Source organism: Myxine glutinosa, chromosome 11 (genome assembly GCF_964187855.1).
Source record: "Myxine glutinosa chromosome 11, kmMyxGlut1.1, whole genome shotgun sequence".
NCBI classification, from domain to species: domain Eukaryota; kingdom Metazoa; phylum Chordata; class Myxini; order Myxiniformes; family Myxinidae; genus Myxine; species Myxine glutinosa.
This window is the reverse complement of record NC_136271.1, coordinates 127,591,892-127,736,070: the sequence shown is the minus strand read 5'-3', so window position 1 is coordinate 127,736,070 and position 144,179 is coordinate 127,591,892. Positions and strand designations below refer to the sequence as shown.

The 144,179-nt window shown below is 46.8% G+C and overlaps 1 protein-coding gene across 3 annotated transcripts in view; it reads left to right on the top strand.

Moving 5' to 3' along the window:
* LOC137436885 (microphthalmia-associated transcription factor) overlaps positions 1–6,773 on the top strand; it is a 100,183-nt gene extending 93,410 nt beyond the window's left edge. For all 3 annotated transcript variants that reach the window (XM_078787105.1, XM_068131091.2, XM_068131090.2), the window contains exons 7-10: positions 4,992–5,048; positions 5,173–5,248; positions 5,325–5,472; positions 5,721–6,773. In XM_078787105.1, the coding sequence (XP_078643231.1) occupies positions 4,992–5,048; positions 5,173–5,248; positions 5,325–5,472; positions 5,721–6,167 (728 nt within the window). In that variant the 3' untranslated portion in view covers positions 6,168–6,773. The remainder of the gene's footprint in view (positions 1–4,991; positions 5,049–5,172; positions 5,249–5,324; positions 5,473–5,720) is intronic.
* Positions 6,774–144,179: the final 137,406 nt, after the last annotated feature.

Here is a 144,179-nt window from a genome sequence, read left to right as displayed (position 1 = left end):
CATCTCACAATCCTGACAGCTGTCGAGACCAAGACTGGAAATCATCAGCATGAAGAGGCAGGATATACTGCTTTGTCACTCGAGTTCTTTCGATATTTTGGCGTCTGTCATCTGGTCTTGTTCCCTCTGCCCTTTCATCTCTCCTCGCTCTACTAATGGAGAGGAGGGAGCTGGGGTGGCAGGTGTCGAGGCAATTTCTCCTTTTTTGAACGATTATCCATTGTTCAGAAAAAATACAAAGACAACCAACCAATAAATAGTACTAACCACAACACCGATTCAGAATAAAACAGGAAAGAACAAACAGCCACATACCATTTATGATCAATGAGCTTACTCAGGCCTAACAATGTCTACATACAAACACACGCACACACACGCACACACACGGACATACACATATACACATACACAATCGTGCACACACAAACACACCAAACACACACACAAATACACACACACACATATACACACAAATACACACACACACACACACACACACATATACACACAAATATACACACACACAAATACACACACACATATACACACAAATATACACACACACAAATACACACACACACACATATACACACAAATATACACACACACACACACACACACACACACACACACACACACAAATACACACACACATACACACACACACACACACACACACAAACACACACATATACAAACACACAAATACACACACGCACATACACACACACAAATACACACACAAATACACACACACACACACACACATATACACACACAAATACACACACACACACAAATACACACACACACATACACACACAAATACACACACAAGTACACACACACACACACAAATACACACACGCACACACACAAATACACACACACACACACACACACAAATACACACACATATACACACACTTTTACACATACACATATACACACACATATGCACACACATACACAAACACAAACACACACACACACCAACACACACACACACACACACACACACACACACACACACATACACATGTACACACAAATACACACAAACACACACACACACAAACACACAAAACACACACAACCTCTTGACTAGAACACTGACCAGGAGCATCTGTGCAACAAGATACTTCGCGTACTTCGCGAGTGCAGAGCAATGAAAAACTTAACGTATCCGGATCCGGATCTTGACCAAAATCTAATCATTTTGTCCTTTCCTAGTCACACACCCAACCTGTCCACCAAATGTCGTCCGAACCCGTCCACAATTTTTGAGATATCCTGCTCACAGACAGAAAAACAAAAAAACAGACAGACAGGGGTGAAAACATAAGCTCCATCCACCTTCGGTGGCGGAAGTAATTATGTATTTTTGCACTGTGGCTACATCTATTAATTACGTACTATTGGAACAGACCATTGAGACCTCCAGGCACTATAGTTCTCGTTTATACCCCTTTGATCCCTTTAGAGCCTAATTACTATTGCAACATACCCTGTAGACCCCTCAGACCAGCATTTCCCAACCTAAAAGAAATTTCTCCCTGGGGGGAAATTTTAGGATTCCAAGGGGGAAACTTGTAGGTTTGTATGTATGTGTAGGAGTGTGTGGGTGTGTGTGTGTTGCTATATTTTTATGTTATTTATTATGTTATTTATGTTATTAAGCGAATAAATTTTGTGTTTTGGCTACTTTTTTCCTTGTGTGTATATATATATATATAAGGGGAGGGGTGGGGGGAAATCCGGACGGTTGAACTGATTGAAGGAGGAAACGACAGAGAAAAGGTTTGGAACCACTGCCTTAGACCTTTTAACCCATCAAGACCCTTTAGACCAGTGGTTCCCAACCTATTTGAACTCGCGACCCCTTTCTCAAAACCACGAAACACACGTGACCCCCCTGCCATCAGCCGTTTCAGTTTTACAATTTTTTCTGAGAAGGAAAAGGGAAGAAACAGAAAACAATCATTAATTCATCAATTTTTACAAATTTTACTACAATATTCCTTGCACATTATAAAATTCGGGAAATTTTAGTTTGTTAGTCAAACCAAGCTCATCATTTTTTCTCACTGCCATCCATCGTCACACAATCCATGATCGTCATCACTAACATATCATCATCTCTCCAACCTAGCTAGTGGGATGGTTGGGGTTGCATCTGAGCAGCGAGTCTTGGAATTTGTGGCGGGTATTGTAAGAGCCAATCTCATGTCATCCTCAACATCCAATCTGTTCCTGGTCTTCGTTTTGATGTGGACGAGGGTAGAAAATCCGGCCTCGCAGAGGTAGGTGGAGGCAAATGGAAGAAGAACACGTCAGGCCAGCATGCTGACTTTGGAATATGATTGATGCATAGCGCACCAGAATTGAGTCACCGATTTCTCCTGGAACAGGTCACGCGCCGGAGAGTCGTTGCGTAGATCCAAGAATTCATCTTGGACTTCGTCGGGGAGGCTGGATACGTCAGGTGTAGCAGAGAAAGGGTTTCTTACCAGTGCCACCTCTTCTCCTGTGAGCTCAGGGAAGTATCGCTGGAAACCTTTTCTAGGGACTCAAGGTGTCCGGTAATCTCATCCTTCAGGAACTGATCTAGGTCGCCCTCAGACTCATCCATCACTCCGCAGAGTTTTTCAAACATGGCGATGTTCCCAAGATTGACTTTCCGATGCCAGTTCTGCAGTTTGGATATGAAGGCCCGTAGATTGTCTTGAAATAGGAGAACGTGTGTTTCCCTTCCCTGAAATTTCAAATTCAGCTTGTTCAGCTGGTCAAAAATGTCCGCCAAGTACGCAACCCGTTTATTCCACGTTTCATCATCGAAGTGAGCCAGAAGATCTCTTTTTTCTTGCACTTCCAGAAAGAACCTGATTTCGTCTATCAGCTTGAAGACACGATTCACAACGTTCCCTCGCGACAACCAGCGTACAGCCTTGTAGAAGAGAAGGACCTCATGGTCAGCATCCATGTCTTTGCAGAGTTATTTGAATAGACGAGTGTTGAGTGCCCCAGCCTTCACGTAATTCACAATTTTGATCACAGAATCGAGCACTTCCCGCAGAGTGGCAGGAAGCGTCTTACTGGCGAGAGCATATCGGTGGATCATGCAGTGGATGCCCTCAGCTTGGGGAGCCAGCTCCTTCACTCTTGTCTGTAATCCTGACTTCGATCCTAGCATAGCTGGTGCTCCGTCCGTACAAATCCCACACACGTTTCCCCATTGCAGACCTTCGGTATGAAAAAAGGTAGCGACCTTTTCCATGACGTCAACAGCTTTTGTAGTGGTTTCAAGTGCACTACAGAAGAGGAATTCTTCTTTGACGTCGTCTGAATGAATGTACTTCACGAAGACAAGCAACTGAGAACATGAACTCACACCCGTTGATTCAGTGAGTTGAAAGGAGAACAACGGAGAATCTTTGATTTCATCCAAAACCTGCTCTTTCACATCCATAGACATATGAGAAATACGCCTCTGAAGAGTATTATTCGACAAAGATACTTGCTGCATCTTCTTCGCGCTGGCTTCCCCGAGAACGAGTTTCACCATCTTCAACATGCAGGGTTAGATAAGTGTCTCTCCAATGGTGTGAGGCTTTTTGTGTTTGACAATTTCCAACGCAACTTCATATGAGGCCTCCACTGCTGCTGCACTGTGTTGCTGAAAAGACCCACTAGCATCGAGCTTTTGACGTTTGAGAAGAAGCTCATGGCGTTTGAAGAACTCCAAATCCTTCTCTGCGTGTTCCGGATGCTTCGTCTCTAGGTGACGCTTGAGTTCCGAAGGTTTCATCGACTCCGCACTCAGGACAGCATGGCACCAAGACGCATTGTGGTTTCTCGATGCCGTTGTTGGCGAGTACTGTGGTGAAGCCAATGTTGAGGTAGTCTTCCGAGTATTTGCGCCTTTTAGCCATTGCTTCAGATCTGTAAATACAAAAACCCGGAAATAGACTATGTTCATCTCATATTGGCAACACGTCGAAAAGAGCGAGTGAAAACTATAACCAACTCCACCGGCACAACATTATGTTGTGTGTTCTAGGTATCAGCAAAATGAAAGTTTTGGTAATGTTCCCTTCTCCCAAGGCTACCAAGTTCTCCCAAGGCTTCTCGACCCCCCAGCCCACCCTCCGCGACTCCCTGTGGGGTCGCGACCCACAGGTTGGGAACCCCTGCCTTAGATCCTTACACGCTTGCTGTATTTTCACTCAAATAACCTGCTCTCTCCTCTCATATATCCCACACCTGGAGAAAAAAGTGCTCTAGGAAAATTTCAGGCACGTATAACCCGCACACGGGTATACCCCACATGCCAAGTGTGTGTTCAGTTACCAAGTTTGTTGTGGAGCGCTTGCCAAGTGGGTGTCAGTATGAGGGAGGAACGACCTTTAGAGGTCATTTTTCCCCACAGAGCAGGGGTTGGCCTTTTTCGGCACCGTGGTCCCCTTTTTGAAGCAATGTTTTATGGCCGGATGCCCTTCCTGCCGCCAACCCTGATAGTCGCCTCTTGCAACACACAGAGAATTACCAGTGAACTGGTACTCAATTTGCCGACCTCGGAAGGATGACAGGCTGAGACAACCCCTCCTGGCATTAATTCAGCGATCGACCAGGATTCGAACCCAGGATCCTAAGATCCCAAGCTCGACAGTCGACACCCTAACCGCTAAGCCAACACCAGGCTTAGTATAAGGAAGGGAAAACGTAAAAATTTTCATGACCAAATTCAAGATGAAAGTTGACTAAAAAGTTGGCTGATTTCTGGAAAAGAAGAGGACGAGATTGATGACGATGTGGTTTGCGGCAGAGCCGGGGTACAATTGAGAAATGAAAGTAAATCCCGAAAGATAAAAAACAAATTCCCAATCAGCCGGCCAAATAAACGTTTGGTAAGGTTTCCAGCAAGCAAACTTTAGGCTAAACATTTGCTGAAAATACTCACCATGATCCAATGTGTGTTTCATACGCAGACGCCGAGGAACGGGTCCTCGCAAAGGAAAGGCAGAAGAAAGACAACCATAATCTTAGTGAGTGTGGCAAAGCATTTATTCAGCATATCTTAAAACATGTACAAGTCAAAGTTATAGATTACTACGCAAAATAGATGTCACACTTTAAATGATTCCATTTCTCCTCCTGAACTTTTCCTAGTTGAGCGTAGAAGAAGGTTCAACATCAATGACCGCATCAAGGAACTTGGAACTTTGATTCCCAAGTCCAATGACCCGTGAGTACATTCTTGGCAAAGAAAATGACAGAGTTCTCTTTAATCGTTAAGTTGACTTGTCTTGCCATTCACACAGGGATATGCGATGGAACAAGGGTACAATTTTGAAGGCCTCCGTCGACTACATCCGAAGGCTACAGAAGGAGCAACAAAGAGGAAAGGATGCGGAGGCTCGACAACGCAGGCTTGAGCAAACCAATCGCACCTTGCTCCTTCGCTTGCAGGTACGCAACCACTTTGGACTCATCCTTCATTTCTTTTAATCAAGTCACGGAATTCCTGTTACCAAGGTAATGAGTATAGATTGAAGGGAGCAGGTTTAGATTCCATTTTTCCTTCCTATATTAATTTTCTAATTTGACAACCGTCACTTTCATTCATTCAACTCATTTTTGAATTTCCTTCATCCGTCTTAACTCAATTTTAAAACAGAAAAACATTTCATTCGGCACTTCTCTCATTTTTTTTCCAGGAACTGGAGCTGCAGGCAAAATCCCAGAGTACACCACTATCTTACTCAACCATCCTGCCAGCTGAATCGCCGACAATTAAGCAGGAAACCTCAGGAAAAGACTCACCCGCAACATCTGTCAATTCCTTCTCCTCCAGTTCATTTTCGGTGCCACATACTACAGTAGACTTGCCTCAGGGAAGCTTACACTTCACATCCTGTTCCAGGGAACCATTTCCGGGTACTTGTGAGCCAGTAGGTACGGTGAAAGACCCAGACCGTCCGGATTCCGCTGTGGCGGCGAGCGTCGAGCCGGGATATGGGAGTGGACCGGAGCAGGAGACGAACCTGGAAGCCCCTCATCGAGATGACATGCTAATGGAAGATGCCTTTTCTGACTGTCTGCTCACACTCTTTCCCCCCCAATCACTCGGTCGACAGGACAGCTACGTCATGGACGAAGGCTGAGTGAGCCTCCGTGTTCTTCTTTCTCCGAGACAGTCGTGCCTCTTTACACACCATTCCTTCTGCAATCCATTGCCAAATGTCAGACTCTGATGTTACCTCCTCTTCGCCAAAGGACGTTATTTTACGAAAACGAAAGATAACACAGACACCTCTTCTCACAGTTGACATAGGATCTTTATTATAAGTAACAGATCAAGTTTTACATCATTGTGCGGTGGTGACCACTTTCCTCGTTTGAGATTTTTTTTTTGGCAAGGCCAGAGATGGGATGTTTTTTTTCTGCTATCCATTATATCCAAACTGTGTTTTGATGGTCATTTGGCTTTTTGTTCATAAAAGATAATAATGAAGTTTGATAACATGATAATGAAGATGTTCCCAGCACTTAGGAAGAGCCGCTTGTAACATTTGAAGCCGTTCAAAGCCAAAGTTTTCATAAAGCAATTCACATTTGTTTTAGACTATCCAATGCAGACTTTACTGTGTTCACCTATCTTCAATTGCATTTTCTCATCATTTTATTTTCACCACTTCATTTTCTACCATTAAAACAATATTCTGCGGACTTCGACACAAATGCGTGTCGTTGAGACGGGTTGGAACGACTTCCTGTTTTTTTTTTAATGCCTCCTCCATCAGAGACCTTAGTAAACAGGCAACGGTTGGACTAAAGACAGTGGAACAGATGGTTGAGGGTGACAAACGTGATGGAGTGCGTCGTTAACTGTAGTATGTAAACCACGACGGTGAAACGTGAAGCATTTGGGCACATTCGAGGGGAGCAGCGCGCAGATAGGTGAACAAGCTCTGCGCAGAGAATAAATAAAACTCGCCCAAAGAGTTTCAGGAGAAGAGCCCAGTTGGCAGGTGTTATGCCACGTGGCTTGCGATTAAATCCCGCAAAGACAGTCCCCAGCTGTGCATTTAATTGAGATTTTGGAGTCGAAACACAGGGGAAGAGGAGTCCTGGGTATGGTGAAATTCGGCAATCTGAGGGATATAGGAGGAAAGACTTATTGCAGCAGTTTGTGGTAGAAATAAATATTTTGTGGCTTGCCTCGAAGCAATCACCACTCGGCATGTGGATCAAAATAATAAAATAAAAAACATAAGAAAACATAATAATACGCTCGTGCGGCTCAGAAATGGCAAAACTTAAGGATGCTGACAGAATGCAAATATTTCTGCTTTTGTGCATTATATTCATCCCCATGTGTGTCGTACCTCCTTCGTTAATTTGGACTGAATATACGATGCCTTCAGAAAGTATTCAAACCCTTTGACTTTTCACATTTTGTTGTTACAACCTGAATTTAAAATTGATTGAATCTAGATTTTTTTTTTATCACTGATAATACCCTGATGTCAAAGTAATAATGTCAAAGTAAAGTAAAAGTGTCAAAGTAATACCCTGATGTGACATGATGTCACATGGTGTCAAAGTGGAATTTTTTTTTAAGGATTTCTTACAAAATAATTTAAAATGAAAGGCTGAAATTTCTTGAGTCAATAAGTGTTCAACCCCTTTGCTCTGACACTCCAAATTGAGCTCAGGTGCATCCATTGTCCTTTGATGTCTCTCCAACTTGATTGGAGTCCACCTCTGGCCAATTCAATTGATTGGACATGATTTAGAAAGAAACACCTTTCTATAGAAAGTCCCACATTTTGACAGTTCATGTCAGAGCAGAAACTCTACCATGAAGTCAAAGGAACTGTCCGCGGAACTCCGACATAAAATTGTGAGGAGGTTTCGATCTGGGGAAGGGTATAAAACACTTTCTAGAGTGTTTAAAGTTCCCAAGAACACAGTGAGCTCCATCATTGGAAAATGGAAACAATATGGGACTACCCAGGCTTTTCTAGAGCTGGCCACCCGACCAGGTTGAGCAACCAGGCAATGAGGACCTTGGACAGAGAGGTGACCAAGAATCCAATGACAAACCTGACAGAAAACTCGTCAAATCTATAGAGTTCTTGCCTGAGAAGGGAGAACCTGCCGGAAGGACAACTGTCTCTGGAACACTTCACAAATCTAAGCTTTATGGGAGAGTGGCCAGAAGAAGCCACTCCTAAGAAAAAGGCACATGACAGCACACTTGGGGTTTGCAAAAGGGCACGTGAAAGACTCTGAGAGTATGAGGCAAAACATCCTGTGTTCTGATGAGATGAAAAATGAACTCTTTGGCCTGAATACAAAGGGCTACATCTGGAAGCACAGCTCATCACCCATCTAACACCATCTCTACCATGAAGCATGGTGGTGGCAGCATCATGCTGTGAGGATGCTTTTCAGTGGCAGGGACTGGGAGACTTGTAAGGATAGAAGGAGCAACGAATGGAGACAAATACAGGCAAATGCTTGAAGAGAACCTGCTTCAGAGAGAATAATAGACCTCAGACTGCGACGAACATTTACGTTCCAACAGGACAATGATCCAACCGTACAGCCAAAGCCAGAGTTGAATCCGTTTGAGAATCTGTGGATAGACTTGAAGTTTGGAGTTCACTGATGTTCCCTATCCAATTTGACAGATCTTGAGCAAATCTGTAAGGAAGAATGGGAGAAACTCCCCAAATCCAGACGTGCAAAGCTGATACAGACATACCCAAGAAGACTAGAAGCTGTAATCGCCGCCAAAGGCACTTCTACGAAGTATTGAGTCAGGGGGTTTAATATTTATGTAAATTAGATATTTCTGTATTTTATTTTTAATTATTTGGTAAAAACGTTATTTAACAAAATTCCACTTTGACATTATGGAATATTTTGTGTAGATCAGTGACAAAAATTCTCAACTTAATCCATTTTATATTCAAGCTATAACAACAAAATGTGAAAAATTCAAGGGGTGTGAATACTTTGTGAAGGCACTGTTTCAAGCCTCACTCACTTGTGCTCTTAAGTTTAGGAAATAATCGTTTATTAGCTGTCCCCCACACAATGGGAGACGGGGTTTTGCAATCACTTGCGTGTGTCTGTCTGTGTGTGTGTCTTTCTGTGTGTCTGGGCCATAACCTTTTTACCATATGAGCTTTTCTCATCAAATTTTCAACAAGGCTTTATTATGAGAATATGGAGAAGACAAATTAATAATTTCGTCAAAAGGTCAAAATAAGTGAGCATCACATAAAATCATCAATTTTCATCCAATTGACCTGAAATTTCAATTTACCATTTGAGTTTTGTCATCAAATTTCAACAAAGCTTTATTATGAGAATATGGAGAAGACAAATTAATAATTTGGTCAACAAAGGTCAGCGTCACATAAAATCGTCAATTTTCCTTTGATTGACCTGAAATTTTAAGAATATGCATGTTGGGTCACTCACTGAATTGGTTCACCGATCAAAAGCTCGAAGCCGATTGTTTTTTTTTAATCAAAGGTGAAAGGTCAAGGTTGCATAAAATCGTCAATCTTCATCGGATTGACTTGAAATTTTAGCAGGGTTTGCATATTGGGTCAATGAAGCCTATTTATTGCCTTTGAGGTCAAAAGGTCAAGGTCGCCTAAAATCGTCATTTTTTTGCATTTTTTTTTAGCTGCGTTGGTCATATTTAGCATACGGACGAATAATTCTGAATACAATGCGGCTTCGCATTTTCAGATGCTTTGTAGCTTATTTTAGTTTTCTTTAAAAAAAAACGCAAATCCATTAAACATCTCGATCAGATGTTGATTGAAAGGTCGAGTCATTTGGATGCGCAAAGGTTGGAAATGAAGTATTGAACAGGAAAATAATGAGATAGTTGTATCGATATGAACCGTCTTGGCAAGGTGACTTTCACCTTAAACGATCACAGAGTGCTCACGTTTGTAAATTCCATATTCATAATCATTTCCACTCAATGAACTTTTATGTTGAGAGTGTTTGTTCATTTTGTGCAACTCGGTACTTCCTCGAGCTTTCTCTGCAGATACCATTTGGCGGAATGATCCATCTCACCGAGTGGGAAATATCACATGTTCTTTCTTTGGTATGATTCGACATATTTTGGCCTCATCTCAGGTTCATCTACACAACTCCCTGCTTTAGATATTTTTTCTTAAGCATAAATATTAAATTTTATGTAAAATGCATTTTATACCTTATATTGGGACTCTTTCAGCACTCCTTTCACTCAAGTACCGAATAAATGGCTGTTTGTCTGTCTCTTTGTATGTCTGTCTGTCTGTCTGTGAGCGGGATGTCTCAAAAATATATGGACGGATTCAGATAAAAATTTGCTGGACAGGTTTCCATATGCTGACCACTTCTCCAGCTTTGGATGCGTCTGAGCGAAAACTTTGGGTCTTTTTGTGACAAGGATGAATTGATTCGATTTTGATGAAGCTCCAGATCTGGATCCGGATATGAGAATTTTTTTATTTTTAAAGAAATTCTTTATCATGGAGAGAAGCTTGGTGTTGGTTTCACGGTTAAGGTGGCTGGCTTGAGATCTTAGGGTCTTCAGTTGTAGCCCCTGTCGGGCCGTTGAATTACCACCAGGTGGGTTGACAGCCCGTCATCCTTCCGAGGCCGGCAAAATAAGTGCCTGCTTATTGGTAACAGGGGCACTGCATCAGTGGCACAGCTGCACTTCCAGAAAATGATGCAACCAGCAGCCACAGGCTACATACAAAACAATAACAACAACAAATATTGACAGATATGGCCAAAAACAATATCTCAAAAAGTTGCGGACGAACTATGACAAGACTTGGTAGATGAGTTGGGTTGGTGACAAAAACAAGCCGATTCGATTTTGGTTCAGGTCCGGATCCAGATCTGGTCTATGAGTGGTATACAAAACGTCCATGTTCAACCTAGCGGACGTATGTGCTCCACCGACTGCCGTTCCAGTTTGACATGCAATACTTTCAAAGTTATTTATTAGTAAAAATGCTGCAATTGTTTCCCAGAAGAAAGATCTTTTTGTGTTTTATACCTTAAAAATCCCATCATGGCTCTTACATGCCACGTCATGTCACATCCGCTCCATGCAATTTGAGTTTTCACTAAATTGATAATTTGGGCTTTTTAACCTCGTATCATATCAATGGGTCAATACTGCTTTTGGTTGTTGTTGTTGTTGTTGTTGTTGTTGTTGTTTCATGCCCTCCTAAAGTTTGGTGAATCAGAATCTGAATGATGCCACTCTGGCACCTGTGGGCCTTGTTTTTCTGGCCAGGTCATATTTTAGCTGACGATAACTGTTGGAGCAATACTAATCATTTCCCGCTTGTTTATCTTGTAATACCGGTATGTCTTTTTAAACGGAACATGAAGAGAAACACATGCAATGGCAATATAATTTACCCAGCAGGCATCAATGACGAACATTCAATCTGGTCATCAGAATAGCAACAATACCAAGACTAAGCAACGCAGAAATAGTCCAACTTTCCAACAAAATAACCTTCCCCCATTCATAACTTTGATCTTTTCTACCCCCGTTAATTTCACCCCAGCTCCACTTTTTTTAAAATACCGACTTCTTCCTTGTAGTGTCCACGTGTTTTTTTTTTGTTTACCTCTCCCACCCCCTCCCCCCCATCCCCCTTACCATGCCTCCTCCCCCCAAGCCCTCTCCCTCCCACAGATCTCCCGATGTCCCTGCTCTCCATCTTGTTCTCCCGCTCCCTCTATCATATGTTTTATGTGTCAGTTTGTCTTTTTTGTGATCAATGTTAGCTCTTACACGAGCCTCGACCTTGCATACCAAAAAAATCCCCAGTGGAGTTTGCCCACTATCAGTGTCCGAAGAATCCTATACCACCAAAGTTACTGTACACATAGGAAAACGAGAAAAAAAATAACTCCTGTTGGCTGTGCTGCAGCAGCCGGCCTGGAAGGGTTGAAAAGGGAACTGGAAAAGACCAATCTGGAACGTTGGACACACCTGAATGGTCAGAAGCAAAGCAAGGGGCCCCCTGATGAATGCTCCACCAACTCATCCAAATACTCCATTGACTACTATGCTGCATGCAGAACAGTTCCTATAATCACATGGCCAGGCCTTCATCCATCGAGTTGCTGACATGCACCTCCACAGGTTAGTTTCAAGATGAAGTGGTCAGACCCAGATCAATGTAAACAGCTACTTGTGTGCAGAGGAATGCACATGCTTGTATCATTACCTACGCCACCAAAGGTGGATGGAGGTTATGTTTTCACCACTGTCTGTCTACTTGTTTGTCAGTCTGTCTGTCCGTTTGTCAACAAAATATCTCAAAAAGTTGTGGACGGATTCGGACGAAATTTGGCAGAGATGTAGCGTATGCGGCAAGGACGAAATGATTAGATTTTGGTGAGGATCCGGATTCGGATCCGGCTACTAGAATTTTAAAGTGATTCTTCACCATTGGGAGATAGGGCCAAAAACGATACATAGCAGGATATCTCAAAAAGTTGTGGACGGATTTGGACGAAACTTGTTGGACCGGTTGGGTGTCTGACAAGGACAAATAGATTCGATATTGGTGAAGATCTGAATATGGATTCGGATATGAGAATTATTTAATTTTTTAAGTGATTCTTCACCATTGGGAGATAGGGCCAAAAACGGTACATAGCAGGATATCTCAAAAAGTTGTGGACGGATTCGGACGAAACTTGGTGGACCGGTTGGGTGTCTGACAAGGACAAATAGATTCGATATTGGTGAAGATCTGAATATGGATTCGGATATGAGAATTATTTAATTTTTTAAGTGATTCTTCACCATTGGGAGATGGGGCCAAAAACGGTACATAGCAGGATATCTCAAAAAGTTGTGGACGGATTTGGACGAAACTTGGTGGACCGGTTGGGTGTCTGACAAGGACAAATACATTCGATTTTGGTGAAGATCTGAATATGGATTCGCATATGAGAATTATTTAATTTTTTAAGTGATTCTTCACCATTGCGAGATCGGGCCAAAAACGATACATAGCGGGATATCTCAAAAGGTTATGGATGGATTTGGACGAAACTTGTTGGACAGGTTGTGTGTGTGACAAGGAAGAATCGCTTCAATTTTGGTGAAGATCCGGTTCCGGATCAAGCTAGTAGAATTTTTTAAATGATTCTTCACCATTGAGTCATATGACAAACTAGGTGGAGGTATGCTCTCTCTACTGAGTGCCGTTCTAGTTGTTTGGATGCATTGGAGGCCTCGTCAAAAGCACTGGTCTGGAAGAAATCCTGAAGTCAGCCTACAAAGAAACATAAAATAAGTTGAACGGGAAAGCTTGGCCAAAAGCTGTCAGGGCATTACGAATGGTTGTCACAGCTCACCGCCATTCTTGAAGATTAAGTCTTTGCAGACGAAGTCACAACAGAGAGTTTTCTTGCAAAGCTGGAGAAGGATAAATCAATATTGATGTGGCAGCTGTGGTCTGATGGTCTTGTCCTTCCAGTGTGGATTGTAATGCTGTTCATTCAAGCTGGGAAAGAAGCAAACTGGCTCCTGCACCTGTTCTGGGTCAAACATTTGAAACTTTACTTCTTTGGTGCTGGGCAGTGGAATTACGCTAAGTGCTCAGTAAAGTGTGGTACATGTAGGACATGAAGGTTACCTTACTAGGTGGAACTCAAAACATGTTCCTCATGGTAGAACATGTTTGTCACCACATTGAGGGTCCATGGAAATCTGTGCTCTTAGACCAATTTGGGGAGCAAACCTACATCAGATATGGAAAGGTGAAAGGAAAACTTGTGGGAATCACTCTCACAAGATCAGGTGACTCGGTGGATCTTGTCATGGAACATTTACCAACACGGTCTCTCAAGCCATGGACACTGTGTTCCAAATTGAAGAAGAAGAAAGCAGCAAAAATGAAAAGACAACAGAGAAATGACACGAAGAAGAAGCACAGAGGATTCCAGTAGATGCAGCAATCAGAAAATAAGAAATGAACTGCAGGAGGATATATCATATAGCATCCGCAAGCGCTTAACTACCACTCGGGTTTCGCAGCCGTCGTATCACCTGTTCAAAGGATGTTTGACGCAGAAACAAACGACCAGTTGTGTTGATACAGAACTCGTCGGCTGTTGATTGGTAATCCAAAGCTCGGAAAAGTTGGTAATCCAAAGAACATCTGCCCAGACAGCTCCGCCCAGAACATCTGCTCAGACAGCTCTGCCCAGACAGCTCCGCCCATAACATCTGCCCAGACAGCTCCGCCCATATCATCTGCCCAGACAGCTCCGCCCATATCATCTGCCCAGACAGCTCTGCCAAGAACATCTGCTCAGACAGCTCCGCCCATAACATCTGCCCAGACAGCTCCGCCCATAACATCTGCCCAGACAGATCCACCCAGAACATCTGCTCAAACAGATCCGCCCAGAACATCTGCTCAGACAGCTCCACCCATAACATCTGCCCAGACAGCTCCGCCCATAACATCTACCCAGACAGCTCCGCCCAGAACATCTGCTCAGACAGCTCCACCCAAAACATCTGCCCAGACAGCTCCGCCCAGAACATCTGCCCAGACAGCTCCACCCAGAACATCTGCTCAGACAGGTCCGCCCAGAACATCTGCTCAGACAGCTCCACCCATAACATCTGCCCAGACCATCTGCTCAGACAGCTCCGCCCAGAAAATCTGCTCAGACAGCTCCACCCATAACATCTGCCCAGACAGCTCCGCCCAGAACATCTGCCCAGACAGCTCCGCCAACAACATCTGCCCAGACAGCTTCGTCCAGAACATCTGCCCAGACAGCTCTGCCAAGAACATCTGCCCAGACAGCTCCGCCCAGAACATCTGCTCAGACAGCTCAGCCCAGAACATCTGCTCAGTCAGCTCAGCCCAGAACATCTGCTCAGACAGCTCCGCCCATAACATCTGCTCAGACAGCTTTGCCCAGAACATCTGCTCAGACAGCTCTGCCCAGAACATCTGCCCAGACAGCTCCGCCAACAACATCTGCTCAGACAGCTTCGTCCAGAACATCTGCCCAGACAGCTCTGCCAAGAACATCTGCCCAGACAGCTCTGCCAAGAACATCTGCCCAGACAGCTCCGCCCAGAACATCTGCTCAGACAGCTCAGCCCAGAACATCTGCTCAGACAGCTCAGCCCAGAACATCTGCTCAGTCAGCTCAGCCCAGAACATCTGCTCAGACAGCTTCGCCCAGAAAATCTGCTCAGACAGCTCCACCCATAACATCTGCCCAGACAGCTCCGCCCAGAACATCTGCCCAGACAGCTCCGCCAACAACATCTGCCCAGACAGCTTCGTCCAGAACATCTGCCCAGACAGCTCTGCCAAGAACATCTGCCCAGACAGCTCCACCCAGAACATCTGCTCAGACAGCTCAGCCCAGAACATCTGCTCAGTCAGCTCAGCCCAGAACATCTGCTCAGTCAGCTCAGCCCAGAACATCTGCTCAGACAGCTTCGCCCAGAACATCTGCTCAGACAGCTCCGCCCATAACATCTGCTCAGACAGCTTCGCCCAGAACATCTGCTCAGACAGCTCTGCCCAGAACATCTGCTCAGACAGCTTCGCCCAGAACATCTGCTCAGACAGCTCCACCCAGAACATCTGCTCAGACAGCTTCGCCCAGAACATCTGCTCAGACAGCTCCGCCCAGAACATCTGCTCAGACAGCTTCGCCCAGAACATCTGCCCAGATAGCTCCGCCCAGAACATCTGCTCAGACAGCTCCGCCCAGAACATCTGCTCAGACAGCTCCGCCCAGAACATCTGCTCAGACAGCTCCGCCCAGAACATCTGCCCAGGCAGCTCTGCCCAGAACATCTGCTCAGACAGCTCCGCCCAGAACATCTGCTCAAACAGCTCCACCCAAAACATCTGCTCAGACAGCTCCGCCCAGAACACCTGCCCAGACAGCTCCGCCCAGAACATCTGCTCAGACAGCTCCACCCAAAACATCTGCTCAGACAGCTCCGTCCAGAACATCTGCCCAGGCAGCTCCGCCCAAAACATCTGCCCAGATAGCTCCGCCCAGAACATCTGCTCAGACAGCTCCGCCCAGAACATCTGCTCAGACAGCTCCGTCCAGAATATCCGCTCAACTAGCTCCACCAAGAACATCTGATCAGACGAGTGTTTTTGAACTAAAATATATGTGGCTAAAAATATAATAACGCTTCACTCATCTGCAAATGTCGTGACTGGATTACATACCTCCTCAAATTAGCTTCTCTAATTTCGAACATAAACACAGTATACATAAACCATACTTAAGCATGGCGATCGTTTTCAAAGATTAGGACAAGCTTGTGTATCGGGTATTCAAGTGAGACTGATGGATGAAGAGGAAGATCTTTCCCCTTCAGTGGTCAGTTGCTGATGGTCAACGTAACCTTGTGCACATGCTCGTCTTCATCCAGGTATGCCTCTGTAACTCGGCCCAACTGCCAGTGGTTAATACGTGCCAGGTTTTCGTCTTTCATCAGTACCACATCCACAATTTGAAGTTACAGTGAGGAGCATTCGATTTCTGTCCTGAAGTTTTTCTCTGAAGCTATTCCTTCTTTCATGTCGTCCAAACCTGGTTTGGCAGTTACTGAACTCCTCGCCATCGTTGCGGGAGTACACATTGGTGTCTTGGAAGATACATGGAGGTAGCATTATAAGTTGAGACTTCAGTGTAAGCAACTGCTTGGGTGGCAAGGGTTCCATGATGTGGGATTGCTCAAGTTGTCAACTGTCAGGGGGCGACCTTTCAGATTAGCGTCATCGGCAACTCGTTGTCAAGTTGGCCTGATGTATCAAAGTGGCAAAGCATGCTCAATATTGTCCAAATCTGCCGCTCCCAGACACCACCCACATGACTAACTGGAGGAACGTTCATCTTGAAGTTGAAATAATCACAGTTCTTGGTCTAGACCTAGAGCATCTTGTTGAGACTGACATTATTTATTTCAGACCATGCTCTTCTAAGATCATTCTCGGCTCCCACAAGATTAGTGCCTTGGTTCGATCAAAGATGGCGTATTGGGCCTCTATTTGCCATAAAACGACATAACAAAGGCATTTGTCTCTAAAGAATTGGCAACTTTAATGTGAATGGCTCTGGACGCCATACACGTGAACAGGACTCCACACATCTTTGGCTCCTTATGTCAGTCTGTGATGTTCTGATGACCAACTAAATCAACAGCACAGCATGCGAATGGTGGGCAGGGTTCAGTCTATCCATGGGTAAGTCGGCCATTTTTGTTATTGGGGCCTAGCTCGCAGTCTTCGACACAGTGCACATTTGGAAATGTTACTTGAGACTGCTGAGCTCATTCCAACAATCCAGAAACCACTGGTTCAGATCTCATTGGTTGTTATTCCAAGACCTTGATGAGCAGCTCATTCATGGAATTGTCGAATGATCAAAGTCGTGATGTGATGGTGGCGCAGAAGGATTACTGGGTGTTGAAGATCAGGCACACAATCGCCTACCTTTAGACGCCTGCGAACTCTGATCATTCCGCAATCATCAAGGAAAGGATCGAGAAGATTTAGTGATCTGTTTCACTGAAGTGCCCGTTTTCGCATCGTAGCCGCCTGCATCTCCATCTCCATCCTGCATCTCCGTCTCCATCCTGCATCTCCGTCTCCATCCTGCATCTCCGTCTCCATCCTGCATCTCCGTCTCCATCCTGCATCTCCGTCTCCATCCTGCATCTCCGTCTCCATCCTGCATCTCCGTCTCCATCCTGCATCTCCGTCTCCATCCTGCATCTCCGTCTCCATCCTGCATCTACGTCTCCATCCTGCATCTCCGTCTCCATCCTGCATCTCCGTCTCCATCCTGCATCTCCGTCTCCATCCTGCATCTCCGTCTCCATCCTGCATCTCCGTCTCCATCCTGCATCTTCGTCTCCATCCTGCATCTCCGTCTCCATCCTGCATCTCCGTCTCCATCCTGCATCTCCGTCTCCATCTCCGTCTCCATCCTGCATCTCCGTCTCCATCCTGCATCTCCGTCTCCATCCTGCATCTCCGTCTCCATCCTGCATCTCTCCCGCATCTCAGCACACAACCCCGCATCTATCTCTGTGTCACCTCAAAGCCTCATGCGGAGGAATACACAACCATCTCTGTGTCACCTCACAGTCCCACGAGGAGGAATACACAACCATCTCTGTGTCACCTCACAGTCCCACGCGGAGGAATACACAACCATCTCTGTGTCACTTCACAGTCCCATGCGGAGGAATACACAACCATCTCTGTGTCACCTCACAGTCCCACGCGGAGGAATACACAACCATGCATCTCCGTCTCACCTCGCAGCCCCAAGAGGAGGTTTACACAACCAGCTTTGTGTCACCTCACATCCCAAGATGAGGTTTACACAACCAGCTTTGTGTTACCTCACATCCCAAGAGGATGTTTACAGAACCATCTCTGTGTCACCTCACAGCCCCAAGAGGTGGGGAATTATACCATCCATGGTGCAGACCAGAAGATCTATAGGACTACCTTCACTTCCTTAGACAAGATGATGATGATGATGATGATGATGATGATGATGATGATGAATCAGTGCTGCGAAGAAAGGCCTCCAGATGGCGATGACTTCGTTGACCATTTTTTTTTTTTTTTTTTTTGTATACAAGATCGAGGCTCGTGAAAGAGCTAACATTAATCACACAAAAAGACAAACCGACACACAAAACACAAAAAACAAGGGGAGCGGCAGACAAGATGGGGAGAGAGGGGGAAGGACACAAACACAACATTTGAGAGCAGGGACATCGGGAGGACTTGGGGGGAGGTGGGAGAGGAATAAAACATATGAACACTGCAAGGACTCTGGGGTAGAAATGGTGGTTTCTACCGGGGGTAGAAAAGATCAAGGTTTTCGATGGGGGAAGATAAGAGATGGTGGTGAACAGCTGATTTAAAGACCTGGAGGGTGGAGTGGGATTGAAGGGAGTTGGGGAGTTTGTTCCAGAGGCGGGAGAAAAGGGGAATGAAAGAGTGAAGGTGAGCAGAGAGCCTAGACTTTGGCAGTTTAACCATAAGAGGGTTGCAGGCAGATCCGCCGAACCCGTCGGATTAAAAGATAACGCCCCTGTGAGTCTCACCTCGTCATCAAATCCTTGTCCATTATGGCACTGTAAACCACATAAACACTTAGTTAGGTCCCTAGCGCAACATTAAATAATTCCTCCCCTTTGACATGACTTTGGAAGAGAATAGACGGGAAATCGGGCTGGAACACAGCCACAATCGGCCGCCACCATTTACACCTTCGCAAGGCCTACCAATCTCGGATAGCACGTGCTATGAAGAAGAGGCAGGAGTAGAGAGAGCGGCAGTGACACAGTGGGCGTGCCCCTGGGCGAGCCGCGGGAGCCTCTGATAGGCAGAGGGGTGCGCCAATGTGACGTCATCGGCCGGAGATATTACCGAGAGGTAATACTTGACTATTACCGAGATTTACTTGAGGTCGGCCATTTCATGGAGAGGTGCTTGAAATTCAAGCGCGAGATGGGGCTGTCATGGCACCTTATACGGAGGTCTGTAAGGGCATGCAGAACAAGGCAAAGCAGACAAAGATCACCTCCTTCTTCACAAAGTCTGATGACCCTGATGACCCAAAGCCAGGGACATCGACATCGTCTCAATAACCTCCAATACTCTCCATCATCATGATCATCATCATCATCAAAAGAATGTACAATTTTAAGTGTTTTTCATCATTTTCACTAGTTTAGGTAAAAAAGTCGACAAACTTTAGAGTTGGTTTCCCTATAACCCGATTTTTCCCATAAGGTATTAACTTTGCACATCGTGGTTTTGCCTAACGCGGGGTTTTTCAAGAACGTAACCCCCGTGAACGGGGAGGGTCTGCTGTATATATTCGAGCAAAAAAGCTTAAACTCACTTCCCAATGCTACCACTGAGATAAGGGGCACCAAATTGAGCATACTGTAGCGGCTACCGCTGGGTTTTCACAATCGCCTTGCACCTATCAAGGACGCGGAGCGATCACCATGCCGGGCTCGTCCAGGACGCCCGGGCAGGCTCGCCCTCAACTTGCCAGGCCGCAGCCAGGACGCTGGGCCACGCCCCCTCTCGCCTTTCCTGGGCAAACGCTCCGGGATAATATGTATATATATTGCTGCCCGATAAACGGGCTTTTCAGAGTGCCTGAGTATTTGGTTTGATTAAAGCAACTCGGATGAATTACAGCTTTTTGTCGGGTCCATTCTTCCGATCGACGTGGGAGCCCCAGCTCCTTCATTGGTGACCTACCGACATGGACACGGCAGTCGCCCTTAAACTGCCTACCTTCTGGGAGGCTCACGCGGCGGTTTGGTTCGCACAGGCGGATTCCCTGTTCGCCCTGCGAGGCATCACGGCCGACGACACCCGCTTCCACCATGTGGTAGCAGCGCTCGGTTCGGCCACCGCTGCTCGCGCCCTGAGCCTCCTCGAGAGCCCGCCAGCCGCTGACAAATACGGCGCGATTAAGAAGCTTCTCCTCGACGCTTTCACCCTCCCATCGGCGGAGCGTGCACGGCGCCTGCTCGACCTGCCCGAGCTCGGCGACACGCGCCCTTCCGAGCGAATGGACTACATGATTTCACTGCTCGGCGAGCACTCTCCGGCATTCCTGTTCCGGGAGCTGTTCCTCCGTCAGCTGCCTAACCCGGTACGCCTCGCCCTGGCAAGCACGACGATCACAGATCCCCGGGCCCTTGCCAGAGAAGCCGACAAGATCTCCGCCGCAGGACAGCGCATCGCAGCGGCGACATGGGACCCACCGCCGTCCGACGCAACACCCATGGCGCCCGAGCACCCGGCACGGTCGACGACCGAACTGCCGACTCAATTGGCGGTCGCTACACCGAGCCGACCACCTCCAGCACGACGACCGGGGCCTCCACCTGACCAAGCGTGGTGTTACTATCATGCCAGGTTCGGACAGAAGGCCCGGACATGCCGACCCCCGTGCACCTTCGGCAGGCCGGGAAACGGCCGGGCCGGCGTTCATTACCAGCCATGAGCGCCGGCCACATGGGCAACTTACTGTTCATCACGGATAAAGCGTCCGGACGGCGCTTCCTGTGCGACACCAGCGCCCAACTGAGCGTCATACCCACCTCTGACCAGGACAGGCAATCCGCGGTTTGCAGCCCCTCCTTGGTTGCGGCCAACGGATCGACCATCCGCACCTTCGGCCCACGCAACGTCACCCTCTGCTTCGGCGGCCAACGCTTTGCTTGGACGTTTGTAACCGCAAACGTGCCCATGGCTCTGCTAGGCGCCGACTTCCTCTGCGCACACGGACTGCTGGTGGACGTCCAACGGCGTCGTTTAATCAACGCCGAAACCTTCAGCTTCCTGGTATGCACATTGAGCAGCTCCGCGCCGACCGAGCTGGCATGCGCCGTCCCGGCGGCGAACGAGTTTGCTCGCCTGCTCACGGAGTTCCCGGCCCTCACGCGGCCGACGTTTTCGGCCATCGCAGTACGGCATGGGATCGAGCACCACATACCAACCACGGGCCCGCCGGTCTACGCCAGGGCCCGCCGCCTCGACCCAGCCAAGCTCGCCATGGCGAAGGCCGAATTCGACGCGTTGGAGCACCTCGGCATCGTGCGGCGCTCCGATAGCGCGTGGGCCTCGCCACTGCACATCGTGCCAAAGCCGGGGGGTGGATGGCGCCCATGTGGCGACTACCGCCGTCTCAATGACGCTACCACCCCCGACAGGTACCCGATCCCGCATATCCAAGCCTTCGCCACCCGTCTGGCGGGACGGGTCATTTTTTCGAAAATTGATCTCATACGGGGATATCACCAGGTACCTGTCAGGGCGGCCGACGTCCCTAAAACGACAGTCATCACGCCGTTCGGCTTATTCGAATTCTTGCGGATGCCGTTTGGTCTCAAGAACGCGGCTCAGGCGTTCCAGCGCTTGATGGACGGCGTGCTGCGTGACCTGCCGTTCCTTTTCGTTTACCTGGACGACATCCTCGTCGCCAGCACGTCCCGGGCCGAGCACCTCCTCCACCTCCGAACACTGTTCGGGCGCCTCAGCGAGCACGGCCTCATCGTCAACCCGGCCAAATGCCACTTCGGCACGACGGCCGTTGATTTTTTGGGCCACCACATCACCAAGAACGGGGCCGTGCCGCTGCCAACCAAGGTCGAGGCCATCACCACGTTCCCACATCCCCGCACCATAAAGGCCCTGCAGGAATTCCTGGGAATGGTGAATTTTTATCACCGCTTCGTGCCCCACGCTGCTCAACTCATGCGGCCCCTCTACGAAGCCCTCCGGGGCAAGCCGGCCAAGCACGACATCGCCTGGTCCGCAGCAATGGATGCAGCCTTCCAAAGCTCAAAGCGGGCCCTCACCGACGCAACACTGCTCGCTCACCCGGTGCTCAACGCTCCCATCGCCCTCACCACGGATGCCTCCGACTACGCGGTGGGCGCCGTACATGAGCAATGGGTGAACGGGGTTTGGCAGCCACTCGCCTTTTTCAGCCGGCAGCTCCGGCCGAACGAGCTCAAATACAGCACGTTTGACCGGGAGCTCCTCGGTCTACACCTGGCCGTCCGCCATTTCCGCCACCTCCTGGAGGGCCGACCTTTCACGGCGTTCGTCGACCACAAGCCGTTGGTTTACGCCATGGCCAAGGTCACGGAGCCGTGGTCGGCCCGCCAACAGCGCCACCTCTCCGCCGTGTCGGAGTTTACCACGGACATCCGGCACGTCGCCGGCAAAAACAACGCCGTGGCCGACTGTCTTTCCCGGGCCAGCGCGAACGTGGTCCACCTGGGCGTGGACTTTGCGCTTATAGCGGCGGACCAAACTACCGACACCACGGTGCAAGCCCTCCGGGCGGCAGACACGGGCCTCCGCCTGGCCGACATCCCCTTCGCGGACACTGTCCTGCTCTGCGACGTCTCCCAAGGCCAGCCTCGCCCCATCGTGCCCGTCACCTGGCAACGCCGCATCTTCGCCTCCCTCCACGGCCTTTCCCACCCGGGCCGGAAAGCTTCCCAGAAGCTGGTGTCGGCGTGATTCGTCTGGCGCGGCCTTCGTCGGGACGTCCGCGATTGGACCAGCACCTGCACGACCTGCCAACGGGCCAAGGTCCACCGACACACCCAGGCCCCGCTGGCACCTTTCACCGTGCCCGAACGACGTTTCGACCACGTCAACGTGGATCTGGCGGGCCCCCTCCCCCCATCACGGGGGTTCACACACCTGCTCACCATGGTGGACAGGACCACCAGGTGGCCGGAGGCCGTTCCCCTCGTCTCCACCACCACCGCCGACGTGGCGCAGGCTTTCATCGCCACCTGGGTCGCCCGCTTCGGCGCACCGGCGGACATCTCGTCAGACCGCGGACCACAGTTCACCTCCGAGCTGTGGGGCGCGGTCGCCCGCAACCTGGGGGTCAAGCTCCACCGTACTACGGCCTACCACCCCCAAGCAAACGGGTTGTGCGAGCGATTCCACCGCTCCATGAAGGCCGCGCTCATGGCCGGCCTTCAAGACGGCGGTTGGGCCGACCGGCTGCCGTGGGTCCTTTTGGGCTTCCGCACGGCCCCCAAGGAGGACCTCCAGGCATCCACCGCCGAGCTTGTCTATGGCCAGGCGCTACGCGTCCCGGGCGAATTCGTGCCCGACGCTACCAGTCCCTGGTCCGCAGCTCACCAGCGCTCGGACCTCCAGGAGGCCGCCCGACGGTTTGCCCCCGTGCCAACATCCCACCACGGTGACACCCAGTCCTATGTCCCCCCAGCACTTCGCACAGCGGAGTATGTTTTTGTGCGTCACGACGCACATCGGGGGCCACTCCGGCCGCCGTACGACGGGCCCTTCCGGGTGCTGCGATGGGATGACAAGTCGTTCGTCATCGACATCGGCGGCAGGTCGGACCGGATTGCGGTGGACCGCCTCAAGCCGGCGCACGTGGACGTCGACCACCCACCACGGGTGGCCCTTCTGCTGCGGCGAGGCCGCCCCCCGTCCACGGTGCCCCCCACTCGACCGCCCACCACCACACCGGACCCCCTCCCACGACCCGCCAGGGGTCGCTTCGGCCGGGTCATCAGGACCCCCCTCAAATTGACCCTGCCGGTGCAAGTCGATTCTGGGGGGACGTGTGTAGCGGCTACCGCTGGGTTTTCACAATCGCCTTGCACCTATCAAGGACGCGGAGCGATCACCATGCCGGGCTCGTCCAGGACGCCCGGGCAGGCCCGCGCTCAACTTGCCAGGCCTCGGTCGGGACGCCCGGGCATGCCCGGGCATGCCCGGGCAGGCTCGCCCTCAACTTGCCAGGCCGCAGCCAGGACGCTGGGCCACGCCCCCTCTCGCCTTTCCTGGGAAAACGCTCCGGGATAATATGTATATATATTGCTGACCGATAAACGGGCTTTTCAGAGTGCCTGAGTGTTTGGTTTGATTAAAGCAACTCGGATGAATTCCAACTTTTTGTCGCGTCCATTCTTCCGATCGACGTGGGAGCCCCAGCTCCTTCAATACCATGGACAGTGATGGAACTGATAGTTAGGTGCATTAGTGGAAATATCGTTACAAGTTGGATAAAAGCGCCATTTTTGGTAAAGAGCTTCCTTTTAGCCTAACTTTTGATTTTAGAAGGGGTGCCACCTGAACGGGGTCATGGATCCGGGTCAGGGGGCCCGGGGGCACTACCCCCCTCCCATATTGCTGAAATACGGGTTTTACACCAATCTTATATTGTCTATGAGCACAATTTTTTGGTACATAACATTTTAAAGCACTCCACTTCATTTTAGAATGTGAGGTTCCTGAGAACAGGGGCAAATGGTCGGGCGATTGGGGTGGGGAGCCCCCCCCCCCCCCACACCATAATATTATTTTTCTTTGCTTGTGATAATTATGAGGCACATTTTGGCAGAGCTCATCTTGTGTCCCAACTTTTGATTTTAGATTTTCCTATTTTTGAAATAAAGCACATGCGAGATCTTCAGCATGGGCCCTGGAACTGGGGGGAGGGGGCTGCGGGCTGCAGCCCCCCCCCCAATTTTCTAGCAAAAAAAAAAAAGCAGAAATGAGACAGATGTATCTTGCAATGCAGTAGTTCATAGTCTATTTCTTACAGCTGCACTTGCAGAGTGGAGAGCAATCCAGATTTGCATTGCTACATTTGCAGGTAGAACAGTTTCCTCTGCAGAAACATTTGATCAGTTCTCGGCATGCTCTGGAGACCTCTGGAACTGTCATCCACACCGGCACCCAGGATCCTGATTCCTTGGTCCAGCCATAGTCTTCTGGAGATGGAATCACTTGCAGAGACTGAGTACTTGTCCAGAATCCTGCCTGATATATTGCCCTTCTTACAAGCTGCAGCAGTGCTTGTACCAGTTCACTGGTAATTCCCTGCTTGTCGTTAAAGGCGGCAAAAAGGGTTGGCGTCAGGAAGGGCATCCGGCCGTAAAACATTGCTTCAAAAAGGGGACCGAAAAACAACAACAACCACAGTTCCCGAAAAAGGCCAACCCCCGCTTGCGGGGAAAAATGGCCTCTAAAGGTGTTTTTTTTTTGTTTTTTTTTTACAAGCTGCAGCAGTGCATCCTGTGCTGGGGGCAGGTTCTCCATTGTTCGATTCTCGTGGCAGAAGAGTTTTCTCCTCGTCTCATTGACAGAACTCAGTGGACTGGATTTGTCATATAGGATTACATTCAGTCTCTCCAAGATTTGGAATATCTCAGAGCCAACATGCAGCTTTTGGAAAGGATGCTTTGCTAGGTAGGGGAATGCCTCTGTAGCATCATCATACGCCTGCCAAGCCCGCCAGGCTAACTTTTTGCCCTTGCCACGGAATGCTGATGTTGTATCACATCCAGAGAATGAATGAAACACAGGCAGGGATTGTGATTTCGATCTCCCAAGACTCTGGCAGATTGAATTGATGTGGTAGTATCTGTATTTCCTTCCCATTCCAAAGGCCACCCAGATATCAGTCGACTGTTGGGTCTTGAGGAGCTCATGGAATTGGCCTACAATGATTACTACAACATCTGTATCTACTGTTCGCACTAACACTTGCTTTGCTCCTTGTTGAAGAGCATGGACAATGTGGACAACGATCCTGGTGTCGGCTTCCTCGTGATTACATTTTTCCATGTTGTCTGATCCTGACGATGACACGCTTTCCTCTGAAGTGACATTGATATTTTTGCCCTGTGGCCAGTTGAATCTTTCGATCTTGGCTGTAAGAAAGGCAAACAGCTCCTTCTTGTTGACTGGATCACGAACAAATTCCATCCAGTTGCGTGATCATTTAGTTTGGCCAGACACTTTTCTGCGCACACCAGCTCCCCTCTTTTCCCGTGCACTCTCTTTCAAACTGCCTTCGATGTATGTGTCCCATACCAGGTCTAACCTCTTTGTATGTTGCAGCTGCTTCTCTAGGTATGGAATAAAGACTTCATCTGCATAATTGTCAAAGGTGCTGACACCAATCACAGGTAGACAATGGACAATACGGTTCCATCCATAATCTTGCAACAAAATGTTGAAGGTGGCTCTCGTTGCTCTGGCTGCTCAAGACATTGCAACAGATCTGACTTGGTACCTGGCAGATAAAGTTTACCAAAATCTGACAGAGAAGGAGGAAATGACTGTATCTCATGTGCAAATAATTCACTGATTCACTCATTCAATTTTGTGAAGAAAAAAAAGAAGCTCCCCCTGGTCCCTCACCTGACCTTTAGCCCCTGTTACAAGGGCCATCATATTATAAAATGAAATGTTGTGCATAACTTAGGTTATGAACCCAAAATGGTGTTAATAGACAATGTGAGATAGGCATAATACCCGTATTACAGCTACATGGGAGGGGCCTAGTGCCCCTGGCCCCCCTGACCCGGATCCATGACCCCGTTCAGGTGGCACTCCTTCTAAAATCAAACGTTAGGCCACAAGGAAGCTCTGTACCAAAAATGACGCTTTTATCCACCCTGTAACGATATAATCGACAAAATTGACGCTAAGCCACCCTACTATGATGGCCATTTTGGATTTCATTGGAAATAAAATAAATAAATAAATAAAATACCCCAATGAGTCAGAGTGTCATTATTCAGATTCCTGTTTAGTACACCCAAAAAGTTTAGTACAGTATTATTGTCCCTAACAAAAGAACTAAATGTTTGCATTTCAAACTTGTATAATTTCAATGCAAAAAATTGATTATCAAATGCAGCCCTTGCTATCCCTTGCTCTGAACCCCTTTCCGAAGCTCCTTCCAGTCTCAACTGGCACACGACATAACCAGAGAACCTCTTCCATCTGCTCCTGTCTTCAGAGCGATAACAATTCATGGTGTCCCTTTCTTGCTGCGTATCCTTCACACAGGTATGCCTTCACACTCAAAACACTATATGATCTACTGTGTCGCACCATACCTTACCATCAGGCGAGCCTCAACCAAGTTCTCCAAACAATGAAGAATTGTTCATCATACCGCATGTTCTTCCAGTTGTGATAATTTCTGACTATTTGGCTTGTCTGTAATATTGCCACCTGTAGAGAGTTACTTCTCTCATTCTCCAATTAAGCCGCTGTCACACCTTGACGGTTTAGCCAGCGTATGCCGACGTATGAAAAATTTGGCGAATACACTGGCACACGTCGAATACGTTATGGGTAAGTTTTGTATACGTTAAGAGCACGCTGAAGCACGCTGGCATACGTCGTAGTACGCCGAGCTCGTCGACAAATTTTGTGCATGCACAAAATTTGTCGACGTATGCCAGCGTATGACTCACACCAGCACGCAATTTTGATACGTCAGCATACGCTGGCTAAATCGTCAAGGTGTGACAGGGGCTTTACCTGTAGGTGGAACATGAGGATTAATGGCACAAAGCCCCATGTGTGTGAAGCGTAAAGCAGGGTAAAGCAATTGGTTCACGTTGTCTGACTTTCTACCTGTCTGCAAACCTCAATTTATGATCAAAGAACAACTTGATTTTAATTGAATGGTTTATTTTGAACACAAATTGGAACATGAATCGGAAAGTGAACCTGTAGTTTAGCAGTACTTTGGCCCTGAATTTGGCAAATTGTACGGAATCTTGTCCCGACAAAACATGCACAGAGAGGAAGGGGGTAAGATAATTTTTAGCCGCGTCGCAGACGCTGCTCATAGAGTGCCCTCTGCTGTTGTTGTTGTTCTTCTTGTTCTTCTTCTTGTTCTTGCAGAGAAGACAAAACCTCAAAGCTCCACCCATTCTGGGAACCATAGCTCCACCCATTCTGGGAGAGCCTTCATATAAACAAATATCCACCATTTTATTAACTCGCATAGCTTTGCGGCCTGTTTTGTAGGCCCGTGGTGTCTTCTTCTCTCACACAGTTTTATTTCAAATCAAATTCGATATATCATTTCATTTTTCACAGTCGCTAACATAGTTTAAGACTCGGTTGAAAAAAAACGGGAAGAAAATCCGATGAAAGTTGCCCTTTATAGAACGAAATGAATTCTCAAAGGCCTATAACTTCAAGTCCATTGAGATATATATTTTTAAAATCGCGGCATGGTCTGTCATACACCGCCCGAAATAAGAGACGGGAAAATGCCGAGATATATATATTTTGTTTAAATCGCAGCATGGTCAGTCATACACCGCCCGAAATAACAGATGGGAAAATGCCGAGATATATTAAAAATTCGTCCATTTGATGACAATCGTCACGATGAAATATTTAATTTATACGTCATCACAATAATGTGGAGAGAGGAGCATAGCTTCGTTCACGTGTCGCCACACACGGGAAATTGCCGAGATTTTTTTTTTTTAATCGCGGCATGGTCAGTCATACACCGCCTGAAATAACAGACGGGAAAATGCTGAGATATATTAAAAATTCGTCGCCACACACGGGAAATTGCCGAGATATATATTTTTTAAATCGCGGCATGGTCAGTCATACACCGCCTGCAATAACAGACGGGAAAATGCCGAGATATATTAAAAATTCGTCCATTTGATGACAATCGTCACGATGAAATATTTAATTTATACGTCGTCACAATAATGTGGAGAGAGGAGCATAGCTTCGTTCACGTGTCGCCACACACGGGAAATTGCCGAGATATATATTTTTTAAATCGCGGCATGGTCAGTCATACACCGCCTGAAATAACAGACGGGAAAATGCCGAGATATATTAAAAATTCGTCGCCACACACGGGAAATTGCCGAGATATATTTTCACTTTGCACAAAAATTACATCAAGTAATCGAATCAATAGGAATGTCCTGTGCCTATAACATCGACGTTATAGGCACAGCTGCATCTAGGCATTGTGTAACATCGACGCGACTTTTGTTTTAATTAAAACTTTTTGTACTTGTTTTTACTATGTCTGCCTGTCTGGCAATCAAACCAAAATTGAAAATCATTCCAAACAGGAAACGTATCGTTTTCAGGACGTCATAAATGACACAAACAACAGGCACGAAGAACTAACGTAACGTGTTAAATAAGGTGGTGTAAAAGACGCTGCCAGAATGGTGGTAAACTTCTGGAAAATGTTTTCTTCTACATCCTTTAAAATCTTTATTTTAATTTCAAATGAATTATATACTTGAACACGAATACAAGTCGCCTTTGCGGAACTTTCAAAACCTTTCCGTTTAGCTGTACTTCAACAAAATGGCAGTTTACATTATCTCGACCAATCAAATTTGGTGCTCGCAGACCCCGCCCATGTCATTGTTTATGAAGACTGTGTGGGGTAAGGTGTTCTATGAACTGTCTAGTTGCAATATTGCGTTTTGCTCGTTGGAAAAGGGTGGTTGGTTAAGGAGGGTTTTGCCGCAGTTCTACAACCTTTTTAACTAGTCTCCAGTCTGACTGTCTGCTTGCATGTTTGATTACACCTTTATAACCCTTGCCAGAGGAGACGGTATTGCAATTGGGTCCGTTTTGTCTGGCTGTCTGTCCGTTTGTCTGTCTGTTTGCCCGCACAGAACATGAGTATGCTTTTCTCTGCAACCGTTGGTCTGATTGCCAATACATTTTTCACCACAGAATCGCATCCTCCGGTATAATTTTTAATTATAATTGTGACGTCATACGTCACGTGTTACTGGCGCCATCTTGGAAAAACTGAAAAAAATTGCACCTTTATATCTCCGAAACTGCTCTGTAGAATTTTTTTAAACATGGCTCATTGTCAAGTACTCCCCATGCGGAACAACATATATTCACGATGATGTCATTTGTGCCTTCATTATGACTTCATAATCAGATAAGTAGAACGCTTGATCTGATTAGTTTGAAATTGATTGAGCATGATCTACACAAAAATTGTATGGGAGAATTAAATTGATTACGTCATTGGTCACGTGGTTCGGCAGCCATATTGGATGGAACATAAATCTACATCGATGTGCATGCTAGAAATTGATGTCTGGGTTTTATCCACCTGTTACGGATCTGTAATTTGAGGTCAAAATCGATTCGCTGTTCCTAATATTCAACATTTCTCTTTTACTTTCAAATGGTAAAAAAAAACATCCCTTAAACCACCTGTCGGGTGACCTGGCCAAGGGAAGGTCAGTTTCATGCCAATGCCTTCATACTTTTCAATCTTTCATTCAACGAGACAGAACGTTTTCCACTGTATTGTTATGATTTTTGACTCCATGCCTTGTTAATAGATCGATTGTCTCATAGGTTAAGTATTTTTGATAACCTGCCAAGTGGGCACAATGTACGAATTTCAGGACATTTTGTTTTGTTAAATATTTAAGTGAGTAACGGGAACTGCTGTGGTTGTGACTGAGTGTTTGCAATGAAGTATTTATAAGGATATCAAAGTGGAACATTTAACATGACGTTCGGATAATGAAATCGCATTGAAGGAGGCATGTCTGTTGAAAAGTTATTGCTTCACTTTTTTCAAACATTTTTTTTTTAACCCGGGTTGCATTTCATATTGCGCTTCAAGTCTCATTCCACCATTCCAGGTCTTTCGAATTTTATTTCTGAGGTTCTTGCACTATTTCTACTACAGGAACACAATTTGCACTACTGAATTCATCTATACTCATCTAAGTAATGTGCATATGTCTGTTGTTCCAATTGTCCCATAAATCTAAAACCCTCAAAGCAGGGTATTTCGTTCCAGTGCAGAGGTCTTTGGCATTATTTTGCCATTTACTCATACAGTAGCCTGGTGTTGGCCTAGACTAGAGGTTAAGGTGACTGGCTTGAGATCTTAGAGTCCTGAGGACGATCAAACAACTAGCTCCAATCAACGTAATGCCGAGTCAATCAAGCAATTGTCGCCTGCACCTCAGCCATGAAGAAACAAGGAGAAAAAGACATAAAATGTCATAGGGTAAAGTGGGTTTTAGTAATTTTTCTGTACGAAGTTAAAGGCCGTCAGTCGGCCGTCTTTGGTCAGATTACAAAACAAAACCTTCTGCATATGTATACTCTCAGGTATTGTCTTTGTGCCAAGTTTGAACAAAATCGGTCCATGCTTGACGAGAAATGGTTTGGAACACGTTTAAGTAGAAAAATCGCCACCAGTCGGCCATCTTGGATCTGATCTCGAAACAAAATGACGTGTTTGACTCCATCCTGCATCAAGAGGATGATCCTGGGTAAATGGTCGATCCTGGGTAAATGCATGTCCGAGGAATGGTTGAGGACGTTTTCAATATCGTTTTTTTTTTTTTTTTACAAATAAAATGGCTTTCGTCGGCCCCCAGCTAACACAACACCGTTGGGCCAACGTTGGGACAGCACTCCCTACAACGTCTGATTAACATTGGCCCAACGTTGGGACAGCACTCCCTACAACGTCTGATTAACATTGGCCCAACGTTGGGACAACACTCCCTTCCAATGTCGACCCACTGTTGGCCCAACGGGGAAAAATTACGTCGGCCCAACCTTTTTTTGACGTTGGCCCAACGACGGGGATGACGTTGGCCCAACGACAGCCCAACATTGGAACAGTACTCCTTTCCAACGTCTGATTAACGTTGGGCCAACACTTCATTCCAAAGTGTGACCAACGTCTGTCTAACGTTGGTCCAACGTTGTACCACCCTCCCTTCAAAGGTCGGGCCCCCATATAGTCGCCTGGGACTTAACTTCGTCGGGCCAATGTTGGCTCGGCTATAGTTTTTGACGTTGTCCAACGTAAGTGCTGACGTTGCTCCAACGTTGGCCCAACGGTGTTGTGTTAGCTGAGGGCCATCTTTGTTCGTCTAGCGAAACAAAATGATGTGCATGTGTATACAGCCCTGTATTGTCTTTGTGCCAAGTAGGACCAAAATTGCTCAATACATCTCCGAGATATGGTTGCAGACGGACGGACGAGATCAATCAATCAATCCCGAATCAATCCCTTCAACTAAGTTCAACTTGGGCAAATTTAACGAAGCAGCCATTCTTTTCACATGGTGAGGCAGTTTCATTGGCTAAGGAGTAAAATGCTGGACGGGTCTCCACTCCGAAGCAGGATACTCGAATGGCTTATTCATCCCAGTAAGCTGGTAGTAGGCCTACTCGTTTTGCTGTCTTCAGAAGGATGACTACCTGAGTCAACCTGCCTAGTGTTAATTACAACAGTACAACAGGGGCTCAAACTCAAGACCCTAAGACCTAAACCGTTAAGCCAACATCAGGCTCTGTAGAAATAATAAACCCGCGAATGCGATAAACTGTGTGAAAGTCTTAAAGCCAACAAGACAGTCTCCAAAAAGGAAGAGGCCTCATTGGAGTAATAGCATCCAATAAGATGTAACTAGATTTGGGTTTTCAACCCAAAATGGCTTTAATCCTCGTGCTAAGGGAAGGATTGCCTATAACCGCAATAACCTGGCCTTGTGCTGCATGCACAGTGAATCATTTTTTACAGCACAACTCCACCCTGCGTTCTTTTCTTCACCTGCACAACAATAAATAAGTGAGCTTGGACACATAACGTTTATTAGCCCCGCTGGACTTAGTCCGAAATGTGGGCTTATGGATTGGGTCTTGTCCATGCATCTGTGCGTCCGTCTGTGCGTCGGTGCATCGGCAACCATATCCCGGAGATGTATCGATCCATTTTGTTCATACTTGGCACAAAGACAATACATGATGGTGTTCATACGCAAATCATTTTGCTTCGCGATACGATCAAAGATGGCCGACTGGCGGCCATTTTAGTTGTAAAAAAAAACCCCGATATTGAACGCGTCCTCGACCATTTATCGGACATGCATGTACCAATCTTGTTCCAACTTGGCAAATATCTATCTATAATTCCAGTAATCTCTGTCTGTACGTCTGTACGTCTGTACGTTTGTTTGTCTGTGACCGCTGTTTCTCGACAACCACGGGTCCGATATACTTTTAACTTGCCAGGTATATTGCTGGGGACCCGAGGATGTGCCTTTTCAAGGTTTCATATTAATCGGACAATTACTTACCGAGCTATGTCCAAAAAACGATTCAACCAATCAGAGAGCAGCGAACGATCGCGTGTGCCGAACGTGGAGGACACACTCTGCCTCGGATGGCACATTTGACAGCGTATTCATTTATTTCACGTTTGCAAACTATGTTGGCGTTAAACTATGTTTTAAAACTAATAAAACCGAATTTGCGATTCATTCGCTTTCCTGCGCGTTTGTGCACGCGATGGCGATTTCTTTACCAAACTCCGGAAGCCGTTCGCTTTGGACCAAACCATTGCATGTAAATAGAGGGGGGGGATTGTCACCGTACTCGCAAGCCGTTCGCTTTGGACCAAACCATTTCATGTAAATAGAGGGGGGGGATATAATTTTAGATATAGATATAGTACGGGCAATGCCCTAGTATAAAGAATGATGGCTAACATATGCACGTCATTTTGTTTCGAGATCAGATCCAAGATGGCCGACTGGTGGCGATTTTGCTACTTAAACGTGTCCCCAACCATTTCTCAACATACATGGACCGACTTTGTTCAATCTTGGCACAACGACAATATATGACAGTAAACATATGCAGGTTTTGTTTTGCAATCCGACCAAATATGGCCGACTGGCGGCCTTTAACTCCATACAACAAAATGACTAAAACCACAGGGGCTATGATATGTCATGTCTTTTTCTTCTTGTTTTATTGTAGGCCTACCTTTTGAGGATATGGAATCTGTTTATATCCTGCTGCTGGTTGTGTGATGGGGTTGGCAGAACAGCACTGAGGTGGCACACTCCCCTTTGAGCTGTGCCATCTGGACTGTCATCTGTGATCCTCGGCCTTTTTGACAGGAAGTGTGTTACATCAGTGAGTGCGCTGTCCAACAGATGCGATTATTTTTTATCCTTAGTCTAGGCTCGTATGACAGCTAACACATATCTTACTATAATTCACCAAATGTCCGTCTGTCTGTCTGCCTGTCTGTCCATTCGAAGGTACCGCAAAAACAGCTGAACCGATTGCAACAATATTTTGGGTGGATCCCCAGGAGTAAAAATTTAATTTTTCCAATTTCAGCTTTGGACTCTGGCATTCTCAGGTTTGGACTCCCGCATAACATTCGCGTTCGCATAACGTTCATTGTGACGATGTTTTCATTGTGACGATGTTGTTTTCCCGGGTGCCGCACAAACGGCTGCACCGATCGCTACACGGCTGCACCGATCGAACTCGGTGACCTCGGACAAAGACCTTTTAAGAGGAGACGGGTTGAATCCCTGCTTGAGAGAATTCCCCCTCGCTCCCCGCCATCACGGCCGTCTCTCCAACTTACAATCCCATGAGATATGCGGAAAGGACGACCCAAAACCAATATAAACATAATTAAACATCATTCGTATATAAACATCATTAAAAGTAAATAATGACCTCGGCCAAAGTTCAAACGACGTTTAATCTCCACATGAGAGAATTCCACATAGCTATTTGGGTGGTGAATACGCTAACAGATCGCTGTCTGTTATATAATATTTACCGATATGAACAGTGATGTGGCTTTTATTAAAATTCTAAAGATACTGTTTGGATTTTGATGATTTGCGTGTGATATGATTTATTACGGATGTTTATATGAATCGTTAAAAATAAAAAAAGCTTTCAATTTCAGATATTTTACCTTTTCATTTGGGCCTCCCAATTGAAGCCCTGCCCGTAGGGCGGGTACCGTTGCTCGTAACATATAATAAAGGGAGCAGGAGACAATAGGGGGAGAGAGTGGGAATCACAATAACAGTGGAGAACAGTGACATTGGGAGATCAGTGGAAGGGAGAGGGCTGGGGCAGGATACACAGGATAAACAAGATGGACACTATAGGGGCTTTCAGGAAAGAAAACGGAATTTGAATGAGGCTGGATTTGGGGTGGATTAACGGGAGTAGAAAAGATCAAGGCTTCGATAAGAGATGGTGGTGAACAGCTGTTTTGGAGAGCTGGAGGGAGGAGTGGGATTGAAGTGAGTGAGGGAGTTTGGTCCAGAGGCGGGAGAAAAGAGGAATGAAAGAGTGAAGGTGAATAGAGAATCTTGATTTTGGCAATGTCACCAGAAGAGGGTTTCTGGCAGATCTTGTGCGACCTGCAGGAATATTTGGGGGACAGAGCCCAGACAGAGCTGGGGGAGCAAGGCCGGAGAGGAGTCGGTAGAAGACAGAAAGACCACCAACCTGCCTGCGGTGAGAGAGAGAAAGGCCCTCAGAATCAGCTTCATCGCGGGAGATTCCAATCATTCTGAAAGCTTTGGATTCTACAGCGTGAAGCTGAGCTAGGTGTGAGGCAGGTGCACCAGCCCAGAGGGGAGAGCAGCATTCCATTGAGCTGCAGATGAAAGTTTTGTATGTGTTGAGAAGCTCAGTATTATTAGTATTTTCTTGTTTTGTTGTTATTATTATTGTTATTATTATTATTATTATTATGATTATGATTATTTAATGGCCACAATTATTCCCAAGTTATTGTGCAGTTGGCCACTTGACCGGTCTTTCACGAAAAGTCTGGCCAGGCCCGACGTTCGACTGAGGCTCCGGCAGGAATTTTGAATTTGTCAATGGTGCCAGCAAGAGCTCACCTTCTTTATGTGTGGGCCACCGTGGGATCTTTAACATCCACCAATAATACTGGCAGACGGGACACCCAGTTTAACATACATCCGAGGGACTGAACACACATTGATGAATCACCCTGCCTGTGAAACACCTGGAATGCAAACCCAGACTAGAGAGCTTAAACACGGGTTTGTTTTCCGCTCGGCCATTCTTCCAGCCCCTGTGGTAATATTATTATTGAGCCATTACCATTAGACGGAATTGACTGATTAATGTGTTGTTATTAGCATGCAGTCGAGATGAGCTGTTTAAGTCAAAATGATGTCCTTCCATCAGTCAGTCAGTGGGTCCATTTACATTTTTCCGTTTTTTCCCAAACTCCTGCGAGGTGGCGAAACGGATCGTTTTGAAACTCGGCAGGATGATTCATGACATGGATGTACATAAACTAATGGAGCCCTTTTATTTAATTTCATGCATGTGGTAAGATAATTAAGCTAATTAACTCAAAATATAATCCATGTTTTTATGTCCATCACATATCGCGAGATCTCACGAGATGTTTCATTGTTGAATTTAATCCTCTTAAGACCACCAAGACCCTCAAGACCACTAATAACTTTAAGACCTCCCGTTTTCCTCCTTAAGAGTTCACCCTTACAAAATTATATCGATGATCATCTTATTATAATTCACCAAATGTCCGTCCGTCTGTCTGTCCGTCCGTCCGTTCCCAGGTACTGCAAAAACGGCTGAACCGATCGCAACGAAATTTTGGGTGGGTAATCCGGGGACCGCTGGAGTAAAATAGGCTAGATTGTTTTTCCAATTTCAGCTTTGGTCTCCAGCATTTTCAGGTTTGGACTCCCGCCTAACGTTATTGTCCCGGGTACCGCACAAACGGCTGCACCGATCGCAACGATACACCTCCATGCCCGTGGGATTCCCACGGGTGACTCCACTAGTATACAATAATCACAATGCCGTTTTTCCTGACATTTTGCTTTTTTGTCCCATCTCATCCTTTTTCCTCTTCTTCGCTCAGATCGCTTCCTCTTGTCCCATTTCCAACTAATCATTTTCTGCAGAGAAACTGATGTTATGTGTTCAGACAAATGCAGAGTAAGTACCATTGGGTACAACGACGAGCAGATGTCTGATTTCGTAAACAAGATTATGGCGAGAACAAACAAATCACTAATTTAGTAAATTAAACACTAAAACTCCCAATTAAACACTAATGGGAAGCAAATTTCCATAAATGTATTGCAGAGAGCGAATTGCAAACTACAGAGGCAAGTTGTACAGATGTGAAACAAGGAAATGCGGTTAGGTTTTGGGCACAAAGGAGATAGAATCGCAGAACTTAAAGATATAAGATCCATGGACTGAGCTGCACAATTTAAGCTTTTTTTGCTCGAATTATATCCGTGCCTGGAAGCATGAACGCTCCTTGATGGGTAATAACCATTTTATTCTTCCTTACTTTGGTGCATTGCACATTCACTTAACAAAGCACATGTTGTGGCATCTGTTCCCAGGGTGCAAACGATTTTGGGTGGAAACACCATTATGGGATGGAGGAATAGGGCGAGTAGCAGGTGGTGTTGTGTGTTGTGTATAATTCCCACTGTCGATAAAGATTCTTGTCTATTGGATGTATATTTGACAAGGATTCAATCACCATTTTGTTTTGATTGTGGCATCATTTCTGAGGAGTAGATATGATATGTGTGTGTGCATGTATACTGTATAATATATATATATATATATATATATATATATATATATATATATATATATATATATATATATATATATATATATATATATATATATATATATATAGGAACCCATCTGTGGATCGGTCCCATCGGCCGATGGGTCTGCGCCATCTGCGGATGTGTTGTTCACCTTGAAGGAATGTGTATGCATCAATGGTGGATGAGTATGTTTATTTGAACCTAAAAATAAGCAATTGATGTCATAAATGTTTATAAAGCAGTCCATGACATGTGGTTTGTCGATAACCGTTTGTCGATAAGATAAAAATAAGATAATATTTTTAGGTTCAAATAAACATACTCATCCACCATTGATGCATACACATTCCTTCAAGGTGAACAACACATCCGCAGATGGCGCAGACCCATCGGCCGATGGGTCTGCATTGTCATTTCTCGTGCATCCACAGATGGGTCAGACCCATCGGCCGATGGGACCGATCCACAGATGGGTTCCAACATATATACTAGTGGGGTAGGCTTACACATTGTGTAAGCAATAACAAGCTGTGCTTCATACATTAGTACATAATAAATGGACGCTTTATGATGATAGGCAAGCATCACCGAACTCCTGCTATATTTCAATATAGGCTTTTCTTTCATTTATTTATTTATTTTATAGATGTGATCATAGTTTTATGTAAATTTTCATTGAGATTTTTATTTCACAGTTTATAGTTATATAAATTACAATTTTCAAATGTTCGATATTGATTGAGATTTTTTGTCCCCCGTTGCACCGCGGAGCGAAAGGGGGACTATGGTTTTCGCCTCCGTCCGTGTGTACGTCCGTCTGTCCGTGCGTGTGTGCGGACGTGCGTGCATGCGTAAGCGAAGGACTGAATTCTAATTTGGTGTGTGGGTGCAACCCACCTCAAAATCCAAGATGGCCACCGCCATGTATGTCTGAACCTTGTGAGCGGAATATCTTGAAAAACAAGCATTCTGAGTATTCTGAGAAGAGGGTTTCTGGTAGATCTTGTGCGACCTGTATGGATATTTTGGGGACAGAGCCCAGAGAGAGCTGCGGGAGCAAGGCCGGAGAGGAGTCGGTAGAAGACAGAAAGACCACCAACCTGCCTGCGGTGAGAGAGTGAAAGACCCTCAGAGTTAGCTTCATCGCAGGAGATTCCAATGATTCTGAAAGCTTTGGTTTCAACAGCGTGAAGACGAGCTAGGTGTGAGGCAGGAGCATCAGCCCAGAGGGGAGAGCAGTATTCCATTCAGCTGTGGATGAAAGCCTTGTATGTGGTGAGGAGCTCATGTGTGTCAAGGAAGGACTTCGCACGACGGAGGATGCCCAGTCGGCGACTGGCTTTGGAGGCCAGATTTGAAATGTGGTTTTCCCAGGAAAGGTCATGGCAGATAGTGAGACCCAAAAGCTTGAGTGACAGAACTTCTTGGAGAGCATTATTCAGAAAGTGGATGGGAGGGTTGTCCAGTCGGTCTTTTCGGAGAGACAAAGTGAGAGTGTGAGATTTGTCAGGATTGAAAGTCGGTTAACATCCTCAGTGAGCATACATCATCTGTTGTGCCATTTCCCTCTCTGAATCCCACTTGATTGTAGCCCAGCCACCTTTTTACTACAGGTGTAGCTAATTCATCTATGTTCACTATATCAGGCAGTGTGTTACTAACTTTATGGGTTTCATAAAAGATACACAATAGAAAATCCTCTGGCATCTCACGTGTGTTGTAGCATTTATTAATTATGCCTGTAAGCATTTCTCCATCCTTGTCTCCCATATTTTGTAACAGTTCAGTTGGAATTTCATCATTCCCTATAGTCTCACCCGCAGGAAGTTGTTTTTAGCACCACCATCACCTCTTCTGCAGGTAAGTTTACATTTTGATAAATATTTGCATTTTCCGTCCAGATGTTTGGCCTTTCATCTGGATGTAATTCCTCAACATATTCAGCCCATCCGTTTAGTATTTCTGTTTCGTCGAACAGTAGTTTTCCATTTTTATTCCTTGTGTAGTATAATTTTTTTTATGTTTTAGCTGTGCAATCTCAGCACACTTCTTGTTACAGTACTCCTACTCCATCTTTGTTTTTCGACACATTTTTGGATCACCATTCAGATTTCTCTGTATTTCTCAGTATTCTTCCTAGCCCTCTTCTTCCTCACATTTGTCCTTGTATTTCTGTTATCATCCAATTTTGGACGTTTTGATCTTTTCACCAACTTTCGTCAATGGTAACTTCAGTTGTTTCCATGTGCTCTCCGGATACATGTCTTCGTTTGTTATTTCCCTCATTTGGTGTAGACACTCCTTCTGAAATGCTTTCTGAATAGCTGCTTCCTTAAATTTTGTGGTCTTTCATTTTTTAAATTTACTTGCCTCTGGAGATGAATCCCTATCTTAGCGATAGGTAGAATGAGCTAGGGGATTCAGCTGTTTTGGAATGTGAATGTCGCTTCAATGTTGGTGCTCGAAGTGGAAAAGTAAATCAAATATGGCTACAGAAGAGGAATTAAATGGCTGGGAGTGTGGTCAGTGTGTGAGCCAGAGCTCAAGAGGGTCAGACCCAATCTATTTGTTTATATATTGTTGTGTTTGTCGGGGGTAGGCAATGATTACCTTAATCCAGGTAGAATTGTATAGGTAGTGTGTGCTCCGACTGCTGTGAAGAAGAAGAAACCCCAAGTATCATAAGTAGGGATCCGGTAGACCATATGTCGTGTAAGCGCGTATCTTCGTTCCCATCACAATGGGTGGTGTTGTGTTGATTAGTTCACGATTATGGGTAATTAATCCCCTGTATGTAATGGCCTCTGTTATTTTTCCTCTGTTCCTTATGACACCAGCAGCACACACACACATAGCCAGAAAATCGTGCATTTATAACACTAAATAAAAGCGACCGGAACCGGGACATTCAACTACTGCTGATGCCACAGCCCTGACATCGCAACACAAGCAGGCAGGTCCGGAAGGCCATGCCCCAAAGAGCAGTAATTGATCCGGGATTGATTTGCGCAAGGACTGCTAAGATGGGACTATGGGATTTGTGGAGCAGGCACGGATGATGTCAGAGCCTTGAGTATAAAAGATCGCTCTCCCCGACATTTTTCCCTCTTGACTTCCTCGCATCTTCTGGCTTTGGTGGTGAACGGTCACGATTTCATATCTCGCTCTGCTTCGGGATTTCACGGCGAGCGGTCGGAGTTCATAGCGCTCCTGCGCGAGGGGGATTAATTGACCAGCACGTGAACATTTTGTAGCGCTCTTGCGCTGGGGACATTAGAAGTCTGGACAAACGTGTGGATGGGCATGGCCTGCTCGCTGCATGCTTGATGGCTAGATGAGCGAACTGTGCACGTAGGCCTGATTCCTGCCCGCTCGCTGCGCGGCAAAGCGTGCTGTTCCCGCCAAGGACATGGGGGGTTTTGATGATTCCCGACGGGGTTCAGTAGCCGCTCATAGCTGAGTACACACCTACACATTATTTACTTTCATTTATTTAATCCCCTGTGTGTTGTATACGAGTCTGTGCAGGGGTGCTCCATTTAGGAATCATAGTTTTTATAGTGCATTCTTTTGTTACCAGAATTCTTTAATAAAGCCAGTATTTTTGTACATTTTCAATCCTGTGTCGGTTTGAGTTATTTATCGCAGGTTCAAAGACTGCCGGTGGACCTGTGAAGGTAAGCGCTCATGGCTCTTCTCCCCCACTCTTCCCTACGTGCATATAATGAAGGTCCACCATTGGATTGAACGCCTTGGAGTTAAAGCTCGTTTGGTCATCTGTGTCGCCCAGCGATGTTCACTACAGGGTAGACACACGACAATATATATATATATATATATATATATATATATATATATATATATATATATATATATATATATATATATGTTTTCTTTAAAGTAAAATGAAATGACCAGCTCCGCCAGCCTAACGAATCTCCTCCCCTCCCCACCGGCAACTGCAAGAGTACACCTCCGATTGCCCACTAAGGTGAAACTATCCACCAGAAACCGCTTGCAACTGTGGGTGAGGTGCGAGGCTCTAGAGGTTTGGCAGAGAACCAATCGGTGCACGGTTGCAATGTACGAATTGCAGTTTGTGGCAGTTTGTGGCAGGTAAGAAAGTTAAAAACCGGCAATGAGTGGTTTTGGAGATTCAGAGGGAGAATAGCTCAGGAGATCTCGGACTGAGTAGTTGAGGGAAGAGGATCTCGAGGGTCAGCAGTGAGCATCTCAGGGTGTAGGACCAAGAAAAAGATGGGGTTCAGCAATGTTGAACATAGGCGCATATCCCCAGAGGTTACGATGCGGGAAGCGGTCTACCAGATCATCTCTTCCCACCACAGCTCCGCCTTTGCTCCAGCCTTCTCAAATGATAGCACCGACTCTACGCAAGTATCCCTTGGAGATCAGGTTTTCTTCTGTGTGTTGCGACCTATCCATGTCTGAATGTCTGTCGTGTGAACGAAATAAGATAACGCCTTGGACTGTCAAAGGTCGTGGGCGCATGGGTTATATAAAATAAAGAATTATTGTGATACGTGTGACTTTCTCCTCGTTCTCCCCATTCCTTTTGCATTTGATCACTTTATTATACCTGTTACCATCATTGGAATGTCAACCTGGTGCGGGATTCGTGATATGAAGTTATAACCTAACTTGCGACCATTGAACATTTGTTGCGAAACCTTTGTTCAGAGTTTGTCGTGATGCAGTTAATTTCCCCAGGGTTTGCTCGGCTACAAATCCTAATTAAATGGGAAATTACTGTCGGCGACAGATCTCATTAAAGTTTATGTACGTCGGAAACCAAAGAAAAAGATCTATCCAGTTTTCCCGGCAGACAGCGGATGGTCTCTATAGACAACCCGTCTCTAAACTAGTGATGTCCAGGTGAAGGATTTGACCTCGAGTCCACCCTACTGTCCAACGTGTCCTTGGTTCATCAGGATTGGGATCAGGACAATGATCTTTATGCAAATGATCATTATACAATACTTAGATCCAAATACAAACTGTGACTCTGGCATCTGGCTTGAAGAATTCCAGCATGGTTGAATTCATCATTTCTTCGAAGCAGATAACTTTGTCGAAAGTGCAATGATGGAGAGGGCAAAGATATATTTTGAAGTGGCATTGACCTTTGAGTTGGTGTCATGGTGGAATATAACCCTGCTTCTCATTTCTTATCAAGTCCCCTTGGTATCAACGTTGAAGACGGACAAGGTAACCAAGAAGACTCGTGGAGAAAAATAAATGCAGTAGCTTTATTTTGGACTCAGGAGCTACAAATTATTTCAAGGGAATAAAAAATTAACTTTGACAAAGAAAACAACATTTCACCAAAATTTGAGCAAAACGTTCCAGCAGATGTGCGAAATGCAAATGAGGAGTCAAATGAAAGTTTGATTAAAGCGTTTGGGAGTAAGTGATGTGCTGGTTGTAGGTGTTCGTCATGGTGTGGCACATCAGTGGGGGGAAGGAAAGATGTCCAGGCACACGAAGAGCTTGCTGGGTGGATGTAGGCTTTGGTGATGAGCCAAGCATGCTGATTATTCCTTTTGGGTGCCTGGGTGTCACAGGTGATTACGTGACTGCGAAGAGCTGTGAAATTATGCTGTGGCTTGATGAGAGCCAAATAAAGGGATCTACATTTTTGATTCAGTGAGTGAAGAACTGTGTTTATTGACAGGAGTGTAATTCTTTAAATTCTTTCTCAGTGGTGTGTTGTTGTTGTTGTTGTTGTTGTTGTTGTTGGTGTTATTGGTGTTGTATAGCCCTGGACAGTTCTTTCAAACAAGTCCACGTCATGGAGACACTCGATTGATCTCGCAGGAGCAACCCGGAGATCCCCCACATCCAGGATGGTGTACCCCTGCCTTCACAATGTCAGGGCCTCAACAGGGTTAGAAAGACAGAGAGAGACAGAGACAGAGAGAGAGAGAGAGAGAGAGAGAGAGAGAGAGAGAGAGAGAGAGAGAGAGACACACACACACACACAGATAGAGAAAGATAGACACATATAGAGGCAGATAGACACGAAGATAGAGACAGATAGACACAAATAGAGACAGATAGAGACAGATAGAGACAGAGAGAGAGAGAGAGAGACAGAAAGAGACTTTTTTTTTTTGACTTTTGACGTCCTTTTATTCCAAAAATTATAAAGTGCATGGATGTACAGTGTATAAAATCAACAAAGCCAAAAACAAGAGAAAACGATGAAGCGAGGAAACAATACAGATATATGCGTTGATCAGATCAACTTTTACCGAAAACAAATGCAATCTTCTGCAGCAATACTATGAATTGTAGAAATTATGAACAATCAAGAGAAAAATAATACCAACTCGTTTTGGCGGACTTCACAGACACTTTTCAAACACCATTTTTCCACAAATCCATCAATTTCGCCCATGCTCTTGGAAAACTCAAACTCATGTTTTAGCCTTGCAGCACACAGTGCATTGAAAAACGTCATGACCTTGCATTGATGAATGGGCTTACCAATTCCGCTTCTCCTTTCTGGACAGGTAAGTAGCAAACTTTGCTGTAGCTACAAAAAAGCACAACAGTTCATATTCCTTGTTGTGTTGCCGTCTCTTTTTGAGCCCAAAAATAAAGGATCGAAAAGTAAATCTGAAATTCATTTTGAACGACACAAAGTCTAACCATTCAAATAAAGGAAAAAGTCTTTCACAACCAATAAAAAAATGAAAAACATCCTCATTTACAGAACAAAAGGGGCAACATGCAGATATTGGGGCAAAATTCCATACATATGTATTACATGGGATGATCCAGTGGGCAAGGCGCCACTGAAGATCACCTGTTCTTTTGTTGATCAGCTTACTATACATTGATTCCCATACAGGTTCATTGGGGGGCCCGGCAGGGAGTAGCCTCTTCCATCGTGCTACTCCATTTAGCGGAGGAATACCAAGAACTTGAGATAACCACCACCTATACAGGCTCTTGCTGCTCTCAGCATGCAATACACTTGTCCCTGCGCTAACAGGTGGAAGTTCCTTGGTAAAGCAGTCAAAAATCAGTTTCGGAAACGGGGACTCGTTGGGGTGTCCAAAAGTATTCCAAGTCCAAAGTTTCTGTAACTGATGACGTTTTTGAACAACTTTCCTCAAAATCGTTCCAATTGTCCTCTTGGACCGAATCGCCGTCAAGGTTGAAATTTCCTCCACATTCCTCCACCCGACACCGGAGTTTGGCCGAAGGTGCCATACTTTGTTTATGCCTGCCTCAATAAAGCGTTGGCACAAATGACGACTCTTGAGAACATCAGGGAAGAGAGGATTGAAGAACAGGGGTTCAACCTCGAACATCCCTGGGGAGTAAGTGTCCGCTTTACGGCTCACGGAAAGTCTTTCCCAGGCACTGAGAAGGCTCTGGTAAAATATGGGGAGCGTTGATGTATTCACGTACTTGAGGTGAGTCAGGAATACTTCGAGACCATAGCCGAGTCTACCCGCCTGCTGTAAAATATGGCAAGCCAAGGCATGGTTTGGCAGGTTTTCACCAAATAGGAGGCGTTGAATGGGATCTCACGTGAACAAGGCTCTGACCACCTTCAGATGAAGTAAGGCATATTACACTTGGCCGCAGCCAATGATGGCCTCCCCAAAAAAAGTCCACAAGTTTGGCCTGTATCCTGTCCAGCAGCACTTCTGGTGGTTGCAGGCAAATAAAGCGATGCCACAACGTTGTAGCAACCAAGTTGTTTGCCACTAAGACTCGGCCCTTAAATGAGAGGTGCGGTAGGGCTCTTTTCCACAGGTTCAGCCTCCTGTCTATTTCTCCAGTCACACCTTCCCAATTCCTTTTCTCAAATTGTGTAGAGCCCAGGGACACACCAAGGTAATCAACACCATCTGTTTTCCACTCCAAGTTTTCTGGAAGAGCAGGCAGATGTGTTGAGACAGGTAGGCAGCTATTAAGGTATGGCACCCAAAGAGCTTTGCTTTTCGTCCAATTAACCTTCAGAGATGAAGCCATGAAAAAGGTTCTTAAGGACTTTACAAGAGCAACAATGTCTTGGTGGTTTTTTATAATGACGCAAACATCATCTGCATAGGCCGATATAGTCATTGGTGGGCTTCCAGGAAAACAGGTCAGGCCAGAGATATTCTTTCTCAGTGTGCAAAGAAATGGCTCCATTGCTAACGCAAAAAGCAAACCTGAGACTGGGCAACCCTGCCGTACCCCCCTCTGAACCTTTATGGGGGGAACCAGTTCATTGTTCACCTTAATTACACTGGAGATGTCAGTGTACAATAGAGTTATAAAGGCCCTGAAAATTACCCCAAACCCACATGCTTCAAGAACATGGCACAAGAAAACATGGTCAATGCTGTCAAAGGCTTTTTCAAAGTCTAGAAAACATATTCCAAAATCATTTTGGTCATGGCGAGCATACATTAAATCCCGCACGAAAAAAATGTTGTCGTAAATCGAACGACTGGGGATGCAGAATGTCTGATCAGGTAAAACCAGATCACCAATGACTTTTTTTAAACGATTTGCCATTGCTTTCGAAAACAATTTATAGTCAGTACACATTATTGAAACCGGTCTCCAATTCTCCATCCGCCGGAGGTCTCCTGACTTTGGGAGAAGACTCACCACTGCTCTCCTTAGGCTTAGTGGCATTACACCTTTTCGCAAGGATTCTTGGATTACAATCAATAGTTCTGGGCCCAAAATGTCCCAAAATTCCATGTAAAACTCAGCTGGCAGGCCATCAATTCCCGGAGCCTTTCCAGATTCCATTCCAACCAGGGCACGCTGTAATTCATCAAGGCTTAAAGGCACATCCAGCTCCAGGCGTTGAGTCTCAGTTAGGGTTGGGAGATGGGAGGTAAAACATTTTATTTTATCCTCATATATATCTTTTTTAGCAAATAGTTCAGAATAATACTTTCTAATAGTGATTTTTACCCCATCAGAACTTGTAATTTCATTCCCACTGGGGTCCTTAACTGATAAAATAAGCTGGGGAGGCTTCCTTTCAGCTTCTAAGTGAAAGAAGGCTTTGCTAGGACTATCCGATACTTTAATGCTTTTTACTCTCAGTCTAACTAGTAGTCCTGCAGCCTTCTCCTGTAATAGTTCCCGGAGTTGGGTCCTTTTTTCAAGGAGCAATTTATAATTTGTCTCATTTTCCTGCTCTGCCATTTTGTTTTGCAGTTTTAGAATTTCGGTTTCCAACCGTGCCAATGTGATTTGATTTTCAAGAGTGATATGGGAATTAAACTGTTGACAAAACAGTCGTATATGAGTTTTCATATTATCCCACCAAAGGTTAGTGGAAGCAAAGAGGGGCTTTTTTCCAACTATTGCTATCCATAGGATGCGAAAGGCTTCCTTAAACAGGGTATCATCCAAAAGGCTTGTATTGAATTTCCAATAGGCGCTCCTCCGTTTGAATTGTGGGAAAGATAGGCCCATCGTGACCATGTGGTGGTCAGAGAAGATGGAAGGGGTAATAGTTGAGGAGGTTACAATATTCCTTAATCGTGGGGTGATGTACCAGCGGTCAAGCCTCGCTAAGGATACTTGGCCATTGGAGCATCGACACCATGTAAACTGCCGGTCATTTGGGTGCATCAATCGCCATACATCCAAAAAAGCCCCACCTGAAAGGAACTGGGAGAGGTCACCATGGGACTCGGGATGTGGTTCCGGTGAATTTCTGTCTATTTTGGGCTCTAGCGTACAATTGAAATCTCCCCCCATGCATATGCACTGATTTGGGTCAAACAAATTTAAATGGTTTATCACTTCAGTAAAGAAGGCTTTACGGTCAGTACTCTCGCTTGGTACATATACATTTAAAATAATAAGCTTCAGGCTATTGATCACCAATTCTAGGGAGGCAAAACGTCCCCGAATCACCTCCTGAAAGAGGCAAGATTCAGGTACAAGTCCTGGTTTTAGCAAAAACCCCACTCCAGCAGATACAGATGACATATTACTGAAGAAACATTTACCTTTGAACATGCTGCTCCAGTCATGTTCAACCTTCTCAATAATATGAGTTTCTTGCAGTAATATTACATCGACTTGTTTCCTTTTGAATAAACTATTCACTTGGATCTGGCGGACGTGACTGGCCCCACCACCATTTATATTGAGTGTTGCAAGATTAAGCGTCTTCATCACTCATTAGTAAATTTTGTCTGACACTGTGAGTACTCAGTCTTTGCCTTTGTTATGATTTTCTTTAGTCGATGAAACTGCGATTTTGTTAGGTTTAGTTCCTCAGATTTTTTTATGACTAGTTTTGCAGCCTGAATAAAGGGAGCCAAATCAGGGAAATGATCCCCAATGATGACATTTCGCTGTCTATACGTTTCATTGAGGAATGAGAGAACAATATGGGGAGGGGTTGGGGGTTGATCTGGCATTAATTGTGATAATGCTGTTACCTCCACCTCCTCTTCCGATTCTGATAAATCAGAAAGTGGTCCAATGGGGTCTGGGTCAATCCCGTTTTCTTCTCCTGCTATGCAACCTAGCCTTCCCTTGTCTGGGGGGTCCACGCAGTGCTGTGTTTGGGAAACATCAGCACATTGATTACTGATTTCCTCAATTGGCATGAAACCATTATTCCCACATTCCTGTGGATTTATGTTTCCGCCCTTTTCTGCTATATTGGCAGATTTATTATGGATGTCAGCCTGTTCGGCAACATTCGCTTGGATCAATGATGCGCCATTCACAGTATCGTGGCCTGAATTATTTACATCATTAACGTCGTCTGTGTGAGTAATGGAAGCGCGTTGTTTTAGCGGCTGAACCCTGATGCTCTTTTCTGGGTTTTCCTCTTTATTTATTTGGTCCGCGCTTTGCAGAGAGATTCCAGGTGCATCCTGAAGAGTTTTTTCACTAACAGCCTGCAAATCGAGCACAACCTTTTTACCTGCTCCAGATGAGTCACTATCATGCGGAGCCCTTCGTTTACTCGTCCCCACTTTGCTATCAGTGTCCATTTCAACATTTTGCTGAGGAGGAATAAATACGTTCACGCTTGGAACACTGGATTCACCCTCATTAGGAGTTTTAGGCGGTGGCAATGCGATAACCTCCCCCCCACTGGGAATCTCAATTAGTGGAGCAACGTTAACCTCCCTCCCACTGGGAGTATTCATTAGCAGAGCAACCTCCTCCTTACAAACTATGGCAGTGTGACCTGTCTTGCCACACCTGACACACGAGGCTTTGGGACAAGAACGTTTTAAATGTCCATACGCTCCACACTGAAAGCATGTTAAGGTGGTGGACGATGCGTATAGCTGGAAATTTGCCTCTTCAAAATTAATTTTGAAAGTGATGTTGAGGCCTGTGTCGTCCCCACGGTCTGGAAGGACCATATACACCTGTCTGCGGAAGCTCATTACGTGCTTAACACGTTCATTCCGACACCCAAGAGGGATTGTTGAAATCCTCGATACCATTTTACCGTACCGTGATAGCACGGTCATTAACTTGTCATTTGGGATAAATGGTGGTACGTTAGAAATAACCACTCTCGTCGCGGGAGTTAATAGCGGCGATGCCATCATAAAGTGACCGCTTTCCATGGTTATCCCCGCACTTACCACGTCATGGACGAGTTCCTCGTCCGAAACGAACACCACCACTTTCTGGTTCATACGCGAAGCTGCACGTATATTTTCATCCCCAACAATGCTCCCCACAGCGAGGATGATGTCCTCGACAGGGACTCCATCCGGAGGCACGCACACAAACGCGTGCTTCCTGGTTAAGCCTTCAAAGTCATCGCGACGAGAGCGTGCAATCGCCATTCCGGTGAAAATACCCCCCCCCCTCCCCCCGCTTGTCCGAGCCGGACAAGAGGGTATCAAACCTAAATAAACGAACTAAAGTAAAAAATAAACGTGCATTATAAGCACAGAAATGGCTTACAACGCGCCGTCAACGCCAGTAGGCCGCACCCAAAATGGGCCCGCTCTCAATCCTCTCTCTCTCGAAGGCAAAGGTGTAGAACAGATGAAAACAAATGCCAAGGCACACAGGATGGAAAAGGAGAGGGAGGGGGGCAGGGGAGGGCAGGAGAGGGGGGAAACCTCACGACGGACTCACCAAAACACAGAGCAATTGCTCACAGCCGCCATGACGCTACACCCAACGCACCGACGGCCGATAGGTGGCGCCAGAGAGAGAGAGAGAGAGAGACAGAGAGGGAGAGACAGAGAGACTTTTGAAGTCCTTTTATTATCAAAATAGTACAAAAATGTATTTATATCTTCACACCAATCAAAATTGCAAGAAAAAGCAATGAAATGAAAAGAAAAGGTAACAGAGGCATCACGGCACACAATTTGCCAAAATAAACCATTAACTTTAAGCAACCTACAAAAACATTACCAGTTGGTTCTCACGAACCTCGCACAACCCTTCATGACACCAAGTATTGGCGAATTCATCAAGATCGTTTGCATCTTTATAGAAAAAAAACTCTAGTTTAAGTCTTGCTGACACAAGGGCATTGAAAAACAACATTACATTGCATTCCCCGGCAGGTTTTCCATTCAATTTCTCCCTTCTTGAGAGGTATATTGCCAGCTTGGCTGTTGCGACCAGAAACCTCATTAACATATTCTCCTTGCTTGGCTTGGCATCAAAGCCGAAAATAAAAGAACGCAACGAGAAACCAACCCTCATTCTATGTGCCACAAGACTAAGGCACCGAAACAAAGGAACCAATCTCACACAATTAATGAAGGCGTGGAACACGTCCTCCGTGCATATGCAGAATGGGCAACATGTGGATGTAGGAGAGAAATGGCTGATTAACTTATTAGAGGGGACTATCCAGTGGATCAGTCTCCATTGGAGATCACCAGATCTTTTACTTATGAGCTTGCTATACATGGAGTTCCATACAGGTTCAGAGGGGGGTCCCACAGGCAACAGTTTCTTCCACCGGATTACTCCATTTAGCGGCGTATCCCCCAGCAGTAACTTGACACACGATTTGTATAGCTCTTTACTGCTGGTTTCTTGAAAGGGGCTTATCCCCATGCTAACCGGGGGTAAGTCTTCCAACTTGAAGTGCACCAGTAACCCAGGAAAAATCCACTCGTCGTGCAATGGTTCGAGCTCGTGGGACCAGCATACTCTCAGCCGTACCCCTATTCGTATCACCTCTCTCACCACTTTTGCAGTCACTCTTTCAGACCGAATTCCTGCTAGCTCGGCTACTTCTCGAGCTGATTTCCACCCGCAACCTGAAACTTGCCGGAGGTGCCATACTTTTGTGATGCCGGCAGTTATGAAATGCTGGCAGAGGTCCCTACTTTTGGGTATGTTTGGGAAAAGCCGATTGCAGAACAAAGGCTCTTGTGCAAACATATGAATATCATAGATGTCTTCTTGACGGCACACAGTGAGGTTCTGCCAAGCATTCAACACACTCTGATAAAAAACAGGAAGAGGAGATGTGTCGACTTGTTGAAGCAGGACCAAGAAACATTCGCGGCCATATCCCAGCCCACCAGCTTGCCGCAAAATGTGGGTGGCCAAAACATGGTTTGGTAGTTGTTCTTTCACCAAAAGTTTTTGCACAGTGCATAGCCGAAAGGCCATTATGCGGCTCCTGATGTCGACCATACTCTGGCCACCCTCGGCCAATGGACGGCATACAACGTTTGGCCGTAACCAGTGATGCCCTCCCCAAAAGAACTCCAACAGTTGTCTTTGCACTTCCTTCACCAAGCCTTCTGGTGGTTGCAGGCAGATGAATCTGTGCCACAGGAAGGAGGCGACGAGGTTCTTGACTACCAAAACTCGGCCCTTATACGAAAGGTGAGGCAGGGCTCTCCTCCATCTACTCAATCTCTTCTTTACGCGTTCAGCGACACCTTCCCAGTTTTTCTGGCTGTACTGTGGGGATCCAAGGAACACTCCAAGATAGCGAACACCTCCATCCACCCACTTTAGACTTGCAGGAAGGTGTATTGGCGGGTCTTGCGCCATTCCAGATGCGCTGTCCCTGACAGAGGGAACCCATAGCGCTTTGCTCTTTTCCCAGTTGCACTTCAACGAGGAAGCTAAACCAAACAAATGTAGGCACTTAGCCAGAGCTGCAATGTCGTTATTGTTTTTAACAATGATTGCAACATCATCAGCATACGCCGATACAACAACTGGAGGATGATCAGGAGATATACTCATTCCAGAAACGTTATTCCTTAGTGACACGAGAAGTGATTCCATTACAAGGGTGAACAGTAAGCCGGAGACGGGGCAACCTTGCCTTACCCCCCTTTTAACCTGTATGGGAGAACAAAGATCATTGTTCACCTTAACTAAACTGAATATATTGTTGTACAATAAAGCAATATAAGTTCTGAAATTATCTCCAAATCCACAGGCTTCAAGCACATGATTTAAAAAGACATGATCGATGCTATCAAAAGCCTTTTCTAAATCAAGAAAAATTATACCAAAATCATTCTGCACACAGTTGCCATCTATGAGATCTCTAATGAAAAATATGTTATCATACATAGATCTACCTGGAATACAATAACTCTGATCAGGGTGAACCAAATCGCCAATTACCCTTTTAGCTCGATTCGCCAGAACTTTTGAAAGGATTTTATAATCAGTGCATAGTAGAGAAACAGGTCTCCAATTCTTCATTTGTCGCAGATCACCAGCCTTTGGAAGAAGGGACATCACCGCTCTTCTCATACTTAAAGGCAATTCTCCATGAGTCAGTGATGATTCAAGAACATGCATCAGTTCTGGACCTAATAGTTCCCAAAATTCCTCATAAAATTCAGCCGGCAGACCATCGATTCCAGGGGCTCTTCCCGAGTCCATTCCAGCCAGGGCTTGCGTTAGCTCCTTGAGCGTAATTGGCGAGTCCATATCCAGCCGCTGGGACTCGGTTAACGAGGATAGGTGAGCGGTTAAAAGTCTCATTGTTTCCTCACAAACGACCTGTTTTGAAAACAGTTTGGAAAAGAAGTCCTGAACACATAACCGTCTGTCTCTGGGATTAACAACGACAGTTCCGCCAGGATTAATTACCGAAAAGATGTTCTTGGGTGCTTTACTGACAGAGTCCAGACGAAAAAAAGCTTTGCTAGGGGTATCTAAAACCTTTAAGTTCTTAACCCTTAGTCTGAGCAACAACCCTGCTGCTTTCTCCTGGATTAACTCTCTCAACTGAGTCTTCTTTTCTAGTAATAATTGGAAGTTCCTTGCATTATTATTTTTAGCCAGTTTACCTTCGAGCTGTACAATGTCAGCCTCCAAACAAGTCATTGTTATATTCTTCACATTTGTAATGTTAGCTCTGAACTGTTGACAAAACACCCGAATCTGGGCTTTCGTATTGTCCCACCAAAGATTAACAGAAGAAAAAGAGGGCTTTCTTTGGATTTGATTAGCCCAGAAAACTTGGAAGGCTTCTTTAAATAGACCATCTTCTAGAAGACTAGTATTAAATTTCCAGTATGCACTTTTATTTATTGACTGAGGAAAAAGAAACCCCATCGTTACTAGATGATGGTCTGAAAATATTGACGGAAAATAATCTGGAGAGACTATAGCGTTTCTAAAGGGTGAGTTTATATACCATCGGTCGAGTCTCGCGAAGGACACTCTTCCTCTGGTGATGCGGCTCCAGGTGAACTGAGGTTCATTGGGGAAAAGTACCCTCCATACATCTAGCAAACCCACCCGAGAGAGGAAAAGGGATAAATCAATACATGATTCGGGATGAGGTTCTGCCGAGTTCCTGTCCATTACAGGTTCAAAGGTACAGTTAAAATCACCCCCGATACACGTACATTGGTTTAGGTCAACTGTCTGCAGGTGATTAATCACAGACGCAAAGAAAGCTTTCCGTTCTGTGCTCTCACTTGGTGCATACACATTGAATAATGTGAAATGGAAGTTATTAACCTCCAGTTCAAGAGAGCTGAATCGGCCTTTAATGATCTCCTGGAAGAGGATTGACTCAGGTACTAGCCCTGGTCGAAGTACGAACGCAACACCTGCCGAAAGGGAAGACAGATTGCTAAAAAAGCACTGTCCCCCAAAAACGCGACACCAATCATATTCTACATTTTGGGTGATGTGCGTTTCCTGCAGTAAAAGTACATCGACGTTTTTGCGCTGAAACAAACTTTGCACTTGCGCTTGGCGGTTTGGGTTTGCACCTCCACCATTAATGTTCAAGGTGCCAAAGGTAATTTGCTTCATTCCTTATCAAAGGGTTTGATTGGGTGTTGCGAAATCTCAAGACTAGCTTTTGTAATAAATTTCCTGAGTCGGTGAAATTGTGACCTTGTTAGTGGAAAATCCTTGCCCTTTCTTGTTATTTCCTTTGCTGATTGAATAAATGAACCTAAATCGGGAAATGTATCCCTGATAACTACATTTCGCTGTCTATAGGTTTCATTCAAAAAGGAGAGTACGAGTTGAGGAGATATCATTGGCTGACTCAACTGAGACTGAGACAACTCAGGCACCTCCTCATCCTCATCAGATTCCGACAAGTCTGACAAGGTCCCTCCAGGATCGAGGATGTCGGCCTCCGTGGTCACTATGGGAATTGTCAGTATCTCTGGGGATTCGCTGGAGAGCTCCACTGTGCAATCCACGATGCCCTGGTGATATTTGTGCTCGTCAGAAGTTGAAGCCTCAGTTTCATCCTCTTGTGGAGCACAATCTACCGAATCGATGAACGACTCGGTAACACAGTTTTGAATCTGCATCGGTAGAGCAGCACTGCAGAGGGATGAGTCAGTCACTGTCTGCTCGTTCACAGTGACTGATGTCAATGATCGTAATGGTTCGTTCGAGGGTTTATCAACGTGTTCAGCATTGAAACTTATTTCACCCCTATAGCAATTTGCATCCACAGAGTTTGTACACGAACCTTCAGACATATTATCCTCAGTTGCAGCACCGGATTCACCATCCCTTTTTTCAAACCCGATGGAAGCATTAGGAACACATTGAGGTGTGTGTTCAGCTACACTGGCCTTCTCCAATACCACCTTTTTAGGATTACTGGTAGAAAAATTATCAACCGACGCCCTTCGTTTTTTAGAACCAATAATAGGGTCCTCCTCCATTCCTTCACTACATGAGGGAATCGCAGCAAAGGTTGTGCGAGTTGGGGTCGCTTCGGTTTCCGTGACAGGAAGTGAAGTGCGATCGTTTTTTGGACTCGGGATATGCGCATCGATGCTGCTATTGTTCGTCTCACTGCAGGAGGGAACAGCAGGAACCGGCACACTCACAGGATTAACTCCAATCGGTTGAATAGAAACACGAGTATTATCCTTTTTACAATCGGTGTATGCGTGGCCATTTTCCCCACACTTTGAACACGAAACCTTGGGACAAAAGCGTTTAACGTGACCAAAGGCTCCACAGTGAAAGCACGTTAGTGAGGCTGACGAGGCATACATTTGATACTCCCGATCGTCGGATTTTACTTTAAATGAAATATTTAACCCTGTATCATCACCACGATCGGGAAGTACCATGTAAACTTGGCGACGGAAAATCATTACGTGTTTTATCCTCTCGTCTCGGCTCTTCAGAGGGATCATGGACATTCTTGACACAGCTGTTCCATAGCGAGAAAGGACTGACATTAGTTTGTCGTTTGGTATAAAAGGTGGTACGTTTGATACAACGATTTTCATCGCTGGAGTATCCATGGGGGACGCTAACATAAACACACCACCTTCTGTGGCTAAACCTGCACTCACGACGTCATGAACAAAGTTTTCTTCGGACAGGAAGATAACAACTTTTTGATTCATTCGTGAGGCAGCTCGGACATGCTCGCACCCGATTATTTTCCCCACTGCGAGTACCACATCCTCAGTGAGGACTCCTTCTGGTGGAACACACACAAATGCATGCTTCCTCGTTAGGCTATCGAACGCCTCTAACCGAGAGCGTGCATTCGCCATACCAGCGAATTCAACACCCCCACTTGTCCGAACCGGACAAGAAGGTAACAAACCAAAATAATCAAACTAAAGTAAGTAATAAACGTGCATTATAAGCACAAAAAAGGCTTACAAAGCGTCGTCGAAGCCAGTAGGCCGCACCCAAAATGGGCTCGCTCTCAATCCTCTCTCTCTCGAAGACAAGGGTACAGAACGGATGAAAACACGATGCCGAAGCACACAGGATGGAAAAGGAGAGGGAGGGGGGGGCAGGGGAGGGCAGGAGAGGAGAAAAACTCACAAAGAACTCACTACACCACAGAGCAGTTGCTCACAGCCGCCATGACACCACACCCACCACAAACGGCCAGCAGGGGGCGCGAGAGAGAGAGAGAGAGAGAGAGACAGAGAGAGAGAGACAGAAAGAGAGAGAGAGACTTTAGTCCTTTTATTACAAAAATATAAAAGTAACAATATACAAGTTTTGCAATAAAATCAATAATGCCAACAAAAAGAAAAAAAGAAAAGGAAGAAGCACCCAATGATCATCAAATAAAAAACAATCAGTATTTCACAACAGTATTCTAAATTCATTTTCTTTAACCTCACAAAACCCACCAACACACCAAGTATCAACAAAGTTATGAAAATTTCCGGACTCGTTGGACAGGGTAAATTCCAGTTTCAATCTTGCTGAGATTAATGCATTCAAACACGACATGATATTGCAGTGCTCTATCGGTTTGCCAGATAGTTTGTCTTTTCTTGTTAAATAAACAGCAAGCTTCGCAGTTGCTATTAGGAAACTAAACAGTTTAGATGCAGGATTCTGTTTAGGGGCAAAACCAAAGACGAAACTTCTCAAAGAAAAGGTAACATGCATTTCATGTGCAATGTAATTCAACCAATGAAACAAAGGAAATAATCGGATACAGTCTATGAATGCGTGAAACAAGTCCTCATTGACTGTACAGAAGGGACAACAAACAGATACAGGAGAAAAATGTCTAATAAACGTGTTAGAGGGAACAATCCAGTGGGCCAAACGCCACTGGAGATCACCTGTTCTTTTGGATGTGGGCTCACTGTACATGGCTTCCCAGATAGGTTCGGAGGGGGGTCCTCCGGGTAACAATCCTTTCCATCGGGTAACTCCATTTAACGACGGGTTCCCATTTAACAGCTTGAGGCACATCTTGTAGATGCCCTTGCTGTCCATTGTCTGGAAAAGCTTTGACCCATCGCTAACAGGGGGCAAATCGTTTTGAATGGGTTCAACAATTAATTTAGGCACTGTCGGCTCATTTGGATCTTCTTCTGTACCTCGAGTCCAAGTTAGGCCAAGTTGCCGTCCCAACTGAATCATTTTCCTCAAAATTTTTGCAATCATCCTATGGGACCAAATCCCTGTCAGGTCGGCGATTTCACTTACGGATTTCCAACCATACCCTGAGTCATGTCGGAGATGCCGCACCTTCACAATACCAGCTGCTATAAAGTGTTGGCAAAAATCTCGACTCTTTGGAATGTCGGGAAAGAGAGGGTTATAGAACAAAGGCTCGTGTGCCAGCATTTTCGTTACATATGTGTCCGCCTGACGACTCACAGAAAGGCTCTGCCAGGCATTTAAGAGGCTTTGGTAAAAAGCAGGGAGAACCGATATGTCGACATGCTGGAGGTTCATTTGAAAGAGTTCAAACCCGTACCCGAGCCTACCCGCTCGCTGCAGTACAAGGCGTGCAGGGAGCCGGCCTGGCAGATGTTCCATGTAGAGGAGACGTTGAATGGACCGCAGCCGGAAGGCCATTAGGCGGGCTTTGATGTCGACGAGGTTGTGGCCACCCTCAGCCGAGGGGCGACATATCACATCGGGTCGTAGCCAGTGGTAGCCTCCCCAGAAGAAGTCCACCAGTTTGCCCTGGAGTGCTTTGAGTAGGGCCTCCGGCGGTTGCAGGCAGATGAACCTATGCCACAACATTGTGGCAACTAAGTTGTTGATCACTAGCACACGGCCCTTGAAGGACAAATGAGGTAAAACCCTTTTCCATCGGTTCAATCTTTCTCCCACTTGCTCAATTACCCCGTCCCAATTTCTTTGAGCATACTGTGGGGAACCAAGGAATATGCCCAAGTACTTAATTCCCTCACTTCCCCACAGCAACCCTGCGGGGAGGGATGGGGGCGGCTGTGGTACAGGCTGAAGAAGGTTGCGATAAAGGGAGGGTATCCATAACGTCTTGCTCTTGTTCCAATTGATTTTTAAAGAGGAGGCAGCGTGAAACTTTGACAGGCACTCAACAACGATATCGATATCATCCTTATCTTTTACAAAGATGCAGACGTCATCCGCATAAGCACATAGGGTTAGCGGTGCACTCATGGGAGTGAGTGCTATTCCAGAAATCTTCTTTCTCAGTAGATTGAGAAGAGGCTCTAAAGAAAGAGCAAACAATAAACCAGAGACTGGGCACCCTTGCCGGACCCCTCTCCGAACCTTGATGGGGGGAGCCAGCACATTATTAATCTTAATTAAACTAAATACATCCGTGTATAGCAAGGAAATGTAGGAACGAAAGTTTGCTCCGAGGCCGCATGCCTGTAACACATGATGCATAAACTTATGGTCGATACTGTCAAATGCCTTTTCAAGATCAAGCGACATCATTCCAAAGTCTTCTTTAACACGGTTACCATCAATGAGATCTCTGATTAAAGAAATATTATCATGGATGGATCTTCCAGGAACACAGTAACTCTGTTCTGGCAGTACTAGATCACTGATAACCTTTTTTAGTCGATTAGCTAGTACTTTTGAAAAAAGCTTGTAGTCTGTGCACAGCAGGGAGATCGGTCGCCAGTTCACCAAAAGTCGGGGATCTTCAGTTTTCGGGAGCAAGCACACTACGGCTCTTCTTAGACTCAGCGGCATTATACCAGTCTGTATAGAAGTGTCCAAAACATTCAGCAACTCAGGGCCTAAAAGGTCCCAAAATGTCAGAAAGAATTCGGGAGGTAGACCGTCAATACCCGGAGCTTTCCCTGAATCCATGGCAGCAAGAGCACAGGTTAGCTCAAGGAGGGTGATTGGTAGGTCAAGCTCCAACCGTTGAGCCTCAGTTAGGGAGGGGAGGTGAGAGGTTAAATCCATCATTGTATCATTACAAACAGTCTGCTCCTCAAAAAGTTTTGTAAAGAATTCAATAATGTTTATTCTAACATCATCCTCGTTGACAACAACGTTGCCTCTTGAGTCCAAAACAGAAGAGATTAGCCGTGATGGCTTGCTTAAGGATTCTAAATGAAAGAAAGACTTGTTTGGGGTGTCTGATAACTTTACATTCTGTATTCTAAGTCTAATTAATGTTCCGGCTGCTTTCTCTTGAACTAACTCCCTTAAAAGAGCTTTCTTTACAAGCAATAACCGGTAATTGGCGTCATTGTTTTCATGAGCCAATTTATTCTCCAAATGTAGAATATCCAATTCCAACCGGGCCATTGTAATGTGCTTGTCGTTTGTGCTGTGTGATTGGAAACATTGACAAAAAACCCGAATTTGAGATTTCATGTTATCCCACCATATGCTGGATGAAGAAAAGGAAGATTTCTTTGCTACTAGACTTGCCCAGAAAACACGAAAGGCTTCCTTAAACATACCATCTTCTAGAAGTCTAACATTAAACTTCCAATAAGCGCTCCTACTTGCGGGTTGAGGAAAGGAAAGGTTTAGGGTTACCATATGATGGTCTGAAAACACGGAAGGAAAAATATTTGAAGAAACCGCAGTATTTTTAAAGGGTACGTTGATGTACCATCTGTCAAGCCTTGCCAAGGATACTCGACTATTGGCGCATCGACACCAGGTGTACTGGGATGTGCTTGGGTGGTGCAACCGCCAAACATCAACGAGGCCCATTGTGCTAAAAAAATTGGATAAGTGTACATGGGACTCAGGATGGGGTTCGGCAGAATTTCTGTCAACCGATGGGTCGAAGGTGCAATTGAAATCACCTCCGACACACACACAATGATCAAAATCAACTGATCTTAAGTGATTTATCATTGCGGTGAAGAAGGACTTACGCTCTACGCTATCACTTGGCGCATACACATTAAAAATAGTGTAATGGAAGTTATGGCTTACTAGTTTGAGAGAGCTAAGCCGACCATTTATTACCTCCTGAAAATGGCATGACTCACACACGAGGCCTGGCTTCAGCAAGAAGCCGATTCCAGCAGATGAAGCTGATAAATTGCTGAAATAGCATTGGCTCTTAAAAAGTTGATGCCAGTTATGTTCCACATTTGGTGTGATGTGAGTTTCTTGAAGTAAGATCACATCCACCTTTTTCCGTTGAAATATGTTTTTTACTTGGACCTGGCGGAGGTGTCTAGCACCACCACCGTTAATATTTAAGGTTGCGAGTTTTATAGTTTTCATCCTGTATTGATGAAATCAGCCTGTGGCTGGGAACACTCTACACCTGCACGTGTGATGAATTTTCTTAACCTGTGGTATTGTGACTTATTCAGGTCGAATTGTTCAGGCGTTTTAATTATGGATTTTGCAGTGTGGATGAATGCAGCCAAATCGTCAAAATGGTCTTTAATGACTATGTTACGCTGTCTGTACGTTTCGGCTAGAAACGACACGATGTGTTGGGGGGGTATCTGTGACTGAGATGCTGATGACTGTGACAGCTCAGTCACTTCCACCTCGTCCTCAGACTCTGACAGGTCTGATAATGTCCCACCTGGATCTTGGGCCTTACTTGCAGCTCTCACAAGCTCCTCTGGAGGCATCTCCTGAGATTTCGTTGGGTACTCTGGTGCACACTCACGAGCAGACTGGTGCTTACTTTCTTTATGTGTGCTTTGGCAAATGGCTGCAGATCTCTGCGTAGCCGGGGTTACGATTTCTGTTTGTGAGACAGAGCAATTTGTTTGGTCACCAGTCCGCTCAGCTACTGGAGGGGGGACCGGTGGGGCTTCGCGTTCAGGCTCAAAAATGGCCGCATTGTTCGGATCAATGTCGGCTTTATTCTCAGAGCTTGGGAAATCAGTAACATCTTCTTTACCACTTTGGCGTTCGATATTTTCGTTTGCTGTAAACGTTTTGCCCTCTTTTGCAGAGACAGTGTCTCTGCCCAAGACAGCCTTCTTTATCGCACCATCGGGGCTATTTGTTAGTGGTGCTTTCCGTTTTTTGGTCAGTATGACAAGTTCTTCATTCATGGGTTCGTCAGCAGTACTAGCATCACCAAGTGCCATCTCACTGGGTTTGGGTAGCACCGGGGCGTCGGGAAGCACGGTCGGGGCGTCGGGAAGCACAGTCGTGGCGTCGGGAAGCACAGTCGGGGCTTCGGGAAGCACGGTTGGGGCTTCGGGTAGCACGGTTGGGGCTTCGGGTAGCACGGTTGGGGCTTCGGGAAGCGTAGTCGGGACCTCGGGAAGCACAGTTGGGACATCAGGAAGCACAGTCGGGGCGTCGGGAAGCACGGTCGGGGCTTCAGGTAGCACGGTTTGAGCGCCAGGAAGCACGGTTTGAGCGTCGGGGAGCACGGTTTGAGCGTCGGGGAGCACGGTCGAGGCGTGAGGAAGCACGGTCGAGGCGTGAGGAAGCACGGTCGAGGCATGAGGAAGCACGGTCGGGGCGTTTTCTTTTTTACAGCCCACATTGGTGTGTCCCAATTTGCCGCACTTCGTACAAGATGCTTTGGGACAAAACCTTTTAACGTGTCCGAAGGCTCCACAAAGGAAGCACGTTAAGGTGCCTGACGAAGCGTACATTTGATATTGACGATCATTTACCGAAATTTTAAACGAGATGTTTAGTCCTGTATCGTCGCCGCGATCAGGAAGCACCATGAATACTTGTCTCCGGCAACTCATAACATGTTTCACTCGTTCATCCCGACATCCCAGGGGAATCATCGAGATTCGGGAAACAACAGTTCCATACCGGGTCAGAACAGCCATTAATTTATCATCTGTGATAAACGGAGCGACATTTGAAATAATAACTTTAATCGCCGGTGTGTCCATCGGGGAAACCATGACGAACTGCCCACCTTTCAATGACAGACCGGTACTAACAACATCATGCACGAACTTCTCGTCCGACACGAAAACAACAAACTTTTGGTTCATCCGCGACGCGGCGCGGACATTTTCATCGCCGATAACATTCCCTACAGCTAGGATAATGTCCTCGGTAGGAACACCTTCGGGAGGGACACACACGAAAGCATGCTTCCTTGTTAGGGTTTCAAACCCTTCCTGCCGTGCACGAACACTCGCCATAACGGCGATGTCTCACCTTTCCACCTTGACCAGGCGGAAAGGACACAAAATAAATAAAGTCGAAATGAAATAATGAATAACAAGTACACATACATTCAAAGTACACCGCCCCATGCCAAATAATTAAATATGCTGCAGCGCGGCATTGCCGGGGCGCCTCCGGCGCCCGGCAATACCGCAGTGCAGCTCATTGAGGCTGCATTGGGAGGGAGAGGTGTACACTAATTGATTGATTAATTGTATAATTAAAATCAATAAAAGATTATCACAAAATATTTTCATAATCAATTGGCTAATCGCATAACTAAACCACTAGTGCTTCATCCGAAGATGTATCTTTTAGAAATTTAATTAAATAAGTCATTTATAAAAAATTAAATAATTAATTGATTACTCAATAAATAATTAATCGATTAATCAATAAATAATTAATAGATGAAATGATTAATCAATAAATCAAAAATATCCTTGATAGCCACATCACTTGGTCACTCATGTCCAAATATTAGCTTCCCAGCTCAAAAGGTGCCTGAGATATTGGCCAAATGAGAAAGAAAATAAATAAATGATTAATAATGAAAATAAATAAATAATAATCATAAAAAAATTAAATTAGTAATCAATTTGGTCAGAGAACACATAAACTACCACTATTTCATCAGAATCTGTAACTTAAAAAAAAAAATTTTTTTGGTCATTAATCGAATAATTAAATAATTAATCGATTAATTGATTAATTAATAAATCAAAAATATCCTTTGCAGCCAAATCACCTGGTCATTGGCATGTCCAAATATCAGCTTCCTAACTCAAAAGGTGCCTGAGTTAATAATGGTCAGAAGAGAAATGAAATTTAATTAATTAAATAAGTACTTAATTAAACGCTAATAATTAAATAACTCCTCAATTAATTGATTATTCAAAAAACAAAAAATACCGTATTTGACAAAGGACTTGCTCACTACTGTGCCGAAATTTCAGCTTCCTAGCTCAAAGGATGGCTGAGATATCGCCCGGACAACCAAGAAAACAAACAAACAAGAAAACAAGTACACATACATTCAAAGTACACCGCCCCATGCCAAATAATTAAATATGCTGCAGCGCGGCATTGCCGGGGCGCCTCCGGTGCCCGGCAATACCGCAGTGCAGCTCATTGAGGCTGCATTGGGAGGGAGAGGTGTACACTAATTGATTGATTAATTGTATAATTAAAATCAATAAAAGATTATCACAAAATATTTTCATAATCAATTGGCTAATCGCATAACTAAACCAGTAGTGCTTCATCCGAAGATGTATCTTTTAGAAATTTAATTAAATAAGTCATTTATAAAAAATTAAATAATTAATTGATTACTCAATAAATAATTAATCGATTAATCAATAAATACTTAATAGATGAAATGATTAATCAATAAATCAAAAATATCCTTGATAGCCACATCACTTGGTCACTCATGTCCAAATATTAGCTTCCCAGCTCAAAAGGTGCCTGAGATATTGGCCAAATGAGAAAGAAAATAAATAAATGATTAATAATGAAAATAAATAAATAATAATCATAAAAAAATTAAATTATTAATCAATTTGGTCAGAGAACACATAAACTACCACTATTTCATCAGAATCTGTAACTTAAAAAAAAAAAAATTTTTTGTCATTAATCGAATAATTAAATAATTAATCGATTAATTGATTAATTAATAAATCAAAAATATCCTTTGCAGCCAAATCACCTGGTCATTGGCATGTCCAAATATCAGCTTCCTAACTCAAAAGGTGCCTGAGTTAATAATGGTCAGAAGATAAATGAAATTTAATTAATTAAATAAGTACTTAATTAAACGCTAATAATTAAATAACTCCTCAATTAATTGATTATTCAAAAAACAAAAAATACCGTATTTGACAAAGGACTTGCTCACTACTGTGCCGAAATTTCAGCTTCCTAGCTCAAAGGATGGCTGAGATATCGTCCGGACAACCAAGAAAACAAACAAACAAGAAAACAACCAGAGTGAAAACTGAGTACTCTCTTTCAGCGTGCGTCACTGCCGAGCCCCCTTCGGTGCCCAGCAATGACGATTTGCAATGCCTGGAGATGGCATAGGAAAGGTGCGGTGTACAACAAGAAACCAGAGTGAAAACTGAGTACTCTCTTTCAGCGTGCGTCACTGCCGAGCCCCCTTTGGTGCCCGGCAATGACGATTTGCAATGCCTGGAGATGGCATAGGAAAGGAGCGGTGTACAATAAAGTTCACACGACGCGAGTAAGGTAAACAGCACCGACGGAGCAGGTAAACTGAACCGAACGGGTCTGCTCTCACCTTTGGGCTCTTCTCTCACTCTCTCTGTCTCAAGGGGGGTAAAGGGATACAGGTGGTAAAGAAGGACACGACAAAAGCGCGATAGGAAAGGAAGGAATGGGGGGGGGGGGGGGGGACAACACAACACAAGCACGGAGCTACAGCACACGAACACCAGTGCACGCCATCTTGCCACGCCCAACACACGAACGGCCAGCAGGGGGCGCGAGAGAGAGAGAGAGAGAGAGAGTGAGAGAGTGAGAGAGTGATAGAGTGAGAGAGTGAGAGAGTGAGAGTGAGAGAGAGAGAGAGAGAGAGAGAGAGAGAGAGAGAGAGAGAGAGAGAGGGGACACAGAGAGAGACTTTTTTAGACTTTTTATTACAAAAATATATAAATACAAGCCAGTCGGTGAAGATACTATTCAATACAGGCACAATAATCAAAAATACAGAAAAGAAAAAAAAGATAATAACAGGAAAGGAAAGGAATTCAAAACAGTACAATGAACTAGAAAAGAAAAACAACAGAAAAACCGACCACACACTGATTCAATCCAAACAAACCTACAAATATATCATTAATTCATTCTCCTGCATCATGCAGATCCCATCAAAACACCAGATGTTCATAAACTCATCAATACATTTCTTTCTTTCAGAAACACAAAATTCAAGTTTGAGTCTTGCAGATATCAAGGCATTAAAAAAGAACAAGACATCACATTGCCCAATCGGCTTTCCTTTCAGTTTTTCCTTCCTCGATAAATAAATTGCCATTTTCGCCATGGCCACTAAAAACAAAAACAACATATGTAAATGTTCTTCCATATCATTGAAACCAAAAATAAATGATCGCAGAGAAAAAGTGATATTCATTTTTCCAGCCATGTAATGAAGCCATTGAAATAAAGGCACAAGCCTTGCACAATCAACGTACGCATGGAACACATCCTCTGTGCAAACACAGAATGGGCAACACGTAGATGTGGGCGCGAAATGACTCACTAATTTATTAGACGAAATGATCCAGTGTATCATTCGTCATTGGAGATCACCTGTCCTTTTGCTTACCAGCTTACTGTACATTGATTCCCATGCAGGCTCAGATGGGAGTCCTTCTGGCATTAGCCCTTTCCACCTGGCCATTCCATTTAACGGTGAGATCCCAAGCAGAACTGCAGTACATAAACGATACAGGTCCTTACTACTGCATTTCTGAAAAATGTTTTGTCCCTCACTAATTGGGGGCAAGTCTCCGTGACTAGGCTGTACCAATAAACCAGGAAATTGCCAGTCATTGGATGTCACCAAAACTACCTGGGTCCATCTTAGTCCAAGTTGAAAGCTTTTCTTTACTATTTCCTTTAGGACTCTTCCGATTATTCTGTTTGACCATATTCCAGTCATATCAGCTATCTCTTGCACCGACTTCCACCCCCAACCAGAATCATGGCGGAGGTCCAACACTTTGATTATGCCCGCTGTAATAAAGTGTTGATAAAAGTCTCGGCTTCTTGGAATTGCAGGAAAAAGCGGGTTGTAAAAAAGGGGTTCTTCCACAAACATGTTTGAAGCATAGGTTTCTTGCTGGCGACTAGTCGAAAGGCTTTGCCAGGCATTCAGAAGGCTCTGATAGAATGATGGTAGATGAGATGTGTCGACATGTTGGAGTTGGATTAGGAAAAGTTCAAGGCCGTATCCGAGCCCGCTTGGTTTTCGCAGCATGTGATAGGCCAGAAGTCGGCTTGGCAGTCGTTCCTTGTACAGCAACTGCTGTATGGTACACAGCCGAAATGCCATGATACGACTTTTTATGTCGATCAGTCCCTGGCCACCTTCAGACAAGGGGCTACATATGACATTTGGTAGTAACTAATGGGGACCACTCCAAAAAAAATCCACCAGTAGCCTCTGCACTGCCTTTAGTAGTGCCTCGGGCGGCTGAAGGCAGATAAACCTATGCCACAGGGAAGAAGCCACCAAATTATTAACCACTAGAACCCTGCCTTTGTAGGAAAGGTGGGGCAGAGCTCGTTTCCACAGTCCCAATCTTTTTTTGACATGCTCAACAATCCCGTCCCAATTTTTGAGGATGTAATGTGGAGATCCCAGGAAAAACCCCAAGGTATTTGATTCCGTCTTCCACCCATTTTAACTTTGTTGGTGGATGCACAGGTGGTACAAGCACTCTTCCAGGTGGAATGTTCTTGAGACAGGGAATACATAAGGCCTTACTCTTGTCCCAGTTACACTTCAAAGAAGAAGCGAGGCAAAAAAAATTTAAACATTCAACAAGTGCAAGGATATAACTCTCCTTCTTAACAACCACAAAGACATCATCTGCATAAGCCGATACAACTACTGAAGGACTCCCAGGGCATACAGTCACTCCTGAAATATTTTTCCTAAATAAAATTAGGAGTGATTCCATTACCAACCAAAATAATAACCCAGAAACCGGGCATCCTTGTCTCACCCCTCTTTGAACCTGCACCGGAGAACTGAGTTCGTTATTTATTTTAAATAAACTAAATATATTGTTGTACAACAAAGTCACGTAGGCCCTAAAATTGGCACCAAAGCCACATGCTTCCAGCACACCATACAAAAAAACATGATCAACACTATCAAAAGCCCTTTCCAAATCAAGGAATATTATCCCAAAATCTTTTTCCAAGCAATCAAATTCCATTAAATCTCTGATCAAAAAAATATTATCATAAATAGATCTGTTTGGGATGCAGTAATTCTGATCATGGTGGATTAGATCACCGATTACCGTCTTCAACCGACTCGCCAACACTTTTTGACAATATTTTGTAGTCCGTACATAATAACGAGACCGGCCGCCAATTCTTTATCTGTCGTAGATCTCCAGTCTTTGGAATCAGCGACACCACTGCTCTTCTGAAGCTTAGTGGGAGTTTTCCAAGCACCAAGGATGATTCCAGGACATTCAGTAATTCAGGGCCCAAAAGGTCCCAAAAAGCCAAGAAAAATTCTGCCGGTAGGCCGTCAATCCCAGGAGCTTTCCCCGAGGCCATTTCAGTTAGGGCCTGCGTTAGCTCAGGCAAAGTAATTGGTGATTAACAGCGAATTAACACCCCCCCACTTGTCCGAACCGGACAAGTAGGTACCAAAACGAAATAAATCAAACTAGAATAAATAATAAACGTGCAGTATAAGCACAAAAAGGCTTACAAAGCGTCGTCGAAGCTGGTAGGCCGCACCCAAAATGGGTCCGCTCTCAAACCTCTCTCTCTTGAAGACAAAGGTATAGGAAGGATGAAAACAAAATGCCAAAGTACACAGGATGGAAAGGAGAGGGAGGGGGGGGGGGGGCAGGGGAGGGCAGGAGAGGAGGAAAACTCACAAAGAACTCACTACAACACAGAGCAGTTGCTCACAGCCGCCATGACGCTACACCCAACGCACCGACGACTGATAGGTGGCGACAGAGAGAGAGAGGGGGGGAGAGGGAGAGAGAGAGGGAGAGAGAGAGGGAGAGAGAGAGAGAGAGGAGAGAGAGAGAGAGAGAGAGAGAGGAGAGAGAGAGGAGAGAGAGAGAGAGAGAGAGAGAGAGGAGAGAGAGAGGAGAGAGAGAGAGAGAGAGAGAAAAAAAGGAAAAAAAAGAAGAGAATGAAAGAAGAGGGAAAGGGCCGATCGGCACTCTCACCGTGACCACGCTGCCCTGGCAAATCCGGGCAGCAGGGAAGATTGGGGAAGATTTGGCCCCGACTTGCATTGGGGGTACAACCACCACGAAGAGGCATCCCCAATAGTTGGCCCAGTGAAATATGGGGATGGCCATTCTTTGAACAGCATCTTCATTGCTGATTCGAGTTCTTGTTCCTGCTCCCAAAGTGTAATTTTAATTTGATGCGATTCACGATTCACGTGTTTTGCATGTTAATTATTTGGGATGGAACCCAAATATGGATTGGCAGGGAATAATAAATCCTAACCATATCGTCATGGCGACACGGAACTCAAAATCTCTCCCTCTCACCATGTTTATGAAATATTTTGGCGGAAAACCAGCAGCTTGTAGAGGGGCCTGTTCGTGCTTGTTTGTTTTCATATACCCGGTTAAGAGAGCTACCAGAATGCCATTGGTGAGGCAAAGCTGACATTTTGGAAACATGTTCAACTCGAACAGCACTCGGTATAGAGCGCAAACCTCCGCCAGGCTGAACACTTTACGTTTTGTATCCCACTGATAGGCCGGACCTGTATCTAGACCTGAACCAAAATTTAATTGGCTTGTTCTTGCCACCTAACAATCTCATTCACCAAATTCATTCATAATTGGTACACAATATTTTAAGATATCGTGATGCATATCGTTTTTCGGCCTATCTCTCAATGGTGAAGAATGACTTTAGAAATTCTACTAGACGGATCCGGATCGTCACCAAAATCGATTCAATTAATCCTTGTCACACACCCAACCTGTCCACAAAATTTTGTCCCAATATATCCATAACTGTTTGAGATATCCTGCTATGTATAGTTTTTGGCCCCATCTCCCAATTGTGAAGCATCACTTAGAAATTAAATAATTCTCATATCCGATTCCATATTCAGATCTTCACCAAAATCGAATCTATTTGTCCTCGTCAGACACCCAACCTCTCCACCAAGTTTCGTCCAAATCCATCCATAACTTTTTGAGATATCCTGCTATGTATCGTTTTTGGCCCTATCTCCCAATGGTGAAGAATCATTTAGAAATTAAATAATTCTCATATCCGATTCCATATTCAGATCTTCACCAAAATCGAATCTGTTTGTCATCGTCAGACACCCAACCTCTCCACCAAGATTTGTCCAAATCCATCCATAACTTTTTGATATATCCTGCTATGTTTAGATTTTGGCCCTATCTCCCAATGGTGACGAATCACTTAGAAATTAAATAATTCTCATATCCGATTCCATATTCAGATCTTCACTAAAATCTAATCATTTCGTCCTTGTCACATAAACTACATCTCTGCAAAATTTCGTCCGAATCCATCCACAACCTTTTGAGATATCTTGTTCACAAACGGACAAACATATGGACAAACAGACAGACAGACAGTGGTGAAAACATAACCTCCATCCACCTTTGGTGGCGCAGGTAATAACAACTTACAATGAGCATTGCATCATCTATTCGCATCTAATGAGCATCTATTCGCAGCAGCAATTCTATTCAATCTTAACGAATTCCTTTATTTTGAAACACATGTCGCTTTTACACGTTTAAATTGTTTATTTTTTTGCTGATACCTTTACTGGCCTTAATTGTAATTCCCTGAACGTAATGAATTAAATTTAACAAATTAAGGGAATTACCCAAATTAAGGGAAAGGAAGGGAATAAAGTTAAGCATGCCTATCTACATCCATCCTCATGCTCTAGTCCTCCATAGGATAGGTTCTGCTGGAAAAGTCCTTGCCATCTGCTATTTTTTTTCTATTGTTAAATCGTTGTGAAACGGTTGAGTGTCCATTACGAAATCTGAATGTTCTATATATCTTTGTATATCCGCTTTTGTGTCACTTGTTTGGCTGATACAGCATGTCTGTACCGCTTTATGTTATGTTGAGTCTCTATCTCTGTCTCTGTCTCTCTTTGGGTCTGTCTGTCTATGTCTTTTTCTCTTTCTCTCTTTCTCTCTTCTCTCTCTCTCTCTCTCTCTCTCTCTCCCTCTCTCTCTCTCCCCCTCCCTCTCTCCCCCTCTCTCTCTCCCCTTCTCTATCTCCCCCCCTCCTCTACCTCCCCGCCTCACTTTCCCCTTCTCAATTTTTCACTTTATTTAATCAAACGCTTAATTTGCTCTTGATGTGTTCATAGCTCTTGCGTGAGCATTTCCTTTAAAATTGTTTGTGGTTTCTGTTTGTGTCCTCACCTTTGGTTGGTAAAATTTTTATACTTGCTGATTTCTTTTGAATATCCTTTGTTCTTTTTTGGTGTGTTTATGATCCTTATACAATGTTTCTTTGAACTCGTTGCTTGGTTTAACACTGCTTTGTGGAATGGTTTTATACTTTTATAATAAAAAGATACAAAAGTCTCTCTCTCTCTCTCTCTCTCTCTCTCTCTCTCTCTCTCTCTCGCCCGCCCCCTGCTCGTTGGTGAGTCGTGCGTGGGTGTGGCAATCATGGCTGCTGTGTGTGAGGAGCTGTGAGTACTGTGTTGTGTTGTTGCCTTTCCCATCCCCCATTTCACTCCCTCTGTGTCCTTGTACGTGTTTGTGAAGTTTTCCCCGTGTTTTCCTTCTTTGTTGAGACAAGAGAGAGAAAGAGAGCGCGCATGGTGAGTTTGGTGCGAGTCCTAAAGAACCTTGTGTTCTTCGGGCCTGTGCTCTGCTTGCCGTGTTCTTCATTATTGTCGTTTATCGGCTCCCTTATTCTATTTCTTTTCATTTTACCTTCGCCTGCAGGCTTTGCTTGCGATAGGTTCTATTTTGTTTTGTTTTTTGAAATATTTCCTTAGTTTTGGTTCATTTATCGCTATGGCAAGCGGTCGTTTGCAGAATAGTATTTATGAGTCGCTGACTCGAAAGAATGGAGTCATCGTGAGTCCGCCCGACGGAGTTCGGGTCGAGGACATTGTGTTGGGCTTGGGAGAGCTCGTTGGGATCGAGAACGTTTTAGCGGCTTCGAAGATGAACCAACGAGTTGTGGTTTTTCTTTCAGAGGAGCGCTACGTAGCCCAGGCGGTCGAAACGGGTTTGTCAGTACCGCCGGACATTTTTGTTAATGTGAGTCCGATGGACACGCCGGCGGTGAAAGTGATTTTGTCGAATATTCCGCCGTGCGTGAAAAGCGGAGATATTGTGTCCGTTTTAAAACAGTTTGGGACCGTGGTGTCACGAGTCTCCATGATTCCTCTTCGTTTGCGATCCGATTCAACGGTTCGTCACATAATGTCGTTCCGACGGCATTGCTACATCGTGCTAAAGAACAACGCCCAGTCGCTCAATGCGTCGGCAACGCTGGTTGCTGATAAGCGAAACTACACGATGTACATCGCAACGGAGACGATGACGTGTTTCACCTGCGGGGAGCACGGACATTTGAAAGGTGCTTGTCCGACGTCCATGTCCGGTGGCACATCGACACGGACGGAGCCAAACGCTGCCTCAAGTGGCACATCGACACGGACCGAGCCAAACGCTGCCTCATGTGGCACATCCAGGACGCTGGATCAGCCTTCACTTCCGAGGCTTGAAACTGAGGAACCCCCGACGGAAGACGGGGTTTTCATCACTGTGACCTCCAAGAAGAGGCAAAAACGTGGCGGGGTTGGTGAGGACGTGCAATCGAGTCGTCCGAAAAAAATGGCGTCGGCAAAGGAGCTTAACGTTCCTGTTTCAGAAACGGATTCGTCCACGGCTGGTTTTGCTTTGCAAAACAGATTCAGTGTTTTAGGCGAAGAAGAAGAAGAAGAAGACGTTTCCGCACCTGATTGTTGCGAGCCGCGCACAACGGCCCCAGATCCGATCGTAAACACCTCCATGACTACTGGCAAGGTGACCTCTAATGAGGTGCCTGATGCACCCCCACTCCCTGTTGAGTGTGAAATGTCGGAAACCATGGAGGCGGAAAATGTAACGACCTCTTCTCCGGTAGAGTGCGAAGCCTCCGTTGCAGAAACCTCAGTTTCTCACCTGTATTTTAAAACCCCCATTACGGAAACACCGGTCCTGCCTCTGGAAAAGGGCGAATTTTCCGCTGTGGAAACACTCACATCAGAGTGTGTTAACGTTAATAGAAACTACTCTGATGATGACTCAGACGGTGCCTCGTCGCTTGCCTCCGGTGCTAGTATTGAAGCCTGGAATGATCCAGGTTTGGCTCAAGGTTCCGAGGGAGGCGCTGAAGTGTCACCCACCAAGATCTTAAAGTTTCTTCAAGACACGTTTCGAAAGAAACAAATCAAAATCAATAATTTTTTCCCAGATTTGTCTGCTTTCATAACTTCCTCCAAACATCTCCTCCTCAAGGCAGAACAGCTTGGTGTGACAGAGTCACAAGTGTTTCGCCTTAGGAAATGTGTGCTCAAAGCCAGGAAGGAGTTGCAGGCACAGTCTGACTTCTTCCCCACTTAATTATTAGTCTTTAAATTTACAAGATGACCTTTTCTATTGTAACCTTAAATATTAATGGGGGGTGCTCCCCCCTGCGTAAGGCCCAGGTAAAGTCGCTTGTCCAGCATAAACGCTTTGATATTGTTCTTTTGCAAGAGACGAGGTGTAGCCCTTCTTGCGTTAGTGAATGGAACAGAATGATGAAAGGACAGTGGTTCTTTAGCAGCTTGGCCTGCTCTCGTGCTGGAGTTGCTGTCTATTTGCATCATTCTTTCTGTGCACAGGGTGTCGCTTTTAAAGAAATTATTAAAGGGCATTTAGTCTCAGTGAATTTCTTTTTTAATGGTTATAAGCACACGATCATAAATGTATACTCACCTAGTAATAGCACAGAAAGATTTAATTTTTTTACACAGTTGGATTTTACTCTCACGCACCTTGACTTTGATGGTATTGTTTGTCTGAGTGGGGATTTCAACTGCACAATGGACCCCACTCTTGATCGCAATGGAGCAGAGCCCCATCCAGCAAGCTTGGTGCCTCTAAGGGGAGCATTGTCCAAGTTTTCCTTTGTGGATGTGTGGAGGCTCCAGAATCCATCCGCACGTCAATATACATGGTGCCGCTGTGCAAATGGCCGGCTGTCTCTTGCGAGGCTGGACAGAATATATGTCAACAGTGACTCCTTAAATGTTGTGGGCTACGCTGTTGTAGCCCCAAGCGGTTTTTCGGACCACCATATGGCCATTCTTCATGTCCTTTCTCCGGCCCGGAATCGCGGTGCTGCTTACTGGACTTTCAACGTCAGCCTCTTGCAAAATGAAGCGTTTCTTGATGCTTTCCGGGCCTTTTGGGAAGTTATAAAGTTGCGAAAGCCTTCTTTCTCTTGCCTTGGGCAATGGTGGGATAACGCAAAGGCCCAGATTAGGTCATTTTGCCAACAATATAACTCCTTTTGTACGAAGAATGAAACAGCGATGCAAACTCTCATCGCCAAAGAGATCTTGTGTCTGCAATCAAACCTTCCGGCCCAGAGCGCTGAAAGGACTTGTTCTTTAATTGTGAAGAAGAAAGCCCTCCTTGCTAAGCTCTGCGCAAAGCGGGCTCGAGGGGCTCTAATACGATTACGAATGGAGAACCTGCGTTTCATTGATACCTCTTCGAAATTCTTCTTCGGTTTGGAACTGCGAGCGAAGAGAAACCAGCAAATAATTTCACTGTGCACGCAAGGAGGTCGAACGACTCAGGACCAAAACGAGATCAGAAATTTGGCCAAAGAATATTTTTCAGATTTGTATTGTGCTAGGAACACAAAGAAGAATGTGATTCTTTCAATGACTGCTTCTCTGCCAACCCTGTCTGAGTCTGCACGGCAGCAACTGGACGAAGAAGTTACCCTAGGGGAACTCTTTGCCGCTTTGCAAACTTTGCCCACCGGCAAGGCTTCGGGGCTGGATGGAATCCCTGCGGAGCTCTATAAGGCCTTCTGGGACCAACTGGGACCTGAACTGCTCGGCCTCTTAATTGAGGGCCTGCATTCAGGCTTATTACCACTCAGTTGCCGTCGGGCTGTACTTGCCCTTATACCCAAGAAGGGAGACCTACAACAACTTCGGAATTGGCGTCCAATTTCCCTCCTCTGCACTGACTATAAAATTATTTCAAAAACTCTCGCAAACCGCCTCAAGCCTGTCATCGGGGATATTGTACACCCCGATCAATCATATTGTATACCAAAAAGAACAATACATGATTGTATTTTTATTGTGCGTGACGCGATTGACATTTGTACCGCGGAACAAAGAAATGTTGGTCTAGTGTTTTTAGATCAAGAAAAGGCTTTTGATGCGATCGATCATTTTTATCTCTTTGCTGTTTTACGGGGGTTTGGTTTTGGTGAAACTTTCATCGGTCACGTCAAATTATTGTATAATAATATTTTTAGCCTGCTTAAGGTGAATAATATTTTAAGTCAGCCTTTTTCTGTGACTCGGGGTATTCGCCAAGGGTGCCCTTTGTCCGGCCTTCTTTATTCCCTCTCCGTTGAGCCTCTTCTGAATCGGTTGCGCACACGGCTTCGTGGTTTCTGTCCTCTGCCATTGGCCAACCCGGTAAAGACCGTCGCTTATGCGGATGACCTATGCGCGTTTGTTAATTCCGATGAAGATATTTGTGCCCTGGTCGAGTCCACCAATGAGTTTACCTTGGCTAGCTCCGTAAAGGTCAACTGGCAGAAGTCCAAAGCTCTTTACTTAGGTCCCCAGAATGGTATCCCCCCTCCAACCCTGCCAATGCAGCTTGAGTGGGCACATGATGGGATATGCTACCTCGGGGTCTTTCTCGGCACTCAGGATTTCTTTTCTAAAAACTGGGAATCGCTGATTACCAAGACTGAGCAGCGGCTGCAAAAATGGAGGGGACTATTGAGACAGCTTTCCTATCGGGGTCGTACTCTGGTCATCAATAATCTTGCGGCATCGATGCTGTGGCATAGGTTTATGGCACTACAGGCCCCAGGTTCTATTCTTAAAAAGCTCCAAAGTATTTTTATCAATTTCTTTTGGGATGGGAAGCACTGGCTCCGGCCCGGCGTAATAAGTCTGCCCATTGCTGAAGGTGGACAGGGATTGATAGACGTAACAAGTAAAGTGATGGCTTTTCGCCTCCTTGCATTACGAAGGCTGCTGTATTCCGATGTACCATGGAAAGCCTTTGCTCACTGCTTGCTCAGGCAAGCAGGGAGACTTGGCTTCGGTGACGAAATCTTTCTTCTTGACGCAGCGAGGGTGGACATAACATCGATCCCCTTGTTTTACAGAAGTATGCTGGAAGCATGGCGGACAGTCGCGTTTTGCCGCGACACCAGTGCCTATACTCTCCAAATGTTTTTAAATGAACCAATTTTCTTTAATCCCTTTTTTAAAGGGGTCTGTAGTGACCGTTCCTTTGTGCAAAAGTTCATTGATGTCAACTTTACCAGGGTCAAGCACCTTAGGAATCCCTTTACATATAGATGGAAGCCAGCTGCTAATGTTGCCGTGGCAACTGGTGTGAGATCCATCAGAGTTATTGGAAGGATTTTCTCTGTGATTTCACGAGCTTTTAAATTAACCGGGCTAAAGTGGGATCCAGAGATTGAGGCTGCCCTCCCTCTGTCCCAATGTCCTTTTCCTCGTCTTTTAATTTCATTTCGGGGTTTTATCTCCTTTAACTCGATGGAGAAATCCTCGGTGTATAGTCTAAGTGTTAACACTCTCATTCCTGACAGACCTGCAGAGCCACGAGCTCATTGGAAAGCGTTGCTTCAAGCTGGCCATTCCGCAACAATCAAATGGCACGTGATGTATAAGGAGCCAATCGTCAAGCGCTCTGGGGATTTACAATGGCGGCTGGCGCACTACATCTTGCCTTGCAATGTTCTGTCCCATCGCATATGTTCTGAAAATTCAGAATTGTGCCCCTTCTGCGATGCCCCTGAAACCATTTTTCATGCCTTCATTGAGTGTTCGAGACTGTCCTCCCTTTTTAATACTTTATTACGTGTGACTCAGGGGCTCGGTTTGATTTTCACACATTGTGTTTTTATATATGGTTTTAATATTTCTCATTTAAGTAAAAATGAATGTTTTTTAGGGAACTTCTTGTGCTCTGAAGCGAAGCTTGCCATTTATCTTTCAAGAAAACGGAAATTGCAGAACATTGATATTTTAGCTGATGACCTTTTAAGGATTTTTAAAGCGTCGGTTACATCTCGTGTCCATTTTGAGTTTGAAACCCATGATTTTGCTGTCTTTGAAAAACGATGGTGTGCCAAACAATCTTTATGTAGCTTGGTCAATGGTGTTCTAGTAATTAATTTATAATCTGGAATCTTTGCTTCGATGTTACCCCATCCACCATGCTCTTCCTCTGCATGTGTTGCATGTATTTTTCTTTGAAGTAAGCCATAACCCTTTTGTTTGGAAATAATTGTCTGGAATCACATTGAATGATACCTTTCAATAAAGAGGAACAAAAATCAAAATCTCTCTCTCTCTCTCTCTCTCTCTCGCCCCCTGCTGGTCGTTGGTGAGTCGTGCGTGGGTGTGGCAATCATGGCTGCTGTGTGTGAGGAGCTGTGAGTACTGTGTTGTGTTGTTGCCTTTCCCGTCCCCCTTTTCACTCCCTCTGTGTCCTTGTACGTGTTTGTGAAGTTTTCCCCGTGTTTTTCCTTCTTTGTTGAGACAGGAGAGAGAAAGAGAGCGCGCATGGTGAGTTTGGTGCGAGTCCTAAAGAACCTTGTGTTCTTCGGGCCTGTGCTCTGCTTGCCGTGTTCTTCACTATCGTCGTTTATCGGCTCCCTTATTCTATTTCTTTTCATTTTACCTTCGCCTGCAGGCTTTGCTTGCGATAGGTTCTATTTTGTTTTGTTTTTTCAAATATTTCCTTAGTTTTGGTTCATTTATCGCTATGGCAAACAGTCGTTTGCAGAACAGCATTTACGAGTCACTTACTCGTAAAAATGGGGTAATAGTTAGCCCACCCGACGGGGTTCGGGTCGATGACGTCGTGATGGGCTTGGGTGAACTCGTTGGTTTTGAAAATGTGTTAGCAGCTTCAAAGATGAACCAACGAGTTGTTGTTTTTCTTTCCGAGGAGCGCTATGTCGCTCAGGCGGTTGAAACTGGTTTGTCCTTACCGCCAGATATTTTCGTTAACGTTAGTATGTTGGACTCACCGGCGGTGAAAATCACTTTATCTAATTTACCGCCTTTTGTTAAAAACGAACAGATTTTGTCCGTTTTAACACAGTTTGGCACCGTGGTGTCAAAAATCTCCATGATACCCTTCCGTTTGCGTTCGGATTCTACAGTCCGCCATATCATGTCCTTCCGGCGGCACTGTTACATGGTGTTAAAAAACAATGCTCAATCGCTCAATGCCTCAGCTACGTTGGTCGTTGAAAATCGAAATTATCGAATGTACATCGCAACAGAGACAATGACGTGTTTCACATGTGGTGCCTTCGGACATTTAAAAGGTGCTTGTCCGAAGTGTGTATCCGGTGGCACATCTAGACAGTCAGGAGCAAATGCCGATCCTAGTGGCACATCTAGATGGACAGAACCAAATGTCGATCTTCGCAATGATAATGGCGCATCTGGGACGGCAGATCAGCCTTCACATTCGAGCGCGGAAATCGATAATTCACCGGCTGATGACGCGGGTTTTACTACCGTGTCCTCCAGGAGGAGTTATAAAAGAGGAAGCGGTAATGAGGACATACAGGCGAGCGTTTCGAAAAAGATAGCGCCGTCGAACGAACGTAATGTTTCTTTTTTAGAAACAGAAGCCCCTGCAGCTGGTCTCCTGCTGCAGAATAGGTTCAGTGTGTTTGCTGAAATGGAAGAAGACGTTTCCGTTCATTCCTCTCATGAACAAGGACCAAGCGCAATGCCCCAAGATGTTGTGGTAACCCCCCCGGTTACTGAAACTAAAGTCAAGAACCACAAACCTGCTCTTGTCCCGCGCCCTGCTGACGATGAAGAGTCCTGAAGTAAAAGAGGCAGAAGAAGTAGCAGCTCCAGAAGGAGAGTGCAAAGCCTCTGATATAAAAACGTTAATCCCTGTTACGGTTTTTAAAACTCCCGCTGTGGAAACAGCTGCACCTTTAGTAGAAGACGATATTCCCGTTATGAGAGCATCGGTTTCGGTGTGTGGGGAAAAAAATGAAGACCTTTCGGATTACGACTCAGATGGGGCCTCGTCGCTCGCCTCTAGTGCTAGTAGCGAGGTCTGGAATGACCCAGCAATAGCCAAGGAACTGGAGGGTGATGATGATTTATCACCCATGGAAATTCTAAAGTTTCTTCAGGACACCTTTCGAAAGAAAAAGGTTAAAATTACAACCTTCTTCCCGAACCTGTCTGGCTTTATAAACTCCTCAAGACGTCTCCTCCTTAAGGCTGAACAACTTGGTGTGACTGAGTCACAAGTTTTTCGCCTGAGAAAGTGTGTATTGAAAGCTCGGAAAGAGCTACAAGCACACCCTAACTTCCCTGTACATGATAAATCTTCCCTACCTACACCATGACCTTCTCTGTTGTGACTTTAAATATAAATGGGGGACGTTCACCCCTGCGTAAAGCTCAGGTAAAGCTGCTTGTCGAGCAAAAACATTTCGATGTTGTTCTTTTGCAAGAGACAAGATGTAGCTCTTCGTGCATGAGCGAATGGACTCGCATCATGAAAGGACAGTGGTTCTTTAGTAGCTTGACCTGTCCTAGTGCTGGAGTGGCTATTTATTTAAATCCTTCTTTCTGTCCTGAAAATGTCACTTTTAAGGAGATTACTAAAGGGCATTTAGTCTCAGTTAATTTCTTTTATAATGGTTACAAACACACTTTAATAAATGTATATTCACCCAGCACGAGCACAGAAAGATTAGTTTTTTTCACACAGTTAGAAATGTCCCTCACACACCTTGATTTTGATGGTCTTGTTTGTCTGTGTGGGGACTTTAATTGCACACTGTATCCCACCCTTGATCGTAATGGAGAAGAGCTCCACCCATCAAGTACAACACCCTTAAAGAGAGCATTGTCCAAATTCTCCCTTATGGATGTATGGAGACTCCAGAACCCATCTGCACGGCAATACACGTGGTGCCGATGTGCAAATGGCCGGCTATCTCTTGCAAGGCTAGACAGATTTTACATCAATAATGACTCTCTAAACGTCATAGACCATGTTGACGCCACCCCAAGTGGTTTTTCGGACCATCACATGGTTGTTCTTCATATACTCTCCCCGGCTCGAAATCGTGGCACTGCCCATTGGACCTTCAATGTGAGTCTTCTGCAAGATGACGCTTTTCCTGTCGCCTTCCGAGCCTTTTGGGAAGCTTTACTACTACGGAAGCCTTCCTACTCCTGCCTCATACAATGGTGGGACAATGCGAAAACCCATATTAGGACCTTTTGCCAGCAATATAGCTCCTTTTGTACAAAGAACGAATCTGCGCTGCAATCTCTAATTGCCAAAGAAATATTGTCTCTCCAGTCAAGCCTCCCAGCTCCCAGTGCCGAAAGGACTAGTTCTTTAATAGCAACGAAGAAAGCACTCCTTGCTCAACTCTGTGCAAAACAAGCCAGAGGGGCTCTAATAAGGCTACGAATGGAGAACTACAGCTTTATTGATACTCCTTCCAAGTTTTTCTTTGCTTTGGAAGCACGAAAAAAGAGAAACCAGCAAATAACTTCGCTGCAGGCACCAGGAGGCCGAACAACACACGATCCAAAAGACATTAGAAGCTTGACAAAACAATACTTCTCTGACTTGTATTGCGCCAGAAACACTAAAGAAGACATGATTCGTTCCTTAACCACTTCTTTGCCCACCTTGTCCGAACCTGCATGTCAACAACTTGACAAGGAAGTGACTCTTGACGAACTCTTTACTGCGTTGCAAACTTTGCCCACAGGTAAAGCTTCTGGACTTGATGGAATCCCTGCAGAGTTCTACAAAACCTTCTGGGATTTGTTGGGACCTGAGTTGCTTGACCTCTTAGTTGATAGCCTACGAACAGGCTTGTTACCAATCAGCTGTCGCAGGGCTATACTTGCTCTCATACCTAAGAAAGGAGACCTCCAGCAGCTTAAAAATTGGCGTCCCATTTCGCTCCTCTGCACGGACTACAAGATTTTTTCAAAAGTTCTTGCCAACCGCCTCAAACCTCTGATTGGGGAGATTGTACACCCCGATCAATCCTATTGCATCCCTAAAAGGACAATACACGATAGCATTTTTATTGTACGTGACATGATTGACATTTGTATTGCTGAACATAGAAATGTTGGTCTGGTGTTTTTAGACCAAGAAAAAGCTTTCGACACGATTGATCACTCTTATCTTTTTGCTGTTTTACGGGGGTTTGGTTTTAAGGAAAATTTTATTTGTTATATCAAAATATTGTATAATAATATTTTTAGCTTGCTCAAAGTTAATAACACCTTAAGTCAGCCTTTCCCTGTTACCAGGGGTATTCGTCAAGGGTGCCCCCTGTCTGGCCTTCTATACTCCCTATCAATTGAACCTTTACTACATCGTTTACGCACACGGCTACAAGGGTTTTATCCTCTGCCGTTAGAAAATCCCGTAAAGACCATTGCTTATGCGGATGACCTCTGTGCAATTGTGTACTCCGATGACGATGTTCGCGCTCTGGTTGAGTCTGTCGAGGAATTTAGCCTGGCAAGCTCGACTAAAGTTAATTGGGAAAAGAGCAAAGCTTTTTACTTAGGTCCACGGAATGAAACTCCCCCTCCAACCCTACCAGGGCACCTTGTATGGACCAATGAAGGAATACACTACCTCGGTGTCTTTCTTGGAACTCAAGATTTTATTTCAAAAAACTGGGAGTCGCTGATTACCAAAACCGAGCAGCGGTTGATAAAATGGAGGGGACTATTGAGGCAGCTTTCCTTCCGGGGTCGTACTCTGGTCATTAATAATCTCGCGGCATCAATGCTCTGGCATGTTTTTAAAGCACTGCAGGCCCCAGGTTTTATCCTTAAAAAACTTCAAAGCTCTTTTGTAGATTTTTTCTGGGGGGGAAAGCACTGGCTCCGGCCAGGAATACTAAGCCTGCCGACTGCAGAAGGTGGACAGGGGCTAATAGATGTGACGAGCAAAGTGATGGCTTTTCGCCTCCTTTCAGTACGAAGGCTTCTATACTCCGACGTCCCATGGAAAGCCTTTGCCCATTGTTTGCTTAGGCAAGCTGGGAAACTTGGCTATGGTGACGAGCTTTTTCTTCTCGACGCGAAGCGCGTGGATATGACATCGGTCCCGTTGTTCTACCGAAGCATGCTGGAAGCGTGGCAGGCTGTTTCTTTTCGCCGCGACACCAGTGCTTACTCCCTTCAGATGTTTTTAAATGAACCAATATTTTTAAATTCTTTTTTTGATGGGGTCTGTAGTGACAGATCTTTCATGCAAAAGTTTATTGATGTCGGCGTTACCAGAGTAAAACACCTCAGGAACCCCCTTGTACATAGATGGAAGCCAGCTGCTGACATTGCCGTGGCCACCAGTGTGAGGTCCATCAGAGTCATTGGCAGAATTTTCTCTGTGATTTTACGGACCTTTAAGCAAACCGGGTTAAAATGGGACCCAGACATAGAAGATGCCCTCCATCGATCCCAATGTCCTTTCCCAAATCTTTTAATTTTATTTCAAAGTTTTAGGCTCTTTAACCAGATGGAGAAATCCTCAGTGTACAATCTATGTGTTCTCACTCTTTTTCCTGGCAAACCTGCAGAGCCACAAGCTCATTGGCGAGCGCTGCTTCAAGCTAACCGTTTCACAACAATAAACTGGCAGGTGATGTACAAAGAACCTACTGTCAAGCGCTCAGGTGATCTACAATGGCGGTTAGCGCACCATATCCTGCCTTGCAACATCCTGTCCCACCGTATATGTCCTGAAAACTCGGAATTGTGCCCCTTTTGCGACACCCCAGAGACCATTTTTCACATTTTCATTGAATGTTCAAGGTTGGCCTCGTTTTTTAAAATCCTGTCACGTGTGATCCGGGGGCTCGGTTTGACTTTTACACATTGTGTTTTCATATTTGGTTTTAATGTTTTGTATCAATGTAAAAATGAATGTCTTTTAGCAAACTTTCTGTGTTCTGAGGCAAAACTTGCCATTTATTTATCGAGGAAACGAAAACTGCAGAACACTGACGTTTTAGCTGATGACGTTTTAACTGTTTTTAAAGCATTGGTTACATCGCGTGTTCTTTTTGAGTTTGAAACTCAAGATCCTGCTTTATTTAAAAACCGGTGGTGTGCGAAACAATCCTTATGTGGTATGGTTGGTGGTGTTTTAACAATCAATTTATAAATCTAAAGTATTGCTTCTCTGTTACCCCTTTCCTTCCTGGTTATTTCTTTTGATGCCTGTACAAACATCCTTCACCATGTAAAACTTGTTTTCCTTGTAATAAAGGGGAAGAAAAGTCTCTCTCTCTCTCTCTCTCTCTCTCTCTCTCTCTCTCTCTCTCTCTCTCTCTCCTCCCACTTTGCACAGCTGCCGCTCGCTTAGCACGCACGTGCGATTGCCAGGTCTGTTGCTCAGTCACTGGCGGTACGTGCTGTGTCTCGTGTTGCTTTTTTCCTTTCTTCCTACCTTTTGGTCCTTTCTGCTGTCCGAGTGTCGGTGTCCCTTTCTATCGTCTTGTCTACTGAGCGAGAGAGGGAGAGACAGCGCGGTTAAAGTTATCCGCTTTAGGTGGTTAACGGGATTTATTTATTTATTTCCCAGTTATTGTTGTTGTTGTTTTTTTTCCATTTATTTCGGCTTTATAAACCTTTGTACCATTTATTGGTTATTTTTTTTCGTTTAGTTACTTCAAATGGCTAGCAAGAATAGTCGAAGTAATGCCGGTCGTGACGCCGATGAGGGGTTAACAGATGAACACGGCATGTGTTTTGTCCCACCGGAAGATGTCTCGCTGGAGGAGACGCTCCTCGCAATCGGAGAATTGATCGGTTGTGAGAACATATGGGCAGCGTCCCGAATGCACCACAAGGTGGTTGTTTTCGTTTCACGTGTCCGTTTCGCGTGCATCGTCGTGCAGAACGGCCTCACCTTGGGTAATGACCAGTTTGTTCCGGTTTCGCCATGGAACACTCCGGCCTCGAAGGTAATACTATCAAATGTTCTACCGACGCTGTCTAATGAGGAAATTCTTCAGAAGCTCGGTCAGTACGGTACTGTGGTGTCGAGAATTATCCAAGCCTCCATTCGCACCACAGACGGGAAGCTTAAGCATATCGAAACGTTTAGACGGTTTTGTTATGTTGTTTTGAAGGATGGTTTGACGCAATTGAATGTCTCTCTCGTTTTTAAGTCGTCAAAACGTGAGCACAGGATTTTTGCGGCAACGGAGAGGTTGATTTGTTACGGGTGTGGTGTACATGGACACACTCGGCAGTATTGTCCTGATGGGGAGAAAACGTATGCCTCAGCAGCCGGACCAGCCCCACCCGTGACCATTACGGAGGATTCTATAGATGTTTCGCCTTCAGTGCGGGAATCTACGTCGGACCATCAAGGTACGGCTAAGAGTGGTCCTGATGAGACCCATACGGATGTGCTTCGTGTAAGCGATGAGTCATCCAGTACAGCTGGCCATCGTGCAACCGATGAGTCAGCAAATGTAGGGGAGAAGCCTCTACCTGTAGAGGGAATGGTTTGTGAGGAGCAGCAGATTGTAGATGCGGCGTCTCGGAAAAATTTGAAACGGTCACTTGTAAGTGCGAGGAATGAGGACAAAGGTGTTAAAGTGTTGGTGGTGCAGACAGGAAGCAGTTTAAACGATTCAGACAGTCCTTCACATGAAGATCAGCAAGGTGGTGAAACTATGGCTGACATGATACCACCTGCTCAGGATGAAGGGGAACTTTTTCCTGAAGGTTGTAAATCAACCTGCGAAACCGAACAGCCTACTGATGACCATATCAATTCTAATGGGGAATGCAAAATACCCATTACTACTAATAACGACTCCTCCCCCCCCCCATTGCAATGATGCATGAGGATGAAGAGGATGAAGAACCTAAGGTAGATGGGGATGGAACAGGTGTTTCTGTACAGGTTCAGGAGGAACTCGTTACTAGCGTCACGGAGGGAATTCTAACTACAGAGACACTGATCGGCCATGAGGAACCAGTGGCAATGGTTGACAGGGCCCCCCCCCCCCCCCCTCAGGAGGAAGAGCAGCCTTTGGAGATCTCAAAAGAAAATATTGTCAGATTTTTGAAGGAAACTTTCAGACAAAGGCATGTACGAATTAAGGATCATTTTCCTAATATCCAGGCTTTCCTTGCAGCCGCAAAACCTTTGCTGCAAAGGAGTGAGCATGTGGAAATCTCCGAACCTGAATTTCAGCGGCTGAGGAAATCCATCACGAAGGCAAACAAGGAATTAATTGAGGAAGAGGACTTCACCCCCTAGAAGAATCAACCATGGAACTAAATGTTGTATCCTTAAATATAAATGGGGGTCGTGCCCCCTTACGGAGGGTGCAAACCATTCAAGCGGTTGGAAAAGAAAAGGCTGACATTATTCTCTTACAAGAGACCCACGCTACTAGTGCTCAAGTAGCCGATTGGGGGAAACTTTTTAAAGGGCAATGGTGGCTAAGTGGGTTCCCTACACCTCGGGCCGGTGTTGCCATTTGCCTAAGTCACAAGATTTGTGCTCAACAGGTTTCATTTAAAGAAATCTATAAAGGGCATTTGATCTCCGTAGATTTTCTTTATAATACCCAAAAGATTATCGTAGTGAATGTTTATGCACCGTGTGACCCAATGGAGAGGAAAATTTTCTTTTCCACTCTGCGGGATTTTGTAAAAACTCTGGACCCAACAGCCTTTATCTGTATCGCGGGAGATTTTAATTGCACAATTTGTCCGTCAATTGATAGGAATGGTCATGAGAATGGTCATGAGTTTGCCTCTACGAAAGCTCTAGAGGACACCATCAACATCTTTCGGTTTAAGGATGTGTGGAGATCACAACAACCACTCTCACGCTGTTATACATGGTGTAGATGCAATGATGGTATTATGTCAATGGCAAGGCTGGACAGATTCTATGTGAACAAGCCAATGTTGAATGTGGTGTCTGTCTCCAAAATTTTACCAACTGGATTCACAGACCACAGTTTAATCTCAATGTCCTTTAAGTTACCCTTTCCACCCGGTGGTAGTGCTTACTGGTCTTTGAATACTCGTCTCTTACATGACAAGGAATTTAATGAGGCCTTTCACGTCGTGTGGGAGAAAATTCGCTCCTCCAGACCTGAGTATGATAGTCTCCGGCTGTGGTGGGACATTGCAAAATCCCAAATTAAGAATTTCTGTCAACAATATAGTGCATACACCACCAAAATCCAATCAATATCAATCGATCAGTTAAAATCTGAAATTATATCGTTAGAACAGAATGTTGACGAGGTTGGGAGAGGTGCACGTGACCAACTAATATGGGCAAAGAAAGCAGTGCTGGAGGAAGCGGTACGGCAACGGGCGATGGGTGCCTTGGTCCGAATGCGAATGAGCTATTTAACTCTGGACATGCCAAACAAAGAGTTCTTTAAGTTAGAGTCTTCCCTCAAAAGGTCACAACAAATTCATACTTTACTCACTCCCAATGGGTCACTGGTGACCTCTCAGCAGGCGATCAGGTGTACTCTGAAAGGGTTCTATTCTAACTTGTATTCTCCTCAGAACGTGGACAATGAGGTGATACGAGAGTTAACTGCTGGGCTTCCGAGTGTCGAGGAGGATGAGCGATGCATGCTCGATTCCCCAATTTCGGCTGATGAACTTGAAGCAGCTGTGCGGAGCCTGAAAGATGGGAAAGCTTCTGGAATAGATGGCCTGCCCACAGAATTCTACAAGACCTTCTGGGCCCTTGTGGGACCTGACCTACTCGATGTACTCGATGAAAGCATACGTGTCGGAGAACTTCCAATGTCTTGTAGACGAGCAGTCGTTTGTTTGCTACCAAAAGCTGGGAATCTTCAACTGGTTGATAACTGGCGACCTGTCTCCTTATTGTGTGTTGATTACAAGATTTTCTCTAAAGTACTTGCTAATCGTATGAAGACTGTGATCAGTTCAGTTATACACCCGGACCAGACCTACTGTGTGCCTGGAAAATCTATTTATGATAATATTTTTTTGGTAAGAGATATTATTTCATGCAATAAGTTCCTGCGTGACGATTTTGGGTTGCTGTTTCTTGATCAAACTAAGGCCTTCGATCGTGTTGACCACAAGTACCTTCTTTCTGTCCTGAAAGGAATGGGGTTTGGTGAAACTTTCACCTCTTATGTGAAACTCCTGTATACTAATACTCAATGTATGATGAAGATCAACAATAGGTTATGCTCTCCCTTTCCTTTCCAACGGGGTATTCGCCAAGGTTGCCCCCTCTCTGGGCTTTTATATATAGTCGCCCTTGAACCACTCCTTCGGTCTATTAGACAGCAAATACCTCAGGGAATGAGAAGTATAGAAGGAGCAGAATTTGTGCAGACGGCTTATGCTGATGATGTCTGTGTTTTGATTAGAAGCTCCAATGATGTCTCTGCTTTACAACGTTGTATGCGAGATTTCTCTGCAGCCTCTTCCGGTGGGATCAATTGGAATAAAAGTACAGCATTATGGTGTGGCAAAGGCAATCTCTCTTGTGTATCACCACCCTCACTCCCACACAACCTGGTCTGGAGAACGGACGGGGTTAAATATCTTGGAGTGCATATCGGTAATCGTGAAACAGAAATGAAAAATTGGGAAGGAGTGTTGGAGCAAATTATGCACAGATTGAAAGCATGGGAAGGACTACTGAGGTCCATCTCCTATCGAGGCCGTACCCTTGTCATAAACAATCTGGTTGCAACAAAATTATGGCACAGAATTATTGCTTTACAGCCATCAAACCAACTAATTATGGCTACTCAGCGAATGCTAGTAAACTTCTTTTGGAGTGGCTACCATTGGCTGAGGCCTGAGATATTGTACTACCCCCGGAAGGAAGGTGGCCAGGGCATTGTTGATATCTCTGGTCGGGTTGTGGCCTTTCGGCTGCAGTCTCTGCAGAGACTACTGTTCGCTGAACAGCTGCCCTGGCGGCCCTTTGCATTTTTTCTGTTACAACAGGCTGGTAGACTGAGATATGATCGGCAGCTTCTTTTGATAGACCTCGAGCATATAAATTTTGCCTCTCTTCCGAGATTCTATCAGAGTTTATTGGACACTTGGAAAAGGTTTGACGTCCACCGCTTCCTTGAGGGCTATAATTGTCGAATGTTCCTTCAAGAACCCCTTTTCTTCAATAATTTTTTTCCTGGTATCCCTCATAGCCATGCCCTGATTAAAAAGTTTATCCAAGGAGGGATTAACAAAGTATGTGATCTGAGAGATTCATCTGGAGTTAAGTGGAAACCTGCTGGTTTGGTGGCAACCTCAGTTGGATCTCGGTCTGTCCGACTTGTAGACCAAGTTGTACGTATAGTCATTAGAAAATTTAGACAGCTAAACATCGGCTGGGAAGGTGTTGGTAACATTGAGGACTTTCGGTTAGGTTTCCCTGAAATCAAAGTGCTCCTTTCGTCTTCTCTTCAGCCGGAGATTGAACATACCCCCCCTTTTCATCTTGTAACTAAGATTGGAATCCGTGATCTCTCTCGACAAAATAAGAATGTACCCCTCTCTGGGAGAACACGAGTAGCTTTGTGGTCAGAGCGGTTAGGGTTGGGGTCTCCCTCTACCCCCCTTTGGCCTCACATGTACACCTTACCAATACATGGTGTGTTAGCGGACATACAATGGAGGTTAGCACACTGGGCGCTTCCCTCCAATATTTTTGTCCACCGTATTAACAGCTCACTGCCGGAAACTTGTCCTTTCTGTGACCAGAAGGAGGATTTGTTTCATGTTCATGTACAGTGTCGTAGACTGACATCGCTTTTCTTGTTCCTTGAATATCTTTTTCACCAATTGTCCTTCCCTTTCAATATGCATATGTTTATATTTGGTGTGTCTTTCAGGCCCACATGTAGAGATGTGGGTGTTCTTCTCAATTTTTTGGTTGCTGTTGCAAAATATGCGATATATAAATCTCGGAAAATTAAAATAGATAACGGCTATGGCTCTGATGCTATTTCTATTTTTAAAGGGTTTGTCTCAACACGACTCAAGCTAGAATTTGATTTCTTTGTCAGTAATGGAAACGTCCAACTTTTTGAGAGAAAGTGGTGTATTGGCAATGTTCTGTGCTCAGTCGATGATTCAAAAGTGGTAATTACTTTATAATTCCTGATTGATTTGACTTTTTTTCTTTGGAACTGATTGCTTGCATATATGTTTCTTCCTGTGTCCTTGAATACATTTCTCTCTCTCTCTCTTAGTTTTTCGCTTAATTTGCTCTTGATGTATTTATAGCTCTTGCATGAGCATTTCCTTTAAAATTGGTTGTGGTTTTGTTTGTGTCTTCCCCTTTGGTTTGTAAAATATATATTTTTTGTATATTTCCTGGTTTATTTTAAATACCCTTTGCTCTTTTTGTGGTGTCTTCATGATCCTTATGCAATTTCTTTAAACTGGTTGCTGTGTTTTTTTTTTTACAACTGCTTTGTGAAATGTGTTTTTTTTACAACTGCTTGTGAAATGGCTTTACATTGTTTATAATAAAAGGACACAAAAGTCAAGTCTCTCTCTTTCTCTTTCGCCCCCTGCAGGCCGTTTGTGGTGGGCGTGGCGTCATGGCGGCTGTGAGCAACTGCTCTGTGTTGTAGTGAGTTCTTTGTGAGTTTTCCTCCTCTCCTGCCCTCCCCTGCCCCCCCCCTCCCTCTCCTTTCCATCCTGTGTACTTTGGCATTTTGTTTTCATCCTTTCTATACCTTTGTCTTCAAGAGAGAGAGGTTTGAGAGCGGACCCATTTTGGGTGCGGCCTACCGGCTTCGACGACGCTTTGTAAGCCTTTTTGTGCTTATAATGCACGTTTATTATTTATTCTAGTTTGATTTATTTCGTTTTGGTACCTACTTGTCCGGTTCGGACAAGTGGGGGGGTGTTAATTCGCTGGGATGGCGAATACACGCTCTCGGTTAGAGGCGTTCGACAACTTAACAAGGAAGCATGCATTTGTGTGTGTTCCACCCGAAGGAACTTACACTGAGGACATTGTTTTGTCGGTGGGGAAAATAATCGGTTGTGAAAATGTACGAGCAGCATCGAGAATGAATCAAAAAGTTGTTGTATTTGTGTCCGATGAAAAATTCGTTCACGATGTTGTAAGTGCGGGTTTAACCACAGAGACAGGTCTCTTTGTCTTGGCGTCGCCTATGGACACTCCGTCGATGAGGGTCGTCATATCTAACGTACCCCCATTTATAACCTGCAACCAGCTGATGTCCGTTTTGTCCCGATACGGAACAGCTGTGTCAAAAATCACAATGATTCCGCTCCGGTCTCAGGATGAACGTGTTAAACACGTGATGAGCTTCAGACGGCAGGTGTATATAGTGCTTCCGGATCGAGGCGATGACACGGGGTTAAACATCACGTTCAAAGTAAAGGTGAACAACCATGAGTACCAGATGTATGCGTCATCGGCCTCATTAACATGTTTTCAGTGCGGAGCTTTTGGCCATGTGAAAAGGTTTTGTCCGAAGGTATCGTGTGTAAGGTGTGGTGAAGCAGGTCATAGTGACGCTGATTGTAAAAGAGATAACACCCCGGTCTCTAACGTGCGAAACAACGTAAACCGAAATACCCGAACGGTTCCTACCGACGCTCCCTCGCACTCGAGGAGTAGGGATAATACTCCTGTTCGTCTTAGTGTAAACGACAACACTGCTGATTCGGTAAATAATGAAATAACCCCAGATAATCCACCTGTGGTGGCAGATGCTACGTGCAGTGAGGAGATGGAAGAAAATCCCATTGTGGTGACAAAGAAACGAAGAGCACCTGGTGCTTGTAACTCCAACATTACTTTGAAAAAGGTAGTGTTGGATAAAGAGAGTGTGGGTGCAGACGCCCTGGAACGTCTTTCTCAGGTGTCCACAAGCTGTGTTGACACCAGGGAGAAGGAACATGAATTAATTAATTCTGAAACATTATCGGGCAGCACCGAAAACCTGGGAGAAAAAGTAGATGGTGAGACTAAAGATGATGGTGAGCCCATTAGTGAGCCGCCACCTTCACTACCTGCTGAGACCGAGCGGATTGGGAATGTCTCAGCCCCAAGCTCCTCTTTACCCCTGCAAGATCTAAATCATGACACTGGTTCGTCAACTGAGCCAGTGAACATCTCCCTGCAGGAGGGTGAAGCTGAGATTTCAGCTCCTGCTGAATGTCCCGGGTACCAGAGTGAGGATGACTCTACCATAGAACATTCCAGCAAATCTTTGGACTTGGCTGGAATCAAAATGGGGACTGGGCAGACTGATATATGTGACCCGGGCGGAGCTGTTTCTGATTTGTCAGATTCAGAGGATGAAGTTGAGATGACCGAGTTGTCTCAATCTTCATCAGATCAGTCATCCATAGCCCCTCAACTCGTTATTTCTTTTCTGAATGACACCTACCGACACCGAAATGTGATTGTAAAAGATCATTTTCCTGATTTAATTTCATTCATCCAGGCTGCAAAGGACATAATTAGGAGGCCGGATGAATTTCATTTAACAAGGTCGCTGTTTCATCGGCTTAGAAAGGCTGTTACAAAAGCAGGGAGCGAGATTTCCCAACAACCGCTCACGCCTTTTGATAATCCATGAAAAAATCACCTTTGGAACCTTAAATATGAATGGCGGAGGTGCAAGCCAAAACCGCCAGGTTCAGGTGAAAAGTTTATTTGAGCGCAAGAAAATTGATGTACTCTTACTCCAGGAAACCCATATAATTCAAAACGGGGAGTACGACTGGTGTCGCCTCTTTAAAGGACAATGTTTTTTTAGTAACATGTCTTCTTCTTCTGCTGGTGTAGCCTTTTTACTCAGACCAGGCCTAGTACCTGAGTCATGCCTCTTCCAGGAGGTGATTAAAGGCCGGTTTATTTCATTGGAACTGGTCATTAATAATTTTCGGTTTACACTATTCAACGTTTATGCACCAAGTGAGAGTGTGGAACGAAGAGCCTTCTTTTCATCTTTAATTCGACACATGCAGTCGATAGATCTCAATAATTGTATTTGCATGGGGGGTGACTTTAATTGCACCTTTAAACCCAGTATAGACCGAAATACAGCAGAACCTCATCCCGAAGGGAGTACTGATTTGTTAAATTATTTTTCGGCAGTGGGTGTGCTAGATGCATGGAGACTGCATTACCCCAACAAATCTGAGTATACTTGGGGACGATGTGCCAATGGGAGAATGACTTTCGCTAGACTTGACCGTTGGTGCATAAACTCACAGTTCAGGAATGTGGTTATCTCTCCAAATCATTTTCCATCTTTGTTTTCTGATCATCATTTAGTTACCATGGGCCTCTTTTTCCCTCAACCCTTACGCAAAAGTGCATACTGGAAATTCAATACCAGTCTTCTCAAAGATGCTTTGTTTAAAGACGCCTTCCGTGCTTTTTGGGTCATCCAACTTTCAAGAAAGCCCTCTTTCTCTTCTTTAGCATTATGGTGGGATAACACAAAAGCTCAGATTAGAGTGTTTTGTCAGCAGTTTGTTTCAAATGATACTGACGTAAAAAATATAACAATGGCTTGTTTAGAAGCTGATATTATACGGTTAGAGTGTAAACTGGCTAAAGATAATATCAGAAGAGACCACAGGTTATTGGTTGAAAAGAAGGCTCAACTGAGAGAGCTGATTCAGGAGAAAGCAGCAGGCCTGTTAGTCAGATTAAGAATAAACAATTTAAAGGTATCAGACACCCCGAGTAAATCTTTTTTCCAAATGGATTTTGTAAATAAGTCACCCAAAACCCTTTTCTCTGTACAAGACTTTAGGGGAAACATGGTTGCCAACCCTGGAGATGTAAGGTTGTGCATTAGAGAGTTTTTTTCAAAAGTTTATGCAAAACAAAATGTTTGTGAGCAAACCATGGAATTTTTAACTTCTCACCTTTCATCCCTAACTGAGCCTCAGTGCCTGGGCCTGGATTCAACAATTACTTTGCCTGAGCTAATGCAGGCCCTAAGTGAAATGGACTCGGGGAAAGCTCCTGGGATTGACGGCCTACCGGCAGAATTTTTCTTGGCTTTTTGGGACCTTTTGGGCCCTGAATTATTGAATGTCCTGGAATCATCCTTGGTGCTTGGAGAACTCCCACTAAGCTTCAGAAGAGCAGCGGTGTCGCTGATTCCAAAGACTGGGGATCTACGACAGATAAAGAATTGGCGGCCGGTCTTGTTATTATGTACGGACTACAAAATATTGTCGAAAGTGTTGGCCAGTCGGTTGAAGACGGCAATCGGTGAGCTAGTCCACCATAATCAGAATTACTGCATCCCAAACAGATCTATTTATGATAATATTTTTTTGATTAGAGATTTAATGGAATGTGATTGCTTGGAAAAAGCTTTTGGGATAATATTCCTTGATTTGGAAAGGGCTTTTGACAGTGTGGATCATGTTTTTTTGTATCGTGTGCTAGAAGCATGTGGCTTTGGTGTCAATTTTAGAGCCTACGTGACTTTGTTGTACAACAATATATTTAGTTTATTTAAAATAAATAACGAACTCAGCTCTCCGGTACAGGTTCAAAGAGGGGTGGGACAAGGATGCCCGGTTTCTGGGTTGTTATTTTCCTTGGTAATGGAATCACTCCTAATTTTATTTAGGAAAAATATTTCAGGAGTGACAGTATCCCCTGGGAGTCCTTCAGTAGTTGTATCGGCTTATGCAGATGATGTCTGTGTGGTTGTTAAGAAGGAGAGTGATATCCCAGCACTTATTGAATGTTTAAATCTTTTTTGCCTCGCTTCTTCTTTGAAGTGTAACTGGGACAAGAGTAAGGCCTTATGGATTCCCTGTCTCAAGAACATTCCACCTGGAAGAGTACTGGTACCACCTGTGCATCTACCAACAAAGTTAAAATGGGTGGAAGACGGAGTCAAATACCTTGGGGTTTTCCTGGGATCTCCACATTACGTCCTCAAAAATTGGGACGGGATTGTTGAGCATGTCAAAAAAAAACTGGGACTGTGGAAACGAGCTCTGCCCCACCTTTCCTACAAAGGCAGGGTTCTAGTGGTTAATAATTTGGTGGCTTCTTCCCTGTGGCATAGGTTTATCTGCCTTCAGCCGCCAGAGGCACTACTAAAGGCAGTGCAGAGGCTACTCGTGGATTTTTTTTGGAGTGGTCACCATTGGTTGCTACCAAATGTCATATGTAGCCCCTTGTTTGAAGGTGGCCAGGGACTGATCGACATAAAAAGTCGTATCATGGCTTTTCGGCTGTGTACCATACAGCAGTTGCTGTACAAGGAACGACTGCCAAGCCGACTTCTGGCCTATCACGTGCTGCGAAAAGCAAGCGGGCTCGGATACGGCCCTGAACTTTTCTTAGTCCAACTCCAACATGTCGACACATCTCATCTACCATCATTCTATCAGAGCCTTCTGAATGCCTGGCAAAGCCTTTCGACTAGTCGCCAGCAAGAAACCTATGCTACAAGCATGTTTGTGGAAGAACCCCTTTTTTACAACCCACTGTTTCCTGCAATTCCAAGAAGCCGAGACTTTTATCAACACTTTATTACAGCGGGCATAATCAAAGTGTTGGACCTCCGCCATGATTCTGGTTGGGGGTGGAAGACGGTGCAAGAGATAGCTGATATGACTGGAATATGGTCAAACAGAATAATCGGAAGAGTACTAAAGGAAATAGTAAAGAAAAGCTTCCAACTTGGACTAAGATGGACCCAGGAAGTTTTGGTGACATCCAATGACTGGCATTTTCCTGGTTTATTGGGACAGCCTAGTCACGGAGACTTGCCCCCAATTAGTGAGGGACAAAACATTTTTCAGAAATGCAGTAGTAAAGACCTGTATCGGTTATGCACTGCAGTTCTGCTTGGGAACTCACCGTTACATGGAGTGGCCAGGTGGAAAGGGCTAATGCCGGAAGGACTCCCATCTGAGCCTGTATGGGAATCAATATACAGTAAGCTGGTAAGCAAAAGGACAGGTGACCTCCAGTGGCAAATGATACACTGGATCATTCCGTCTAATAAATTAGTGAGTCATTTCGCGCCCACATCTACGTGTTGCCCGTTCTGTGTTTACACAGAGGATGTGTTCCATGCGTACGTTGATTGTGCAAGGCTTGTGCCTTTATTTCAATGGCTGAACTACATGGCTGGAAAAATGAAGATCATTTTTTCTCTGCGATCATTTATTTTTGGTTTCAATGATATGAAAGAACATGTACATATGTTGTTTTTGTTTTTAGTGGCCACGGCGAAAATGGCAATTTATTTATCGAGGAGGGAAAAACTGAAAGGAAAGCCGATTGGGCAATGTGATGTCTTGTTCTTTTTTAATGCCTTGACATCTGCAAGACTCAAACTTGAATTTTGTGATTCTGAAAGGAAGAAATGTATTGATGAGTTTATGAACATCTGGTGTTTTGATGGGATCTGCATGGTGCAGGAGAATGAATTAATGGTATATTTGTAGGTTTGTTTGGATTGATTCAGTGTGTGGTCGGTTTTTCTGTTGTTGTTTTTCTTTTCTAGTTCATTGTACTGTTTTGATTTCCTGTCATTATCTCTTTTTCTTTTCTGTATTTTTGATTATTGTGCCTGTATTGAATAGTATTCTTCACCGACTGGCTTGTATTTTTATATTTTTGTAATAAAAAGTCTAAAAAGTCAGTCTCTCTCTCTCTCTCTCTCTCTCTCTCTCTCTCTCTCTCTCTGTCTCTCTGTCTCTCTGTCTCTCTGTCTCTGTCTCTCTGTCTCTCTGTCTCTCTGTCTCTCTCTCTCTCTCCTGGATAATGTCCTCGCTGCCTCCAGGATGAACCACAGAATTGTGGTTTTTGTATCAAAGGAACACCTCGTTAATGAGGTGGTGGAACACGGTTTGTCCTTATCCCAGGGCATTTATATAAGTGTTAGTCCGATGGACACACCGGCGGTCCGAATCATTTTGTCGAACTTACCGCCGTTTATAAAAAGCGAGCACATTGTCTCTTCGCTTAATCGTTTCGGCACCGTCGTGTCCCAGATATCCATGATCCCCCTGCGACTTCGAGCAGACGCCTCGCTCCGACACATCATGACCTTCCGGCGTCATTGTTATATTATCCTCAAAGACAATGCTCAGACGCTTAATGCGACCATGACGCTGTCGCTCAATGGTCATAACTATCAAATATATGTGTTGACCGAAACGACGACCTGTTTCATTTGCGGGCAACACGGACATGTTAAAGGTGCCTGCACGAAGGTAACTGTCCCCGTGAGAACAACCGAGCAGGCAGAACCTGGTAATGCTGTGGACGATCAGCCGTCCACATCGGCGGCAGCAGCGAGAGATACCTGTACGAAGGTAACTGCCCCCGTGGGCACGTCTAAACAGGCGGCACCTGGTAATGCTGTGGACAATCAGCCGTCGACATCGACAGCAGCAGTGAGGGATTCCCCCGTGAATGATGAAGGTTTCACTGTTGTTACTGCTCGGAAGAAGCACAAACAGCCGAACATTAATGACGAAGCAGCAACGAGGGATTCAAAAAAGATTGTGTTGACTGGAAGCGACAATGGACCCCTCACTGAGGTGGCTCCTTGTGTTACCGGCATAGCCTTACACAATAGATTTGCATCTCTAACTCCTGATGATGATAAAGAATTAATGAATCGGAGTGAAAGAGCTGCTTGTGATGACAATAATGGACCTACAGAGCCCATTTTAGCCTCCGCCTCTTCGGGGCGTGAGGAACCTGAGGAGGTCGTGCCTCAGAATGGCCTGGGCTGTGCGGACAAGGAATGCACAGTTTCTGTGTGTGCGGGGTGTGAGGCACCTGAAGAGGTCGTGCCTCAGAATGCCCCGGGCTGTGCTGACATAGAATGTACAGTCTCTGTCTGTGCGGGGCGTGAGACACCTGAGGAGGTCGTGCCTCAGAATGTCCAGGACTGTGCGGAATGTACAGTTTCTGTCCGTGCGGGGCATGAGGCACCTGAGGAGGTCGTGCCTCAGAATGTCCCGGGCTGCGCAGACATGGAATGCGCAGTTTCTGTATCAGCCGGGCATGGCGCACCTGAGGAGGTTGTGCCTCAGGATGTCCCAGGCTGTGCCCTCAAGACATATACAAGTTCTGTCGTTGAAACGCCTCATATAATTCCGGAGCGTTGCATGACCATAGCGGGTCATGAAGAGGTGAATCTCGCAACACCTGTTGCATCATTGTCTGATTTGCAGACGTGTCCAAAACCTGCAGACATTCAGGGGATGGCACACACAGCATCTGCTGCACCGGCGCCTGCCTTATCGTTAGAGGGTGAGACTCACGCCAATCAATTGGACTATGACTCCGATGGAGCCTCATCCCTCACGTCTGGCATCAGCATCGAGGCTTGGAACGAATTGTTGTTGTCTCATGGGCCGGAGGGTGACCCGGGCATCACACCTGCAGAAATTCTAAAATTCCTGAAAGACACTTTTCGGAAGAGGCGAGTAAAGGTGAAAGATTTCTTTCCAGACCTAAAAATCTTCATAACATCCGCGAAATATCTCGTCCTGAAGTCCAGCCAGTTCGGAGTTGGGAACGAGAAGTATACCGCCTCAAGAAGTACATCGTCAAAGCGAAGGAAGAGCTACAAGTAGACCAACCTTCCGCTATATAACCCCTTCCCCTTCTTCTTCACATGACCTTTTCTGTAGCTACCTTGAATATCAATGGGGGGCGGTCCCCATTGCGCAAGACCCAGGTGAAATTACTCACTGAGGAAAAGCATATTGATGTCATGCTTTTACAGGAGATGAGATGCAGTCCTTCGTGCGAAAGCCAATGGCGCAGGTTGATGAACGGCCAATGGTTTTTCAGTAGCTTGGCTTGCCCTAGAGCCGGGGTAGCTATATTCTTCTCATCTTCTTTTTTCCTCCAAACTGACATTGTTTTTGAAGACATAATTAAGGGGTATCTAATTTCTGTGTCTTTCACCTTCAATGGTTACAGGCACACACTTTTTAATGTCTACTCACCCAGTGACAGCACTGACAGGGTCACCTTTTTCACACAGTTAGAAACATCACTCACTCATGTAGATTTTAATAATCTTGTTTGCTTGAGTGGGGATTTTAATTGTACTCTAGACTCTGCCATGGACCGGAACGGTAAAGAACCTCATCTAGCTAGTACCATCCCACTGGCAATGATTTTATCTAAATTCTCTTTCGTTGATGCGTGGAGACTTCACAACCCCCTCATACGCCAGTATACATGGTGTCGCTGTCTTGACGGTCGGCTTTCCTTCGCTCGGCTAGATCGTGTTTACATAAATAGTAACTTTCTTAACATGATGGGCAATGTGCAAATTTTACCAATCGGTTTCTCCGATCATCACATGGTCACCTTTTCTCTTCTCTCTCTGATACGGAACTATGGAGCTGCACATTGGATTTTTAATGTGGACCTTGTAGAGGATCAAGCTTTCCTTAAAGCCTTCCGGGCTTTCTGAGGTACACTGCTTTTGCGGAAACCTTCTTTTTCTTCCCTCAATCAATGGTGGGATAATGCTAAGGCACAAATTAAAACCTTTTGTCAGCAATATAGATTCTTTTGTACAAAAGATGAGTCTGTAGCGGCTACCGCTGGGTTTTCACAATCGCCTTGCACCTATCAAGGACGCGGAGCGATCACCATGCCGGGCTCGTCCAGGACGCCCGGGCAGGCCCGCGCTCAACTTGCCAGGCCTCGGTCGGGATGCCCGGGCATGCCCGGGCAGGCTCGCCCTCAACTTGCCAGGCCGCAGCCAGGACGCTGGGCCACGCCCCCTCTCGCCTTTCCTGGGCAAACGCTCCGGGATAATATGTATATATATTGCTGCCCGATAAATGGGCTTTTCAGAGTGCCTGAGTGTTTGGTTTGATTAAAGCAACTCGGATGAATTCCAGCTTTTTGTCGCGTCCATTCTTCCGATCGACGTGGGAGCCCCAGCTCCTTCATTGGTGACCTACCGACATAGACACGGCAGTCGCCCTTAAACTGCCTACCTTCTGGGAGGCTCACGCGGCGGTTTGGTTTGCACAGGTGGATTCCCTGTTCGCCCTGCGAGGCATCACGGCCGACGACACCCGCTTCCACCATGTGGTAGCAGCGCTCGGTTCGGCCACCGCGGCCCACGCCCTGAGCCTCCTCGAGAGCCCGCCAGCCGCTGACAAATACGGCGCGATTAAGAAGCTTCTCCTCGACGCTTTCGCCCTCCCATCGGCGGAACGCGCACGGCGCCTGCTCGACCTGCCCGAGCTCGGCGACACGCGCCCTTCCGAGCGAATGGACTACATGCTTTCACTGCTCGGCGAGCACTCTCCGGCATTCCTGTTCCGGGAGCTGTTCCTCCGTCAGCTGCCTAACCCGGTACGCCTCGCCCTGGCAAGCACGACGATCACAGATCCCCGGGCCCTTGCCAGAGAAGCCGACAAGATCTCCGCCGCAGGTCAGCGCATCGCAGCGGCGACATGGGACCCACCGCCGTCCGACGCAACACCCATGGCGCCCGAGCACCCGGCACGGTCGACGATCGAACTGCCGACGCAATTGGCGGCCGCTACACCGAGCCGACCACCTCCAGCACGACGACCGGGGCCTCCACCTGACCAAGCGTGGTGTTACTATCATGCCAGGTTCGGACAGAAGGCCCGGACATGCCGACCCCCATGCACCTTCGGCAGGCCAGGCCGGCGTTCATTACCAGCCATGAGCGCCGGCCACACGGGCAACTTACTGTTCATCACGGATAAAGCGTCCGGACGGCGCTTCCTGTGTGACACCGGCGCCCAACTGAGCGTCATACCCGCCTCTGACCAGGACAGGCAATCCGCGGTTTGCGGCCCCTCCTTGGTTGCGGCCAACGGATCGACCATCCGCACCTTCGGCCCGCGCAACGTCACCCTCTGCTTCGGCGGCCAACGCTTTGCTTGGACGTTTGTAACCGCAAACGTGCCCATGGCTCTGCTAGGCGCCGACTTCCTCTGCACACACGGACTGCTGGTGGACGTCCAACGGCGTCGTTTAATCAACGCCGAAACCTTCAGCTCCCTGGTATGCACATTGAGCAGCTCCGCGCCGACCGAGCTGGCATGCGCCGTCCCGGCGGCGAAGGAGTTTGCTCGCCTGCTCACGGAGTTCCCGGCCCTCACGCGGCCGACGTTTTCGGCCGTCGCAGTACGGCATGGGATCGAGCACCACATACCAACCACGGGCCCGCCGGTCTACGCCAGAGCCCGCCGCCTCGACCCAGCCAAGCTCGCCGTGGCGAAGGCCGAATTCGACGCGTTGGAGCACCTCGGCATCGTGCGGCGCTCCGATAGCGCGTGGGCCTCGCCACTGCACATCGTGCCAAAGCCGAGGGCTGGATGGCGCCCGTGTGGTGACTACCGCCGTCTCAATGACGCTACCACCCCCGACAGGTACCCGATCCCGCATATCCAAGACTTCTCCGCCCGTCTGGCGGGACGGGTCATTTTTTCGAGAATTGATCTCATACGGGGATATCACCAGGTACCTGTCAGGGCGGCCGACGTCCCTAAAACGGCAGTCATCATGCCGTTCGGCTTATTCGAATTCTTGCGGATGCCGTTTGGTCTCAAGAACGCGGCTCAGGCGTTCCAGCGCTTGATGGACGGCGTGCTGCGTGACCTGCTGTTCCTTTTCGTTTACCTGGACGACATCCTCGTCGCCAGCACGTCCCGGGCCGAGCACCTCCTCCACCTCCGAACACTGTTCGGGCGCCTCAGCGAGCACGGCCTCATCGTCAACCCAGCCAAATGCCACTTCAGCACGACGGCCGTTGATTTTTTGGGCCACCACATCACCAAGAACGGGGCCGTGCCGCTGCCAACCAAGGTCGAGGCCATCACCACGTTCCCGCGTCCCCGCACCATAAAGGCCCTGCAGGAATTCCTGGGAATGGTGAATTTTTATCACCGCTTCGTGCCCCGCGCTGCTCAACTCATGCGGCCCCTCTACGAAGCCCTCCGGGGCAAGCCGGCCAAGCACGACATCGCCTGGTCCGCAGCAATGGATGCGGCCTTCCAAAGCTCAAAGCGGGCCCTCGCCGACGCTCCCATCGCCCTCACCACGGATGCCTCCGACTACGCGGTGGGCGCCATACATGAGCAATGGGTGAACGAGGTTTGGCAGCCACTCGCTTTTTTCAGCCGGCAGCTCCGGCCGAACGAGCTCAAATACAGCACGTTTGACCGGGAGCTCCTCAGTCTACACCTGGCCGTCCGCCATTTCCGCCACCTCCTGGAGGGCCGACCTTTCACGGCGTTCGTCGACCACAAGCCGTTGGTTTACGCCATGGCCAAGGTCACGGAGCCATGGTCGGCCCGCCAACAGCGCCACCTCTCCGCCGTGTCGGAGTTTACCACGGACATCCGGCACATCGCCGGCAAAAACAACGCCGTGGCCGACTGTCTTTCCCGGGCCAGCGCGAACGCGGTCCACCTGGGCGTGGACTTTGCGCTTATGGCGGCGGACCAAACCACCGACACCACGGTGCAAGCCCTCCGGGCGGCGGACACGGGCCTCCACCTGGCCGACATCCCCTTCGCGGACACTGTCCTGCTCTGCGACGTCTCCCAAGGCCAGCCTCGCCCCATCGTGCCCGTCACCTGGCAACGCCACATCTTCGCCTCCCTCCACGGCCTTTCCCACCCGGGCCGGAAAGCTTCCCAGAAGCTGGTGTCGGCGCGATTCGTCTGGCATGGCCTTCGTCGGGACGTCCGCGATTGGACCAGCACCTGCACGGCCTGCCAACGGGCCAAGGTCCACCGACACACCCAGGCCCCGCTGGCACCTTTCACCGTGCCCGAACGACGTTTCGACCACGTCAACGTCGATCTGGTGGGCCCCCTCCCCCCGTCACGGGGGTTCACACACCTGCTCACCATGGTGGACAGGACCACCAGGTGGCCGGAGGCCGTTCCCCTCGTCTCCACCACCACCGCCGACGTGGCGCAGGCTTTCATCGCCACCTGGGTCGCCCGCTTCGGCGCACCGGCGGACATCTCGTCAGACCGCGGACCACAGTTCACCTCCGAGCTGTGGGGCGCGGTCGCCCGCAACCTGGGGGTCAAGCTCCACCGTACTACGGCCTACCACCCCCAAGCAAACGGGTTGTGCGAGCGATTCCACCGCTCCATGAAGGCCGCGCTCATGGCCGGCCTTCAAGACGGCGGTTGGGCCGACCGGCTGCCGTGGGTCCTTTTGGGCCTCCGCACGGCCCCCAAGGAGGACCTCCAGGCATCCACCGCCGAGCTTGTCTATGGCCAGGCGCTATGCGTCCCGGGCGAATTCGTGCCCGACGCTACCAGTCCCTGGTCCGCAGCTCACCAGCGCTCGGACCTCCAGGAGGCCGCCCGACGGTTTGCCCCCGTGCCAACATCCCACCATGGTGACCCCCAGTCCTACGTCCCCCCAGCACTTCGCACAGCGGAGTATGTTTTTGTGCGTCACGACGCACATCGGGGGCCACTCCGGCCGCCGTACGATGGGCCCTTCCGGGTGCTGCGACGGGACGACAAGTCGTTCGTCATCGACATCGGCGGCAGGTCGGACCGGATTGCGGTGGACCGCCTCAAGCCGGCGCACGTGGACGTCGACCACCCACCACGGGTGGCCCTTCCGCCGCGGCGAGGCCGCCCCCCGTCCACGGTGCCCCCCACTCGACCGCCCACCACCACACCGGACCCCCTCCCACGACCCGCCAGGGGTCGCTTCGGCCAGGTCATCAGGACCCCCCTCAAATTGACCCTGCCGGTGCAAGTCGATTCTGGGGGGACGTGTGTAGCGGCTACCGCTGGGTTTTCACAATCGCCTTGCACCTATCAAGGACGCGGAGCGATCACCATGCCGGGCTCGTCCAGGACGCCCGGGCAGGCCCGCACTCAACTTGCCAGGCCTCGGTCGGGACGCCCGGGCATGCCCGGGCATGCCCGGGCAGGCTCGCCCTCAACTTGCCAGGCCGCAGCCAGGACGCTGGGCCACGCCCCCTCTCGCCTTTCCTGGGCAAACGCTCCGGGATAATATGTATATATATTGCTGCCCGATAAACGGGCTTTTCAGAGTGCCTGAGTGTTTGGTTTGATTAAAGCAACTCGGATGAATTCCAGCTTTTTGTCGCGTCCATTCTTCCGATCGACGTGGGAGCCCCAGCTCCTTCAAGTCTCTCTTTAAAAGTGTTATTGAAAAAGAAATTTTAGCTTTGCAAAGCCATCTGTCACCTTCCAACACAATGGAAACGAATCTTTCATTGGCCAAAAAGAAAGCTATTCTCAACCGGCTATGTGTAAAACAAGCTAGAGGTGCCATGGTTCGTCTCCGTGTGGAGAATTTGCATCATCTGGACGTGCCTTCTAGTTTCTTCTTTCGACTTGAACACACTTCAAAGGGTAGCGAGCAGCTCACCTTGTTACGGACTGTGCAGGGCAATATGATAAAGGATCACAAGGGCATTAGAACCCTGGTTAAAGATTACTTCTCTGATCTGTATTGTAGGAAAGACATTGATGACGAAATGGTGCATTCTTTAACCGCGTCCTTGCCCACCTTGTCAGCTACTGCACGTCAAGAGCTGGACAGAAGGATAACTATGGAGGAACTGTTTGTTGCACTACAAGCCTTGCCGAATGGAAAAGCCTCTGGCTTGAATGGACTCCCCGTAGAGTTCTACAAAGCTTTCTGGGACCTCTTTGGGACGGAACTGTTGGAAATATTTTCTGACAGTTTACGACTCAACCAACTGCCACTCAGCTGCCGTAGAGCGGTGCTTGCCCTAATACCCAAGAAGGGAGATCTGCATCGGGTGGAAAATTGGCGTCCGATATCCTTGCTATGCGTGGATTATAAAATCTTTTCCAAGGCTCTCACCAACCGGCTCAGAGTCGTGATTGGGGAGATCATACACCCAGATCAATCTTACTGTGTCCCTAAAAGGTCAATTCACGACAGTATCTTTATTGTACGTGACATGATTGATATCTGCTCTCTCGAACAAAGAAATGTTGGTCTGGTGTTCCTCGATCAAGAAAAGGCCTTCGATGCCATCGATCACTTTTATCTCTTCTCTGTTTTACGGGGGTTTGGTTTTGGTGAATTTTTTTATCTCTCACGTACAGCTACTGTATAATAACATTTTTAGTTTAGCAAAAGTTAACAACATTTTATGTCAGCCTTTCCCGGCTAGTAGAGGCATTCGTCAAGGTTGCCCTCTTTCTGGCCTCCTGTACTCCCTCGCGATTGAGCCTTTGCTCGTTCGTTTGCGCGCACGTCTTCCCGGTTTCGTTCCTCAACCAACTGCGAACCCGTTCAAGGTGATTGCTTATGCAGACGATCTTTGTGCAATCGTTCACTCGGATGAGGACGTCTTGGCCTTGGTCCAATGCGTCCATGAATTCAGTTTGGCAAGTTCGGCAAAAGTGAATTGGAAAAAGAGCAGAGCTCTCTACCTTGGTCCGCAAAATGGCGCCACTCCTCCGACTCTGCCGGAGCAACTCGAATGGGCATGGGATGGCGTTCTTTACCTTGGTGTCTTTCTTGGTACCGAAAACTTCATTTTGAGAAACTGGGAATCTCATAATTAAAACTGAGAGGCGGCTGCTAAAATGGAAGGGCTTACTCTGCCAACTCTCCTATCGGGGCCGAACCCTCATTATAAATAACCTTGCAGCATCGATGCTTTGGCACGTTTTTATGGCACTGCAGCCCCCGGATTTTATTCTTAAAAAACTGCAATCTATTTTTATTGACTTCTTTTGGGGGGGGGAGCACTGGCTCAAACCTGGTGTGTTAAACCTACCCGTTGCTGAAGGAGGACAGGGTCTGATTGCCATTACCAGTAAAGTTATGGCTTTTCGCCTCCTGTCGCTTCGTCGACTGCTGTACACTGACGTCCCGTGGAAGGCATTGGCTCACTGCCTGCTTCGGCAGGCAGGGAGACTCGGCTACGATCAGGAGCTGTTCCTTATTGGCAGCAAGAAAGTCGATATGGCATCAGTCCCCCTGTTCTACAGGAGTGTGCTGGAGGCATGGCAGGCGGTTACCGTTCGCCGTGATAACAGTAATTATTCCCTTGAAATGTTCTTAAACGAGCCAATTTTTTTAAACCCCATTTTTGAAGGGGTCTGCAGTGATCGTACTTTTATGCAAAAGTTTATTGATGCTGGATGCACCAAGGTTAAAGATTTTAGAACCCCTCCTCCTTACAAGTGGAAACCAGCTGCTGACGTCGCTGTTGCCACTGGAGTTAGGTCCATTCGGGTCATTGGGAGGATATTCTCTGTGATTCTGCGCTTTTTCAAGCAAACCAAGCTAAAATGGGCTCCACAGATGGAAGCTGGCCCTCTCTCATCCCAACACCCCTTTCCAGAGCTTTTGCTTCTTTTTCAAGGTTTCACGTCCTTTAAGTTGATGGAAAAATCCTCTGTTTATGGCATGTGTGTCAAAACCCTTGTTTCTGATAGACCTGCAGAACCACAAGCGCACTGGAGGAGAATGCTCCAGACTACTCATGCTACTTCGATAAACTGGCTTGTTATGTACAAGGTACCCATTGCCAAACGCTCCGGAGACTTGCAGTGGCGATTGGCACATCACATTTTACCCTCAAACGTTTTGATACACCGAATGTGTCCACATGTCCTTGAAAAGTGCCCTTTTTGTGATGCCCAGGAAACTCTTTTTCATGCCTTTGTTGGATGCCCAAGATTGACACCACTTTTTACTGTCTTATCGCATGTCATTCAAGGGCTGGGGTTGGTTTTTACACACTGTATTTTTATATTTGGTTTTAGTATTAAACCCAGATGTAGGCACGAATGTTTTTTAGCCAACTTTTTAATTTCTGAGGCAAAACTTGCTATATATGTGTCCAGGAAAAGGAAAATCCTGAACAGTGTTGTTCCAGTGGATGACGCTGTAGTCTTTCTTAGGTCATTGGTGTCGTCTCGGCTGAACCTGGAATTGTCTTTTGATAACTGTGGGGACTTCCAGAAACGATGGTGTGTTCGGCGTTCCTTGTGCAGTTTAACTGACGGAGTCCTTGCATTAAACTTGTAATATAGCATTGCTCTCTTATTTGGTGTAATGTGAAATGCTTCGAAATGGTACCTTTTATGACTGTATATATCAACTTTATTTGCTGTCTGTATTGATTTGTAACCATGGTTTTCTTTTTCTCACTGTCTGTATTTGTAGAAATGCTCTCATGACCTGTAAATATTTTTGTTTTACCTGTCTGCATTGGTGGAAAAGGTTTTTCCTTCAAAAAAGGAATGAAAATCTCTGTCTCTCTCTCTCCCTCTCTCTCCCTCTCTCTCCCTCTCTCTCCCTACCTCTCTCTCTCCCTCTCTCTCTCTCTCCCTTTCTCCCTCTCTCAATGTTTCGCTTAATTTAATTAAACGTTTAATTTGCTCTTGATGTGGTCATAGCTCTTGCATGAGCATTTCCTTTAAAAATTGTTTGTGGTTTTGTTTGTGTCTTCACCTTTGGTTTGTAAAATTTTTATACTTGCTAGTTTCCTTTAAATATCATTTGCTCCTTTTGGTGAATTCATGATCCTTACAAAATGTTTCTTTAAACTGGTTGCTTTGCTTACAACCGCTATGTGAAATGGCTTGTATTTTTATAATAAAAAGGCACAAAAATCTTTTTCTCTTTCTCTTTTTCTTTTTCTCTTTCTCTTTCTCTTTCTCTTTCTCTTTCTCTTTCTCTTTCTCTTTCTCTTTCTCTTTCTCTTTCTCTCTCCTGGATGGTTGTGAGTCGTGCGTGGGTGTGGTAATCATGGCGGCTGTGGGTGTTGAGCTGTGAGTACGGTGCTGTGTTGGTGGTCTTTCCTATCCTCCTTTCACTCCATTTGTGTCCTTTGTACGAGTTTGTGAAGTTTTCTCCGTGTTTCCCTTCTGCTCTTGAGACAAGAGAGGGAGAGAGAGACAGCACGGTAACGGTTAGCCACCTGTATTAATTTATAACGTGGGTTGGTTATATCGTGCCGATTATTTATTTATTTATTTATTTACTTATTTAACTAATTTTGATTTGTTTGGTTAGTTTATTGCATTGTTACTGTTTAGTTTGTTTAGTTTATTGCCGATAAATGGCTAATAGGAATAGTCAAAGGACTGCTGATCGTGTTAGTGATGAGGTGTTATCGCGTAAGCACGGGCTGTGCCTTGTTCCGCCGGAAGACGTGCAAATGGACGATGTTGTGGCGGATACAAAAGCCCACTGGCGTGGTGACATCATTCCGCGCACCAAGTGGGCGGTGGCCACGCCCGAGGGGTAGGCGTGGCCTCATGATATACACCGGGCACGCAGCCCGGAGCGCGCCAGTGTTACAGTGAGCTCCTGAAATAAAGACGCTTATAAGTTACCGCTTGTCCGCTTCCTCCTTGCTCGCAAGCAGCGCGCGTAACGCCGCGCTTTAATGGTGACCCCCTCGACGTTGGATCTGCCGGAGCGATCCTTCCACACGCGACGCCATTGCCATGGCCAACTTCATCAAACTTCCCGAATTTTGGGAGGCTCAGGCCGAAGTCTGGTTCGTCCAGGCCGAAGCCCAATTTCAGCTTCGGTGCCTCACCGGCGATGACACGCGCTATTGCCACGTCGTCGCCTCCCTCGGGCCCGGCACGGCCGCTCGAGTTGTGTCCGTCCTTCGCCACCCACCGGACGGCCACAAGTACGAGGCACTCAAGCGGCTACTCCTAGCCACGTTCGGCCTCACGGACGATGCACGGGCCGACCGCCTCCTGGATCTCCCCGAGCTCGGTGACACGCGCCCGTCGGTCCGAATGGACCATATGCTGTCACTGTTGGGCGACGAAGCCCCCGGTTCTCTATTCCGGGCGCTTTTCCGTCGCCAACTTCCAGCGCAGGTTCGCCTCGCGTTGGCCGGGACCGGGCTAACGGAACCCCGAGCATTGGCAGCCGAGGCGGACAAGTACTTCGCCGCTTCGGACACGCGGGCGAGAGTCGGCGTGGCCGTCACGGCCCTCGTGGCTGATGCTGTTGATGCTGCTGCTGATGCTGCTGATGCTGCTGCTGATGCTGCTGATGCTGATGCTGCTGATGCTGCTGATGCTGCTGATCCACAGCATCAGCTTATACAGCATACGCAGCATGCTGATACGCACCTCGTGACCACCGCCACGCCCCGCCCACCGCCGCGGCGAAAACCGCCACCGTGGGGAAACCCGCCAACTCCACCGGCCTGGCGGAGCCAGCCGCGCTCCTCCAGCTCCACCACCTGGTGCTGGTTCCACGCCAAGTTCGGCCACGAAGCTCGGCAGTGTCATCCGCCATGCTCCTTCAACAGGTCGGGAAACGCCCGGGCCGGCGCTCAATAGTGGCGATGAGCGCCGGCCGTTCGAGCAGCCTGCTGTTCATAACGGACACCTTCTCCGGGCGCCGTTACCTGTGCGACACGGGAGAGCAGGTGAGTGTCGTTCCCGCCGGCACGTCAGACAAGCACGCCGCGGGTGGGGGCCCCGCGCTGCTTGCCGCGAACGGGACGCCCATCCGTACGTACGGAAAACGCTGCCTCTCTCTGCGGTTCGGAGGGCAGGTTTTCCGATGGACGTTCGTCACCGCCGACGTGCCCATGGCACTGCTTGGCGCGGACTTCCTGTGCGCTAATGGGCTCCTGGTCGACGTCAAGCGCAGATGTCTTGTCCAGGCCGAGACGTTCAGCTTGCTCGCTTGTGCGTTGCCCAGCTCAACGAGCGGCTTGCCAAGCGGCTTGCCGAACGGTTCAGTTCCGGCCACGTTGGTCTGTACGCTTCCGGCAGCGGACGCATTCACCGCCTCCTCGCCGGCTTCCCGGCCCTCACGCGGCCCACCTTCTCGGCGGGGGCCGTCAAGCACGGGGTGGCCCATCACATCCCCACCGTCGGGCCACCGGTCTACGCCCGGGCACGCTGCCTCGAGCCGACGAAGCTGGCGGTGGCAAAAGCGGGGTTCGCTACCCTGGAGCGACTCGGCATCGTTCGGCGCTCAGAGAGCGCTTGGGCGTCGCCGCTGCACATCGTGCCGAAGCCCGGCGGGGGATGGCGACCGTGCGGGGACTATCGCCGTCTCAATGACGCCACGACTCCCGACCGCTACCCTGTCCCCCACATTCAGGACTTTTCCGCCCGTTTGGCGGGCATGTCCTTCTTCTCGAAGGTGGACCTCATACGCGGCTACCATCAGGTCCCCGTCAGGCCGGAGGATGTCCCGAAGACGGCGGTCATCACGCCATTCGGACTCTTCGAGTTCCTGTGCATGCCCTTCGGTCTGAAGAATGCGGCTCAGGCGTTCCAGCGACTGATGGACAGCGTCCTGCGTGACTTGGATTTTGTCTACGTCTACCTGGACGATATCCTCGTCGCCAGCGCGTCCCGCGAAGAGCACCTACGCCACCTCCGCACACTCTTCGAACGCCTGGGCCAGCATGGCCTGATTGTGAACCCCGCAAAGTGCCGGTTCGGCGCCACCATAATAGATTTTCTGGGGCACCGTGTCACCAGGCACGGAGCCGTCCCCCTGCCGGCCAAGGTGGAGGCGGTGAAGGGGTTTCCGCGCCCCCGCACGATCAGAGGGCTGCAGGAGTTCCTGGGCATGGTGAACTTTTACCATCGGTTCCTGCCCCGTATCGCCCAGCTCCTGCGCCCCCTGCACGAAGCTCTCCGAGGTAAGCCGGGCAAAGGCGACGTTACCTGGACCGAGCAGATGGACACGGCGTTCACGGGCCCGAAGCTCGCCTTGGCTAACGCCACCATGCTCGCGCACCTGGCGCCCGATGCACCGATCGCCCTCACCACCGATGCCTCGGACTACGCGGTGGGCGCGGTGCACGAGCAATGGGTGCGTGGAGCTTGGCAACCGCTGGCGTTCTTTAGCCGGCAGCTTCGCCCGCCCGAATGCCGTTACAGTACCTTCGACCGTGAGTTGCTCGGGCTTCACTTGGCGGTCAGGCACTTCCGCCATCTGCTCGAGGGCCGTGCGTTCACTGCCTTCGTCGACCACAAGCCGCTGATCTTCGCGATGGGCAAGGTCACCGAGCCGTGGTCGGCCCGGCAGCAGCGTCACCTCTCGCCCGTGTCCGAGTACACGACGGACATCCAGCACGTCGCGGGGAAGGACAACCCGGTGGCGGATTGCCTTTCCCGGGCCGTCGCCCACGCAGTCCACCTCGGCATCGACTATGCCCGGATAGCAGCGGACCAGGCCGCTGACCCCGACGTCCAGGCCTTGCGGACCGCCATCACGGGCCTCCGCGTCACCGAGGTGGCGTTCGACGGCGCGGGCGCGGCCCTCTTGTGCGACGTCTCCCTCGGGCGTCCTCGCCCCATCGTGCCCGTGGGCTGGCAGCGCCAGGTGTTTGACGCCATCCACGGCCTGTCCCACCCATGCGCGAGGGCCTTCCAAAGGCTGATCGCCGACAAGTTCGTCTGGCATGGCCTCCGGAAGGCCGTCCGCGGCTGGGCCAGGACGTGCCTCGCGTGCCAGCGCGCCAAGGTGCACCGGCACACCCAGGCCCTGTTGGCCCCATTCACGGTGCCGGAACGCTGGTTTCACCACGTCCACGTGGACCTGGTGGGACCTCTGCCCCCCTCGCGGGGTTTCACCTACGTCCTCACCATGGTGGACCGCACCACCCGGTGGCCGGAGGCCGTGCCCTTGGCGTCGACAACGGCGGCCGATGTCGCGCAGGCTTTCATCGCCACCTGGGTCGCCCGGTTCGGCGCCCCCTCAGACATCTTGTCCGACCACGGCCCCCAGTTCACCTCGGAGCTCTGGGGGGCGGTCGCGCAGGGGCTCGGGGTCCGGCTGCACCGAACCACGGCCTACCACCCCCAGGCTAACGGCCTGTGTGAGCGATTTCACCACTCATTGAAGGCCGCGCTCTGGGCCACCCTCCGTGATGGCGGCTGGGTCGACAGGCTCCCCTGGGTCCTGCTGGGCCTCCGGACGGCGCCCAAGGAGGACCTGCGCGCATCCGCAGCGGAGTTGGTCTTCGGGCAACCGCTGCGGGTGCCGGGCGAGTTCCTCCCCGACTCCACGGCACCATGGTCCGCGGCACAGCAGCGCTCCGCTCTGCAAGAGACCGCCCAGAGGTTCGCCCCGGTGCCAACGGCATGCCACGGGCACCCACCGACGCACGTCGCCCCGGAGCTTCGCACGGCGGAGTACATCTTCGTCCGCCACGATGCCCACCGGACACCACTGCGGCCCCCGTACGACGGGCCTTTCCGCGTGCTGGAGACCGGGGCGAAGCACTTCACCCTGGACATCGGCGGTACTCCTGACCGCGTTTCGGTAGACCGCCTTAAGCCGGCCCACCTCGACGTGGACCATCCACCGCCAGTGGCCCGACCCCCACGTCGGGGCCGCCCCCCTGCGGGCGGACCCCCGGCACCGCCCAGCCCCGCCGCCACGCCGCCCCCCGGTCCTGCACCCATCCCAGGGGCAGCCAGGGGCATCCCCCCTGGCATCCCTGCACCCCGGACGCCGCCGATCGCCAGGGGGCGCTTCGGCTGGGTCATTCGTCTGCCCCGCAAACTGGCCCTCCAGGTGCGCGGGAATTCTGGGGGGGGGGGCGTGTGGCGGACACAAAAGCCCACTGGCGTGGTAACATCATTCCGCGCACCAAGTGGGCGGTGGCCACGCCCGAGGGGTAGGCGTGGCCTCATGATATACACCGGGCGCGCAGCCCGGAGCGCGCCAGTGTTACAGTGAGCTCCTGAAATAAAGACGCTTATAAGTTACCGGTTGTCCGCTTCCTCCTTGCTCGCAAGCAGCGCGCATAACGCCGCGCTTTAATGTTCTATTTGCAATCGGGGATTTGATCGGGGTAAATAACATTCGTGCTGCGTCTCGAATGAACCACAAAGTGGTGGTTTTCGTGTCACAAGTTAGCCTTGCAGACATCGTGGTGCAAAACGGGTTAACGTTGGGGAATGACCAATTTGTCCCGGTATCGTCCATGGACACGCCGGCGGTTAAAGTTATTTTAAGTAACGTTCCGCCCTTTCTGAGGAATGAAGAAATCCTACGTAAATTAGGGGAGCATGGCACTGTCGTCTCACGAATTATCACGGTCCCCCTGCGAACCAGGAACGGAAGGCTGAAGCATGTAGAGTCGTTTAGATGTTTTTGTTTCGTCGTACTAAAGGATGAGGCAAAACAGCTGAACATATCTATAAATTTTAAAATAGGAGATCATGATTACCGGATCTTTGCAGCTACTGAGACCTTGATTTGCTATACATGTGGGGCATACGGACACACTCGGCAGTATTGTCCTGATGTGAGGAAGAGTTATGCCACAGCAGCTGGGGCAGCCCCCCCTCCCCCTGTAAATGACTTGAACGACCCTGTAGATGAGCCAGGTGTCGAAAAAAGGTCAACACCGGAATACGAGGGTGCGGGTGACAGTGGTGCTGGTGGAGAAGCCCATACGGTAGTGGAGCAACCATATGTGGAGGAGAGGCTGCAACCTCAAGAACAAAGGGACTTCGAGGAGGTGAAGCTGATGGAGACCGAGTCGAGGAGAAACTTGAAACGCTCTCTTGCGAGCGATGAGAATGGAGGAAAAGGAAACAAAATGGTTCTCATGCAGGCAGATGGTAATACAGACCAACCTGATGACCATGAGCAAAATGGTAATGCAATAGGTAGAGATGCGAATCTGCCCATTTCACAGGATGAAGAGAATCGAAGCATTACCGAGCGTGTCACCGTGTGTGATGGTGGACACCCTGCACCATGCGACGAGCAGTTAAGGACCCTCATCTCAACGGAAGATGATGAGAAAGAGATTGATAAGTCGGTGGCAGACAACAACGATGGGGTAGTTGGTGCCATGCAGACGCAACAAAAATACCATGGTGACAATGACACAGATGAGGTGCCAGTGCCTGACACACCACTGGGTGAGAGTGGGGTCGAGGCTGATGAAGGATGCAGTCTTGCTGCCCTGAGTGAGTCTCAGAAGGAGCAGGTGAGGCAAGCAGAGGTGACAAAAGGGAAGGTCATTGATTTCTTAAACGAAACGTTTAGACAACGTCATGTTGTAATTAGAGATCATTTCCCTGATGTTCAAGCTTTCATTAAGGTTTCGAAACCTCTTTTACAGAAAAATGACCCCATGCTCTCGGAGCCTCAATTTCAACGTCTTCGTAAAGCAGTAACAAAGGCGAATAAGGAATTGCAGGTGGACGGTGAGCTACCACCTTAGAATGACAACGCGAGAAATACATATTGCCTCCCTGAACATCAATGGGGGATGTGCCCCCTTACGAAAAATTCAAGCAATCCAGGCAATGGAGAGGGTAAAAGCAGATGTCATTCTATTGCAAGAGACCCATGCCACAAACAATTTGGCAGCTGAATGGTGTAAACTCTTTAAAGGGCAATGGTGGCTGAGTGGGGTTTCCACACCCAAGGCGGGTGTTGCCATCGCCTTAAGTCCCAGGCTTCCCACTCAGAGTGTTATTTATAGGGAGGTCCATAAGGCACATTTGATAGCGGTGGAGTTCTACTGCAATACACAAAAGCTTATTATAGTAAATGTGTATGCACCAAGTGAACCTATAGAAAGAAGAACATTCTTTTCCACATTGCGGGACTTTGTAGAGGGGCTGGATCCAGCTGCTCTCACCTGTATCGCAGGGGACTTTAACTGTACAATTGATCCTTCAGTTGACAGGAATGGACATGAACCCCACGGCGCTTCTGCAAAGGTGTTCGCGAGCCTCATCAAGAACTATTGTTTTGAGGATGTGTGGAGGTTGCAGCATCCAACTTCACGGGCCTACACATGGTGCAGATGTCATGATGGCGTCATATCAAGGGCAAGGCTGGACAGGATCTATATCAATAAGCCAATGCTGAATGTGGTGTCCACTACCCAAATACTCCCAACAGGGTTTTCAGATCATAATTTAGTGGCAATGTCCTTTAAATTACCCCTGACATCAGGAGGTAGCGCATACTGGTCACTCAATACTCGGTTGTTAAGTGATAAGAAATTTGAAGATGCCTTCCGAACCGTGTGGGGGAAAATCCGGTCCTCTAAGCTTGAGCATGCCAACCTTCGCATATGGTGGGACCTTGCAAAGTGTCAAGTTAAAACGTTTTGTCAACAGTATAGTCTGTTTACTACTAAAATGCAAAGTCTCTCAGTTGACTCATTAAAGGCCGAAATTGCAGAATTGGAACAGAATCGTAATGGGGCTGGGAAAGATTTGGGATATGATCAGTTACTATGGACAAAAAGGTCGTTACTGACCGAAATGGTGAGGCAGCGGGCAATGGATACCTTGGTGCGTATGAGGATGAGTTACTTGACTTTGGATATGCCAAATAAGGACTTCTTTAGTTTGGAGAACTCTGTCAAAAAAGCACAACAGATTCACGGGCTACGTGCTGCTAATGGGTCAATAGTGACCTCCCAACAGGAGATTAAGTCTGTTTTGAAGGGTTTTTATACAAACTTGTACTCCCCCCAGAGCATAAGTACCGTAAATTTCGGACTATTGAGCGCATCGTTATATAAGCCGCATCCCCTAATTTTTTTTTAAAACTGGAATTTAAACACACACAAGCCGCACTGGTTTATAAGCCGCAACCATTTATTAACCACAAAAAGTGAGAAACTCGACAGCCACAGAAACTTGTCAGACGCGCGCAAAGCACAAATTCAATCACGGTTGCCTTTTTTGTTTACAGTCCGATTGAGAGGTAGGTCAAAGGTCAGAGGGACCTCATCCATATTAATTATGTCCTGCGGAGCAATGACGTTCTCTGCTATTTTCTCCTGCGTGTAGTTCCGAAAGTTTGCGATTTTTTCTTCGAAGTCAGGAGGGAGTTGTTGACAGAGAGTCGTTCGTGCTCTGACAGAAAGACCTTTGCGTTTCATAAATCTGAAACACCATGACTGCCCGCCCTGAAATTCTTCTATTTTCTTTTCTGCAGCGATCGATCTTGCTTTGAGTCTAATCTGAACAGTAGAAACACCCCGACCATCCACTCTCTGTGTGTTAACCCAGTCTTCAAGTTCGTCTTCCAGTTCGGGCCATCGGCATTTCCTACCTCTGAAAGCCTTTGTTGACTTTTTGCAGCGAGAAAGTTCGCCCCTCTGCTTTCTCCAACGTCTGATCATGGATTCATTCACTCCAAGTTTATGAAAATTCCATAAACAAGCCGCATCGTTATTTTAGCCGCAGAGGTCAAAGTTGAGGGAAAAAGTTGCGGCTAATAGTCCGAATTTTACGGTAATGAGATCTTGCAGGAGCTGACTACTGGGCTTCCAAGACTTGAGGAGGACCAGCAACGCACATTTAACATGTCAGTTTCGGCTGCTGAACTTGAAACTGCTATGCGGAGCTTGAAGGATAGTAAAGCCTCTGGGATTGATGGTTTGCCTGGAGAGTTCTATAAGACTTTTTGGAAACTTGTGGGACCTGACCTGCTTGAGGTATTTGATGAATGCCTTCATGTTGGAGAGCTTCCCCTGTCCTGCAGAAGAGCAGTCATGTGCCTGTTGCCAAAGGCTGGGGACACTCAACTAGTCGAGAACTGGCGGCCTGTCTCATTGCTGTGTGCGGATTACAAGCTTTTGTCAAAGGCTTTAGCAAACCGTTTGGGAACTGTGATCAGCTCTATTGTGCACCCTGACCAGACCTACTGTGTACCAGGAAGGTCAATTTATGACAATATTTTTTTGATAAGGGATATTATTTCTTGTAATAAGTACTTGCGTGCCAGTTTTGGGTTGTTGTTTCTTGACCAAACAAAGGCTTTTGATCGTGTTGATCATACATATTTGTTTTCTGTTCTGGAGCGGATGGGTTTTGGCGAAACTTTCATTTCATATGTTAAGCTGTTATACACTAACACCTTCTGCATGATGAAAGTAAACAATAGTTTATGTCCCCCTTTTCCTTTCCGACGGGGTATCCGTCAAGGTTGTCCCCTTTCTGGACTTCTGTATATAATTGCCCTTGAAGCACTCTTAGCATCCATCAGGCAGCGAATAACTCAGGATGTGGGAGCCGTTTTTAGTTCAAGATTTGTGGTCACAGCTTATGCTGATGATGTATGTGTTCTGATTAAAGGCCCAAGTAGTGTTGCTGCGGTGCAGCGTTGCCTTAAAGACTACTCTGCGGCCTCTTCTGCCAAAGTAAATTGGGGCAAGAGTGTAGCCTTATGGTGCGGTTCAGATAACCTTTCTTTAACACTGCCACCGTCACTCCCACATAATTTAGAGTGGAAAACAGATGGGGTCAAATATCTTGGTGTCTATCTCGGCAACCAGGAAGTAGAAATGAAGAACTGGGAAGGAATGATTGAACAAATTACACCGGTTGAAACGATGGGAAGGACTGCTGCGATCTCTTTCTTACAAAGGCCGCACTCTTGTTATAAATAACTTGATAGCAGCAAGATTATTGCATAAACTAATTGCCTTGCAGCCACCCAAGGAGTTGATACCAGCCATCCAGCGGGTCTTGGTCAATTTCTTTTGGAATGGATACCACTGGCTTCGGCCGCAAATACTGTACCATCCTCGGAAGGAGGGTGGACATGGAATTGTGGATGTGTCCACCCGGCTTATGGCTTTTCGCCTACAGTCTGTGCAACGTCTGTTGTATGCTGAAGAGCTGCCCTGGCGCTCATTTGCGTTTTGCTTGTTGCAACAAGCGGGAGGCCTGTGTTATGATAGGCACTTGTTCCTGGTGAACCTTGACCGTGTCAGCTTAGTTTCAAACCCAATTTTTTTATCAGGGTTTGCTGAGAGTTTGGAAAGGTTTTGGGGTTCATCGTTGCCTTGAGGCTTATAATTGCCGGATGTTTATCCAAGAGCCTATTTTCTATAACGGTTTTTTCCTATGCATTCCTCATAGTCCGACTTTGATTAGGAAATTTACTCAAGGAGGAATTGGCAAAGTTTGTGACCTGAGGGATACATCTGGGACAAAATGGATGTCTGCTGGCAGGGTGGCGGCCATTCTTGGTTTAAGATCCGTGCGTATTGTCAGCCAAATTATACGCATCGTCAAGAGGAAGTTTAAGGAGTTAAATATTGGCTGGGAAGGTATAAACAATGTCGAGGATTTTCGGCTGTCTTTCCCTGAAATTAAGGTGCTCCCAGCTCTCCAGTCAAATGGTGAACTTGTATCTCCTTTTCATTTGGTAAAAAAGGCGGGTATTCACAAGCTCCTTCGAGAAAACCAAGCATCACCCTTCTCCGGAGTGGCGCGAGTGGCCTTGTGGTCAGAAAGGTTAGGGCCAGGGTCTCCTGCCACGCCACTGTGGCCTAATATGTACAAACTACCTATTTACGGGTTCCTCGCAGATATCCAGTGGAGACTAGCACATTGGGCTCTCCCTACGAACACCTTTGTTCATCACCTTGACAGCTCAGTGCCAGTAGCATGCCCCTTCTGTGTCCAGAAGGAGGATCTCTTTCATGCCTATGTGAAATGCGAAAGACTAATACCTCTTTTCTTGATTCTCACACACCTTTTTGAGCAGTTGTCTTTTCCTTTTACTTCACACTCTTTTATTTTTGGTGTATCTTTCAGACCCTCCTGCAAGGACTCTGGTGTTCTCCTAAACTTCTTAGCTGCTGTCGCAAAATATTCAATATATAAATCAAGGAAAATTAAAATTGATAATGGGCATAGGTTTGATGTTGTTCCTATGTTTAAAGGGCTGGTGTCTGCAAGAATAAGGTTAGAGTTTGATTATTATGTGGCGAATGAAAATGTCAAACTCTTTGAGTGCAAATGGTGTATTAATGAAGCATTATGTGTTGTAAATGAATCGAATTTGTACTTTTCTTTTTAACATTAAGAACTGTTGTTTTTTATTTTTATTTTTCTCTCCTGTAAAAATGTAACTTGACCTGGTGTATTTTTTGTGAAATAAATGGTGTTGCAAATTCAAAAAAAAATCTCTCTCTCTCTCTGTCTCTGTCTCTGTCTCTGCCTCTCTTTGCGTCTGTCTGTCTATGTCTTTCTCTCTCTCTCTCTCTGTCTCTGTCTCTGTCTCTGTCTATGCATCGCTCTCTCTCTGTCTGTCTGTCTGTCTCTCTCTGTCAATCTCTGTCTCTCTGTGTCTCTCTCTCTCTGTCGCCACCTGCTGGCCGTTTGTATGCTGGTTGTACTGTCATGGCGTCTGCTTGTGGAGGCCTGTGAGTGCTCTGTGTTGTTGCTCCATTCCCCCCCCCCCCCCCCCGTTTCGCCCCTCTGTGTCCTTGTGCCTGTTCGTGGAGTCTTCCTGGTGATTCCCATATACGTTGAGATGGGAGAGAGAGCCGGAGAGCACAGGGTGATCGCTGGTAAGGGTTCGCCGTTTTTGGGCGTCGCCCGATCGGTGTTTGCTCCTTCATCTTAAACCTCTATTTCCTTTTTTCCTTTCGTTTATCTTTCCTTCAGTTTGTTTTGTTGCCTCCCTTTTCCGAAGTTAGGGGAATCGGAGAGGTCTGATTACTTCCCATTCCCGGAGTTCGGGTAGGGAAGATTATATTATATATTCACCCTCCCCGAGTTGGGGAGGGGTTGTAAGTGCAGCTGTTCCAGCATGGCAGCTGCACTATCTCGATTTACGGCCTTTCAGAGCCTGACCAGTAAGCACGGGTTCTTTTGTGTACCTCCGGAACGTGAGGTTAGTGTCGAGGACGTTGTCCTCGCAACCGGTCGTGTTGTCGGGATCGACAAGGTTGTTGCCGCTTCGCGGATGAACAAGCGGATCGTTATTTTTTTGTCCGAAGCGGATTGTGTCCCACAAATTGTCGAACAGGGTTTGACAATCGATCCAGATTTATTTGTTATGATTTCCCCACTAGATAGCCCAGCGATAAAAGTCGTGATATCCAATTGCCCCCCATTTGTATCCGACGATGTACTAATTAAAGAGTTGTCCCGATACGGTAACATCGTGTCTCGTATCTCCATGATTCCCTTCGGGTCACGAAACAACGATTTAAGGCACGTGGTTTCATTCCGGCGGCAAGTGTTTATGATTTTAAAAAATTCCCAGAAGGATTTAAACCTTATAATAAAATTAAAACATCAACAGAACGAATATGCCTTTCCTCTTCTTTCCTCTTCTTTCCTCTTCTCCAATGGCTTGATCTCTGATCATCAATTTGGTTTCAGACCAGGTCACTCTACTCTGGACATGCTGCTTCTGCCGTCTCAACAATGGATGGAGGTCCTCAATGCCAAACAGGAAATCAGAGCTGTCTCCCTTGACATATCACGTGCCTTCGATACGGTCTGGCACCCAGCTCTGCTCACCAAACTCTCCTCCTATGGTATCCATGGAAATCTCCATGCATGGCTTGCGGACTTCCTCTCTGGTCGTAGTCAACGTGTGGCCCTGAATGGATTTCTCTCATCTCCCCTTCCCGTTCAGGCTGGAGTTCCCCAAGGCAGTGTGCTGGGCCCTGTGCTTTTTCTGGTCTTTATCAATGATCTCTCCGACTCTCTGGAAAATCCTCTGTATCTCTTTGCTGATGACTCCACTCTCTGCCGCTCCATTCCTCTTCCCTCAGATCGGCAGTCTGCAGCCTCCTCACTCTCTGAAGACCTGGACAAAATCACAGACTGGTCAAACATGTGGAACATGTCTTTCAATCCTGACAAATCTCACACTCTTACTATGTCTCTCCGAAAAGATCGACTGGACAACCCTCCCATCTACTTTCTCAACAATCCTCTCCAAGAAGTTCTGTCGCTCAAGCTTTTGGGTCTCACCATCTGCCATGATCTTTCTTGGGAAAACCACATTTCCAAGCTGGCCTCCAAAGCCAGTCGCCGACTGGGCATCCTCCGTCGTGCGAAGTCCTTCCTAGGCACACCTGAGCTCCTCACCACATACAAGGCTTTCATCCGCAGCTCAATGGAATACTGTTCTCCCCTATGGGCTGGTGCTCCTGCCTCACACCTGGCTCGGCTTCACGCTGTTGAATCCAAAGCTTTCAGAATCATTGGAATCTCCCGCGATGAAGCTATCTCTGAGGGCCTTTCACTCACTCACCGCAGGCAGGTAGGTGGTCTTTCTGTCTTCTACCGACTCCTCTCCGGCCTTGCTCCCCCAGCTCTCTCTGTGCTCTGTCCCCCAAATATTCCTACAGGTCGCACAAGATCTGCCAGCCACCCTCTGATGGTTAAACTGCCGAAATCTCGGCTCTCTGCTCACCTTCACTCTTTCATTCCTCTTTTCTCCCGCCTCTGGAACAAACTCCCACACTCACTTCAATCACACTCCTCCCTCCAGGTCTTCAAAACAGCTGTTCACCACCATCTCTTATCTTCCCCCATCCAAAACCTTGATCTTTTCTACCCCCACTAATTCACCCCAGATCCACCTTGTTTGAAATTCCAACTTCTTTCCTGGAAGTCTTGGCAGTGTCCATATGTTTTATACCTCTCCCACCCCCCCCCCTTCCCATGCCTTCCCCCCAAAGCCCTCTTCCTCCCACAGTTCTCTCGATGTCTCCATGTCTCTCGGTCCCTGCTCTCAAATGTTGTGTTTGTGTCCTTCCCCCTCTCTCCCCATCTTGTCTACCGCTCGCGATGTTATTTGTTTTGTGTGTCTGTTTGTCTTTCTGTGTGATTAATGTTCGCTCTTTCACGAGCCTCGATCTCGTATACAAAAAAAAAAAAAAAAAAAAAAAAAAAATATACAGTTTACGTGTCCACCAACGTTCTAAAATGTTTTGGCTGCGGACAATTTGGGCATGTTAAGCATGACTGCCCCCGAAAAGAGAATTCTCCACAAGTACAACCTCCCCTCCGAACCGGGAATAAGCAACCCCCCCACCTTCCCACCACCGATCCAAACCCTTCCACCACCGACCCAAGCCTTCCCACCACCGAACCAAGCCTTCCCGCCACCGAACCAAGCCCTTCCACCACTGACCCGAACCTTCCCGCCACCGAACCAAGCCTTCCCGCCACCGAACCAAGCCCTCCCGCCACCGACCCGAACCTTCCCACCACCGACCCGAACCTTCCCACCACCGACCCGAACCTTCCCACCACCGACCCGAACCTTCCCACCACCGACCCGAACCTTCCCACCACCGACCCGAACCTTCCCACCACCGACCCGAACCTTCCCACCACCGACCCGAACCTTCCCACCACCGACCCGAACCTTCCCACCACCGACCCGAACCTTCCCACCACCGACCCGAACCTTCCCACCACCGAACCAAGCCTTCCCACCACCGAACCAAGCCTTCCCACCACCGAACCAAGCCTTCCCACCACCGATCCAAACCCCCCCGCCGTACCCCCTTCCCCTCCCCTTGAAACAGGGGCCCCTCCCTCTACTGAAGGATCTAATTGCAGCCATCTCCTGTTAACGATAGACCTCACCCCCAGGCGACATCGTCCAATCACAGCTTGTTGCCTGCTATAACTGATCCTACCTCTCTCGCCGTGGTAGCCGATGGAAATCCCCTCCCGATGATCACGTCCTCCCTCCCCCCCTCCCCCCAAACCCTTGCAATCTCTTCCCACTAACCAGGACGAGTTTCAATTAGTCTGCCCAAAAGGAAAAAGACATCTGCAAACAACAGATGAAAACGGTCATCTCTTTAAAAAACCTACAACTGAAAACCGACAGCCCCTCCTCTCTGCCTTAGATTTGTCCCTCGTCACAGAAAATCGTTTCTCTGTATTGGAGGACATAGATGTGGATGAATCCTCGCCCTTGTCTACTGACCTAGAAACTGATATGGTTGAACCGCAAAAATTAGTACCCCCCCCACCCCCCCCCCCTCCCCCGAAGATGGCTCATTTCTCTCCCTCCCCATCCCCTTCCTCTATGGACTATGCCCCATCCGATAACGTGGAGGGATGTGATGACGGTGAGGAGATAAATGATGAAAACCAGTGTGACACACCATCTGAGCCATCTGATATAGATGACTCTGTTAGTGAATGTGGTAGCCTTAAGGAAGAAGAAACCTCTCCAATCCCTCCCTCCGAGATAAAAAGGTTTCTTAAGGACACATTCCGAAAAAGGAATGTTGTTAAAGAAACCTTTTTTCCGGAGCTACCTGATTTTATACATTCCGCTAGCTGATGGTAAAACGGCCCCACGTTTTTAATTTCAATTCCTCCCAACGTCACCGTTTAAAGAAGTGGTTGCAAAAAGCTAAGAATGAACTGCTATCAAAAAATTGAGTGGTGGTCACTCCTCCTTGTAGCTGTAATGAGTTTTTCCATTTGTAGCTTGAATATTAACGGAGGATGTAGCTCTGTCCGTAAAGTTCAAGTAAGGGATTTTTTATTACAGAAGAAAGTTGACATTGCCCTCTTACAAGAGACCCATGCCAACGACTGCTATGTCGCAGAGTGGTGTAGGCTCTTCCCCGGCCTGTCCTTCTTTAGTAACGGTGACTCCCGCAAAGGCGGTGTCACAATAATTCTTAGCCCCTCCTTTTCGCCTTCATCGCTTAAATTCGACGAAATACACAAGGGATCCCTAGCATCCCTAGAATTCCACTACTGTGGAAAATTCTATACTATTTTTAATATCTATGCCCCAAGTACGCCTGTAGCTCGGCGAGTTTTTTTAAATGACCTTGGGACACACCTAACGTCCCTCGACAGTCAAAACGCCCTAAAAAACCAAGACGATCATGTCTGTATTGGTGGAGATTTTAACTGCACCCTCCAACCCCAACTAGACAGGAACAGTGCAGAGCCCCATCCTGCCTCCACAATCCCTCTCACCAAATTTTTAAAACAAATGAATTTGACAGATATATGGCGGGTACAGCACCCATCAATCAGGCAATACACAAGGTGTCGATGCATTCAGGATAATATTGTACTTGCTCGCTTGGACAAGTTTTATATTAATCCTCCACTTGAACGCCTCGTTCTGTCATCCAAAATTTGCCCATCAGGATTCTCGGACCACAGCGCAACATTTCTCAAAATTTCTGCCCCCTGCCCGAAACACAAGAGTGCTTTTTGGAAATTTAATAACAACTTACTTGATGATAGTACCTTTAAGGACATTTTTCCGGAAATTTGGAATATCCTAGTTGCCTCCCAAGGGAATTTCTCAAACCTCAGACAATGGTGGGATAATGCCAAAACGCACATCAGACTGTTCTGCCAACAATATCGTGCGTATGGTGTTCAAGAGGAAAGAAAAACCACAACCTTACTTGAAGATGAAATCCTGGAATTACAGGAACAGCTTCAGGGAACTGCAAGTGTGAGCTACCAGGGAATGAGGCAACAAATTCATGGAAAAACGGCCTTACTGAATTCCATATCCGAAAGGCGAGCACAAAATGCTTTATTGCACCTGAAGATGAGGTACATACACGACCTTGATGCTCCAACCAAATCTTCTTCAGCCTTAAAAGGGGGGCCTCTTCGTCAATGATTACATGCTTGCTCCATGATGGGGAGCTCCTTTATGAAGATGGCAGAATCAGGGAATGCGCCCGGAAACATTTTAAACAACGGTTTATGCGGCATGACATTAACCAGGATGCAATATCGGAACTTGTTTGGAACCTGATGAAGCCCCTGGACTGGATGGGCTGACTAGCGAATTTTTCCAGGTTTTTTGGGACGCCATTGGACCTCACCTACTGCGGGTATTGAATGAATGTTTAGAGGACGGACAACTGCCGTGGAGTTGCCGGAGAGCAGTCACCACCTTAATTCCTAAGAAAGCGGGCACTCAACTTATAGAGAACTGGCGTCCTATTTCTGTTTTATGTACGGATTATAAAATTTTAGCCAAAGCCTTGTCTAATCGAATGAAACCTTTTATGAATGTACTAATAGGAGAACATCAATCCTTTTGTATTCCTGGACGTTCTATTTTTAATAATATCTTTCTTATCCATGATACCATTCGGTTTTGTAACAATTTTAATATGAACGTTGGTCTGTTTTTCATTGACCAAGGAAAAGCCTTTGACTCTATTGACCACATGTACCTTTTTAGAGTTTTAGAGAATTTTGGGCTTGGACCTATTTTTATCTCGTACGTTAAACTTTTGTATTGTAATATATCCAGTGTTCTTAAAATTAATCAAGTATTGTGTAGCCCCATTGCTGTACAACGGGGAGTACGGCAAGGTTGCCCGCTATCTGGACTTTTATACTCTCTTGCCACCGAACCTCTTCTGCTCCAATTACGTACGCACATTTCTGGCTTCACTGGATCAATTCTTACCACACCGCTAAAAGTCTCTGCCTATGCAGATGATGTCTGTATTTATCTAAAAAATAGTGCTGACGTCACTGCTGTGGCTCAGGCACTAAAGACATATTGTCAGGCTTGTTCAGGCCAGGTAAACTGGAAGAAGAGTGAAGCCCTTTGGATAGGACCTGGAGATTGCCCGCCAATTGTCCTACCAGGAGGAGTGAACTGGCAGAAAAGTGGCATTAAATACCTCGGTATTTTCCTAGGAGACAACACCTTTGAGCAGCAGAACTGGGTGGGATTACCAGACAAGGTAATGGCAAAACTGGCCCGCTGGAAAGGACTTCTTTCTCAACTTTCGTACCGTGGAAGAACTCTCGTCATTAACAATCTTGTCGCCTCTATGCTATGGCATAAGATGATATGCCTACAACTGCCCGGGAGCCTTCTTATTACACTGCAAAAGAGCATTGTCGACTTTTTCTGGAACGGGAAACACTGGCTCCAACCCCCCGTGGCATACTTACCACTCACTGAAGGTGGCCAAGGTCTTATTGATATCCGCAGCCGCATTATGGTCTTCCGGCTTCATATCGTGCGCCAACTTGTATATGGAGATGAAGCCCTACTCTGGAGGCCTCTGGCTAACTGCATTTGCAGCTTACATGCAAGCTGGGTTATTGCCGAGAACTTTTCTTGATGAACCCTCATCAAATCGATTCATCCTTGCTGCCCACCTTTTACCAAGGGGTGATGAACGCCTGGCAAGCCCTGTCCTTTTCCCGTGAAATGGCAACATACAACATGGAAATGTTGTTGAATGAGCCCCTATGCTACAACCCCTTCCTGGAAAACAGCTTGAATAATAGGGGACTCGTTCAACGTTTTGTTGATGCCAAGCTGCTGCGAGTGAAAGACCTCATGACAGAGTCTGGGAGCTGCTGGTTGAGTGCTGCCGCTGTGGCACAAAAAACCGGAATAAAATCTGTCAGGATCATCTCTCGGTTCCTTCAAGGGATATCCACAACGTATCGTAATACCTGCGAGGAACTTGGCCCTTCCCCCGAGGAAACAGCGGGTGACTTCCCCAAACTCCTATTCTTCAGCCCGCCACTTAATCTGTCCCCTGGCCTGAACAGCCCTGATGATACTGCATTATCCCTTCCCGCCTTTCCAAAGAAAACTTTGTACAACGCGTACGTTAAAATTTTATACGCAAAAACATTTTCTGAGCACCCGAGGCTTCGATGGCGGGATTTTTTACCCCCAATACCCCCCAATTGCCCCAATTGGCGAAGTTTTTATCTCTTGCCTACTCCAAAGTATGTTGGAGATATTCAATGGAAACTTGTACACTGGATTTTACCTTATAATGTTTTACTGAACCGGTTTTCTACTGCTAACTCTAATCTATGCCCGTTCTGTGCATCCATTGAAACCCTACCGCATATATACCTTGAGTGTGAACGATTGCAACCTCTTTTTACATTCCTTCAGGAACGCTTTGTGAAGCTTGGTTCCCTCTTCAATCACAATGTTTTTATTTATGGTGTTTTTGGACCGTCCTCCCTTAGAAATGTGGTTTTAATGAATTTTTTAATTGGTCAGGCCAAGTTTGCAATTTACAAATCCAGGAAGAAAAAAATGGGAAACGCTTCTGATTCGTCATATGATGTACTGCTCACCCTTAAGGCTCTTGTAAATGCAAGACTAAAGCTAGAATACCGGTTTTTTAAAATGAACAAGAATTTAACATGTTTTAAAGAAAAGTGGGTTTTTAATGATGTCATATGCACACTTGATGATGATGATTTGATAATAACTTTTCCTTGAGACCATTTTATTGTGTGTTGTTTCTTTGTGACTGAACATAACTGATTTTTTGTACTCTTGTAATAAAAGGAAGAAACAGTCAGTCTCTCTCTCTCTCTCTCGCCCCCTGCTGGCCGTCTGTTGTTGGGCGTGGCAAGATGGCGTGTGCTCGTGTTTGTGTGTTGTAGCTCCTGGCTTGTGTTGTTTTCGTTCTCTCCCCACCTCCCTTTTTACCTTTCCCTTTCCTTTGTTTTTTTACTTTTGTCGTGTCTGTTGACCTTTTTCCTCCCTTCCTGCTTCGTTACCACCTGTCCCTCTTTTTCCCCTCTTAGTCTTACGAGACAGAGAGAGGGAGAGCCAGCACGGTGAGGGTTTGTTTAAACTGAAGGAGCTGTGCTCCAACGCGAGTCGAAAGAATTGACGCGACCAAAGATGGAAATTCGTCCGAGTTGCTTTATTGCACGTATCAAACTCGGGTACTCTGAAAAGCCCGTTTATCGGGCAGCAATATATATACACATTTATGCCGGAGCGTTTGCCCGGGAAAAGCGAGACCGGGCATGCCCGGGTGTCAAGGGCGAGTCCTGGAAAGGCGAGTCTGGACCTGCCCGGGCGTGCTGGACGAGGCCTGGCAAGTCGAGAGCGGGCATGCCCGGGCGTCCTGGACGAGCCCTGGAAAGGCGAGAGCGGGCATGCCCGGGCGTTCTGGGCGAGCCCTGGAAAGGCGAGTCTGGACCTGCCCGGGCATCCTGGGCAAGCCTTGGAAAGGCGAGAGCGGGCATGCCCGGGCGTTCTGGGCAAGCCCTGGAAAGGCGAGAGCGGGCATGCCCGGACGCTCTGGGCGAGCCCTGGAAAGGCGAGAGCGGGCATGCCCGGGCGTTCTGGGCGAGCCCTGGAAAGGCGAGAGCGGGCGTGCCCGGGAGGTTCGGGCGAGCCCGGGAACAGCGAGTTCGGGCATGCCCGGGAGAGGCGCGTCTGGGCCCGTCCGGACGAGCCCGGCATGGCGATTGCGCCCTGGCCGCGTCCTGGCAGGTGCAAGGCGATTGTGTACACCCAGCGGTGACCGCTACAAAACCACGTTTTTTCCTAACGTGGTTTAAACCGTTCTTTCGTTTTTAGTTATTTAATATATATTTTTTTCTATTCTTTTTTTTAGGATTATACAAATCTATTTGCTTTCACTTCGTTTCTCCTTTGACGATATGGCTAATAGGAGTAGCCAAAGGCCTGCCGATCGTGTTCCCGATGAGGGTTTATCGCGTAAGCACGGGCTGTGCCTTGTCCCGCCGGAGGGAGTGGAAATGGATGACGTTTTGCTCGCGATTGGGGATTTGATCGACGTGAGTAATATTCGTGCCGCGTCCCGTATGAATCACAAAATTGTGGTATTTGTTTCGCAAATAAGTCTGGCCGATATTGTTGTACAGAATGGTTTGACCTTGGGAGACGATCTGTTTGTTCCTGTGTCGTCGATGGACACGCCGGCAGTTAAAGTCATTTTGAGCAATGTCCGGACGGGCCTTTTCTAGGTAACGAGGAAATCCTGCACAAGCTAGGTGAGTTTGGCACTGTCGTCTCTCGAATCATTAGGGTTCCTCTACGTACGAGAAACGGCAGGTTGAAGCACGTACAATCGTTTAGACGTTTTTGTTTTGTTGTTTTAAAAGACGCAGCGAAGCAGTTGAGCACCTCCCACACCTTTAAACTTAAAGTCGGCGAACATGAATATAGGATCTTCATGGCGACCGAGACCTTGATCTGCTACGGATGTGGAGCACACGGACACACTAAGCAGTATTGCCCAGACGCCAAGAAGACGTACGCCACAGCAGCTGGGTCGCCCCCCCCTGTGACTGATGCAGTGCCCCCCGTTCATGAGCCTGGTTGGGTACAGAGATCCACACCAGAAGACCAGGGTGTGGCAAGTGGTGGCGGTGTTGCTGAGGTTAGTGCAGCAGGGGAGCACCCAGTCGATGTGGAAAAGAGGCTACAACCTCAAGATAATATGGTTTTTGAGGAGGTATTGATGAAAGGCACCGAGGCTAAGAGGAACCTAAAACGTACCTTTTTGAGCACCGAGGTGGAAGACAAAGGTAGCAAAGTGATACTCGTACAAACAAACAGTATCTCAGACTATCCTGATGACTCTCGGCCAGCTGGGCAGGGTGGTGACGAAACAGAGGAGAGTAGGACTTCACCCCTTGCTCTTGTTGAAGAAAATCAATGCACCAGTATTGGTTGTGATGATGGCACCATTGTCCCTTGTGACAACGAGCAGTCCCAGGGCCTGAGTGACAACGGTTGTTGCTCACATCCGGTTGAAACGACCAAGGATGATGGTCCAAGCAGACCTATAATAGGCAGCAGTGGTGGCACAGATGTGCCCCTGGTGATGCAACAAGAAGACTGCAGTGGTGATGACACAGAAGGTGTGCCAGCTCCTGACACACAACAAAGGAGTTTCAACGTTGATGTGGTTAGGGAGCTGGATGAGGAAGCTCAAAGCCTTGTGTCTGTGAATGATCATCAGGGAGAGGAACAGATGGAAGCAACAAAGGAAAACGTCATCAGTTTCCTAAACGAGACGTTTAGGCAACGCTATGTTGTGATCAAAGACCATTTTCCCGATGTGAAAACTTTCATCAGGGCTGCAAGACCCCTCCTGCAAAGAAATGACCCAATGGAAATCTCGGAGGCCCAATTTCAGCGTCTTCGGAAAGCGGTCACAAAGGCGAATAAGGAATTGCAGGTGGAGGGTGAGTTACCTTTGTAAATGGCATTGCGAGAGATATGTATCGCATCCCTGAATATCAATGGGGGTTGTACCCCCTTACGAAAAATTCAGACAATTCAGGCGATGGAGAGGGTGAAAGCCGACATCATCCTGATACAGGAGACTCATGCTACGAACACCCTGGTTGCTGAATGGGGAAAACTTTATCGAGGGCAGTGGTGGCTGAGTGGTTTTACCACACCCAAAGCTGGTGTTGCCATCGCCTTGAGTGATAGAATCCCTGCTCGGAAAATTGTCTTTAAGGAAATTTATAAGGGACATCTGACAGCGGCGGATTTCTATTGCAACACGCAAAGGATCATCATTGTAAACGTATATGCACCGAGTGAGCCCATGGAAAGAAGAGTGTTCTTTTCCACTCTGCATGACTTTGTCAAAGGACTGGATACAACCGCTTTCATCTGTATTGCTGGTGATTTCAATTGCACTATCAATCCTTCCGTAGACAGGACCGGTCATGAACCCCATCCGGCTTCTACGAGGATTTTGGAGAACATCATCAAAAATCAGCATTTGAAAGATGTTTGGAGGTTGCAACACCCAACTTCACGGTGCTATACGTGGTGCAGATGCCATGATGGGAGGATATCAATGGCAAGGCTAGACAGATTCTACATGAATAAGCCAATGCTAAATGTGATGGCCACAACCCAGATACTCCCAACTGGTTTCACAGACCATTACCTGGTTTCAATGGGTTTTAATTTGCTTCTGGCCTCAGGTGGTAGTGCATATTGGTCACTTAATACCCACCTGCTGAATGTTATGAGATTCAAAGAGGCTTTTCGAGCCGTGTGGGAAAGAATTCGGTCCTCCAAATTTGAGCATGCTAACCTTCGACTGTGGTGGGACCTCGCAAAGGGTCAGGTCAAATCGTTCTGTCAACAATATAGTCTTTATGCCACTAAATTGAAAAATCTCTCGATTTATTCATTAAAGGCTGAAATTGCAGCCCTGGAGGAAAACATTAATACGGCTGGGAAAGACACTACAGGTGACCGGCTGCTATGGACTAAAAAGGCAATGTTGACTGAACTGGTATGGCAGCGAGCAATGGGCACCCTGGTACGCATGAGAATGAGTTATTTAACGTTGGATATGCCAAATAAGGCCTTGTTTGGTTTGGAGAACTCTGTCAAAAAATCACAACAGATTCACGGGCTACGTGCTGCTAATGGGTCAATAGTGACTCTCTGGACATCTCTCTGACCTCTGACCATCTCTCTGAAATGGACATCTCTCTGACCATCCTCAGGGAGCCTGCTCAGCGTCGACGAGTCTGGCATTTCACTCAGGCCAACTGGCACGGTCTTCAAGCAGCCATCAATCATCTGGACTGGTCTCCCATCTCGACCACCTCTGACATCAACTCATCCTGGGAATTCTTCCAAAGTAAATTGCTCTCTCTCATGCACAGATTTATCCCATCTCGTCTTCAGTTGTCATACCCTTCCTCCCGTCCATGGTACACGGAATCTTGTGGTGAGGCTGTTGCCCAGAAACAACTTGCCTTCGTCTCCTGGAAAGCAAATCCAACGGAAGGAAATCTCATTTCCTTTCACAAAGCCCGAAACAAGTGTGTGTCCACCCTCAGGAGAGCCAGGAAACAATATCTCTCCGTTCTCAAGACCGAACTCTCTTATCTGTCTCCCTCTTCCAAATCCTGGTGGCGTCTGGTCAAATCCGTTTCTGGTGTTTGTTCCCCCTCCATCCCCTCCCTTACCTCAAACGGCTACACAGCTGACTCCGCACGTGAAAAAGCTGAATGCCTCAACTCTGTGTTTGCCTCTAAATCTTGTGTCCCAAACCCATCCCTCTCTGTACCCACCATACCCAGTCGTACCCTGCTGCTCCTGGACTCCGTGTCCTTTCCTCCTGACAAGGTGGAAAAGTTTCTGTCAACCCTCGACTCTGATTCTGCAACTGGACCCGACGGCATCAGCCCACGGGTCCTAAAATCCTGCTCTGCTGCTCTATCTCACCCTCTCTCTGTTCTCTTCACCCTCTCTTTTGCTCAAGGTCAACTGCCATCTGCTTGGAAATCAGCCAACATCACCGCTTTGCACAAAAAAGGTGCAAAAACAGATCCTAGCAACTACAGACCAATCAGCCTTCTCCCAATTATCAGCAAAGTCATGGAATCCATCATTGCTTCTGATATGAAATCTTTCCTCTTCTCCAATGGCTTGATCTCTGATCATCAATTTGGTTTCAGACCAGGTCACTCTACTCTGGACATGCTGCTTCTGCTGTCTCAACAATGGATGGAGGTCCTCAATGCCAAACAGGAAATTAGAGCTGTCTCCCTCGACATATCACGTGCCTTCGACACGGTCTGGCACCCCGCTCTGCTCACCAAACTCTCTTCCTTTGGTATCCATGGAAATCTCCACGCATGGCTGGCGGACTTCCTCTCTAGTCGTCGTCAACGTGTGGCCCTGAATGGGTTTCTCTCATCTCCTCTTCCTGTTCAGGCTGGAGTTCCCCAAGGCAGTGTTCTGGGCCCCGTGCTTTTTCTGGTCTTCATCAATGATCTCTCTGACTCTCTCGAAAATCCTCTCTATCTCTTTGCTGATGACTCCACTCTCTGCCGCTCCATTCCTCTTCCCTCAGATCGGCAGTCTGCTGCCTCCTCACTCTCTGAAGACCTGGACAAAATCACAGACTGGTCAAACAAGTGGAACATGTCTTTCAATCCTGACAAATCTCATACTCTTACTATGTCTCTCCGAAAAGATCGACTGGACAACCCTCCCATCTACTTTCTCAACAATCCTCTCCAAGAAGTTCTGTCGCTCAAGATTTTGGGTCTCACTATCTGCCATGATCTTTCTTGGGAAAACCACATTTCCAAGCTGGCCTCCAAAGCCAGTCGCCGACTGGGCATCCTCCGTCGTGCGAAGTCCTTCCTCGGCACACCTGAGCTCCTCACCACATACAAGGCTTTCATCCGCAGCTCAATGGAATACTGTTCTCCCCTATGGGCCGGTGCTCCTGCCTCACACCTAGCTCGGCTTCACGCTGTTGAAACCAAAGCTTTCAGAATTATTGGAATCTCCCGCGATGAAGCTATCTCTGAGGGCCTTTCACTCACTCACCGCAGGCAGGTAGGTGGTCTTTCTGTCTTCTACCGACTCCTCTCCGGCCTTGCACCCCCAGCTCTCTCTGTGCTCTGTCCCCCAAATATTCCTACAGGTCGCACAAGATCTGCCAGCAACCCTCTGATGGTTAAACTGCCGAAATCTCGGCTCTCCGCTCACCTTCACTCTTTCATTCCTCTTTTCTCCCGCCTCTGGAACAAACTCCCTCACTCCCTTCAATCCCACTCCTCCCTCCAGGTCTTTAAAACAGCTGTTCACCACCATCTCTTATCTTCCCCCATCCAAAACCTTGATCTTTTCTACCCCCGCTAATTCACCCCAGATCCACCTTGTTTGAAATTCCAACTTCTTTCCTGGAAGTCCTGGCAGTGTCCATATGTTTTATACCTCTCCCACTGCCCCCTTCCCACGCCCCCCCCCCAAAGCCCTCGCCCTCTCTCAGATCTCTCGATGTCTCCATGTCTCTCGGTCCCTGCTCTCAAATGTTGTGTTTGTGTCCTTCCCCCTCTCTCCCCATCTTGTCTACCGCTCCCTATGTTATATGTTTTATGTGTCGGTTTGTCTTTCTGTGTGATTAATGTTCGCTCTTTCACGAGCCTCGATATTGTATACAAAAAAAAATAAAAAAATAGTGACCTCTCAACAGGAGATTAAGTCTGTTTTGAAGGGTTTTTATACAAACTTGTACTCCCCCCAGAGCATAAGTAATGAGACCTTGCAGGAGCTGACTACTGGGCTTCCAAGACTTGAGGAAGACCAGCAACGCACATTGAACATGTCAGTTTCGGCTGCTGAACTTGAAACTGCTATGCGGAGCTTGAAGGATGGTAAAGCCTCTGGGATTGATGGTTTGCCCGGAGAGTTCTATAAGACTTTTTGGAAACTTGTGGGACCTGACCTGCTTGAGGTATTTGATGAATGCCTTCATGTTGGAGAGCTTCCCCTGTCCTGCAGAAGAGCAGTCATTTGCCTGTTGCCAAAGGCTGGGGACACTCAACTAGTCGAGAACTAGCGGCCTGTCTCATTGCTGTGTGCGGTTTACAAGCTTTTGGCGAAGGTTTTAGCAAACCGTTTGGGAACTGTGATCAGCTCTATTGTGCACCCTGACCAGACCTACTGTGTACCAGGAAGGTCAATTTATGACAATATTTTTCTGATAAGGGATATTATTTCTTGTAATAAGTACTTGCGTACCAGTTTTGGGTTGTTGTTTCTTGACCAAACAAAGGCTTTTGATCGTGTTGATCATACATATTTGTTTTCTGTTCTGGAGCGGATGGGTTTTGGCGAAACTTTCATTTCCTATGTTAAGCTGTTATACACTAACACCTTCTGCATGATGAAAGTAAACAACAGTTTATGTCCCCCTTTTCCTTTCCGTCGGGGTATCCGTCAAGGTTGTCCCCTTTCTGGACTTCTGCATATAATTGCCCTTGAACCACTCTTAGCATCCATCAGGCAGCGAATAACTCAGGATGTGAGGCGTTTTTGGTTCAAGATTTGTGGTCACAGCTTATGCTGATGATGTATGTGTTCTGATTAAGGGCCCAAGTAGTGTTGCTGCGGTGCAGCGTTGCTTTAAAGACTACTCTGCAGCCTCTTCCGCCGAAGTAAATTGGGGCAAGAGTGTAGCCTTATGGTGCGGTTCAGATAACCTTTCTTTAACACTGCCGCCGTCACTCCCACATAATTTAGAGTGGAAAACAGATGGGGTCAAATATCTTGGTGTCTATCTTGGCAACCAGGAAGTAGAAACGAAGAACTGGGAAGGAATGATTGAACAAATTACACACCGGTTGAAACGATGGGAAGGACTGCTGCGATCTCTTTCTTACAAAGGCCGCACTCTTGTTATAAATAACTTGATAGCAGCAAGATTATGGCATAAACGAATTGCCTTGCAGCCACCCAAGGCGTTGATACCAGCCATCCAGCGGGTCTTGGTTAATTTCTTTTGGAATGGATACCACTGGCTTCGGCCGCAAATACTGTACCATCCTCGGAAGGAGGGTGGACATGGAATTGTGGATGTGTCCACCCGGCTTATGGCTTTTCGCCTACAGTCTTCGCCTACAGTTTCGCCTACAGCCGTAGTCTTATGCCCACGGCTTCAGCAACGTCTGTTGTATGCTGAAGAGCTGCCCTGGCGCTCATTTGCGTTTTTCTTGTTGCAACAAGCGGGAGGTCTGTGTTATGATAGGCACTTGTTCCTGGTGAACCTTGACCGTGTCAGCTTAGTTTCAATCCCAACTTTTTATCAGGGTTTGCTGAGAGTTTGGAAAGGTTTTGGGGTTCATCGTTGCCTTGAGGCTTATAATTGCCGGATGTTTATCCAAGAGCCTATTTTCTATAACGGGTTTTTCCATGCATTCCTCATAGTCCGACTTTGATTAGGAAATTTACTCAAGGAGGAATTGGCAAAGTTTGTGACCTGAGGGATACATCTGGGACAAAATGGATGTCTGCTGGCAGGGTGGTGGCCATTCTTGGTTTAAGATCCGTGCGTATTGTCAGCCAAATTATACGCATCGTCAAGAGGAAGTTTAAGGAGTTAAATATTGGCTGGGAAGGTATAAACAATGTCGAGGATTTTCGGCTGTCTTTCCCTGAAATTAAGGTGCTCCCAGCTCTCCAGTCGAATGGTGAACTTGTATTTCATTTTCATTTGGTAACAAAGGCGGGTATTCACAAGCTCCTTCGAGAAAACCAAGCATCACCCTTCTCCGGAGTGGCGTGAGTGGCCTTGTGGTCAGAAAGGTTAGGGCCAGGGTCTCCTGCCACGCCACTGTGGCCTAATATGTACAAACTACCTATTTACGGGTTCCTCGCAGATATCCAGTGGAGACTAGCACATTGGGCTCTCCCTACGAACACCTTTGTTCATCACCTTGACAGCTCAGTGCCAGTTGCATGCCCCTTCTGTGTACAGGAGGATGATCTCTTTCATGCCTATGTGAAATGCGAAAGACTAATACCTCTTTTCTTGATTCTCACACACCTTTTTGATCAGTTGTCTTTTCCTTTTACTTCACATTCTTTTATTTTTGGTGTATCTTTCAGACCCTCCTGCAAGGACTCTGGTGTTCTCATAAACTTCTTATCTGCTGTAGCAAAATATTCAATATATAAATCAAGGAAAATTAAAATAGATAATGGGCATGGGTTTGATGTTGTTCCTATGTTTAAAGGGCTGGTGTCTGCAAGAATAAGGTTAGAGTTTGATTATTATGTGGCGAATGAAAATGTCAAACTCTTTGAGTGCAAATGGTGTATTAATGAAGCCTTTTGCGTTGTGAATGAATCGAATTTGTACTTTTCTTTTTAACATTAAGAACTGTTGTTTTTTTTCTCTCCTGTAAAAATGTAACTTGACCTGGTGTGTTTTTTGTGAAATAAATGGTGTTGCAAATTCAAATTCATTCATTCTCTCTCTCTCTCTCTCTCTCTCTCTCTCTTTCTCTTTCTCTTTCTCTCTTTCTCTCTCTTTCTTTCTTTTTCTCCCTGGAGAAGTCTTTATTTCTGCAATTCCTCAAGCTTGCCAAGACCCCACTACCTACTCCTCAATGTGACTGGTTATGGGTTTCTCTTTCTTCGCCCTATAGTTTATTACCTCTGCCACAGAAGATGGGCGGAGGTTGTGTTTCCCCCTGTTTGTCTCCCTGTGTGCAGGATATCTCAAAAGGTTATGGATATATTTGGACAAAACTTTGTGAACAGGTTGGGTGTGTGACAAGGTCGATTCGATTCGATTTTGGTGAAGATCTGTATATGGAATCGAATATGAGAATTATTTAATTTCAAAGTGATTCTTCACCATTGGGAGATAGGACCGAAAACGATAAATAGCAGGATATCTCAAAAGTTGTGGACGGATTTGGACGAAACTTGGTGGAGAGGTTGGGTGTCTGACAAGGACGATTCGATTCCATTTTGGTGAAGATCTGAAAATGGAATCGAATATGAGAATTATTTATTAGTCCCCTGCCGGTGTACACCGGAGGGTACTATAGGTTTGCACACCGTCCCTCCGTCCATCAGTCCGTCACGCAAAGAACAGTTTTCCGGACTTTTTTTCTAAACGCCTAACGCTAATGATTTCAAACTTGGCACATGGTTTCCTCATGCTAAGTTACAGATCGAGTTCGAACTTCACGACGTTTCGATCATTTTTGACAACGTTATGGCACTTTGAACTTTAGTAATTCTGATAATTCTGATGATCCTTAACTCAGTGCCATTTTAAGTTTTAATTTCCTTTAAAAAAGATTTTCTCTGCAATAATCGGACCGATTGAGATCAAATTTTCACTGTAGGGGGGACTCGGTCTGTAGAATATTGTAATGGTAATTATGACGTCACAGGTTACGTGGTTCGGCCGCCATATTGTTTTTCGTGAAAACACGAAAACCCCTTTTTCTCTGCAACGGCTGAACAGAAGAAGAAAGAAAGAACCACCTTTAGAGGCCATTTTTCCCCGCAGAGCAGGGGTTGGCCTTTTTCGGGCACCTTGGTCCCCTTTTTGAAGCGATGTTTTATGGCCGGATTCCCTTCCTGCCGCCAACCGTTAGTCGCATCTTGAGACACACAGGGAATTACCAGTGAACTGGTTCTCAATTTGCCGACCTCGGAAGGATGACAGGCTGAGTCAACCCCCCTGGCGTTAATTCAGCGATCGACCGGGATTCGAACCCAGGATCCTAGGATCCTAAGCCGGCACCCTAGCCGCCAGTGTTGTGGGAGACGGGAGTTGTGGGAGATATGTTGAAGGCAGCAGGAAGTTGGGGTGTGAAGAGAATGACAGAGATCTGTAATCTGGTGGTGAAAGAAGGCCGCATTCCAATGGATTGGGAACTGAGTACCCTCGTCCCTCTATACAAGGGGAAAGGTGACCCTCTGGGGTGTGGCTCGTACCGAGCGATAAAGTTATTGGAGCATGGAATGAAGGTATTGGAAAGGGTGTTGGAGAGGAGGATAAGGAAGAAAGTGAAGATCGACGAAATGCAGTTTGGATTTATGCCAGGAAGAGGAACGACAGATGCGCTTTTCATTGTGAGGCAGTTGCAGGAGAAGTACATGGAGAAGAGGAAGAAGTTGTTTTTTGGGTTTGTTGATCTGGAGAAAGCATTCGATAGGGTTCCACGCAAAGTCATTGACATGGGCATTGAGGAAGTTAGGAGTGGAGGAATGGAGGAATGGTTGATCAGAGTAGTGATGGCAATGTACAAAAGAGCGCGCACAGCTGTAAGGACGAAGGACGGGAACAGTGGTGATTTTGAGGTGAAGGTGGGAGTGCATCAGGGGTCGGTACTAAGTCCACTACTATTTGTAGCTGTGATGGAGGTGCTGGCTCAGAACGTAAAGGAGGGTTTACCGTGGGAGTTGTTGTATGCAGATGATCTGGTGTTGATTGCGGAAAGTATGGATGGACTGAAGGAAAAGATGAACAAGTGGAAGGAATGTATGGAGACAAAAGGTCTGAAGGTGAATATCGGAAAGACGAAGGTGATGGCAAGTGGTAAAGCATGTGGTGAGGTGGAAAGAACTGGGAAGTGGCCGTGTGCTGTGTGCAGGAAGGGTGTCGGAGTGAACTCTATTCAATGTACAATGTGCGCTGAGTGGGTTCATCAAAAATGTAGTGGTCTGAGAGGGTCATTAACCAGTGTGGGAGCTACATTCAAGTGTAAGGTGTGCACAGAGGGAGCTGCAGATGGAGGAAACGTTGAGTTAGATCTTGGAGACGGCGTGAAGCTGGAAGGTGTGAAAACATTTTGCTACCTCGGAGACATGCTGAATGGAGAAGGTGGATCAGACTCGGCAACGGTTGCTCGAGTGAGATGTGCATGGAAGAAGTTTCGGGAACTGAGTGGCGTGCTGATGAGTAGGAGAATGTCGCTGAAGCTGAAGGGAAAGGTGGAAGGAATGTATGGATATGTGAGATGCATGTGTGAGAAGTGTTATGATTTATGGGAGCGAGACATGGGTAATGAATGTAGAGCAGCAATGAAGGCTGCAAAGGGTGGAAATGCGAATGGTTCGATGGATGTGCGGAGTATCGTTGAGAGAGAGGAAGACAAATGATGAATTGCGAAAGATGATGGGAATATTGCTTGTGATTGATGCTGTGAAGAGGAACAGGTTGAGATGGTTTGGTCATGTGTTGAGGAAGGATGAAAGTGACTGGTTGAGAAGAGTGATGGAAATTAATGTAGAAGGAAGTAGAGGACGGGGAAGACCGAGAAAGACTTGGCTAAAGATGGTGGAAGAATAAATGCGGGCAAGGGGGTTAACAAGGAGAGATGCAGAAAATAGGGCAAAATGGAGAAGATTGTCATGGGGACCGCAAGGCTAACCCCCGCTCTAGCAGGGAAAATGGCCTTAAAATGCATGTTGTTGTTGTTGTTGTTGTATGACCTTTCTCAGATCTGGTGGCCAAAACTGTACTCAATTTAATAGATGGTAACTATGACCTTTCTCAGATGTGGTGAGCAAAACTGTACTCAATTTAATAGATGGTAACTTTGACCTTTCTCAGATGTGGTGACCAAAACTGTACTCAATTTAATAGATGGTAAATATGACCTTTATCAGATGTGGTGACCAATACTGTACTCAATTTAATAGGTGGGAACGATGACCTTTCTCAGATGTGGTGACCATAACTGTACTCAATTTAATAGATGGTAACTATGACCTTTATCATATGTGGTGACCAAAACTGTACTCAATTTATTAGATGGTAACTATGACCTTTCTCAGATGTGGTGACCAAAGCTGTACTCAATTTTATAGATGGTAACTATGACCTTTATCATATGTGGTGACCAAAACTGTACTCAATTTTATAGATGGTAACTATGACCTTTATCATATGTGGTGACCAAAACTGTACTCAATTTATTAGATGGTAACTATGACCTTTCTCAGATGTGGTGACCAAAGCTGTACTCAATTTTATAGATGGTAACTATGACCTTTATCATATGTGGTGACCAAAACTGTACTCAATTTTATAGATGGTAACTATGACCTTTATCATATGTGGTGACCAAAACTGTACTCAATTTATTAGATGGTAACTATGACCTTTCTCAGATGTGGTGACCAAAACTGTACTCAATTTAATAGATGGTAACTATGACCTTTCTCAGATGTGGTGACCAAAACTGTACTCAATTTATTAGATGGTAACTATGACCTTTCTCAGATGTGGTGACCAAAACTGTACTCAATTTATTAGATGGTAACTATGACCTTTTTGTATACTGAATCGAGGCTCGTGAAAGAGCTAACATTAACTTCACAAACAAATCGACCAGACAAACAAAATACACAAAAAGAGGGAGCGGAAGACAAGATGGGGAGAAAAGGGGAAGCACACACACACACAACATCCGAGAGCAGGGAGATGTGTGGAAGGGAGAGGGCCCGGGGGGAGGAGGCGTGGGAAGGGGGGGGGGGGAGGGAGAAGTATAAAGCACAAGGACACCAAGGACTTCCAGGACAAAAGTTGGTATTTCAAAAAGTGGAATTGGGGTGAAATTAGCGGGGGTAGAAAAGATCAAGGTTTTGGATGGGGGAAGATAAGAGATAGTGGTGAACAGCTGTTTTAAAGACTTGGAGGGTGGAGTGGGATTGAAGAGAGGGAGGGAGTTTGTTCCAGAGGCAGGAGAAAAGAGGAATGAAGGAGTGAAGGTGAGCAGAGTCTTGATTTTGGCAGTTTAACCAAAAGAGGGTTGCAGGCAGATCTTGTGCGACCTGTAGGAATATTTGCGGGACAGAGCCCAGAGAGAGCTTGGGGGGGCAAGGCCAGAGAGGAGTCGGTAGAAGACGGAAAGACCACCAACCTGCCTGCGGTGAGTGAGTGAGAGGCCCTTGGAGTTAGCTTCATCGCGGGAGATTCCAATGATTCTGAATGCTTTGGTTTCAACAGCGTGAAGGCGAGCTAGGTGTGGGGCAGGAGCACCAGCCCAGAGGGGAGAGCAGTATTCCATTGAGCTGCGGATGAAAGCCTTGTATGTGGTGAGGAGCTCAGGTGTGCCAAGGAAGGACTTCGCACGACGGAGGATGCCCAGTCGGCGACTGGCTTTGGAGGCCAGATTTGAAATGTGGTTTTTCCAGGAAAGATCATGGCAGATAGTGAGACCCAAAAGCTTGAGTGACAGAACTTCTTGGAGAGGATTATTCAGAAAGTGGATGGGAGGGTTGTCCAGTCGGTCTTTTCGGAGAGACATCGTAAGAGTGTGAGATTTGTCAGGATTGAAAGACATGTTCCACTTGTTTGCCCAGTCTGTGATTTTGTCAAGGTCTGCAGAGAGTGAGGAGGCTGCAGACTGCCGATCTGAGGGATGAAGAATGGAGCGACAGAGAGTCGAGTCGTCAGCAAAGAGATAGAGAGGATTTTCAAGAGAGTCAGAGAGATCATTGATGAAGACCAGAAAAAGCACAGGGCCCAGAACACTGCCTTGGGGAACTCCAGCCTGAACAGGAAGGGGAGATGAGAGAAATCCATTCAGGGCCACACGTTGACTACGACTAGAGAGGAAGTCCGCCAGCCATGTGTGGAGATTTCCATGGATACCAAAAGAGGAGAGTTTGGTGAGCAGAGCGGGGTGCCAGACCGTATCGAAGGCACATGATATGTCAAGGGAGACTGCTCTAATTTCCTGTTTGGCATTGAGGACCTCCATCCATTGTTGAGAAAGCAGAAGCAGCATGTCCAGAGTGGAGTGTCCAGGTCTGAAACCAAATTGATGATCAGAGATCAAGCCATTGGAGAAGAGGAAAGATTTCATATCTGAAGCAATGATGGATTCCATGACTTTGCTGATAATTGGGAGAAGGCTGATTGGTCTGTAGTTGCTGGGATCTGTTTTTGCACCTTTTTTGTGCAAAGCGGTGATGTTGGCAGATTTCCAAGCAGATGGAAGATGACCTTGAGCAAAAGAGAGGGTGAAGAGAACAGAGAGGGGGAGTGAAAGAGCAGAAGAACATGATTTTAGGACCCGTGGGCTGATGCCGTCAGGTCCAGTTGCAGAATCAGAGTCGAGGGTTGACAGAAACTTTTCCACCTTGTCAGGAGGAAAGGACACAGAGTCCAGGAGCAGCTGGGTACGACTGGGTACGGTGGGTACAGAGAGGGATGGGGTTGGGACACAAGATTTAGAGGCAAACACAGAGTTGAGGCATTCAGCTTTTTCACGTGCGGAGTCAGTCGTGTGGCCATTTAAGGTGAGGGAGGGGATGGAGGGGGAACAAACACCAGAAACAGATTTCACCAGACGCCACCAGGATTTGGAAGAGGGAGACAGATAAGAGAGTTCGGTCCTGAGGACAGAGAGATATTGTTTCCTGGCTCTCCTGAGGGTGGACACACACTTGTTTCGGGCTTTGTGAAAGGAAATGAGATTTCCTTCCGTTGGATTTGCTTTCCAGGAGACGAAAGCAAGTTGTTTCTGGGCAATAGCCTCACCACAAGATTCCGTGTACCATGGACGGGAGGAAGGGTATGACAACTGAAGACGAGATGGGATAAATCTGTGCATGAGAGAGAGCAATTTACTTTGGAAGAATTCCCAGGATGAGTTGATGTCAGAGGCAGTAGAGATGGGAGACCAGTCCAGATGATTGATGGCTGCTTGAAGACCGTGCCAGTTGGCCTGAGTGAAATGCCAGACTCGTCGACGCTGAGGAGGCTCTCTGAAAATGGTCAGAGAGATGTCCACTTTAACCTTTCTCAGATGTGGTGACCAAAACTGTACTCAATTCATTAGATGGTAACTATGACCTTTCTCAGATGTGGTGACCAAAACTGTACTCAATTTAATAGATGAGGCTTCACTAAATTCCTATACAGTTCTTAAAACTACTTCTTGATTTATTATATTGATCCCCCTCCAAATACTATCGAAAACCCTGTTAGCTTTAGTTATAGCTACCTGGCATTGGCCTGTGTCATTACCTCCCATACCTTTAGTCGTGGCCAAAAATATTGGCACCCTTGCACTTTTTTCAAATAATGCACCATTTCTTCCAAATTTTTTTTGAAATTAATAAATCTTTTGCTATCCACACATGTATTTCTTTGGTTTGAAGTTGAACAAAAAAAAAAAAAAAAAACTGAAAAAATTACGAAATCTTACCTTATTCCACACAGAAATCCTAAAATGGCTCCTTGCACTTTTTTCAAATAATGCACCATTTCTTCCAGAAAATTGTTGAAATTAAAAAATCTTTTGGTATCCACATATATTTCTTTGGTTTGCAGTTGAACAAAACAAAAAAAAACTGAAAAAAGTACTAAACCTTACCTTATTATTAGACTACGGATTTTTATGTTAAGAAAATAGGCCTTTTATGTTTTGAAAAGCGGAAATTTTTTTTTTTTACGTGAAAAAATCCCGAAATATTTTTCCCCCCGTTTTATTCATTTTTTATTATTACCAAGTTTTTCAGAAATCAGTCAAAAAAAGAACAAAAAAATGGTAAGCTTTTTCCTGCACAACATTAAGCACTCTGGGCTAGTAAACAGGTAAAAAATGACATTCAGGTACCTTTATTGCAACCGCATTGTTTGATAAGTCGAGGACTAGAATAAATTGACAAGACCCTTTTAGGAACGGTTAAAGTAGGTGTTTGAAATCATTATCTTGGTAATGTTCTCCTTGGTGAGGCGGTGTCGGCGGTCGGTGAGGACGTTTCTGTAGACGGAGAAGGACCTTTCCACGTCGACGCTGATGATGGGGCAGTACCTCAAGAGGGGGATGTCGGCAAGCTTGACTCCAGCCGGCACACCAACCTCAGATCCGTGCTGATCTCCATCCAGGATCAAAGCCACTGTCCTCAGCACACCAATGTCGGGATTGCGCTGCAGCACCGCCTTGAACTTGGTGAGCAGGATCTCCTTACGGCAGCCTCGGATCTTTTCGAGCTCCTCCTTGGCCTGATCAAGGAGCTGGAAGGCCTTGGCCAGCTCTATGCCGGCCTCCTCCAGCTGCTTAAGGATCTTCGGGATGAACGACACGTGGGCATTTAAGAAGACCAAACTGAGCTTGATGTCCGCCTTTCCGAACAGGTCCTTGGCACTCCGGATTGCCATCGCGTCGTCATCGTTCAGCTGGTCCACAATGTCCTTGCCGGCCTCGAAGTGCTCAGCGTAAAACACCGCGGCGTCCATCCACGTCCCCCACCGAGTCAGAATGGGCTCCGGGGGGAGAGAAAGATTGGGCTGCTGCTCCTTCCAAAGGACAACACGCGACGGGGCTTTGATGAACACCTTCTTCGTCGTGGCAATCAGGTCGTTGACGTCCTTGAACATTTCTCGGACTGTCTCGCAGACACGGTGGAGCGCGTGGGCAACGCAAGTCACATGCAGCAAGTCCGGGAAAAGTTCCTTCAGGGCATGGCAGGCCTTGATCATATAGGCCGCGGCGTCGCTGACGAGGACCTTGAGGCACTCCGGCTTGAAATCAGGCCAAAGATAGCGCAGCGTGTCATTGACTGCGCGCACGATCTCCCCGGAGTTGGTCTTCTCCAGAAACATGCACTGGACGAGGTGGGGACGAAAGTACCCCTCCTTGGACAAGCGTCCCGCGATGATGTTGGCCACATATCGACCTGCCGAATCGGTCGTCTCGTCGATGGACAGCCAGATGGGCTGCTGTCCGAGGTCGGCACAGATCCCTGCCAAGGCCTCATCGTAGCACTTGTCGAGGTAGTGCTTTCGAATCCAGCTTTCATCGGGGATCTGGAGAGTGATGTGCTTCTCCAGGAACGACCGGAGGGCAGGGTTTTCCAATTTCGACCATGGGATGCCAGCGGCCAGCATGGCCTGGCACAGCTCCTGAGCCACGACGTCGCACTTGTGCCTCTTTCCGCCACCAAAGTCCTCCATGGTGGCTTGCGTGACCGTCCTCTTCTTCTTCAAGGCCAAGTTGCTCTTGTGGCGGTCTCCTCGGACATGTTGGGCCAGCTCAGACTTCTGCTTCGCCCGGAAAGTCTTTTCACAAGCTCGACAGAAAGCCGTGTCACTCGACACGTACTTGAAGGTGGCCCCATCGCCGCCAGTGTTGAATTCCTTCAGCCACTTGTCACGAAGAGCAGCACTCATCTTGATAGGAGACTTGTTCACACTTTGTGTACACTCTCTCACTGTAGTACACCGCCTCACTGCTGTACACGCTGGGGACGCAACGCACACAAGTGGACGCAGCGTTTTGTTTTTGAGATCGATCGCAGTAAAAAATTTCGATCGCAGTTAAAAATTTCGAAAAATTCCCTAATTTTTTTTAGCGTTGCCAGACATTTTCGACCAAAAAGGGCTTCTTTTTTTTCCCCCCCGAAAAAGGGCGAAATATTTTTTTTCTCCGAAAATAGCAAAATAATTTGTTTGCGTGCAAAAAAGCCGTTTTATGTGAAAAAATATTTTTCCTTTTTTCACATAAAAATCCGATGTGCACTTATTACACACAGAAATCCTAAAATGGCCCGGACAATATTATTACCACCTTTTTATAAGTTGTTAGAAATAATTTCATTTCAAGCAGGTGATTCTCCTTTACTTTGGAATTGAACTCATCTGTGATGAGTTGTCGGTGCCTGCAATATAAAAATCACTTATTCAACCATTTTGAATGGAGAAAAGGAGTCATTCTGCTGTTTTGTGTCATTGTGTGTACCACAATGAGCATGGAGAAAATAAAGAAAACCAGAGAATTGTCTGAGGAGGTCAGACACAAAATTGTAGCCAAGCCTGGACAATCTGGAGGCTACAAGTCCATCTCCAGATACCTTTATGTTCCTGTGTCCACCATACGCAATGTTATCAGGAAGTTTAAGGCCAATGGCGCTGCAGCCAACCTCCCTGGCCGTGGCCGCAAGAGCAAACTTGATCGAAGATTGCAGCGAAGGATTGTTTGAATGGTGGAGAAAGCACCTTGATCAACGGCCAAACAGATTCA